General features: G+C 38.9%; 1 protein-coding gene and 1 long non-coding RNA gene across 2 annotated transcripts; one reads left to right on the top strand and one right to left on the bottom strand.

Moving 5' to 3' along the window:
• Positions 1 to 23659: 23659 nt before the first annotated feature.
• Positions 23660 to 117662, bottom strand: LOC131356297 (Fc receptor-like protein 5). The gene is made up of 17 exons (XM_058395198.1): positions 117632 to 117662; positions 112631 to 112666; positions 111967 to 112260; positions 102592 to 102927; positions 101991 to 102266; positions 101393 to 101641; positions 89794 to 89829; positions 84251 to 84526; positions 83685 to 83933; positions 76077 to 76094; positions 30404 to 30517; positions 29526 to 29618; positions 29386 to 29436; positions 29193 to 29267; positions 27507 to 27575; positions 26759 to 26814; positions 23660 to 23707 (listed from the first exon to the last, which is right to left on the bottom strand). The coding sequence occupies exons 1-17, from the start codon at positions 117660 to 117662 to the stop codon at positions 23660 to 23662; spliced, it is 2307 nt and encodes a 768-aa protein (XP_058251181.1).
• Positions 117663 to 117977: 315 nt separating this feature from the next.
• On the top strand, positions 117978 to 119511 carry LOC131356752 (uncharacterized). The gene is made up of 3 exons (XR_009205076.1): positions 117978 to 118091; positions 118974 to 119064; positions 119474 to 119511. It is a non-coding gene; the product is annotated as an uncharacterized LOC131356752 (long non-coding RNA).
• The last annotated feature ends 24668 nt before the right edge of the window (positions 119512 to 144179 follow it).

Here is a 144179-nt window from a genome sequence, read left to right as displayed (position 1 = left end):
GAGGAACGGAGGACCTGGGACCTCCTCTTTCCCTACATCCTTTTTGCCGTCCGAGAGGCACCACAAGCCTCCACTGGATTTCCACATGATCCTCCACATGGTCCTCAAGAGGGAAGAACCAGTAAACTGAATGGGTGAATAATAATTCATATGGTGTATTTTATCCTCAATGCCTATATATACACAAGTTATGACTTTAAAGGATTGTCAGTTATGTCAGTGGTATTAAATTTATCCACATTATCAACAGTTAAAAAGTTAAAAGTTATTGATTGCTTTCACACGTCCATCTTCACACCTCCTCCATTTCTTCACAGCTGAATTTGTACCACTGCATTAAAATAGAAAATAAACCACATCCTCAAACTGCTCTCTGCTCTCAGGCCCCTAAGAGTGTCACTGCTCTGTCTGTGGACAGGACTAATGAGAAGTGTTTGTTTCTGCACAATTATTGCCCTTATTTTTAACATGGAGATAATAACTAGTCATGTTTAGTAAATCAGGATTTGTGATTATTTTTTTGAAAATGTGCTGTGCATTAGTTTGGTATTAAAGAGTTAGTGAGGCTGCATGGCGGGGCAGCAGAAGAGAGACAAACAGGCAGGGGCAAGAGCTCCTCTGCCTCCTGGAGATTCAGTGAGAGTATCATGGAGCAGGTGCAGGGCAGAAAGTTCACTCCACTACCCTTAGGCCAAAAGTGCACTGAATAAAAAAACATTGTTTTTGCACTCCACCCAGCCTCCTGCATGCAGCATATCTCAAACAGCCACTCTTTAAGCAGAATCTCAGAATGTACAAAACATGGAACTTTGAGTCAGATAGACCACAACAGCAGAAGATCACTCCTCAAGATTCAAGATTCAAGAAGCTTTATTGTCATTTCAAGCACATATAGCTGACGCAGTACATAGTGAAATGAAACAACGTTTCTCCAGGACCTGGTGCTACATAAACATACAACAACAAAGAGTTCAACACAAAACAACAAACACCACAGAGCTAGGACAGAAGTTTGTCTTAGCCACGTAAAGTGCACAGTGTGCAGCTAGGTGCAAACAGAGCATAGACAAGACAGTGCAAAAGACAATAAATACAAGAAAGACAACACAAAAGAACACAGGACACTTAGTGCCGAAAAGAAAGAAAAGAACATGTGTAATGGAATGTAAGTGAAATAAAATAAGATAAAATGAAATGATGTAAAAAAAAATATTGTGCAAAAATACAACAGCAAATAGAAATAAACATAAATACAACTATAGCAGCAGATGACAGGTGGAGGTAGTGCAATAAGTAATGAACAATATAAATTATGTGTGTGTGTGTGTGTGTGTGTGAGAGAGAGTGTAGAACAGTTCAGTCCTGAGTGTGTGTGTGTGTGTGTGTGTGTGTGTGTGCATCCACACAGTCAAGAAAGAGAGTGATGTGTGTGAGAGACAGAGAGTTGTATACAGTTCAGTCCTGAGTGTGTGTGTGTGTGTGTGTGTGAGAGAGAGTGTGTAGAACAGTTCAGTCCTGAGTGTGTGTGTGTGTGTGCATCCACACAGTCAAGAAAGAGAGTGATGTGTGTGAGAGACAGAGAGTTGTATACAGTTCAGTCCTGAGTGTGTGTGTGTGTAGAACAGTTGAGTCCTGAGTGTTTGTGTGTGTGTGTGTGTGAGAGAGTGTAGAACAGTTCAGTCCTAAGTGTGTGTGTGTGTGTGTGTGTGTGAGAGTATAGAACAGTTCAGTCCTGAGTGTGTGTGTGTGTGAGAGTGTAGAACAGTTCAGTCCTGAGTGTGTGTGTGTGTGTGTGAGAGAGAGTATAGAACAGTTCAGTCCTGAGTGTGTGTGTGTGAGAGAGTGTAGAACAGTTCAGTCCTGAGTGTGTGTGTGTGTGTGTGAGAGTGTAGAACAGTTCAGTCCTAAGTGTGTGTGTGTGAGAGAGTGTAGAACAGTTCAGCCCTGAGTGTGTGTGTGTGTGAGAGAGTGTAGAACAGTTCAGTCCTAAGTGTGTGTGTGAGAGAGAGTGTAGAACAGTTCAGTCCTGAGTGTGTGTGTGTGAGAGAGTGTAGAACAGTTCAGTCCTGAGTGTGTGTGTGTGAGAGAGTGTAGAACAGTTCAGTCCTAAGTGCGTGTGTGTGAGAGAGTGTAGAACAGTTCAGTCCTGGGTTTGTGTGTGTGAGAGTGTAGAACAGTTCAGTCCTGAGTGTGTGTGTGTGTGTGCATCCACACAGTCAAGAAAGAGAGTGATGTGTGTGAGAGACAGAGAGTTGTATACAGTTCAGTCCTGAGTGTGTGTGTGTGTAGAACAGTTGAGTCCTGAGTGTGTGTGTGTGTGTGTGTGTGTGAGAGAGTGTAGAACAGTTCAGTCCTGAGTGTGTGTGTGTGTGTGAGAGAGTATAGAACAGTTCAGTCCTGAGTGTGTGTGAGAGAGAGTGTAGAACAGTTCAGTCCTAAGTGTGTGTGTGTGTGAGAGTGTAGAACAGTTCAGTCCTGAGTGTGTGTGTGTGTGTGTGAGAGAGTATAGAACAGTTCAGTCCTGAGTGTGTGTGTGTGAGAGAGTGTAGAACAGTTCAGTCCTGAGTGTGTGTGTGTGTGTGAGAGTGTAGAACAGTTCAGTCCTAAGTGTGTGTGTGTGAGAGAGTGTAGAACAGTTCAGTCCTGAGTGTGTGTGTGTGTGAGAGAGTGTAGAACAGTTCAGTCCTAAGTGTGTGTGTGAGAGAGAGTGTAGAACAGTTCAGTCCTGAGTGTGTGTGTGTGAGAGAGTGTAGAACAGTTCAGTCCTGAGTGTGTGTGTGTGAGAGAGTGTAGAACAGTTCAGTCCTGAGTGTGTGTGTGTGTGTGTGTGTGCATCCACACAGTCAAGAAAGAGAGTGATGTGTGTGAGAGACAGAGAGTTGTATACAGTTCAGTCCTGAGTGTGTGTGTGTGTGTGTGTGTGTGTGTGTGTGTGTGTGAGAGAGAGTGTGTAGAACAGTTCAGTCCTGAGTGTGTGTGTGTGTGTGCATCCACACAGTCAAGAAAGAGAGTGATGTGTGTGAGAGACAGAGAGTTGTATACAGTTCAGTCCTGAGTGTGTGTGTGTGTAGAACAGTTGAGTCCTGAGTGTGTGTGTGTGTGTGTGTGTGAGAGAGTGTAGAACAGTTCAGTCCTGAGTGTGTGTGTGTGTGTGTGTGTGTGAGAGTATAGAACAGTTCAGTCCTGAGTGTGTGTGAGAGAGAGTGTAGAACAGTTCAGTCCTAAGTGTGTGTGTGTGTGAGAGTGTAGAACAGTTCAGTCCTGAGTGTGTGTGTGTGTGTGTGTGTGTGAGAGAGAGTATAGAACAGTTCAGTCCTGAGTGTGTGTGTGTGAGAGAGTGTAGAACAGTTCAGTCCTGAGTGTGTGTGTGTGTGTGTGTGTGTGAGAGTGTAGAACAGTTCAGTCCTAAGTGTGTGTGTGTGAGAGAGTGTAGAACAGTTCAGTCCTGAGTGTGTGTGTGTGAGAGAGTGTAGAACAGTTCAGTCCTAAGTGTGTGTGTGAGAGAGAGTGTAGAACAGTTCAGTCCTGAGTGTGTGTGTGAGAGAGAGTGTAGAACAGTTCAGTCCTGAGTGTGTGTGTGTGAGAGAGTGTAGAACAGTTCAGTCCTGGGTTTGTGTGTGTGAGAGAGTGTAGAACAGTTCAGTCCTGGGTTTGTGTGTGTGAGAGTGTAGAACAGTTCAGTCCTGGGTTTGTGTGTGTGAGAGTGTAGAACAGTTCAGTCCTGGGTTTGTGTGTGTGAGAGAGTGTAGAACAGTTCAGTCCTGGGTTTGTGTGTGTGAGAGTGTAGAACAGTTCAGTCCTGGGTTTGTGTGTGTGAGAGTGTAGAACAGTTCAGTCCTGAGTGTGTGTGTGTGTGAGAGTGTAGAACAGTTCAGTCCTGGGTGTTGAGGAGCCTGATGGCTTGAGGAAAGAAACTGTTACACAGTCTGGTTGTGAGGGTCCGAATGCTCCGGTACCTCTTTCCAGATGGCAGGAGGGTGAAGAGTGTGTGTGTGGGGTGTGTAAGAGTGTGTGTGAGGGGTGTGTGGGGTGTGTAAGAGTGTGTGTGAGGGGTGTGTGGGGTGTGTAAGAGTGTGTGTGAGGGGTGTGTGGGGTCAGCCACAATGCTGTTAGCTTTGCAGATGCAGCGTGCAGTGTAAATGTCTGTGATAGAGGGAAGAGAAACTCTTATTATCTTTTCAGCTGTCCTCACTATCTGCTGAAGGGTCTTGCGATCCAAGACGATGCAGTTCCCAAACCAGGCAGTGATGCAGCTGCTCAGGACGCTCTCAAATTGGTGCTCTTGATGATCTCCACCAAGGATCCTGTTAGATAAGGAAAGGAATCCAAGCCCAGAGTGGACACAGCCTCACCCAAACTGACAATTTGAAAACTCGACATCTGGTCTAATGCATCTGGATTTTTACTGCATGATGCAGGTGGTAGGCTCCGAATTTATCATAAAAACCTTGAATGCATGCAACATGCAAATATTTTCATCTTGAAAAGTCAGTTAGTGCTTTAACACATGCAGCTTCACACCTCCTCCCCTTCCTCACTGCTGAACAGAGAAAAAAGAAGCTAGACCACAACTGCCAACTTGTTTCTGTCCTCAGGCCTCTAAAACTGTCACTGCCCTGTGTGTGTCAGAGTATAAGGTTAATGAGAAGTGTTTATTTCTGCATAATTCTTTGATAAATTTGCCTCAAATTAGTAAATAAAACTAGACAATGGTTTGGTATTAGTGTGAATTAGTGTGAATTAGTTAGTGAGGCTGCAGGACAGGGCGTAAGGAGAGAGCCAATCAGGCAGTGGCAAGAGCTCCTCACCCTCCTTGAGCTTCCGGGTGAATATCATGGGGCTCAGCATGTTTGGAACTTCTGCACGTTTAGCATGTTTCACCACTGCATGCTAGCACCTCTGCTCCTCCATTAACCTTCCATCCCTCCACTGTCCTTTACCCTGCACTGAATAAAAGAAGACTTTTTTTCACTCCACCCAGCCTCCTGAATGCAGCATATCTCAAACAGCCAGTCTTTAAGCAGAATCTCAGATTGCTCAAAACTTGGAACTTTGAGGCAGATAGACCACAACAGCAGAAGATCACTCCTGTCAGACAAGAAAAGGAATACAAGCCTAAAGAAGACTTGCCCAAACCGTCCTTTTAAAACCTGGACATCTGGTCTAATGCATCTTGAATTTTACTGCATGATGCAGGTGATAGACTCAGAATTTGTCATCAACAATATTTATGCATGCAACAAGCAAATATTTTCAGCTTGAGAAGTCAGTTATTGTTTTAACACATCCAGCTTCACACCTCCTCCCTTCTTTACTGTTGAACAGATCAAAAAAGAAGCTAAACCACAACCGCCAATCTCTGGCCTCTAAAGCTGTCACTGCCCTGTGTGTGTCAGTATAAAAGGCTAATTAGAAGTGTTTATTCTGCAGAATTCTTTGATAAATTTGACCCAAATAAGTGAATAAAACTAAACAACAGTGTGTATTAGAATGACATTATCACACTGAGGTGCTTCACAGTACAGACCATAATAGTGACAAACATATTACTGTAGGTTATAAAGTATTTAATCTGTTTGAAGTTTCAGTTTCTTCCTGAATGTAGATGTCCTGGATGTGCTTTTGTGGTCTCCAGTATAAGCTCTAGAGTTCCTGCAACCATAACCAGCATTAAAAGTTTCCTGAAGTGGATCACAGAACAGTGCTATCTTCTCATGTGAGGAACATCACTAGTGTTCCAGAGCAAACCTGATCACCCCAATATATTCTTTTTACAATTTCTTTTTAACACAACCTCTAACACTATCACTGTGTGTACTGTGTGTACAGGACTAATGAGAAGTGCTTGTTTCTGCATAAAAATATTGTTCTTATTTTTCACATGGAAATAATAATTACTGATCATTTGTAATTCATGGCTTGTGATTCATTTTTTTAAAAAATGTTCTGTGCATTAGTTTAGTATTAAGGTGTATTATAGTGAACATCTCTGTACAGACCATAATAGTAACAAAAATGGAAATGTAGGTTATAAGACATTTTCTCTGAATTTTTAGTTAATGTTCACATGGTTTTGTTTAAACCTTTCTATATAGTGAAGGCCGTGCCCACACCGCTGCCCACAAGCAGCAGAAAAATGCTCCTCTCTACTGCATGAGTGCTGAAAGAACAGAACAATTTCAACAGCCTCACTGAGGAAAGCAGGAGTTAGCGAGGCTGCAGGACAGGGTGGCAGAAGAGAGCCAAACAGGCAGCCAGTCAGGCAGCAAGAGCTTCTTCTCCTGTTGGAGCTACAGTGAGAATATCATGGGGCTTATCATGCTCGGGCGGTCAAGTTCTATTTTTGCCTGCATGCTAGCACCTCTGCTCCTCAATGTGCCTTCTAGCCCTCCACTGCCCTTTACCCAAAAGTGCACTGAATAAAAGACCACTTTTTTTGCCTTCCACCCAGCCTCCTGAATGCAGCATATGTCATACAGCCTCTTTAAGAAGAATCTCAGAATGCACAAAACATGGAACTTTGAGGCGATTTGACTACAACAGCAGAAGATCACTCCTGTCAGACAGGAAAAGGAATCCAAGCCCAAAGTGGACACAGGCTCACCCAAACTGACCATTTGAATACTGGACATCTGGTCTAATGCATCTTGATTTTTACTGCATGATGCAGGTGGCAGCCTCAGAATTTGTCATAAACAACTGTGTAGAAGAGGCAATCTGAAAGAGATTAGTGACTGTAAAGTGGTAGTGGGAGAGAGTGTAGCCAGACAGCATAGGATGGTGGTGTGTAGGATGACTTTGATGGTCTGTAAGAAGAAGAGGTCAAAGATAGAGATAGAGAAGAAAACCAAGTGGTGGAAGCTGAAAAAGGAGGAATGTTGTGAGGAATTTAGACAGAAGTTGAGGCAGGCTCTGGGTGGTCAGGTAGTGCTGCCAGATGACTGGGAAACTACAGAAGTGATCAGGGAGACAGGAAGAAAGATGCTGGGTGTGTCATCTGGAGGGAGGAAAGAAGATAAGGAGACTTGGTGGTGGAATGAGGAAGTTCAGGATAGTATTCAGAGGAAGAGAATAGACAGGTATACAAGTTACAGCGCAGAGTGAAGAGGGAGGTGTCTAAGGCCAAGCAGAAGGCGTATGATGAGTTGTACACTAGGTTAGACACTAGAGAAGGAGAGAAGGACTTGTACAGGTTAGCTAGGCAGAGGGATCAAGATGGGAAGGATGTGCAGCAAGTTAGAGTTATTAAGGATAGAGATGGAAAGGTGCTCATAAGTGAGGAGAGTGTACAGAGGAGATGGAAGGAGTACATTAAGAGCTGATGAACGAGTAAAATGAGATTGAAAAAAGAGTAGAAGGGGTGAACTCTGTGGAACAGAAAGTAGATAAGATTAGAAAGGATGAAGTCAGGAAGGCTTTGAAGAGGATAAAAAGTGGAAAGGCAGTTGGTCCTGACGACATCCAGGTGGAGGTCTGGAAGTGTCTAGGAGAGGCAGCAGTGGAATTGCTAGTGCCAAGCAGGAGGCAAAGAGGAATTCAAAGAGGAGGTATATGGATGGAATAAACGAGGATATAAAGCTAGTGGGTGCAAGTGTTGAGGATGCAGAAGATAGGGATAGGTGGAGAGAGATGATTCGCTCTGGCGACCCCTGAAGGGAAAAGCCGAAAGAAGAAGAACTGGACAAGATGTCATAAACATATTGAATGCATGCAACATGCAAATATTTTCATCTTGAAAAGTCAGTTATTGCTTTAACACATCCAGCTTCACACCTCCTCCCCTTCTTCACTGCTGAACAGAGAAAAAGAAGCTAAACCACAACTGTCACTGCCCTGTGTGTGTCAGTGTAAAAGGCTAATGAGAAGTGTTAATTTTTGAATAATTCTTTGATAAATTTGACCCAAATAAGTGAATAAGACTAGACAATAGTTTGACGTTAGTGTGTATTAGAATGAACTTATTACACTGAGATGCTTCACAGTACAGACCATAACAAAAATGTTACCTTAACCAGTATAAAATGTTTCCTGAAGTTGATCACAGCACAGCACCTTCTTCTCATGTGAGGAACATCACTAGTGGTCCAGAGCAAACCTGAGCACCACAATATATTCTTTTTACACTATCTTTTTAGAGATAACACAACCTGCTGCACCAGCATTCCCAACTTAAATTCATTCTATAGGCGAGCACTGCAGCTTCTGACCAGGAAAAAGTTTCTGAGGATGATGAATAGCAAAAATGACGAAACCTGAATTTTTAAATAAGAATTATTATTCATATTGTGAATTCTTTTGTAATAGTATCATAGTATCCTTATTGCCCATATATAATATAACCAGTAATGATAATAGTATAGTGTTCCAGTAATAGGATAATAGATAATAATAACCCTAATAAAGTGGCCAGTGAGGGTATGATCAGAAATATCATCACACTGAATAACTGGTTTGTCTCCAGCTGACTCTGCTGTGTCTCTGACTGTAAATGGTGATTTTCAGTGTGTCTTTAAAGATTTCAGTGATGTCAGTGGAGTTAAATTTAAGCACATTATCAGAAGTTAAAAGTTAACAACTGCTTTCACACGTACATCTTCACACTTCACCTCCCTCACCCCCCAGACACCCTTCTTCACAGCTGAATTTGCACCAGTGACCTGCTCTCTGCCCTCTCAGGCCTCCAGTGGTGGGCCGTGCATTTCACACCTAGGCCTTCACTGGTGTCCTTCCTGAATTAATCCACCTCTATACCATCATTATGACGCTACGACAATAGATACTATTCAATCATTAAATAGCAAAGTAAAAAAGAAATTAGGCTACAGTATTTCACACCTCACAAGGAATAGTCCATTTTATTACAGTCTACCTTGAAAATGCATTTGTAAGGATGTCTGTGACCAAATCAATTTCTTCTCCTCTGTCAGCCATTGTGAGTTAAAATATATATACTTTATTTAGTTTGTGCGGTTCACTGCCTCTGACTACTCCAGTTATCCAATCAAAGGACGGGAAATTGCTGACGTAATCGTATGCCTGCTAGATGGCCCCAGTGATGCCAACTCGAAATCTTATTGGTTAATGTAACAATTTCATTGCCACTTATTTTAAGCTCCGGGCGCCTGCACTATTGATTCTGAAGGCCTTAAAGGCAGATTTCTTTCACTCTGGCAACACATGATGTCAGCCACTGGCTGAAATATGATCGGATAAATACTCTTATCATAAATATACACTACTGGGAGCAGCACAACGAGAGAAAAGCTATGAAATGTAGAGAATAGAATATCGGGAATAATTTAATACACATTCATGGAAAAATATATTAAATATATTAAAATGCAAGTCAGTGATTCAGATCACTGCTGTTTAGGCCAGTAGAGAAGGCCTCGCTGACCCTGACGGCCCACCGCAGGCCTCTAACACTATCAATCAATCAGGTGGCAGCAAGCGCTCCTCACCCTCGTGGAGCTCAGGTTGAGTATCATGGGGCATGTTCAGGGCAGTAAGTTAAGTTCTGTCTTTGTCCTTCTGGAACCTTCCGCTTCACTACCACATGCTAGTACCTCTGCTCCTCAAAAGAGCACTGAATAAAAGAATCTCAGAATGCAGAAAATATGGAACTTTGGATAGACCACAACCGCAGAAGATCACTGCTGTCAGACAAGAAAAGGAAGCAAAGCCCAGACTGGACACAGCCTCACACAAATTGACAATTTGAAAACTGGACAATGGGTCTAATGCATCTTAATTTTTACTGCATGATGCAGGTTATAGGCTCAGAAATAAGCATCACATCAACAACTTAAATGCATGCAATGTGCAAATATTTTCATCTTAAAAGGTCACTGAGATGCTTCAAAGTTTCACATGTTAATGTCCCCAGGACAGACTTCAGATTCATTAACCATAAATAAAATGAAATGAACCCTGAAGATTGTTTAATGATTATATGAGTTGATCACAGCACAGCTCGCATGTTTTTAGGTTCTTCTCATTTTGGGGAGCATCACTAGTAGTCCTGAGCAAACCTGAGCACCGCAATATGTTCTTTTTACAATTTTTCTAAAGATAACTTATAAATTCATTATCATTAATTGTATAAACAATATTCCTGGCATAGACGACCACTGTAGCTTCCTATGTGAAAAATTGCTTCACATGATGATGAATAGCAAAAAGTATGAAATCTCCTAACCTTTTAAATAAGAATATTTATTTATATCCCAGTAACAGTGATAGTATAGCGTTCCTAATAAAATGGCCAGTGATGGCATCTTCTTACATCTTATCACTCTGAATAGTTGTTTTGTCTCCAACTGACTGCTTCTGACTTTAAAAGAGTTTGATGATGTCAGTGGAGTTAAATCTATCTGTTATCAACATTTAAAAGTTAGTTGTTGCTTTCACACGTCCATCTTCACACCTCCTCCTCTGTTTCACAGCTGAAATCGCATGACTAAATGAAAATAGAAAATAAACCACATCCGCTCCCTGCTGTCTTTTCTCAGGCCTCTAACATGGTCACTGCTCTGTGTGTACAGGACTAATGAGAAGTGTTTGTTTCTGCACAATTATTGCCCTTATTTTTAACATAAAAATAATAAAGATTTGTGATTATTTTTTAAAAATGGTCTGGTCATTAGTTTGGAATTAGTGTGTATTAGAGTGAACATGTTTTCCTGCACAGACTATAATAGTAATAAAAATGGAAATGTAGGTTATAACGCATTTTCTCTAGTCTAGTTAAAGCTAACATGGTTTTGTTAAAACCTTTCTGTATACAGCAAACACCAGCAGAAGATGACCATCAGGTACAGATTCCAACAATACACAATACACCTGAGCAGTCATGCTGAAGTACACACAATGTCCTAATCACACAATAAGATCATCACTCAGGACATTCAGACTGCAGATGAACAACTTTATACCCCACCACTCACTCTAATGAAGACACAAAGAGAACATTTACTCACAGAGCATCACAGAGAGTGGACTGAGCTCCATCCTGTCCCTCTAATGACTGACTGACTGACAGAGCAGAGGTGTGTGTTAAAGCTTTAGCACTTTACCACTTCCTGTTTTCTAATAGAGAGAGAGAGAGAGAGAGAGAGAGAGAGACCCACCACAATGTCTGACTATGTCCCCTCTTGAGTGTAGATAATTGGTTTGGTATTTGACTGTCTGGATAGGAGTTTTTTTATTTGTTTTTATGTCTAGGGACGTGTACAACAGGTGCATGAATTAGAAATATGAACAATCAATTCATTTCAAATATTGTTATTGTCAGTTGTGGTGTGTGGTTGTCTGTCATAGCATAATGTTCATATTGCTGTTATAGTGTACTGTCCAAGTTTTTTGATTCTTTGACAATTGTTCTTGAATCTTTCAAAAACTAAATTAAAAAATAAAAACCTAGTCAATGCCATCCTCCTATGAAAATGTAATCATAACTATCGAGTTCGTGAAAGTAGAATTGCCGTATATAGCGGTCCCTCGCGCAATGCGCAGTTCAGATCAGACGGCGGTTCCCCTCCATGCTCGAGTCTCCTGCTTGTAGTCCATGTGATGTTCTGCTCTTGTCAGGACCGTGTTACAGCAAGACAAAAGTCACAACTCATCCAGATAGTTGAAGACACTTAAGGTAAGATCAACTAAGTTCCGATTATAAATGTACTTAGTGTTAGCTTTATATTGTAGACTTCTGGAAGAAAGTATGTCCGGGGGCGGGGCTAGGGGGAAACAGATCCCCAAACAGAGTTGGACACAACACCGGCATTACTTTTGAAAACTGCCACAGCAGAAGAAAATCCTCACAACTGTAACGTTAGCAGAAGAGACTGAACAAGCTTTGTCTAAATAACTAAGCGCTAGGCAACTAACACGTCGAGCTAGCATTAGGGCTAATGTTAGCTAGCTACAAATGTTGGTGCCAGGTTAGCTAGCTAGCACGTTAGCCGTCCTACATGACGGTCATGTTAAATCAAGCAGAAACGAGCTAACGGCACCGTTACAGTTGGGAATATTTTCTTCTGCTATGGCAGTTTTCTAAAGTAATGCCCGGTTAGCTCCTAACGCTAACTCTGACTGAAACCAGCGTTTAGCTAACGGTAGCTAGTTACCATGATGGGACAAAGCTAGCTGTTGGATAGATGTTTTAATTTTGTCCTCTTTTGGTCAGAGCAGCGTGTCGCAGCAGGTTAGAGTACAGTTGTGTACAAGGGATTCAAACCTTGATATTTTATACTAATATGTGGACTTGGTGTATGAATACAGGTGTCTTTACACATAGAGACTATTTTAACGGTTATTATTGGGTTTACGGAAGTGACGTGTTTGGTGCTTGGAGGTTTCCGGTTAGTTGGTGCGGACTAGCGGTAATAAAAACGATTCTTTTTAAAGACTCGGGTCTCGTTGAGTCACTCACTGAAATGAATCGAATCAGTGATTCAGTGATTCTTTAATAGCCCTCGTTTCCTGTACAAACTCTAATCATGCTGGGAAATATATATAGTGATTGAATGGTGGGATTAATGCAGGTGATTATACACTATAATAATTTAATGAGCACAGAATCAAGACTTACCATACCAGTGCCACACACACACACACACACACACACACAAACTTTATCACAAATATAAAAATGAAAAATGTGCAAATCAGTTATATTAACCAAAAGTGAAATATGTTAAAAGTAAAAGTATCCAAATGGAATACAAATAAATATCTTAAATACTGAACAAAAATGCAAAATGTGCAAAAAGTATAACTATAACTTAATATTACCTATTAATCAGCATTTAAGAATCATGCACTTTGGAGGTGCTGAGACTAAACATAAGATTCTCAGCTGAATCAGTCTATAACCCGACTCCATGAGTCCACTGAGAATCAGCTGAATCAGTCTATAACCCGACTCCACGAGTCCACTGAGAATCAGCTGAATCAGTCTATAACCCGACTCCACGAGTCCACTGAGAATCAGCTGAATCAGTCTATAACCCGACTCCAGGAGTCCACTGAGAATCAGCTGAATCAGTCTATAACCCGACTCCACGAGTCCACTGAGAATCAGCTGAATCAGTCTATAACCCGACTCCACGAGTCCACTGAGAATCAGCTGAATCAGTCTATAACCCGACTCCACGAGTCCACTGAGAATCAGCTGAATCAGTGTATAACCCGGCTCCATGGGTCCACTGAGAATCAGCTGAATCGGTCTATAACCCGGCTCCACGAGTCCACTGAGAATCAGCTGAATCGGTCTATAACCCGGCTCCACGAGTCCACTGAGAATCAGCTGAATCGGTCTATAACCCGGCTCCACGAGTCCACTGAGAATCAGCTGAATCGGTCTATAACCCGGCTCCACGAGTCCACTGAGAATCAGCTGAATCGGTCTATAACCCGGCTCCACGAGTCCACTGAGAATCAGCTGAACCAGTCGATGAACACGGTAGCAGCCGTCTTCTTAATACGTTAATTTCTTATACTGTTTTTCTCTCTCTCTCTCTCTCTCTCTCTCTCTCTCTCTCTCTCTCTTGTTCCCCTGGCAGCACATTTGTTTTTCTTTCTTTCTAACTTCTTTTTTCTCTGATATGTTTAATAACTGTGTTAATGTTAATGTATAATATATAATGTTCTGTATTGTTTCATTAAAAAAAATAAAATAAAATAAAATAAAAATAAAATAAAAAAAGAATCGTGTTAATTTAGACCTCGGACTCATGAATCATGAGTTAATATGCGGAATCGGATCATTTAACTCGGGTGAGTCAGTCAGGACCAGTACTAATTGATATTGATATCCTTTATTTATCATGTGATTAAAAATATCAACATTCAAATTAAGACTGTGTTCTTCAGTGTTTGGATTCTCTCTTAAACCTGGAACTAACTAAGTAAAGTCTTTAGATTTCCAAAAAAAACAAAACCCACAAGGTGACTCCTCAGCAGTGAAGTGAGAAGTCTGGAGATGAATTAGCAGTACATGAATGTATTTACACTGCAATACTACTATTGTTAAATATTGGAAAAAATGCTGTGATACTTTTGACATTAGTATGAAATTAAACCACGTGCCCCAGACAAGCGTTAATGTCCAGCCCTGATATACACGTGTGGATGTATCTGCACTGATCAGCCAAAACATTATGACCACTGCCGGTTTGCCTGTTTCCCATAGTGCATCCTGGTGCCATGTATTCCCCAGGTAAGAGACGCACACGCACCTGCCCATCCATGTGATGTAAAAGAAAACGTAATTCATCAGACCAGGACACCTTCTTCCATTGCTCCATGGTCCAGTTCTGATGCTCATTGTTGGATGCTTTCGGTGGTGCACAGGGGTCAGCATAGGCACCTTGACTGGTCTGTGGCCATGCATCCCCATACACAACAAACTGTGATGCACTGTGTATTCTGACCCCTTTCTATCAGAACCAGCATTAACTTCTTCAGCAGTTTGAGCAACAGTAGCTCGTCTGTTGGATCGGATCACACGGGTCAGCCTTCTCTCCCCACGTGCATCAATGAGCCTTGACCGCCCATGACCCTGTCGCCGGTTCACCACTGTTCCTTCCTTGGACCACTTTTGATTTGGGCTGCAGATATCGATTATTTTAGTAATCGAGTATTCTACCGATTATTCCATCGATTAATCGAGTAATTGGATAAGGAGTACTTTTTCTTTATTAAAGAGGAATACTAAATATGTAAGAGAAAATAAGACAGGTCTCTTAAAATGAACAACTAAGTTGTTTCCTGTTTACAAAAATGAAAATAAAATCTAAACCTATTTAGTGCATCTAATTGTCATTCAAAATGCAAATACAAATATATAAATTAAAAAAAAACCCTAATTACTACAAAAGAAGGTAAATTAGTACAATCTAAAACAAAATAATAATAATAATAATAATAATACCTAAACATTGCATTTATGTTGTCCAACTTAATTTTGACGTTTCAGTCTAACTACAGCTCAAGCAGGACATAAGCCTTTACTGTCCTCCTGGAAGACTTTTTTTGTAAGAGGCAAAAATTACTGGACAGGAAGGAAACTTGGAACAAGAACAAGAGTCCATACACATCAAATTACTTAACACATTTTTCTGTAACATGAAATTAGTTATTTGGTGAATAAACCCTCTTAAATGTCTCTACATACTGGTGTGTGTTTGTGTGTGAGTTTCAATCCTCGGTGTCGCCTGATGCCGGTGGCCGGGAGAGAGGACGTCGCAAGCGTTGTTCGAGGAAGCGGAAGCGCGGTAACAGAGCGGGTGTCCGTGCTAGGCTAACAACCAAACCCAACCCTTATTCAAACATTCCCGGCGCGTATCGTGCGGAGCCCCGCCCCCACCTCGGCTACTCAGACCACATCTCTGTTATGTTGATTCCAGCATACAGACCACTCGTCAGACGCTCTAAACCGGTTCTGAAACAGGTTAAGACCTGGCCAGCAGGAGCCATCTCTGCTCTTCAGGACTGTTTTGAGTGCACTGACTGGGACATGTTTAGGGAGGCTGCAACCAAAGGCGACTCTATTGACTTGGAGGAATACACGGCATCAGTGACCAGCTACATCGGGAAATGCATCGATGACGTGACTGTCTCCAAGACCATCACAACACGCTCCAACCAGAAGCCGTGGATGACTGCGAAAGTGCGTGCTCTCCTGAAATCGAGAGACTCTGCCTTCAGATCAGGGGATAGGGCGGCCTTAAAAACAGCAAGGGCCAAACTGTCCCGAGCCATCAGAGAGGCGAAGTGTGCACACGCCCAGAGAATCCACGGCCACTTCCAGAACAGCAGAGACTCCCGGCGCATGTGGCAGGGCATTCAGGCGATCACCAACTACAGGACAACTTCACCTTCCTGTGACAGTGATGCCTCCCTTCCAGATGCGCTGAACGACTTCTACGCTCGGTTTGAGGCACAGAACAACACAACAGCGAGGAAGACCATCCCTCCTCTTAATGACCCAGTGCTTTGTCTCACCACGGCTGACGTGAAGAGAACTCTATACAGAGTTAACCCACGGAAGTCCGCTGGACCAGACAACATTCCTGGCAGAGTTCTCAGGGAGTGTGCGGAGCAGCTAGCAGATGTCTTCACTGACATCTTCAACATCTCGCTGAGCAGCTCCATCATCCCTACGTGCCTCAAGACAACGACCATCGTCCCTGTGCCAAAGAAGTCCACGGTTTCCTGCCTCAATGACTACCGTCCCATTGCACTCACACCAATCGCGATGAAATGCTTCGAGAGGCTCGTCATGAGGCACATCAAGTCACAGCTACCACCCTTGCTGGACCCCTTGCAGTTTGCGTATCGTCCTAACCATTCCACGGAAGACGCCATCACCACAACCCTCCATCTGGCCCTCACACACCTGGACTGCAAAGACTCCTACGTTTGAATGCTGTTCATAGATTTCAGTTCAGCATTCAACACAATCATCCCTCAGCAGCTGATTGAGAAGCTGAGTCTCCTGGGCCTGAACACCTCTCTCTGCAACTGGATCCTGGATTTCCTGACTGGGAGACCTCAGTCAGTCCGGATCGGGAGCAGTATCTCCAGCACCACCACACTGAGTACTGGAGCACCTCAGGGCTGTGTGCTCAGTCCATTGCTGTTCACTCTGCTGACTCACGACTGTGCAGCAATGCACAGCTCCAACCACATCGTCAAGTTCGCTGATGACACGACCGTGGTGGGTCTCATCAGCAAGAACGACGAGTCAGCATACAGAGAGGAGGTGCAACATCTAACAGCCTGGTGCAGAGCCAACAACCTCTCCCTGAACGTCGACAAGACCAAAGAGATGGTTGTTGACTTCAGGAGAGCACAGTGTGACCATTCTCCGCTGTCCATCGATGGCTCCTCTGTGGAGATCGTCAAGAGCATCAAATTCCTTGGTGTCCATCTGGCGGAGAACTTCACCTGGTTACTCAACACCAGCTCCATCACCAAGAAAGCCCAGCAGCGCCTCTACTTCCTGAGGAGGCTGAGTAAAGCCCATCTCCCTCCCCCCATCCTGTCTGTGTTCTACAGAGGGACCATCGAGAGCGTCCTGAGCAGCTGCATCACTGCCTGGTTTGGGAACTGCACCGTCTCAGATCGCAAGACCCTTCAGCGGATAGTGAGGACAGCTGAGAAGATCATCGGAGTCTATTTCCCCTCTATCACAGACACTTACACCGCACGCTGCATCCGCAAAGCCATCAGCATTGTGGCTGACCCCACACACCCCTCACACACACTCTTCACCCTCCTGCCATCTGGAAAGAGGTACCGGAGCATTCGGGCCCTCACAACCAGACTGTGTAACAGTTTCTTTCCTCAAGCCATCAGGCTCCTCAACACCCGGGACTGAACTGTTCTACACTCTCACACACACTCTCACTCAGGACTGAACTGTTCTACACTCTCACACACACACACACTCTCACTCAGGACTGAACTGTATACTAACTCTCTGTCTCTCACACACAGATACACACACTCTCTCTTGACTGTGTGGACACAAACACACACACACATAATTTATACTGTTCATTACTTACTGCACTACCTCTACCTGTCATCCGCTGCTATAGTTATATTTGTTTATTCTATTTGCACTACCTCAACTGCTGCTGTGTATTTTTGCACAATATTTTTGCACAATACTTTTTTTTCTACATCATTTCACTTTATCTATTTTATTTCACTTACATTCCAGTACACGTTCTTTTATTTCCTTTCAGCGCTAAGTGTCCTGTGTTCTTTTGTGTTGTCTTTATTGTATTTATTGTCTTTTTTGCACTGTCTTGTCTATGCTCTGTTTGCACCTAGCTGCACACTGTGCACTTTACGTGGCTAAGACAAACTTCTGTCCTAGCTCTGTGGTGTTGTTTGTTGTTTTGTATTGTACTAGTAGTTGTATGTTTATGTAGCACCAGGTCCTGGAGAAACGTTGTTTCATTTCACTATGTACTGCATCAGCTATATGTGGTTGAAATGACAATAAAAGCTTCTTGAATCTTGAATCTTGAATCTTGTGTGTGTGTGTGTGACGGAGAGAGTGAGGCTATCAAAATGAATGACGCTTAGGCTTTCACAAAATGTAGCTAAATTAGGGACATCATAACTAGCCACCATACTGATTTATGATCTTAAATAGTCACTACATGTAGCCACAATCCACATACATTTATACCGGCCTTAATTTCAACTAGCAATCATATTGTTAAGCTAAGTGTGAACATTCATATTGATCTAAGTGAAGTGTGAAGCTTGTGTCTACTCCGTGGACTTAAAGCGGGGACTGTGTGTGAATGAGAGATTAACACGGTGAAGTTAGTTTGATATTTGGACATTAGACAGACATTTGGAAGCAGTATTTTAGGGACCGTCGACAAATTTCTGTACGACTGAAATGTGGTACTTGTTACTTACCTGGCTACGTGCCCCAGTTATTCTAATTTCTTCTTCAATATACATATGCCATGTGTCATTGCATGCTGCTTTTGTTAATTTATTAATAATAATTTAATTAATAGATAGTATTAATTATGCATCATGTGAATTAATTTGTAATTATTTATTTATTTTTTAATTTAAAAAAATCACTATTCCTTCAACTAGTACCAATATGTCTTCACTGATTTTTATTTGTCGACGGTCCCAAAATACGGCTTCCGAATGTCTAATGTCCGAATATCACACTAACTTCCCCGTGTTGAGATGTTGAAGTATGGACCTTGTAGTGCTGTGGTACACCAGTTCAGTCTTACAGTAATCACACTCTACAGAGTTTTCTGTCTGTTTTAGTATGAAATGATCCCAAACTTTGAAAACTTTCTGCCGTTTTCTTTGGCCTGAATCGTCTCTGTGTGTAGTTACAGTAAATGGACTAAACCAAGCTTAGAGGCAACTAATTTACCTCTATGATTTTCAGCCTTACTTTTGATAGATACTGACCACTGCAGACCAGGAACACCCCACAAGAGCTGTAGTTTTGGAGATGCTCTGATCCAGTGGTCTAGCCATCACAATTTGGCCCTTTTGGTCAAACTCGCTCAAATCCTTACTCTTCATTTTTCCTGCTTCTAACATCCACTTTGAGGACAAAATGTTCACTTACTACCTAATATATCCCCCCCACTAACAGGTGCCATGATGAGGAGATCATCAGTCTTATTCACTTCACCTCTCACTGCTCACAATGTTATACCTGATCAGTGTATATACGAGTTTGTGGCTATATCTCTGTGATCTGTACATGGAAAAAGGTTTTGAGAGATCTGTGATTTAAAAATGACGACACTGGAAATGCTTCAGGACCAGACATGTACAGTAGCATTGCAAAATGTTTATTGTTTACATTTATGAAATGGTCTATATATAATTGTTTCTTTTTCCTCTCTTGCAGCTGCAGTAATGAAATGGAGCAAAGACACAGCCGAGGAGACGATCAAACAACATGCTTCAGATCTCCTTAATCATGCAGCAGTGAGAGAGAGAGGGATTGGTGTTTATTTATTAATTGTTATCGACTGTAGTGTGAGTTAATTTTTAATGTTTTCATAATTTTTGGACAATTTTCACTATAACAATAAAACACAATGATCGGTTTTTTCTGTTAACTGTGTATTGTGTTTACATCCACAGCATTTTACTATTGCACTTTATTCATTACAAAACTGTGTAGTGGTCAGTGCTGCACTGTCCCTGGTCAGTTATTGTACTGTACTGTACTGTCTTGCACTGTTTACACACATGCACTTTATGTAGTACTGTGTAGGTCTGTGTAGTGAACTTAGTTCTGTGTTGTCTCCTGTAGTTGTGTGTTTTATGTAGCACCATGGTCCTGGAGGAACGTTGTTTCATGTTACTGTGTACTGTACCAGCTGTATGTGCTTCAAATGACAATAAAAGCTACTTGACTAAACACCAGTGACCTGGAGTCCCAGTTAATGACGTCCGCTCGTAACAACGAGTCTAAAGTCTTTACTTATGGTTTAGTAACTGGATACATGGAAATATTCTCAAAGAAATCCTTATTTTAACTCATTTCAGCACTTTTCAACACTCTACACAGTTCTGGAGCACATTATTCTCACACCAGTCTCTTCCCTACACAAATCTTTTCTGATTGGCTCATAACAGATCCATCATAACAGGAGAAACTTCCTATTGGACAATCAAATAAAAACTGTTACAGCAATTACATTTCACATAACTGAACACATTCATACTCAATATTAAAATGTCTTTGACTCCCTCTAGTGGTAACTGCTGTATGGTTTTAATCCTGACTAGTAAGGGGTGGATTCTTCAATACATCCAACCAATGATTTGCTCCTTCACATCCTGCACGATAATGCAGTCTTTAAAAAGCAGGAACAATCTGCTGAAGCAGTCATGTGTTTTACACAGTCGAGACTTAAGAGAATAAAATAATGAGTCAGTACATGGAAGTGAAGGAGAATGATTGGATCATGGATGAAACATCACTACATGTGAGAGTTTCCTTAAATCCCTGTAATATACTCAATTTCAGAGTGAAACCCCAGAACTGCCGAACTTTTATTTTGAAAGATGTCCGGAAGTACTAGTTACAGGCTTATTCCTGCTTGTACTGCTTGTGGTTTCTCTGTTTGGAAGGTGTATATTATTCTCTTTTTTATTATATATTAAGATATTGTGGTTCACTTTTGGACTATTTGTACATCACAGACACTGTAAATAAACATCCTTACTCTGATATTTTATTACAGCTGAGTCATCATTCTTGTACAGAGAGTCTTCACCAACATAACATATCTGTCACTCCTCTACAAAGGTGTAGCAAAGGGCTGTGTCAAAGTCTGGTCTTAAGTATACTGCTGGACAGGTTCAGGAAATCCAGGTTAATCATCCTGGAGAAGTCTGTAATTTGTTCTCCTGCTATCACTGTGTGCACCACTGCTGCCCTCTGCTGGCTGCTGTCGGTGTAGCATGGTCTCAGAGTAACAAACAGGATTTAATGTTAATTAATACAGTAAAATATACAAGAAACTATTTTCATGTTACAGTTTTTCATTAGAAGAAGTGTGTGATGTTCTTCACTGCAGACATCTAGCAACAATTCACCCCAATTCTGTAGACCGTGTTAGTGCTCATATACAACACTGATTTAGGTCTAAGCTTGATTTACAAACCTCTAACCCTGACTGTCTTACTCCCTCTGCCAGGACTGGGAAGAAATGCACTTATGATGATGTTGTCTAGCAGAGTTTTACACTGAAACCAGCTGGGGAAGAATAGTCTGTTTCGGGGGAGGAAGGAAAAAAGAGAAGAAATGAGAGGAAAGAGAAGAAAAGAAAGAAAGGAAGAAAGCAAAGGAGAAATGCTTGTTTCCAGACAAACAATTGCTCTTATTTTTAACACGGAATAATAAGCAGCCAAACGGTGCACATTTAACGTACAGGCAGTGCACATCAGTGCTGGATTTTACAAGATAAGACATGGACTAATACAAGACACGATAAGTAAAAGAGAACTAGATGACCAAGCAATTAACTTTGGAAATGAACTCATTTCATTAATCTTGGATGATTTTGCTAATATTCTGTTTCATTTAGATGTTCAGTCATAACAAGGTAAACTACTGGATTAGGGGTTTCTATTCCTTTTCCTTGTAAGATGCTGGACTTTACAACCTATAGTTAAATGCAGTGTATCTGAAACAGACACACTTTAAGCAGAAACACATTTCAGAATGCACAAAACATGGAACTTTGAAGCAGACAGACCACAACAGCAGAAGATCACTCCTGTCAAACAGGAATTCAAGCCCAGAGTGGACACAGGTTTACCCAAACTGACCATTTGCATCTTGATTTTTTCTGCATGATGCAGGTGGTAGGCTTAGAAATTGAATGAATCAACAAATTAAATGCATGCAACGTGCAAATATTTTCAGCTTCACACTTCCTCCCCTTCTTCACTGCTGAACACACAGCACTGAATTTAAAAAAAAAAAAAAGCTAAACCACAACTGCCAACTTGTCTCCGTTCTCACGCCTCTAAAACTGTCTCTGTTCTCACGCCTCTAAAACTGTCACTGCCCTGTGTGTGTCAGTGTACAAGGCTAATGAGAAGTGTGTATTTCTGCATAATTCATGAGGAAGATTTGGCCCAAATAAATAAATAATACTAAACAGTAGTTTGGTGTTAGTGAGTATTAGAATGAACTTATTGCGCTGAGTTGCTTCAGAGTAGTCCGAGTTTTTAAAACCTTTCTGTATACAGGAAACACCACCAGAAGATGACAATCAAACGCAGATTCCACTAAAACAGACCTGTGTTTTAAACTCGCTCTACTTGTACTCTTACCTGTTGTACTATCATAGTTAATGAGAGTAGATACACATCAAACTAAACCCTTCTCATAACAGATATGGAGACACTGATCCACCTGAGCAGTCATGCTGAAGTACACACAATGTCCTAATCACACAATAAGATCATCACTCAGGACATTCAGACTGCAGATGAACAACTTTATACCCCACCACTCACTCTAATGAAGACACAAAGAGAACATTTACTCACAGAGCATCACAGAGAGTGGACTGAGCTCCATCCTGTCCCTCTAATGACTGACTGACTGACAGAGCAGAGGTGTGAGTTAAAGTCTTAATACTATTTTAGTACATGCTGACTCTGTATCTGTTCTTCCTTCCTCTTTCCAGGAAATCTAAATATGCAAACATACAAATGAGGAAACTGACAGTAGAGGAGATTCACTGATCTCATCATTAAGATAAAAAAAAATTCTCTTAGACATCTGCATTAGAGACAAAGAGCTGTGTGTTTTCTCCGCATGCTAAGCAGAAAAACATACAAAATTTAAAGGTAAAACCATGTGTTAGGAAACCCAAGTGAATTTGATGTGATCAGGAGAAAATCTGAGCTCAGGAATGAACCAGGGACACTGGAACTGTGAGACAGCACTGTGACACTCTTATAAAGTCAGTCTTAATCAGTCAGAGCTTTAGTGTTAATGTAATCCCATGGTCATGCTTTCCTGCTCTCTTACTGGTCACTACCATTATTGTGGTTATTATTCTGCTAAAAGCATTTAAGCACAAATGTACATTTAATGCAGACTTTTCTCAGGCAGCGATTTATTTGAACAATTTAGTACGATTTATCACAATAAAATATACATCTCCTAAGCCTAGTGACTAATGTTACTAGGTCAAATCTGTGGCTGCTTTATTAACGCTTAAATTATAATTACTCTCTATTGAGTTTTTTTCTTCATTCTGAAAATGTTTGAGCTGTATGATCATTTATGATTCATTAGCAATTCTACAGAAAACCCAAGTGTAACTAATTTCAGTTAAAATATTGTCCTGATGCAGAGAGGACAAGACTGTGATGAATATGGATGAGTACACATGTACATTTGTGATCCTTATCTAATGATAAAAGGTGGAGAGGGTGTAAAGCGGTTCTAAACGAGCTGCTAGATTTATGTTATTGACTTTCAATTGTTCTTTATGCAGTAAATCACTAAACAGTAGATTAAAGCACCAATCAAGTGGTAAAGCATCAAACCAAAAAGTTGAGAGGTTATGTCATTATTAATGTTGCCTTGTCCCACTAAAATCTATGCTTATGAGAGCAATGGCCTTAGAGGAGCTCTGAAGAATTTCCCTGTGAACTGCAACAACAACCACAAGTTAAAAAGAAATGTGGGCGTGTCTTCAAACATATGTTGATAGAATTGTAACACCCTCAGTCACACCTCCCCCTCTTCACCATCAGAGGGAAGCCTCACCCAAATACTGACACTTCCAGGTCACTCAGTTCACTTCCTGGTTATAAGTCATTTAAGCCATGCATATGCTAAGTGTGAAGTTCTCCTGTGTTATCAAGCCTTGTTTCATTGTTCTTGTTTGCTTTCCATGGTTATGACCTAGTTTTTCTGTTTCCTGGTTTTGTGCTTTTTGGATTTCTGTATTGGATTTCTGTCTGCTACGTTAATTGCTGTTTTCTGCTCATTTGAACCCTGCCTGTTTCTGCTTTCTGCCTCTGCCTCCCATATTGGATTATTTGCTAATGTTCTCCATTAAAATCTACACATGGAGTCTTCGATGCCTGTCTCAGTGTATGTGTTACAAGAATAATGTTCTTCCAGCTCATGTACATCGATTTACTTTCAGAGATTTTGTGAATGCATAATATCTCTATTCCACTTCCAATGCTTTATTAAAATAGGTATTGTGCATGCATGAAACTTTAATACAAACATTATTTAAGCTACAAACAAAGTCATATCAGGACATTTATGAACACAGTGAGATGAGTTACAAAGCATCAGGTCATATATATAAAATATAAATAGAGAAAATTTGCAAAAGCAACATGAAAATTTAAAAAGACAAAAAAAAAGGAAATAATTCTTCATCTCAGTTAACTTTACTTTCATCTTAATTCGTTCATCAGTGAAGTTTTGTACATCAACAAGATTAACTTACTTTCTGTTAGAAAACAGTGACGGCCTTACAGACTTCACTCACGTTTCCAAAAACCAACCAAAAGCACTGAAGTGTAAGTATATGAGAAAAATAAAAATAAACATTATTGTTAAAATATGTAAATGAGCCACAAACATAAAGTAATGTACTTTCAGTGGAATTAGTATATGAGTAACAGAAAGATCTGTATTTTAGACTCTCGTTTCTGACCTTATTTTTCTTGTACTTGTATAGCATGTATCCAGGTGAAAGTGCATTAATACAATTATATTTACTATGAATTATATATTTTTAAATGCTTTAAAATATGCCACATGTATATATACAGAATGAGTATAAAAAGAGTAAAAAATTGCATATAGGCTGTACTGCTGTGTACAGGAAGGGGATGAGTAGACTCTACTGCTGTGTACAGGAAGGGGATGAGTAGACTCTACTGCTGTGTACAGGAAGGGGATGAGTAGACTCTACTGCTGTGTACAGGAAGGGGATGAGTAGACTCTACTGCTGTGTACAGGAAGGGGATGAGTAGACTCTACTGCTGTGTACAGGAAGGGGATGAGTAGACTCTACTGCTGTGTACAGGAAGGGGATGAGTATAGTCTACTGCTGTGTACAGGAAGGGGATGAGTATATTCTACTGCTGTGTACAGGAAGGGGATGAGTAGACTCTACTGCTGTGTACAGGAAGGGGATGAGTAGACTCTACTGCTGTGTACAGGAAGGGGATGAGTAGACTCTACTGCTGTGTACAGGAAGGGGATGAGTAGACTCTACTGCTGTGTAGTGGAAGGGGATGCGTAGACTCTACTGCTGTGTACAGGAAGGGGATGAGTAGACTCTACTGCTGTGTACAGGAAGGGGATGAGTAGACTCTACTGCTGTGTACAGGAAGGGGATGAGTAGACTCTACTGCTGTGTACAGGAAGGGGATGAGTCGACTCTACTGCTGTGTACAGGCAGGGGATGAGTAGACTCTACTGCTGTGTACAGGAAGGGGATGAGTAGACTCTACTGCTGTGTATAGGAAGGGGATGAGTAGACTCTACTGCTGTGTACAGGAAGGGGATGAGTGGACTCTACTGCTGTGTACAGGAAGGGGATGAGTAGACTCTACTGCTGTGTACAGGAAGGGGATGAGTAGACTGTACTTTCTGAGGAAGATCAGATGCTTTAATGTTTGCAGTAAGATGTTGGAGATCTTCTACCAGTCTGATGTTGTGAGTGCTGTCTTCTTTGCAGCATTATGCTGGGGAGGCAGCATTAGAGCCGGAGAAGCAAGGAAGCTGAACACACTGATAAAGAAGACTGGCTCTGTACTGGGATGCTCCCTCAACTGTTTTGATGTGATCGTGGAAAAGAAGACACTAAACAAACTAGTGTCCATCCTGGACAATGCATCACATCCCCTCCATGACTTATTGGTCAAACAGCTGCAGCAAGGACCGGTACAGGAGAATAGTTCATCACTGTACCAGGATGTTATTGTGTCTGTTCCTTAAATAAGTGCATTGGGCTTCTGTTGGTGGGATTCTGTTTACTGCACTGCTGCTAATCACTATATAATTACACTGATGCAGATTATTGTGGATGATCATATCTACTTTGCTGTATATCTGTTGTTACTACTTGCGCTGGTGTATACAGTTATATTTATTTTAATTTATAATATTATATAATATTAGAGATTACATTTATTTTATTATTCTTGATTATTTCTTATATTATTAAACATATTCTTTTTCTGCACCTGTAATGTGTACATTTTCCTATCTATCTATCTATCTATCTATCTATCTATCTATCTATCTATCTATCTATCTATCTATCTATCTATCTATCTATCTATCTATCTATCTATTTGATAACTGTAGCTTCATCAGAACAGACACATGGTTCACTGCAGAGAGAAAGAAAGAGACAGTAAATACATTTATAAATATATTGCTGTCACTGATGTTACAAACTAGTTAAATCAGTGACTGAGGCAACAAATCAATTATTCATGTTATTTGCTGTGTCAGTGTTTTTGCATGTTCATAGTTAACTATGTCATAACCGTCTATGTAGACTGAGAGATGGAGAAAGTTATCTAGACAGCTTCCAAATGAACATGGATGAAATCTTACAGATTCTGTGATGCAGGGTTTTGTGTACTGTAACTGCTAGATGGCTTAATTCATGGTGTTTGGTTTGTACTTTAAGAAAGATGCTGTAAATGTCATGAGTCTTACCTCTCTGTTGTGCTTCAGCTCTGAGTAGACAGTATCATCATCTACACTGGCCTTTCCTAGTGGAAACCAGATATAAATTAATCTCCTAAAAATATTACAACTCATCTAAATTATTGAACAGAAAATGATCTAGATATTACATCATATACAATTAAAATACATTAGACCACAGCAGTGTTGAATCCTGAATTCTGATTGGTCAGAAATTGGTGATTAATTTTCTATTAAAGCAGCTCTGACAGAAGTGCAGATGTACATCACAGATTTATATTAAAGAACTAATTTTAATACATTACCATTTCTATAGGGGGATTTGTTGTTATTTATAAAAAAAAAAAAAACATGTAATTGTTAAAATCGATTTTCCTGTAATTTTTTCCTGTAAATATTCTGACATGGGAAAATCTTCAAGACAGAGGACTTGGTGGTTGGTTACAGGACAGATAGTGGATTTGGTCGACTGTTTATATTTTATGTGCTGTATTATACAGTGTTAAGAGGAATTAACTTTTGCAGAAATCCCAGAAAAATAATGAAACTGCTGTGGTTAAACACTTTGTGATGTGCTGTAATGGGAAAATAATGACCTTCAGTGTAGTAACTCTGAAGCTGTAACTCTGCTTCATCACACCACAGTGTCAGTGATTATTTTCCTATAACAGCACAACAGAGTGTTTTATTCATTACATTAAACAAGAACAGTGTGCAGGTGATCTATGACATGAAATAAAAGATCATTTTGCTCTACCTTTTACTCTCTTTGCTTTTTTCGCTGGTTTTAGTTCAATCTCAGCATAAGTCACATCAGCATCAGCACCTGCAGTAGCAGAGAATAAAATCATTCAATGATCATTAGCTATTTTTATACATGAGTCAAAACTCATCAACATAAACATCAGTCATTAACAGTCTCCTGCCAAAACTACTGTTACAAAGTTGCCCAGCAGACGGCCCCATCAACCGAATTCTGACACTTCTGGGTTCAACACTTTCAGGTGTACAGACATTTAAACATGGATGCCACCGCTTTAGGGCGAAGTATCATTTGTATGTTTTCACTGCGTTCCAAACCATGTTTTTCTATTATCTACCTTTTGATCTTGACCTGTTTCTGTCATTTGGATTTACACTGTTTTTTGGATTTCCACAATATATTTTGGTGGCCTTCCCTGGCTACCAATGCGAAGAACTACGTGGAAGCATGCACCACCTGTGCCCAAGTTGGTGCCCCTTGTCAGCTACCTGCAGGCCTCCTCGAACCTCTCCCCCACATGCCCATGGACACATGTGGTGGTAGACTTTGTCACTGATCTCCCCTCCTCACACTGTTTTACTGCCATCCTTGTGGCAGAAGATTGCTTCTCAAAAGGATGCAAACTCATCCCCTTGTTCAAACATGTATTCCGTTACTACAGTATTCCGGAGGATATAGTCTATAGTCAAGGAGCTTAATTAACCTCCAACATATGGAGAGGACATTACCTGCGAACCTACTGTAGCAGAGAAAAACGGTGGAGTGAGTTTCACCCCTGGGCCAAATATGCACAGAACTCACTCATCCACTCCTCATCCGGCTCCATCCCTTTTCGATGTATACTAGGCTACCAACCCCCCATGTTCCCGAGGTCATGAGAGCCCTCTGGTACAGCTGTGGGCGACTGGTTTCACCGGAGCCAAGAGGTATGAGACAGCACACATGTATGCATCCAATGAGCGGTCTGCTGTCAGCGCATTTAGGCTAACTGAAGGAGATGCCCACATCCACTGCATCAACCAGGACAAATGGTTTGGCTATCAACCAAGAACCTACGTCTCAAACTCCCATATCGTAACTTGAGTCCCCGCTAAATTGGTCCCTTTAAGATCCTCCAAAAAATCAACCTGATGACTTACTGCCTCAAACTCCCACCCAGTTATTGAATCTCACCCTCTTTCCACACCTCTTTCCTCAAGCCAGCCATCACGACAATCCCACGCCTCTAAATCCACACTGCCACCCTAGAAATAGACGGAACCACAGTCTTTCTGTTCTGCTCCATCCTTGACTCCAGGTGAAGGAGAGGCCACTTACAGTATTTGGTAGACTAGGAAGGTTATGGGCCAGAGGAACAGTCATAGGTCAAAGCCAATGGCATACTGGACCCTCCCTGATCGCTGACTTCCACCAGGCATGCCCCAATAGGTCTGTGCCCAGACCTTGAGGTCAACTGAGAAGAAGAACACCGGGAAGTGTTCTTAGGAGGGGGGATTCTGTTAAAACATTGCCCACCGTGTCCCCCAAGATCTTTAGCACAAAGTATCGTTTGTATGTTTTCACCACGTACCAAGCTTTGTTTTGTCTATTACCTGCCTTTTGATCTTGACCTGTGCTGTGTGTTATTTGCTTATTTTGTTTTTAGATAAATCCATTAAATTTCTATTTAAAATACTCTACCATTGTTCCTGTTTGTCTTCTTTTTCTTCGTGACCTGTGCGTAAGTGGCTTCACTGATCTCAGCTGCAGCTTCACCTGAACACAATGCAGTGTGTTAGTCTCTACAAGACACTTCTGTAATTTACTGTATAGAGTTAATCTACAGTTAAATCTCCTAATGCAAGAGGAAATGTCTGAAATGAAATAAAGCTACCTGTTCCACTCGTATCTGCCTCATGCACAGTGGCATAAATATTAGCACTTCCTACAGAAAACAGAACAAAGTCTCAGAAAAATACTATGAGATTGATTTGAAGATCAAATGTAGAAATAAATATTGAGACAGTGTCTGACCAGCCTGAAGTGGTGTGTGTCCTGACTGAGAGCCTTCAGCTGCTGACCTGTTCTGATTCCGATCTGATGTCTGTTTGGTTTTCGGCTGCTTTTCTATAAAGAGAGACAGATTCTAAATCTGAACAGTGTGTTTTACTTTATACAGCCCTTATTACAGCATAAACAAAGTGTGTACAAAAGTTCAGCTGTACAGTAGAAATAGAAACGATTATTAATACATACAATACAATGATACAATAACTATATGTATAGTTTCATATATAGTACGGGTATTTAAATAGTATTCAAATATACTGCTGTCCTAATAGGTTATGCATTATAATATTATTTTCTTTTTTGTTTTCTTGTGATCATGCGTTAATTGTCTTGTGATCTCAGTATATATAATATATATACCACAAGAAAATCTTAAGCCTTGCAAATGTTTGTGGTGTACATCATGATGTCAAATATACAGAAAAAATAAGTTGTGATCACAAATAAAATAAAAACCAATAAAGAAACTAATTTAATCATGCATGGCCTTTTAAGATGTCTGTTCTTCTACCATAGAATTGTGCTCTAAATATGACTTATTAAATATGTATTATTTAATACAATTAATATTCCTATATTTAGTATGTGTAAATACCTTGTATTATTTGCCCTCAACATTGTAGTTAAAGTGTTTTTGCACTCTAATCAGGATTTCTCTCACCATAATAATGAGTTTCAGTGTCAAATATTCAAAATAAGATCTTTTCATCAAAACCTTTACTTATGCATTCATCAAGTAACATTCAGTTATTTTCCATTATTATGTGATACATCAAAATTTGCTTTATTCTTTTGCAATTCTGGTTGTATACTACATGGCATAGCTAAAGCAGTTAGCAGACCTTTTTTTCTTTTGTGGGACCACAGCAGGATCATTAAGATGAGAAAAGCGATGAACAAAAATCCCAAACCCACAACCAGTCCTAATGTTCCACCACTGGATCTAGGACCTGAGACTGATGAGAGGGAAAATAGCAGAATGTCAGCAATTAATCATAAAAACTCATATTTTTAAAAGGAAATCAAATAAAAATAAAATTTCAAATGATTGTTTAACTCTTTAAACCTGTGGAGTCTGCAAGTATTTAATTCAAGCCTCCAGAAAACTGCCTACACTCTCGCTCATGAGAAAATTCAACTTATATTCAACTGAATTATGGATTAATCAGTACAGATATATATGAATATTGATTCAATTCCATGCTCATTTACTGGAACTAGTAAAACTAGTATCTACTACTAGCATACATGTATTCATACTCAGAACATTTCTCTTTTCCTTTAACATTAAACACACTACATGAAGACCCACCATGCACTGTGATGTGGACAGGATTACTGTTTTCTCCAGATTCAGACTCACACCAGTAAACTCCAGTGTAGGATGTGGAGAGGGAGCTGATGTTACATGTAGATCCTGTAACTGATCCCCAGTGTGAACAATCTAACACTCTCTCACTGTGTGTGTATCGTCTCACTGTCCATCCAGTAGAGTTACTCTGGTCCTCACAGCTCAGTGAGAGAGAGTCATTAGTAAAGTGTTGAATTCTGCTGGGATTGATGATCAGAGAGACTGGAGGAGATTCACCTTAAACAAAAAAAATGAGGCATATAAATTAAAAAAACTAAAGCAAGAACATTCAATAATAAAAACACAAGGAATTTGCTGTAAATTAAAAGTTTTTTTTTTTTTTTTTGCATTTTACCAAGAAAAATGACTCAATGACAAGGGGTGGAGACATCACGATATACAGAGGAGCACAATGAACATCATGACAATGAGCCTCTAATCTGATCTTACATTCACACTTTTATATTCTACACTTCAACACAACAGTTAATTTTCCTCACCAGTGATCCATAGTGGCTGTGGATTGCTGTACTGTGAGTGAAAGGCTGGTTCTCCTCTCTCTCCTCTGCACATATAAACTCCTGTGTGATTAAGAGCAGCAGGACTGAGAGTGTATTTGCCTCCAGATCCTCTGCTGCTGTCTGAGAGGAGCTCCACATACACGCTATAGCCACCATTATTATTTATTCCAGTTAAGCCGTCTCTGTAGGGAACAACTGTGTACCAGCTGAATGTCCAGTCTGTAGAGGAGTCTGTAACCTCACAGCTTAGAGTCACTGAGTCTCCTTCAGTCAGCCAGCTCTGTGGAGATACACTCAGTACTGCCCATGGTCTCTCTGTTACACAGGAAATACAATTTCTTTTCTAGATTTACTTAATACACAGTAAGAAGCTTTTTATGAATGTCTTCAGGTGTCCCCAGTGAGAAATACTTTTAAAAATTCTGGAATAACAAAGAATTACAATAATTAAGCAATATTTTTTCTTACCCCTTCTAAAACACATGTGATGAAAAAAGGAAAAGAACTATGACATACCTCTCACTGTAATCTTGACAGGATCACTGAACTTTGTGTAGTACTTTTTCCTGCGAGCTCGACATTTGTACTCTGTTTCTCCTGCATTATCTTCTGTCACATTAAGTCTGTTCTCTTGTTTATTGTTCAGATTCTTTAATGACTGATTATTTTTCCGCCACTGAAACTTCCATCCAGTCTCCTGCTGCAGCTCACAGCTCAGAGTGACGGTGTCTCCAGTGTAGACGGAGCTCTGAGGAGTCACTCTCACAGTCGGTTTGGGTTTTGCTGTTGGTATGAAATGATGAAGGAGTCAGAGCTGCTTTTCACTTTACAACATAAGCAGTAGATTCACTGTGTCTAACAGATGCTTTGTGTCTACAACAAACATTTATATTTAACATTTGATACCAGATGTTACAGATGTATGTTTTCTTTCATGGCTGGTATTCAGTATATTTTCTATGTAACAAAATTCATGATTGGATTGAAATGTAGAATTTACTGATTGTAGATTGTTATTTTATGGATCCTGCACAAATCATTCACCACAATCTGAACAGATCTGCATTTCCTTAAAAATGAGCAGAAACATGTATTCATGCTGTAAAGCCTTGATAGAGGACTTTTTTAATTTGCCTTAAGGACACAGAAGAGATACATTTAAGAATTTGTAATTTATCCCCCTTTAGAGGTTTACTACACATGCCAGTTCAAATATTTGAAAATGTATTGTTCAATCTGACTTTTGGCTTTCTTAAAAATGTATTTCTATAAATATGCTAGTTAATGAACATATGTGGGGATGAACAGAAAAATTTATTTTACTGAAAAAGACAACACTTCACAAAAAGGCTTCATATTTTAAAACCATGACAGAGGACTTTTTCATTCAACATAAAGACACTGAAGAGACACTCAGTTGGGGGTTTGTTATGTTTGTTGTTGCATTTGGTTCCTTTAGTTTGTATTAGGTTTTTCTAGGTTGAGTCTTTGTTGTCTGTGAGGCTTTCTGGTATTTGTGTTTTCTTTATTTCATGTTATGTTAGATACATTGTGCAGTTTGTGTTATTTTTAGTTAACAAACACAAGGCCTGTTATTATCCTGCCCTTGGGTATAACTGGCTGCATCTCTCAAACATGACACGCAGTTATAAAATATTTAAATGAGCCAATACAAAGACATTAGTAACTAGAAATAGATTCAACAGAACAGAAGTGAAACAGGGATTATTTCCACAGGGGTGTTACTGTAAGAAGTGGAGAGAAGATAATGAGGCAGTTTAAATGCAGTGAGGGACTTTACCTCAGCTGATGAGACAGAGACTGATGTGGATGATGCTGATCTCTCAAAATTAGAGAATTCTTAGATAAAACCTTATAATTCCAATGCTTATCCAATGATTATCTCCTAATTAATCAGACAATGGCAGAGCCAACACAAGGTGAGAATTACTGCCTTCTTTTTTAATGTTCACTGTGTTCTATTAATCAAACTAGCTCACCACAATTATACTGCACACTTAATATAAAACCCAGATGCTACTGAAAAAGACATGATGATTCTTGTGAAAGAAAGTGGTGTCTACTAGACAGGGAAGTGAAACATTAAAGAAACAGGGACTCAGTTACTGACAGCTCAATCGCTAAACCCTAGAAATGTAAGTTAACATTAAATAAGAAATAAAAACACCCACAGACTCACCTGATACTGTCAGTGTAACATCACTGATCTCTGAGCTCTGAGAGTCTCTCCCATTTATACTGCAGGTGTAGGTACCACTGTCAGAGTCTTTAACATGCCAGACTGTGATCTCCTGCATTGCGTTGCCTAGGTAGTATCTCTCTTCTCCCTCTGAGAGTTCAGTATTATTTCTCCTCCAGCTGTAAGTCCACTGAGTGTCTCCTCCTCCCTGTATGTCACATCTGAGAGTAACATTCTCTCCAATGAACACATGTGTATCAGGGTTTATTGACACCACAGCTTTAGGACTCCCTATAAAACATTCTGTTGTTAATAAACCTTACATAAAGTCATTCCCAAGTCTACACTACTAATATCATGTTTAGAGTGAGTGTGAGTACATGTTTTTGTTACTTGTTGATACTGATATGTGTAACCTGCTTAATATTAAGAAATCAGGGGCATCATGGAGCATTTTATTTAGTACTAGTTATGTCAGTTACTCTCTTGTGCTGCTGTCATTAAACTTGTGCTGTTTTATATTTAATATGTTAAGATATTTAAGCAGTGTAAAACTATTCAAATCTGTTGTTGCATTTATAAACTGCTTTTACTAACTTAACTGCATTTTTAAGCATTTTTAAAAAAAGGAACAAATTAATAAACCTTCTCAGCCCCAAAACAAATCAAATCTCCAGACAATATAAAGAATAACTATATATAAATCACCTTGAGCCTGGGCCACTGGTATAAGTGAAATCAGCACTGAAAAGGAAACAGAAACAGAACATGACATAAATGTTAATAAGTTGGATTTTATTAAAGGTCTGTACTCTCTTGTTGGAGTAAGAGATTCTGGTCCATTTTCTCATTTATATGTGGTTCCACTTTACTGTTTATCTCCTGTCCACCTAAAGTCTGGACCATGAAGGAGAAAATTCCTAATAAATTTACTGTAATATTTTATGTTTGATAATTAATTCTAATGTACACTGTAAAAAAATTGTACTTTTACAGAATTTTTACTGTTAATTTTTACAGATTTTTCCTGTATTTTTAAAATACACAGAATATTACTAATTTGACCAAAATATACTGTGAATTTACATGTCTAAGAAAGTTTGTAACTGTAAATAAACATAAAATTTCCATTTTTTTTAAAGAAATTTTTGTTTCTTTCACACTAAAGGACTGTTAAAATACATTTTTTTTTTACAACAAAACGTTGAATAAATGTGGTTTTATTAGTGTGTAATGTCTAATCTAACATTCCTAGATGCTTAGGAATCTCGAAATCTATGCACTGCTTTCTGTCTACATTAACCAAAATCATTTAAATATGGATGAAATACAGTTTACGTAGGACATGAATGCATCAAAATAAACGCAATATATAAATTGGACCATTATTTAATATACTTCCTGTCAGGTGACATCGTTCCTATAACAGCAAACCCACCTATCAGAGCCACCTGATAGAGGTCAAAAACCGTGGATTATCAGGAGCTCTGCTGCTGTCCTAAACTCAGATTTGAACAATAGTGGCAGCTCTCAGGAGGAGAGGTTTTCGATATATATTCCTTAGTGGGAGTAACAAGGGAAAGCTTTAGTGGTTAGCACGTTTGCCTTACACTACCGGCATCATTGATTCGAGTCTTGGTCCTGCTCTCTGTGTTTCTGTAGATATTTCCTGGATTCCTCCCACAGTCCAAAGACAAGGTTGATTGGAGTCTCTAAATTTCCCAAAATTTTGTTTTTTAAACATTAAAAGCCAAACAAAAATACACAATATCTCATGTAAAATTAAAGCAAAAAACTGTATTTTAATAATGGAAAATTACTGTAATTTTACAAGATGGTTTTTTCCTGTTATTTTACAAAATATTATTGGCACTCCAGCTGCCGGAATATGTCCGTTTTTTTACAATTTTTTTTTTACAGTGTAGTATTTAAACCTATATCCCATTCCTAATCCATAGGGTTCAATATGACGTCGGTCCACCCTTTGCAGCTATAACAGCTTCAACTCTTCTGGGAAGGCTGTCCACAAGGTTTAGGAGTGTGTTTATGGGAATTTTTGACCATTCTTCCAGAAGCGCATTTGTGAGGTCACACACTGATGTTGGACGAGAAGGCCTGGCTCTCAGTCTCCGCTCTAATTCATCCCAAAGGTGTTCTATCGGGTTGAGGTCAGGACTCTGTGCAGGCCAGTCAAGTTCATCCACACCAGACTCTGTCATCCATGTCTTTATGGACCTTGCTTTGTGCACTGGTGCACAGTCATGTTGGAAGAGGAAGGGGCCAGCTCCAAACTGTTCCCACAAAGTTGGGAGCATGGAATTGTCCAAAATGTCTTGGTATGCTGAAGCATTCAGAGTTCCTTTCACTGGAACTAAGGGGCCAAGCCCAGCTCCTGAAAAACAACCCCACACCATAATCCCCCCTCCACCAAACTTTACACTTGGCACAATGCAGTCAGACAAGTACCGTTCTCCTGGCAACCGCCAAACCCAGACTCGTCCATCAGATTGCCAGATGGAGAAGCGCGATTCGTCACTCCAGAGAACGCGTCTCCACTGCTCTAGAGTCCAGTGGCGGCGTGCTTTACACCACTGCATCCCACGCTTTGCATTGCACTTGGTGATGTATGGCTTGGATGCAGCTGCTCGGCCATGGAAACCCATTTCATGAAGCTCTCTGAGCACTGTTCTTGAGCTAATCTGAAGGGCACATGAAGTTTGGAGGTCTGTAGCGATTGACTCTGCAGAAAGTTGGCGACCTCTTCGCACTATGCGCCTCAGCATCTGCTGACCCCGCTCCGTCAGTTTACGTGGCCTACCACTTCGTGGCTGAGTTGCTGTCGTTCCCAAACACTTCCACGTTCTTATAATACAGCTGACAGTTGACTGTGGAATATTTAGGAGTGAGGAAATTTCACGACTGGATTTGTTGCACAGGTGGCATCCTATCACAGTTCCACGCTGGAATTCACTGAGCTCCTGAGAGCGACCCATTCTTTCACAAATGTTTGTAAAAACAGTCTGCATGCCTAGGTGCTTGATTTTATACACCTGTGGCCATGGAAGTGATTGGAACACCTGATTCTGATTATTTGGATGGGTGAGCGAATACTTTTGGAAATATAGTGTATATGAAAAAGTGTGTTAGAGTGTGTGATACTGATTAATGATGAATAATAAAATTGCTGCTACAAAATTATTGACCACTGGGTCATACAGAGGATTGTCTCTGTCCTCAGGCCTCTAAAACTGTCACTGCCATGTGTGTGTCAGTGTACAAGGCTAATGAGAAGTGTTTATTTCTGCATAATTCTTTGATAAATTTGACCCACATAAGTGAATAAAACTAGACAATAGTTTGATGTTACGAACTTATTACACTGAGATGCTTCACAGTACAGCCCATAATAGTAACAAAAATGTTACCTTAACCAGTATAAAATGTTTCTTGAAGTCAATCATAGCACAGCACCTTCTTCTCATGTGAGGAACATCATTAGTGGTCCAGAGCAAACCTGAGCACCCCAATAGATTCTTTTTACAATTTCTTTTTAGAGATAACACAACCTGCTGCACCGGCATTCCCAACTTCTAAATTCATTCTATAGGCGAGCACTGCAGCTTCTGACCAGGAAAAAGTTTCTGAGGATGATGAATAGCAAAAATGATGAAACCTGAATTTTTAAATAAGAATTATTATACATATAGTGTATTTTATTATAATAAGTGTCATAGTATGGTGTGGGATTTAGCTGCCCGTGGGTTGATCTGAATAAAGATGATGGACTTGAAAATATGGACGGCTCGTAACTTTTATTGAGCAAAAGGCCTAGAACTGGGAGAAGAGCAACACTACTCTCCATGCCTGCTACATTCTACCACTCTCCCTTTCTTTGGTCCTGAGCAAGCACCCCAATATGTTCTTGTTACAATTTTTCTAAAGATAACACAACCTGCTGCAGCAGCAATCCCACATATAAATTCATTATCATTATTTATTACTCATATGGACAGGAAGTCTACCTAGTCTACGAGTTGATTCCACTAATTCTTATTTACAGACCTCCAGGGCCATATTATGAATTCATCCCTGAATTTGTAGATTGCATTTGAAACCTAGTTGTTTCTTTAGAAAAACCATTAATTGTTTAATATTTATTTTGATAAGTTAGAAGATGCTCTGAGAACAGCAGTTGTAGGGCCACCCTCTGCCCTCAGTTCTTTAACATGGTCACTGCTCTGTCTGTGTACAAGACTAATGAGATTCCTGTACAATTTTTGCCCTTATTTTTAACATAGAGATAATAAATAGTCATGTTCAGTAAATCAGGATTTGTGATTATTTTTGGAAAATGTGCTGTGCATTTGTTTTGTATTAAGGAGTTAGCGAGGCTGCAGGGCGGGGCAGCAGAAGAGAGCCAAACAGACAGCAAATCAGGTGTTGGTAAGAGCTCCTCACCCTCCTGGAGCTTCAGGGAGAGTATCATGGGGCTTAGCATGTTCGGTGCAGTAACTTAAGTTCTGTCTTTGCCCACCTGGAACCCCCAGCTTCACAGCCTCACACTAGCACCTCTGTCCTTTCATGCACCTTCCATCCCTCCACTGCCCTTTACCCAAAAGAGCACTGAATAAAATAACTTTTATTGCCCTCCACCCAGCCTCCTGAATGCAGCATATCTCAAACACCCACTCTTTAAGCAGAATCTCAGAATCGACAAAACATGGAACTTTGAGCTGAATAGACCACAACAGCAGAAGATCACTCCTGTCAGACAAGAAAAGGAATCAAAGCCCAGAGTGGACACAGGTTCACACATACTGATCATTTAAAAACTTGAGATCTGGTCTAATGCATCTTGATTTTTACTACATGATGCAGATGGTAGACTTTGTCATCAACATCTTGAATGCATGCAATGTGCAAATATTTTCATCTTGAAAAGTCAGTTACTGCTTTAACACATCCAGCTTCACACCTCCTCCCCTTCTTCACTGCTGAACAGAGAAAAAAAAAGAAGCTAAACCACAACTGCCAACTTGTCTCTGTCCTCAGGCCTCTAAAGCTGTCACTGCCCTGTGTGTGTCAGAGTACAAGGCTAATGAGAAGTTTTTGTTTCTGCATAATTCTTAGATAAATTTGACCCAAATAAGTAAATAAAACTAGACAATAGTTTGGTATTAGTGTGAATTGTGAATTAGTGTGAATTAGTTAGTGAGGCTGCAGGACAGGGCGTAAGAAAAAAGCCAATCAGGCAGAGGCAAGAGCCACTCCTTGAGCTTCTGGGTGCATGTCATGGGGCTTAGCATGTTTGGGACCTCTGCATGTTTAGCATGTTTCACCACTGCATGATAGCACCTCTGCTCCTCCATGCACCTTCCATCCCTCCACTGTCCTTTACCCAAAACTGCACTGCATAAAATAAGACTTTTTTGGACTCTACCCAGCCTCCTGAATGCAGCATATCTCAAACAGCCACTCTTTAAGCAGAATCTCAGAATGCACAAAACATGAAACTTTGAGGCGGATAGACCACAACAGCAGAAGAACACTCCTGTCAGACAAGAAAAGGAATCCAAGCCTAAAGAAGACACAGGATCATCCAAACTGACCATTTAAAAACTGGACATCTGGTCTAATGCATCTTGATTTTTACTGCATGATGCAGGTGATAGACTCAGAATTTGTCATCGACAATATTTATGCATGTAACATGCAAATATTTTCAGCTTGAAAAGTCAGTTATTGCTTTAACACATCCAGCTTCACACCTCCTCCCCTTCCTCACTGCTGAACAGAGAAAAAAAGAAGCTAATCCATAACTGCCAACTTGTCTCTGTCTTCAGGTCTCTAAAGCTGTCACTGCCCTGTGTGTCAGAGTACAAGGCTAATAATAAGTGTTTATTTCTGCAAAATTCTTTGACAGATTTGACCAACATGAGTGAATAAAACTAAACAATAGTGTGTATTAGAATGAACCTATCACACTGAGATGCTTCACAGTACAGACCATAATAGCAACAAAAATGTTCCAGTAGGTTATAAAGTATTTTCTCTGTTGGAGGTTTAACATTTTCTTCCTGAATGTGGATGTCCTGGATGTGCTTCTGGGGTCTCCAGTATAAGCTCTAGATTGACTGCAACTATAACCAGCATAAAAGGTTTCCTGAATATCGATCACATCTTCTCATGTGAGGAACATCACTAAAGGTCCTGAGCAAACCTGATAACCCCAAAATATTCTTATACATTTCTTTTTAACACAACCTCTAACACTATCACTGTGTGTACTGTGTGTACAGGACTAATGAGAAGTGCTTGTTTCTGCACAAAAATATTGTTGGAAATAATAATTAGTGATAATTTGTAAAACATGATTGGTGATTTTTTTTTTTAATGTGATGTGCATTAGTTTAGTATTAAGGTGTATTATAGTGAACATCTCTGTACAGACCATAATAGAAACGGAAATGTAGGTTATAAGACATTTTCTCTGTATTTTTAGTTAATGTTCACATGGTTTTGTTTAAACCTTTCTATATAGTGAAGGCCGTGCCCACACCGCTGCCCACAAGCAGCAGAAAAATGCTCCTCTCTACTGCATGAGTGCTGAAAGAACAGAACAATTTCAACAGCCTCACTGAGGAAAGCAGGAGTTAGCGAGGCTGCAGGACAGGGTGGCAGAAGAGAGCCAAACAGGCAGCCAATCAGGTGGCAGCAAGAGCTTCTTACCTCCTGGAGATACAGTGAATGTATCATGGAGCTTATCATGCTCGGGCGGTCAAGTTCTATTTTTGCCTGCATGCTAGCACCTCTGCTCCTCCATGCACCTTCCATCCCTCCACTGTCCTTTACCCAAAAGTGCACTGAATAAAAGAACACTTTTTTTGCCTTCCACCCAGCCTCCTGAATGCAGCATATGTCATACAGCCACTCTTCAAGCAGAATCTCAGAATGCACAAAACATGGAACTTTGAGGCAATTTGACTACAACAGCAGAAGATCACTCATGTCAGACAGGAAAAGGAATCCAAGCCCATGATGCAGGTGGCAGCCTCAGAATTTGTCATCAACAACTGTGTAGAAGAGTCAGTCTGAAAGAGATTAGTGACTGTAAAGCGGTAGTAGGAGAGTGTTCAGGATTCAGACACAGTCTCAGTGTTTAAGTTCAGCCTGAAGACACATTTGTTTAGTCAAGCTTTCAATGTATAGTTTTTCTTAAGTAAAGGAGCAGATCTGGAAGGTTCATGGGCATAGAGTGTTTGGTGTACTGGGATGTTTGGATGCTGTCATCTTACCACCCTCGCAAGTCGCTCAGGTTTGCTGACTGTGAAGTGGTTGGATGCTTTATGTCCCGGGAAGCCTCCATGTCTGTCACCTTCTGGCTTTCAGCTTTAGTTATTTAAACATCTTTAAACATCACATGATCAGAAGCATACTTAATATCTTTCTCTTTCTCTCTCTGTCTTTCTCTGTCAAGCTATACACCCCACTCCTGAGCTCCCAGTGTTCTGAGTTTCAAGTGTGACCACTGCCTCTACCCCTGGTCAGAGTCTTGTGGCTTGGTGGTGCTCACTGATGGTGTGAATGGATCTGTGTGGACCAGGAGACAGCCATGGACACTTGGGGACTTTCACACCATCACAGATCTGCCATTTCATCTGTCCGCTTGTGACAGCAAAGAATTAGTGTCTATAATGAACTCAGAAACTACAGTGACCTATTAGTTCCTCATGGGCCATGGAATTTGTCATCAACAATATTTATGCATGCAACAAGCAAATATTTTCAGCTTGAAAAGTCAGTTATTGCTTTAACACATCCAGCTTCACACCTCCTCCCCTTCTTCACTGCTGAACACACAAAAAAAGAAGCTAAACAACAACTGCTAACTTGTCTCTGTCTTCAGGCCTCTAAAGCTGTCACTGCCCTGTGTGTGTCAGTGCACAAGTCTAATAAGAAGTGAATAAAACTAAACAACAGATTGGTGTTAGTTTGTATTAGAATGAACTTATCACACTGAGGTGCTTCACAATACAGACCATAATAGTGACAAAAATGTTACTGTAGTTTATAAAATATTTTCTCTGTTTGAAGTTTCACATTTTCATCTTGAATGTGGATGTCCTGCATGTGCTTCTGGGGTCTCCAGTATAAGCTCTAGATTTACTGGAACTATAACCAGCATAAAAGGTTTCCTGAATTCGATCACATCTTCTCATGTGAGGAACATCACTAGTGGTCCTAAGCAAACCTGATCACCCCAATATATTCTTTTACTTTTCTTTTTAACACAACCTCTAACACTATCACTGTGTGTACAGTACTAATGAGAAGCGCTTGTTTCTGCACAAAAATTCTGCTCTTATTTTTCACATGGATAGGTGATTTTTTTTTTTTTAAAGTTCTGTGAATTAGTTTAGTATTAAGGTGAATTATAGTGAACATCTCTGTACAGACCATAATAGTAACAAAAATGGAAATGTAGGTCATAAGACATTTTCTCTGATTTTTGAGTTAATGTTCACATGGTTTTGTTTAAACCTTTCTATATTGTGAAGGCCGTGCCCACACCGCTGCCCACAAGCAGCAGAAAAATGTTCACTACAATTCACTACAACAGCAGGAGATCACTCCTGTCAGACAGGAAAAGGAATCCAAGCCCATGATGCAAGTGGCAGCCTCAGAATTTGTCATAAACAACTATGTAGAAGAGGCAATCTGAAAGAGATTAGTGACTGTAAAGTGGTAGTGGGAGAGAGTGTAGCCAGACAGCATAGGATGGTGGTGTGTAGGATGACTTTGATGGTCTGTGAGAAGAAGAGGTCAAAGATAGAGACAGAGAAGAAAACCAAGCGGTGGAAGCTGAAAAAGGAGGAATGTTGTGAGGAATTTAGACAGAAGTTGAGGCAGGCTCTGGGTGGTCAGGTAGTGCTGCCAGATGACTGGGAAACTACAGCAGAAGTGATCAGGGAGACAGGAAGAAAGGTGCTGGGTGTGTCATCGGGAAGGAGGAAAGAAGATAAGGAGACTTGGTGGTGGAATGAGGAAGTTCAGGATAGTATCCAGAGGAAGAGGTTAGCCAAGAAGAAGTGGGACATGGACAGGACTGAAGAGAATATACAGGAATACAAGGAGTTACAGCGCAGAGTGAAGAGGGAGGTGTCTAAGGCCAAGCAGAAGGCGTTTGATGAGTTGTACACTAGGTTAGACACTAGAGAAGGAGAGAAGGATTTGTACAGGTTAGCTAGGCAGAGGGATCGAGATGGGAAGGATGTGCAGCAAGTTAGAGTTATTAAGGATAGAGATGGAAAGGTGCTCACAAGTGAGGAGAGTGTACAGAGGAGATGGAAGGAGTACTTTGAAGAGCTGATGAATGAGGAAAATGAGAGGGAACAAAGAGTAGAAGGGGTGAACTCTGTGGAACAGAAAGTAGATAAGATTAGAAAGGATGAAGTCAGGAAGGCTTTGAAGAGGATGAAAAGTGGAAAGGCAGTTGGTCCTGATGACATCCCGGTGGAGGCCTGGAAGTGTCTAGGAGAGGCAGCAGTGGAATTTTTAACTAGTTTGTTTAACAGGGTTTTAGAGAGTGAGAAGATGCCTGAGGAATGGAGAAGAAGTGTATTAGTACCAAGAATAACGGTGACGTGCAGAGTTGCAGTAACTATAGGGGGATAAAGTTGGTTAGCCATATAATGAAGCTATGGGAAAGAGTAGTAGAAGCTAGGTTAAGGAAGTTAGTGGAAATTTGTGAGCAGCAGTATGGCTTCATGCCCAGGAAGAGCACAACAGATGCAATTTTTGCTCTGAGAATTTTGATGGAGAAGTATAGGTATGGTCAGAGAGAGTTGCACTGTGTGTTTGTAGACTTGGAGAAACTTGGAGAGGCTGCATCGCGAGAGGCTGTTACGGATCTCCCGCTTGCGTATATTGTGCGTTTAATTGGAAGATGATGGCTGAAGCAGAGGAAGACATGTGCAAGTTGTCGGAGGCAGATGACCCATGACCTCAAGTTCAGTCTCTGTTTTCACTCCAAGATGTCAAAAATAATAGTTTCATTATGTGCTATGCTATGTTCACCAAAACCAACTGACATTGCAGCGTACAAGAATTCCAGTTCCAACCTGAAAAAACAGGCCTATTTGAACCCTGTTAATGGTCATTTGGTAACTATGGGCACACTGACCTTATCTTAATAGCACATTTCTCACACTGTCCGAATGTTTTTCCTCATATGCCCTCTCGTGCAAGCAATATCTTGTGAACCCTACAAACAACTCAGGTTCATGAACAAACGTTCATTCTAAATGTCTGCACAATTTCACACCCATTTTCCACAAAACTACATCAGTTGAACAGCATACTGTGACATCATGCATTTATACACAAATACAGACACCTCAACAAAGTGTAGAACGTACATACACAATAAAAACGGGATTGTATTTGATTTTATTCCTACCTAAAGAATGCATGTACTTATAAAATGTTATATATGCATATATTATTATTTCATCAGAGGATTCACCAAACAAGCTTAAGTTTTATGCAGAACTAATCGAGTCAAGAGAACGATTATCAGTCCACAGTAAAATTCTGTAAAACTGATTGTTCAAAAAAGAACATATGACAAAATAAACATTCACATACTGAAGGGCAAACACACAAACAAGTTCATACACAAACATAATAACACACACTCTGCACACACACACACACACACACACACAGACCTTCTCTTTTGTTCTCTGTTAGCCTGTTTAAATGCAGATGCTGGCAAGTTTGTGTTGTGAATGTGAAAATAAAGACAGAGTTAACTGTTAGAAAAACACCTGGGTGTGTTTGAGATTTTATTGCAAATAACAGGTCATGTAATGTTTATGTGCCCATCACTGGACTGAAATGTGACCAGCACTGGACTGAAATGTGACCAGCACTGGACTGAGATAGGCTACTTTACTTCAAATTATGTTTTATATAAGCAGAACAAAGAGACTTTTTAAGGAGAGGTGTGTGAAAGCTCTCCAAGTAGTTTGAAATTCTGTTTTTTCACTCAATCAGATCAATCAGATCAGTGATTAGTAACTAGCTACTTGAGTAGTTTTTTAATCCGATACTTTTTTACTCTTAATCAAGTAACTATTAAGATTGTTACTTTTACTTTTACTTGAGTAAATATTTCTACAAGTACTTGTACTTTTCCTTGAATACAGATTTTGGCAAAGTACAGACCATAGTAACAAAAGTAGTTATCTTAACCAGTATAAAATGTTTTCTGAAGTGGATCACAGCACAGCGCCTTCTTCTCATGTGAGGAACATCACTAGTGGTCCAGAGCAAACCTGAGCACCCCAATATATTCTTTTTACAATTTCTTGTTAGAGATAGCACAACCTGCTGCACCAGCATTCCCAAATTCTAAATTCATTCTATAGGTGACCACTGCAGCTTCTGACCAGGAAAAAGTTCCTGAGGATGATGAACAGCAAAAAATCTGAAACCTCAATTTTTAAATAAGAATTATTATTCATATAGTGTATTCTATTATAATAAGTAGCTATCATAGTACTGTATACTATAGTATAGTATATATATTATAGTATAGTATAGTATAGTATAGTATAGTATAGTATATATCATAGTATGTAAGGCGTGGGATTTAGCTGCCTTTGGATTGATTTGAATAAAGACGAAAATGTGGATGGCTCGTAACTTTTATTGAGCAAAAGGCCTAGAACTGGGAGAGCAACACTACTCTCCATGACCACTACACTCTACCACTCTCCCTTTCTTTGTTCCCACATTTCCCTTCATAATACATCACCCCCATCCCAAAATACCAAAATAAAAGCTTAAGATCTATTATAGTGAACATATCAACATAGACCATAATAGTCTAATTTTCTCTGAATTTTTAATTGATGTTATCATGGTTTTGTTAAAACCTTTCTATATTCTGATGGCAGTCCCCACACCGCTGCCCACAAGCAGCAGAAAAACGCTCCTCTCTCAACTACCCCATGGGTGATGATAGAACAGTGCAACTTCAACACCCCCACTAAAGAAAGCAGGACTGGGACAGCAGAAGAGAGCCAAACAGAGTAAAACACTGGACACTAGCACCTCTTCTCCTCCATGTACATAGATTTGACACAAATAAGTTACTAAAACTAAACAATAGTTTGGTGTTAGTGTGTATTATGAGGGATTTTCTCTGTTCAAAGCTTTGTATGTTAATGTCCTGCATGTGCTTCTGGAAGTCCCCAGAATAGGCTCCAGATTCATTAACACTAACTACCATAAAAAGTTTCTTGAAGACGGATTAATGATTATAGGAGTCGATCACAGCACAGTTCTGATGTTTTTAGGTTCTTCTGTGAGGAACATCACTAGTGGTCCTGAGCAAACCTGAGCACCCCAGTTCTTTATATTTTTCTAAAGATAACAACAGAGCAATTTCAACAACCTCACTGAGGAAAGCAGGAGTTAGCGAGGCTGCAGGACAGGGCAGCAGAAGAGACCCAAACAGGCAGCCAATCAGGTGGCAGCAAGAGTTTCTCACCCTCATGGAGCTTCAGTGAGAATATCATGGGCCTTAGCACATTCGGGTGGTAAGTTAAGTTTCCTTTTTGTCAGCCTTGATCTTCTAGCTTCACCAATGCATGCTACCACCTCTGCTCCTCCATTCACCTTCTATCCCTCCCCTTCCCTTTACCCATAAGAGCACTGAATAAAAGAACACTTTTTTGCACTCCACCCAGCCTCCTGAATGCAGCATATCTCAAACACCCACTCTTTAAGCAGAATCTCAGAATGCACAAAACATGGGACTTTGAGCTGGATAGACCACGACAGCAGAAGATCACTCCTGTCACACAATTCTGAGATAAAAAGGCAGAATTGCGAGTTTATATCACACAATTCTGAGATAAAAAGGCAGAATTGCGAGTTTATATCACACAATTCTGAGATAAAAAGTCAGAATTGCGAGTTTATATCGCACAATTCTGAGATAAAAAGTCAGAATTGCGAGTTTATATCACACAATTCTGAGATAAAAAGTCAGAATTGCGAGTTTATATCACACAATTCGGAGATAAAAAGTCAGAATTGCGAGTTTATATCTCACAATTCTGAGATAAAAAGTCAGAATCGTGAGATAAAAAGTCGCAAAAACCTTTTTTTAAATTTTTTTATTAAGTGGCAGAAACGGGCTTGCATACAGTACAGACCATAATAGTAACAAAAATATTATTGTAGGTTATAAAGTCTGTTTCTCTGTTGAAAGGTTTACATTTTCTTCCTGAATGTAGATGTCCTGGATGTGCTTTTGGGGTCTCCAGGATAACCAGTACAAAATGTTTCCTGAAGTGGATCACAGCACAGCTCCTTCTTCTCATGTGAGGAACATCACTAGTGGTCCTGATCAAACCTGAGCACCCCAATATATTCTTTTTACAATTTCTTTTTAGAGATAACACAACCTGCTGCACCAGGATTCCCAATTTAAATTCATTCTATAGGTGACCACTCCAACTTCTGACCAGGAAAATGTTTCTGAGGATGATGAATAGCAAAAATCATGAAACCTCGATTTTTGAATAAGAATTATTAATCATATAGTGTATTCTTTTGTAATAAGTGTCATAGTATGGTGTGGGATTTAGCTGCCTGTGGATTGATCTGAATAAAGACAATGGACTTGAAAATATGGACGGCTCGTAACTTTTATTGAGCAAAAGGTCTAGAACTGGGAGAAGAGCAACACTACTCTCCATGCCTGCTACACTCTACCACTCTCCCTTTCTTTGGTCCTGAGCAAACCTGAGCACCCCAATATGTTCTTGTTACAATTTTTCTAAAGATAATGGAGCATGAGATGGATGGAGCGTTAGATTGACGGACGGATTGGTGCAGTGGCAACAGCAATGCGGTCCATGTACTGGTCTGTTGGGGTGAAGAAGGAGCTGAGCCGAAAGGCAAAGCTCTCGATTTACCAGTCAATCTATTTTCCTACTATTACTTATGGTCATGAGCTTTGGTTCATGACCGAAAGGACAAGATCCCGGATACAGGCAGCAGAAATGAGTTTTCTTCGCAAGGTGGCAGGGCATTCCCTTAGAGATAGGGTAAGGAGCTCTGTCACGCAGGAGGAGCTCGGAGTAGAGCCGCTGCTCCTCCACATCGAAAGGGGCCAATTGAGGTGGCTTGGGCATCTGTTTCGGATGCCTCCTGGACGCCTTCCAGGGGAGGTGTTCCAGGCATGCCCCACCGGGAAGAGACCCCGGGGAAGACCTAGCACACGCTGGAGGGACTATGTGTCTCGGCTGACCTGGGAACACCTTGGAATTCCCCTGGAAGGGCTGGAGGAAGTGGCTAGGGAGAGGGAAGTCTGGCAAATCCCTGCTTAGACTGCTGCCCCTGCGACCCAGCTACGGATAAGCGGGAGACAATGAATGAATAGTGTTCCAGTAACAGGATAATAAATAATAATAACCCTAATAAAGTGGCCACTGAGGGTAAATGAAAATAGAAAATAAACCACATCTGTGACCTGCTGTCTGTTCTCAGGCCTCTAACATGGTCACTGCTCTGTGTGTACAGGACTAATGAGAAGTGTTTGTTTCTGCACAATTATTGCCCTTATTTTTAACATGAAAATAATAAAGATTTGTGATTATTTTTTAAAAATGGTCTGGTCATTAGTTTGGAATTAGTGTGTATTAGAGTGAACATGTTTTCCTGCACAGACTATAATAGTAATAAAAATGGAAATGTAGGTTATAACGCATTTTCTCTGTAAGTCTAGTTAAAGCTAACATGGTTTTGTTAAAACTTTTCTGTTTACAGCAAACACCAGCAGAAGATGACCATCAGGTACAGATTCCAACAATACACAATACACCTGAGCAGTCATGCTGAAGTACACACAATGTCCTAATCACACAATAAGATCATCACTCAGGACATTCAGACTGCAGATGAACAACTTTATACCCCACCACTCACTCTAATGAAGACACAAAGAGAACATTTACTCACAGAGCATCACAGAGAGTGGACTGAGCTCCATCCTGTCCCTCTAATGACTGACCGACACAGTAGAGGTGTGAGTTAAAGCCTTACCACTTTACCACTTCCTGTGTTCTAATAGAGAGAGAGAGAGAGAGAGACTCCATCATCTGACTATAACCCCTCTTGAGTGTAGATAATTGGTTTGGTATTTGACTGTCTGGATAGGAGTTTTTTAATTTGTTTTTATGTCTAGGGACGAGTACAACAGGTGCATGAAGTAGAAATATGAACAATCAATTCATTTCAAATATTGTTATTGTCAGTTGAGGTGTGTGGTTGTCTGTCATAGCATAATGTTCATATTGCTGTTATAGTGTACTGCCCAAGTTGTTTGATTCTTTGACAATTGTTCTTGAATCTTTCAAAAACTAAATTGAAAAAATAAAAACCTAGTCAATGCCATCCTCCTATGAAAATGTAATCATAACTATCGAGTTCGTGAAAGTAGAATTGCCGTATATAGCGGTCCCTCGCGCATGCGCAGTTCAGATCAGACGGCGGTTCCCCTCCATGCTCGAGTCTCCTGCTTGTAGTCCATGTGATGTTCTGCTCTTGTCAGGACCGTGTTACAGCAAGACAAAAGTCACAACTCATCCAGATAGTTGAAGACACTTAAGGTAAGATCAACTAAGTTCCGATTATAAATGTACTTAGTGTTAGCTTTATATTGTAGACTTCTGGAAGAAAGTATGTCCGGGGGCGGGGCTAGGGGGAAACAGATCCCCAAACAGAGTTGGACACAACACCGGCATTACTTTTGAAAACTGCCACAGCAGAAGAAAATCCTCACAACTGTAACGTTAGCAGAAGAGACTGAACAAGCTTTGTCTAAATAACTAAGCGCTAGGCAACTAACACGTCGAGCTAGCATTAGGGCTAATGTTAGCTAGCTACAAATGTCGGTGCCAGGTTAGCTAGCTAGCACGTTAGCCGTCCTACATGACGGTCATGTTAAATCAAGCAGAAACGAGCTAACGGCACCGTTACAGTTGGGAATATTTTCTTCTGCTATGGCAGTTTTCTAAAGTAATGCCCGGTTAGCTCCTAACGCTAACTCTGACTGAAACCAGCGTTTAGCTAACGGTAGCTAGTTACCATGATGGGACAAAGCTAGCTGTTGGATAGATGTGTTTCTGCTGCCTTTATATTGTTTATACAGTTTATATATTTTGTTTACATTTTTGTAAAATCACTTTTGTAATTGAAGTTAAGTTGTGTTTGTTATTTTGTACCTTTATAGATTGTTTTGTTTGTTGTATGTTGCGGGACTTTTATTTTGAAGCCTCGGTTCCGGGTCTCGTGCAGATGCTGATTTAGCGGGAGGGTTTTTAGTGAAGAAAGTTAGCGGTAAGCACGGACATTATGGATGCTCTGATAAAAGTTTATTCTAGTCATAAAAAGAACTTAAACTATCATAAAGAAGATTTAAAGACTATTTCCCTTTCTCACAGCATGCAGCCAACGAGGTATTTGTTTATTTGTCTGTATTTTCTGTCTGTAAACTGCCATTGCTTCTGTTCCTCACGTTGCATGTGTTTTGTTGTTACTGTGTTTAGTTTTCACGGTGGATTTGAGGAAAAGTCTTTAAATAAACCAGTAACAGGAGAACCACTTGTGTTACACAGGTGAGTGTGAGTGTGTGTGTGTGTGTGTGTGTGTGTGTTCAGTACAGTTCAGTTGTGGGTGTTGAGGAGTCACAGACAGGTGATGTTGTCTTGTAGTTGGTGATCACCTGTATGTCCTGCCACATGTGCTGGGTATCTCCACTGTCCTTATAGTGGTCATGGATTCTCTGGACATGTGCTCTTTGCCTCTTTTGTGACTTGGGACAGTTTGGCCCTTGCTGTTTTTAAGGCCGTCTTGTCCCCTGATCTGAAGGCAGAGTCTCTAGACTTCAGCAGCACCTTTGTGGTCATCCACGGTTTCTGGTTGGAGTGTGTGGTGATGGTCTTGGAGACGGTCATGTCATTAATACACTTGTCGATGTACCCGGTCACTGATTCTGTTCTCCTCCAAGTTGATAGAGTCTCTGTTGGTCGCAGCCTCCCTGAACATATTCCAGTCAGTGAACTCAAAACAGTCCTGAAGAGCAGAGGTGGCTCCTGCTGACCAGGTTTTCTACTGTTTCAGAACCGGTTTAGAGCGTCTGACCAGCGGTCTGTATGCTGGAAGTAACATAACAGAGATGTGGCCTGAGTAGCTGAGGTTGGGGGCGGGGTTCCGCACCAGGAATGTTTGTGTAAACAAGATCCAGCGTGTTAATTCCACATGTCCATAGAATTTAGAGAGTACTGATTTGAGACTTCTCCGGTGATAATAAACAGACCGTCGGGGTCAGCATTCTGCAGATCGCTAATAGCCCCATAGAGTTCACAGCAACATGGCAACAAACTTCACCTCACCTTCAGAGACATTTCTGAACACAGAAAATAATTACGTTTGAAATAGGTGAATGTGCCATTATTATGTGTTTGTTATTGTTTACATTTATGAAATGGTCTATATAGAATTGTTTCTTTTTCCTCTCTTGCAGCTGCAGTAATGAAATGGAGCAAAGACACAGCCGAGGAGACGATCAAACAACATGCTTCAGATCTCCTTAATCATGCAGCAGTGAGAGAGAGAGGGATTGGTGTTTATTTATTAATTGTTATTCACTGCAGCGTGAGGTAACTTTCAGTTTTCACACACACACACACACACACACACACACACACACACTTGCTGAACTGTACATCATTACACTCCCTTCACAATTTTCCCACATTTCTTTTTAGACTGTTGCTACAACAATTAAACACAATGATCTGTTTTTCTGTTAACTGTGTATTGTGTTTACATCCACAGCATTTTACTATTGCACTTTATTCATTACAAAACTGTGTAGTGGTCAGTGCTGCACTGTCCCTGGTCAGTTATTGTACTGTACTGTACTGTCTTGCACTGTTTACACACATGCACTTTATGTAGTACTGTGTATGTCTGTGTAGTGAACTTAGTTCTGTGTTGTCTCCTGTAGTTGTGTGTTTTATGTAGCACCATGGTCCTGGAGGAACGTTGTTTCATGTTACTGTGTACTGTACCAGCTGTATGTGCTTCAAATGACAATAAAAGCTACTTGACTAAACACCAGTGACCTGGAGTCCCAGTTAATGACGTCCGCTCGTAACAACGAGTCTAAAGTCTTTACTTATGGTTTAGTAACTGGATACATGGAAATATTCTCAAAGAAATCCTTATTTTAACTCATTTCAGCACTTTTCAACACTCTACACAGTTCTGGAGCGCATTATTCTCACACCAGTCTCTTCCCTACACAAATCTTTTCTGATTGGCTCATAACAGATCCATCATAACAGGAGAAACTTCCTATTGGACAATCAAATAAAAACTGTTACAGCAATTACATTTCATTTATATTATTAAATATCACACTGAGAGTGTTGTAAACAGGCAAAAATGTTTAAATGTATATTAATTTCTCACTGTCTACTTTATTATATAAACTTATTGGTGCAAATATCAAAGTCTGCTAATCATGTAGCAGCAGCACAATGCATACACTCATGCAGTAACACACACACACACCAGTCTATATAGATTACACAAACAAACAGAAAGCCTTGTTGGTGAGAGAGGTCAGAGGAGAATGGTCAGACTGCTTGGAGCTGACAGGAAGGCTACAGTAACTCAGTATGTGGTGGTCAGTGATTGAAAAGTGAAACTAAAATGTCTTTGACTCCCTCTAGTGGTAACTGCTGTATGGTTTTAATCCTGACTAGTAAGGGGTGGATTCTTCAATACATCCAACCAATGATTTGCTCCTTCACATCCTGCACGATAATGCAGTCTTTAAAAAGCAGGAACAATCTGCTGAAGCAGTCATGTGTTTTACACAGTCGGGTGTTTGTTTTTGCTGTAATGAATCCTCACTACAAATTCAGTTCCTCTGACAGAGGAGGTCGATTATGGACAGGCTTCCTATCAGAGAATCAGCAGCTGGAGAAGAGATTCTTTACAGAGATCCATTTATTAAACAGTCCTGTCTTCCTGTGCGCTACACTGAAACTGGAACGTATGGAAACAACATTAGTTCCTATGACAGGCTTTCTGACAGTTTTAATGTGTATGTTTGTATAAGGCTAGAGTTTTAACTTCACCATATTGATGTGTTGAAATGTGTTATATTCACCTGCTCTCAGTGTGTGTCTCGTCCCTGCAGCAGATTATAACTTCTTTTTATTAACGGTGTGTAAATAAGTAAAATGTTAAATGTACCTGTAAAGTTCCTACATAAATGTGCACAGCGCCCTCTATCTGTTGAATGATGGTATATTGGAGTGAAATCCGGGGTTTCTCACAGCAGGTTTAATGGGACATGCTGTGGGTAAGCTGTGTGCTTTGAGTGGTTCAGAGATTTATCAGGAAAAGTGAATAAAACAAAAATTACTCTTTGCTATCAAGTATTTCTGTAATGAACACTTTATGGCCATGTGATCTACTAATGATGAATGTGTGTGCAGCTACAAACCCTACAAGTGTTTATAATAAACCTCTCAACAATCAGGACAAAAAATAAGGAACACCCTAACAAGTTTCTTTAAACTAGTTATTGTGTACTGTTTATTCTAAGCCATGAGTTTATAGTGTGCTGGAAATAAATGTTTATAGAAATAAATTCAGTGTAGAATTGATTCCTTTGTCTGAGAGCAAACAGGACAAATAGTTTCTAATGCTAATAATACCACAGAGATTAAATCAGTTATCAGTCATAAGTCAGTATCAGGAAGGAGATAAATCCTATATACAGCTGTGCTTTCCTGAAATAATATTTCATGCTTGACCACACAAAATACCAACCATTAAAATTACTCAGTTCTGATCGATATATTTAACTTTAATAATCACATAACTTTCATTTAAATCAGATGATACTTTATGTTCAAATCTGATTTATGTTGATGTTTAGAATAATAAATAAATGTTCTCTCTTCTTTACTTTAAACATCAATAGTAACACACTGTAAACACAGTTCCAGACATCCACCGATCTCTCTATTACAAAGACATGTCTCAGGTTTTCTGTATCTATAGACCAGCAGGTGGAAAAGGAATATTTTATCAAACTTATTTAAATAGCTGAGATCTTAATGTTGTCCCGCACACAGCCGCTAGATGGCGCCGGGAGCTCGTGCAGTGCTGCCGGAAATGACACGTGCGTGATATTAACGTATTTAAAAACGCATTATTTTCACACTTTGTTCAGTAATTGTTTAAGGATATTTCATGTTTTCAGTCTTTATACAGTCCATAAAGCAGCTGGGATTACTATCCAGTATCCACTCATCCACTACTTATACAGTTGGGACTCCACAGAGGCCTCAGTCACTGTGGATTTTTTTCTTTCTTCCACCCAGCAGTCTAAAACACCTTAATTATTCCCAAATTGTTGGATTCCTGGTTTAATCACAGCAAACTCTTCCGACTGAATATGAGGATTAGCTGAGGTCTAGGAACACCAGAAGAAAATTTGTTGGTTGTTGCTCCGCCTTATTGCTGATATTTTTGTCAGCTACATGACAGAAAAATAGAAACATAACAGCAGACACTCCCTAAAATCCAGCAGAACACTCAGGACAACACGATTAGAGGATTGTTTCAGAATTGAACTGCAAGGACAATAAAAAGTTAAGATAAAAGATGTTCTTCATACCATATATGGAAATGTGGGCGTGTCTTCAAATCCATATATTGATAGTTAGAATAATGTTCTTCCAGCTCATGTACACAGATTTATTGTCAGAGATTTCGTGAATGCATAATATCTGTATTCCACTTCCAATGCTTTATTAAAATAGGTATTGTGCATGCATAAAACTTTAATACAAACATTATTTAAGCTATAAACAAAGTCGTATCAGAACATTTATGAACACAGTGAGATGAGTTACAAAGCATCAGGTCATTTGTAAAGACAAAAATATGAACAATAAAAATGTTTATAAAAATATAGAAAGAGAAAAATTTCAGAAGCAACAAGTCATTAAAAAGAATAGTTTCTGACCTTATTTTTCTTGTACTTGTATAGCATATATCCAATTCAAATGAATGATCTCACGTTAAATGGTCTAAAATATGCAAATGTGCCACAGGAATATAGATAGAAGGAGTATAAAAAGAGTAAAAAAAGGATATTAAATAAAAAAATAACAAGAAATGTTCCTGCATACAGGAAGGGGATAAGTAGAGTCTACTGCCGTGTACAGGAAGGGGATGAGTAGACTCTACTGCTCTGTACAGGAAGGGGATGAGTAGACTCTACTGCTCTGTACAGGAAGGGGATGAGCAGACTCTACTGCTGTGTACAGGAAGGGGATGAGCAGACTCTACTGCCGTGTACAGGAAGGGGATGAGTAGACTCTACTGCTGTGTACAGGAAGGGGATGAGTAGACTCTACTGCTGTGTACAGGAAGGGGATGAGCAGACTCTACTGCTCTGTACAGGAAGGTGATGAGTAGACTCTACTGCTGTGTACAGGAAGGGGATAAGTAGACTCTACTCCTATGTATAGGAAGGGGATGAGTAGTAAGATGTTGGAGATCTTCTACCAGTCTGATGTTGTGAGTGCTGTCTTCTTTGCAGCATTATGCTGGGGAGGCAGCATTAGAGTCGGAGAAGCAAGGAAGCTGAACACACTGATAAAGAAGACTGGCTCTGTACTGGGATGCTCCCTCAACTGTTTTGATGTGATCGTGGAAAAGAAGACACTAAACAAACTAGTGTCCATCCTGGACAATGCATCACATCCCCTCCATGACTTATTGGTCAAACAGCTGCAGCAAGGACCGGTATAGGAGAATAGTTCATCACTGTACCAGGATGTTATTGTGTCTGTTCCTTAAATAAGTGCATTGGGCTTCTGTTGGTGGGATTCTGTTTACTGCACTGCTGCTAATCACTATATAATTACACTGATGCAGATTATTGTGGATGATCATATCTACTGTGCTGCATATCTGTTGTTACTACTTGCACTGGTGTACACAGTTATATATATATATTTTTTTCATATTTACAATATTAGATATTGCATTTATTTTATTACTCTTGATTATTTCTTATATTATTAAGCAAATATTACCATTTTGTTGCAGCTGTAATGTGTGAATTTTCCTTTAAGATTATTTATCTGTTTGATAACTGTAGCTTCATCAGAACAGACACATGGCTCACTGCAGAGAGAAAGAAAGAGACAGTAAATACATTTCTCCTGATATTGCTGTCACTGATGTTACAAACTAGTTAATTGTTGAATCAGTGACCGAGGCAAAAAATTAGTTATTCAAGTTATTTTCTGTGTCAGTATTTTACATGTTCTTAGTTAACTATGTCATAACTGTCTAAGTAGACTGAGATGACAGAAAGTTAGACAGCTTCCAAATGAACATGGATGAACTCTTACAGTCAGTGTTCTAGATGACAAAATCTCCCTAATGCACCTTTTTAAGATTTATGCTGTACATGTCATGAGTCTTACCTCCAAGTTGTGTTTCAGCTCTGAATAGACAGTATCATCAGCTACACTGGCCTTTTCTAGTGGAAATCAGAAATCGGGAATTAATTTCGTGAACAATTACAGATCAACTAAATTATTACAAAGAATATGATCTAGATATTAAATCATACACAATTAAAATATATTAGACCACAGCAGTGTTGAATTCTGGATTCTGATTGGTCAGAAGGTGTTGATTAATTTTCCATAACACCATCTCTGACAGAATGCATTTGAAAATCACAGGTTTATATTAATGTGCTTGTTCTAATACTTTGTAGTTTCCATATGGTGATGTGTTGTTATTATTCAAAAAGCATGTAATATGGACTTTTTTGTTAAATTTAAAATATTTTCTGACATGGGAAAATCTTTAAGACAGAGGAATTTATACTCAGTAATAGGATAGATAGCAGATTTTGTCTTATTCACTTCAAGAGGCTGGTAAGGGAATGACTGTTTATACTGTACATGCTGTAAAATTAAATAGGGAAGCTGCTGTGGTTAAACACTTTGGGATGTGCTGTAATGGGGAAATAATCATCTTCAGTGTAGTAACTCTGAAGCTGTAACTCTGCTTCATCACACCACACTGTTACTGATTATTTTCCTATAACAGCACAACAGAGTGTTTTATTCATTACATTAAACAAGAATAGGATGCAGGTGATCTGTGGCATAACATAAAACATGTTCATTTTGCACTACCTTTCATTTTCTTTGCTTTCTTCTTTGGTGTTTGTTCAATCTCAGCATAAGTCACATCAGCATCAGCTCCTGCAGTAGAAAAGAACAAAACCATTCAATGATCTTTAGCTTTCAATCCAGTGATCTATAACCCATCAACAGAAACATTATCAGTCTCTAGATTATGACCTCAGATGCTTGGATGCACATAATATAACAAATAATTTAATGTACTGAAGACTTCAAGTGTTATTTGCTAACTTTGGTTTTTCCATGAAATCCATGAAATGTCCCAGCATTAAAAATACTCTACCATTGTTCCTGTTTGTCTTCTTTTTCTTCGTGACCTGTGCGTAAGTGGCTTCATTGATCTCAGCTGCAGCTTCACCTGAACACAGTGTAGTGTGTTAGTCTCTACAAGACACTTCTGTACTTTACTGTATAGAGATAATCTATAGTTAAATCTCCTAATGCAAGAGGAAATATTAGCACTTTTTCTACAGAAAACAGAACAAAGCCTCACAAAAATACTATAAGAAAATCTAAAAAGATTTTTGAAGAACAAATGTAGATATAAACAGTCACTGAGACAGTGTCTGACCAGCCTGAAGTGGTGTGTGATTCTGATCTGATGTCTGATTGGATTTCTGCTGCATTTCTAGATGAACAGTGTGTACATAGTGACAAAACCATGTGATATTTTTTTTTACACAGCCCTGTTTAAAGCATAATAAACATAGTGTGTACAAAAGGTAAACTATATTGTAGGAATAGAAACAATTATTAAATATGGATACAGTAACTATATGTACAGATTCATATTTAGTATTTGTTTTTAAATAGTATTAAAATATACAGAAGTTCTAAGAGGCATTGCATTATTATATTTTTTCTTCCTTGTTTTCTTGTGATCACAACATAACAAAAATTGTTTTGTCTCACCACATAATTGTACTGTAAGAAAACCTTGAGACTTGTGAATGTTTTGAGTCAATCACTCTTCGAAGTAAAAGTGAATACATAATCATCCATGATGCTGCAAGACTGTCACTGTGTTCCTGCTCTTTTGCTGTGTCTAGAACATGCTCTTATGACAAAAACACAGAAATATTAAGTTGTGATCACAAGAAACCAAGAAAAAAAAAAAACTTTAATTTAATAATGCATGGTCTTTTAGGAATTTCCTACTTCTACTATATTTTCTGAACTTGAATTTTGCTCTAAATATGACTTTACAGCATGTTTTGGGTTTATAAAATTAATGTAAAATATGATTATGTATTATCTAATCTATAATGTGTTCAAAGTGTTGTTGCACTGTACTCAGGATGGTTTCTCACATCATAATAATTAAGTATCAAATATTCCAAATAAGATCTTTTTATCAACACTTTTAGTTTTGAATTCATCAAGCAACCTTTAGTTATTTTCCATGATTATATGATAGAGCTAATTTACTTTCTCTTGCAATTCTGGGTATATTCTACAGAACATATCTAAAGTAGTTAGTAGACCTGTTTTTCTTTTGTAGGACCACGGCAGGATCATTAAGATCAGTAAAGCGATGAGCAAAAATCCCAAACCCACAACCAGTCCTACTGTTAAAATACTGGATCTAGGACCTGAGACGGAGGAGAGAAAAAGAACAGAATGTCAGCAACTAAATATAAAAACTCTGTTATTAAAAAGGCATTCAAATAAAAATTAATTCTCAAATAATTCCTTAACTTAAAACTCTCTAAACCTGTGGAGTCTGCAGGAAATTAATTCAAGCCTGCAGAAAACTGCCTACACTAGCTCATGAGAAAACATTCAACTAAATTATGGATTCATCAGTACAGATGTATACGAGTATAGAGTATTTATTTGATTTCATGCTCATGTACTGGTTCTAGTAAAACTAGTATCTACTACTAGCATACATGTATTCATACTCAGAACATTTTTCTTTCCCTTTAACATTAAACACACTACATGAAGACTCACCATGCACTGTGATGTTGACAGGATTACTGTTTTCTCCAGATTCAGACTCGCACCAGTAAACTCCAGTGTAGGATGTGGAGAGGAAGCTGATGTTACATGTAGATCCTGTAACTGATCCCCAGTGTGAACAATCTAACACTCTCTCACTGTGTGTGTATCGTCTCACTGTCCATCCAGTAGAGTTACTCTGGTCCTCACAGCTCAGTGAGAGAGAGTCATCAGTAAAGTGTTGAGTTCTGCTGGGATTGATGATCAGAGAGACTGGAGGAGATTCACCTTAAACACAGAAAAGAGCCATGTAAATAAAAATTAAATATTAAAACATTCACACTTCTATTCTACACTTCAACACAACAGTTAATTTTCCTCACCAGTGATCCATAGTGGCTGTGGATTGCTGTACTGTGAGTGAAGGGCTGGTTCTCCTCTCTCTCCTCTGCACATATAAACTCCTGTGTGATTAAGAGCAGCAGGACTGAGAGTGTATTTGCCTCCAGATCCTCTGCTGCTGTCTGAGAGGAGCTCCACATACACGCTATAGCCACCATTATTATTTATTCCAGTTAAGCCGTCTCTGTAGGGAACAACTGTGTACCAGCTGAATGTCCAGTCTGTAGAGGAGTCTGTAACCTCACAGCTTAGAGTCACTGAGTCTCCTTCAGTCAGCCAGCTCTGTGGAGATACACTCAGTACTGCCTGTGGTCTCTCTGTTACACAGGAAATACAATTATTTTCTTTACTAGATTTAATTAATACACAGTAAGAAGCTTTTCATGAATGTCTAATTGGACATTTTCACCTCGCACACTCACCTGATACAATCAGTGTAACAGCATCACTGGAGTGTGAGGAGCGTGAACCTCCTCTCTCTGCTCCTCTACAGGTGTATTTACCTGTGTGGGTCACTTCAACACCACTGATTCTGTACACCTGTCCACTACTGACAGGACTGTGTGAAGCATCTTTATACCAGCTGTACTGCCAGCTAGAGACACTTTCATCCTGTATGTCACATCTCAGAGTGACGGTCTCTCCACTCAACACCTGATTATCAGGATCTATGGATGCCACTGGTTTAGGTCTTGCTGTAGAAAAATAATAGAGCATTTAATTTGTCATGAACAATTTGGTATCATGGTGTATATTGATGATATACGAATAGTGGAATAGTGAATGCAACAGTTTGCTTTTATTAACTCTATCAGCTAATTTATAGATACATTTTGTCTTTATAAAGTGTGGGATCTGTTAATATTGTAAACACAACATCTTGATCCAGTTAAACTCTACTAGGATGTAATCATTAAGAGACTGATGATTATTATTGCACTTCCACACTTTTGATTATGCCACTGGTAGAAGAAAGTAGTACTTGGTTGTGCAGTAAAAACACCCACAATAAGAGGTAAGCATGCAGTGACTATATGTCTAAACTGCATAGTCATATTTTTTCTCCAGAAAAATAGTCTTCATTATTAAAACAGTTTCCGTACAACTCCAATACACATGAATTTGTTCAAAGTTTCAACTGTTAACTGAAATGAAAGATCATAATTAAGATTACAGCATGGGGCAGGTTTTGTGTACTATTTCATGTTTTTAATCACAATAAATTTCTGCTTAACCAATAACACTTTATAACATTTTATGGAGATAAAGGATTTATTATTCTATTCAATATAATGTTGTGTTTTGACTTTAATGAAGTAAAGATAATTTCTTACATGTCTCAAATGTTCACTTCTGGTTTTAGATTCTTTTAACAAAGTTTTAGTAATCTAACACTGTAACACTGTTATAGAAAAATACTGAGTTGTGTGCTAGAGTTAAAATGCTGAGTTGTGATTTTCACCCTAAAGTACAGATTATTTTCTTATAACAGCATGTGCCAATGATTAAACTATTAATGAATGACACCCTGTACTTTTCATCCATTTCTAGTTACATTTACTGTTGTGGGATGTCTGCAAAACAAGTTAGTTCCTGTTCTTGTCACATTATGGGGCTGGTGGCAGTAAAAGTGCGGAAAAAGTGTAGACATTCATTTATCTACATAGAAAAAAGAAACTATAAAACTGTGACAGAAAAATGATTAAAAAACAAGCTCAGGGTTGAGGCAGAATAAACATACATGGGTAACAATAGTTGCAAGACAAAGAGATGGTGAAACAAAGGTGTTTAAATACACAGACAAATCAAGGGTTCTTACTCACAAAACTTTTCTTGCCAAGCTATATTTTTAAACACACTTTTAATAAATAATTATAAAAACACAGCTTGTCATGCTACAGAAAAACCGCAAAACATAAACCCCTCTGTCCTGACGACTTCTACATGTCAGAATACACAATGTTACAATATGTGTGTGTGTGTGTGTGAAACAAAATGGTTTTGGATCTCACCAGTCACAAATGACAAATGCTTCAAAACATATGTGTTTGTGAGGGGATGAAATCATGTGTAAGGTTTTTTTCTCTTTATGAATGTATTTTTCTGCGTTTGTATATATGTATTGTTGTGTATGGGTTCTGCTGTGGCTCTAATGGCTGTTTACAGACTGTAATTAACAGCCCGGTGCGATTGGCTGGTGGTGACGAGGGTGGAGACTGCTGCCCTTTAAGAAGAGCACAATTAAGAATGAGCGCTTGTTAGTTTGATGTTCAGCCACGTGGGCGCCAAAGGCAGTGGATCTTCTGGGTGCACTGTAGCGCGCAGGGGCCGGTGTTGGCGTGAGTAATGGAACTCCCTTGGTGAAAGGAACGTGGACGGTGACTGTGGGTTGTCACGTGTACAACGCGGGATTTCAACAGGACTGTGTAGCATGGGATAATGACATATATTGTATGCACGAGAGAATAGTAGTAATAATTTTTACATGTGAAGAGGGCTAGAGACACTGGCAGTGTTTTTGTTTTATCCTTTCCTAGCAGTGAGGTGATTGGAGTACTTGTCGTAGTGGAACTGAACCAGGACGATTGCTGCTGGCCAGCAAAATATCATACACAGACTGCTTAGAGACTGCTTAAGGACTGCATCTTTTCCTCTGGTGAACCATTCCTTTTTTTATGTTTGCTATTTTTAAAGTATATGTTTTTTATAAATAAATATTTATGATATTTACCACTTGAGTGTCCATTGATGCCTTGCCCTTGGTGGAGAATGCGAATGGTACTGAGTTTAAATTGGTAACTAGACACACAAATTGAGCTCTGGCTAAATAGAAATTGCCCTGTAGTACATTTAGTGCGCAGGCGCCTCCCGACCTGCCACAGGGTTATTTCAAGGTTATTTTGAACAGTGCAGAATAATTATATTGAAAATACAATATAATTAAGCAATATTTATTTCTTACCCCTTCTAGCAAACCTGTGATGAAAAGAGGAAAAAATGACATGACATACCTCTCACTGTAATCTGGACAGGATCACTGAACCCTGTGTAGTAGTTTCTCCTGCGTGCTTGACACTTGTACTCTGTTTCTCCTGCATTATCGACTGTCACGTTAAGTGTGTTCTCTTGTTCACTGTTCAGATTCTGTAACTGATTATTTTTGTACCAGTGAAACCCCCATCCAGTCCCCTGCTGCAGCTCACAGCTCAGAGTGACGGTGTCTCCAGTGTAGACGGAGCTCTGAGGATTCACTCTCACAGTCGGTTTGGGTTTTTCTGTTGGTATGAAATGATGAAGGGGTCAGAGCTGCTTTTCACTTTACAACATAAGCAGTAGATTCACTGTGTCTAACAGATGCTTTGTGTCTAAAACAAACATTTATATTTAACAGTTGATACAAGATGTTACAGTTGGATGTTTTCTTACACGGCTGGTATTCAGTATATTTCATAGTTCATGATTAGATTGAAGTGTGGAAACACTATTTACTGATTTTAGATTATTATTTTATGGATCCTGCACAAATCCTGTACCATCATCTGAACATGTCTGCATTTTCTGACTGCTAAGGTCACAATTATTAGCCCCCTTAAGGAATTATGTTTGATTGTCTACAGAACAAACCACTGTCCATTTACTTGTCTAATTAACCTAACTTGCCTAATTAACCTAGTTAAACCTTTAAATTGCACTTTAAGCTGAGGATTAGTATTTTGCAAAACAACTAGCAAAATATGTACCATCATCATGGCAAAGACAAAAGAAATTAGTTTAGACTTGAGAAAAAGAATTGTTCATTCTCACAAAGAAGGAGAAGGATACACACGTTTATCAAAGCGTTTTCAAGTGTCAAGAACTGCCGTGAGAAGTATTATCAAGAAGTTTAAAGAGACCCACACAGTGGAGAACAAGACTGGCAGAGGCAGGAAGCGAAAGATTTCAAAAACTTTGGAAAGAAAACTAGTGAGCTGTTTCTAAAAACCCAAGAACAACTGCCAGGACACTAGTGAATGACTTAGCAAAGTCTGGGATTGATGCATCAATGAAGACAGTCACTAGAGTCTTGCACTGGAATGGACTGTGAGGTTGCTGACCAAGAAAGAAGAGACACCTACAAGCTAGACTGAAGTTTGCTAAGGACAACCTGGGGGAAAATGATGCATACTGGAGACAAAACTAGATCTCTTTGGCCATAGAGATGTTGCCTATGTTTGGAGAAAGAAGGGAGAGGCGTTCAATCCAAAGCAACAAAACTTGGTCCGAGTCGACGTTTTGTCTTCCAGCATGATAACGACCCAAAGCATACCTCACTTCTGGTGAAGAACTACCTACAAAGGAGCAAAGTGAACGTCCTTGACTGGACTGCACAAAGCCCAGACTTAAATCTAATAGAAAATCTGTAGGGCACACTAAAGTCCAGAGTTCATGCCAGAAGACCAACAAATCTGGAGGAGCTTGAGAGATTCACTAAGGAGGAATGGGCTTCCACTACTCGGGAGACATGCTTGAAACTTGTTGAGAACTGCAACAAATGACTAAAGGCTGTTATCAAAAAAAAAAAAGGATACACTTGACTATTAACATCAGAGGGCTAATAATTTTGACCTGTAGACTTTTTTTTATTCTTGGTTTAAGTTTGTAATCAGAGAGTGACAGTCAAAATGTCTGTGGTGATCCTGTGCATCACATCATTAAAACAGAGAAAAGTGCTCACACATTTTATACAGGTGACAGCAGCCAAAGTTATAAAATAATTAAATGACCAAATGCATTAATAACTAGAAATGTAATTAACAGAACTGAATCAGGGATTATTTCCCCAGCAGTGTTAGTGTGAACAGACATCAGGGTTTTCTACCTCAGGAGATGAGACAGTGATGTGGATGATGCTGATAATCAAAAGTACAAAATTCTCAGATAAAACCTTACAATCCCAATGCCTCAAATTATCTTCTAATAAAACAGAGACATATCAGAGACAACAGAAGATGAGATTTACTGCCTTCTTTCTTAATGTTCTGTGTACTGTGACCTTTTTGTACTGTGTTCTATTAATCAGACTGACTCACCAAACACAGTTATACTGCAAACTTAATATAAAACCCAGATGCTACTGAAAAAGACATGATTCTTGTGAAAGAAATTGGTGTCTACTAGACAGGGAAGTGAAATTTAACATTATAGAAACAGGACCTCAGTTACTGACGGCTCAAAATCTGAACCCTAAAAAATAATGTTAACATATTAAACAAGAAATAAAAACACCCACAGACTCACCTGATACAGTCAGTGTAACAGCATCACTGATCTCTGAGCTCTGAGAGTCTCTCCCATTTCCACTGCAGGTGTAGGTACCACTGTCAGAGTCTTCAACATACAAGATTCTGTACTCCTGCCTTGTGTTGTCTGTGTAGACTCTCTTGCTTCCATCTATGGAGAGTCCGTAATGCATTTTCTTCCAGCTGTAAGTCCACTGAGTGTCTCCTCCTCCCTGTATGTCACATCTGATGGTAACAATCTCTCCAGTGAACACATGTGTATGAGGTGTTATGGACACCACAGCTTTAGGACTCCCTATTAAACATTGTTATTAATAAACTTTACATAAAGTAATTCCCAAATCTATACTTCTAATCATTTATAGAGTGAGTATGAGTACATGTTTTTGTTACTTGTTCATACTGATGTGTGTAACCTGCTTAATATTAAGAAATTATGTTATGTCAGTTGCTCCCTTGTGCTGCTATCATTAAACTTGTGCTGTTTTATATATGTTGAAACATTTAAGCAGTGTAAAACTATATATTCAAATCTAAAGTTGCAACCATCCTTTTGAATAGAGCTATAAATAAATGCATTAATAAACAAGGGGAAAAAATAACAAATTGTGCACAAACTTCTCAGAACCAAAACAAATAAAATATGTAATTATTATAAAGGCTAAAGTATAAATCACCTTGAGCCTGGGCCACTGGGAAAAGGGAAATCAGCACTACAAAGGGAACAGAAACGGAACATGATGTAAATATGGAAAATATTCAGTCTATTAATGAAAAAGCACATTTTAGATACACAGAGCCCACAAGATTAAATCATATTCAGGAAATCTAAACTACCATCTGTAAGATTCACCACTCTAAATAATAAATAAACAAAAACTCCAAAGATTTATGTAAAGGTCACAATTCTGCTCATGAAGGTATTTGTTTCTTTTTATTGCATAAAGCCGATTTTATCATTAATGAAATGTGATATTAGATCTGTCTGAGTGGCAAGGAATGAACAGCATTATTATTATTATTATTATTACCACAGCAAAGGTGGAGTCAGATGAACTATTTTCCCTTTTTCTCACTTCCGGGCATTTGTGTGTTTTTTGAGATTTAGTTGGGTTGAAAATTTTCCATAAGCCTGTAAATTCCAATGGAGTTAAGCAAAGGTGTGTAAAGCTGTTCTAAACTAGCTTCTCTACTTTAGGCTGGATGGCTTTGTTGTTGACTCTCAATTGTCCATTATGCAGTAACAGAACCCGCACAGAAGTCACTGGAATCAGTGTTATACACTTCACCTATAAGTGGTCATAATGTTATGCCTGATCGGTGTATATACATAAGTATATCCACTTCAGCATGTTATATTCTAAATATGTTATATTTTAAATTCACCACTGCCCATTGTTTGTAAATACATATTTAGACAACATACAGTGCTGGAAATGAAATGGATTGTTTGAAGGTTTGCATTATTTCATTTACAGAACATGCCTACAACTTTGAGGATGTGATTTTTTTTTTTATTGTGAAGCAAACAACAAATAGGACAAAATAACAGAAAACTTCAGCGTGCATAACTATTCACCCCCCTAGTCAGTAGTTTGTAGAGCCACCTTTTGTGGCAATTACAGCTGCAAGTCTCTTTGGATAAGTCTCTATGAGCTTGCCACATCTTGCCACTGGGATTTTTGCCCATTCCTCAAGGCAAAACTGCTCCAGCTCCTTCATGTTGGATGGTTTCCGCTTCCGTGAACAGCAATCTTCAAGTCTGACCACAGATTCCTGTATTTAGCACAATCCATCTTTCCCTCAACTCGGATCAGTTTCCCAGTCCCTGCTGCTGAAAAACATCCCCACAGCATGATGCTGCCACCACCATGTTTCACTGTGGGGGTGGTGTTCTTGGGGTTACATACATGGTGTTTTCCTTGGTGGACGAAAAGTTCAATTTTAGTCTAATCTGACCAGAGCATCTTCCTCCATACATTTGGGGAGTCGCCCACATGTCTTTTGGCAGACTCAAAACGTGCCTTCTTATTTTTAACACTAAGTAATGGCTTTTTTCTGGCCACTCTTCCATAAAGCCCAGCTCTATGGAGTGTACGGCTTATTGTGATCCCATGCACAGATGTCTCTGCTGTGGAATTCTGCAGCTCCTTTAGGGTTACCTTTGGTCTCTGTGCTGCCTCTCTGATTAATGCCCTCCTTGCCCAGTCTGTGAGTTTTAGTGGGCCGCCCTCTCTTGGCAGGTTTATTGTGGTACCATGTTCGTTCCATTTGAAGATGATGGATTTGATGATGCTCCAGGGGATCATCAAACATTTGGATATTTTTTTATAACCCAACCCTGACTTGTACTTCTCAACAACTTTTGTCCCTGACTTGTTTGGAGAGCTCCTTGGTCTTGCTTAGTGGTGTTGCAGCCTCTGGGGCCTTTCAGAAATGGTGTGTTTATACTGACAGATCATGTGACACTTAGATTGCACACAAGTGGACTTCATTTCACTAATTATGTGACTTCTGAAGGTAACTGGTTGCGCTAGAATTTTTGAGGGGCTTCATAGCAAAGGGGGTGAATACATATGCACATGCCAATTTTCAGATTTTTAATTTTTAAAAATTCTTTTTTATATGTATTTTTCTCATTTCACTTCACCAACTTAGACTATTTTGTGCAGATCCATTACATAAAAATTCAGATTAAAAAAACATTTAAATTACAGGTTATAATGTAACAAAACGTGACAAATGCCAAGGGGGTGAATACTTTTGCAAGGCACTGTATATCACTATTTATAATACCTACTGCACCTCCTCTACATAAGCTATCCATTCCTCTGTACATATTATCTCCCCATAGCTGTAAATATATATTTGTAATTTATTCAGCGGTGGGCCGTCAGGGCCAGCAAGGCCTTCTCTGCTGGCCTAAACAGCAGTGATCTAAATCACTGACTTGCATTTTAATATATTTAATATATTTTTCCATGAATGTGTATTAAATTATTCCCAATAGTCTATTCTTTACGTTTCATAGCTTTTCTCTCAGTTGTGCTGCTTCCAGTAGTGTATATTTATGATTAGAGTATTTATCCGATCATATTTCAGCCAGTGGCTGACATCATGTGTTGCCAGGGTGAAAGAAATCTGCCTTAAGGCCTTCAGAATCAAAAGTGCAGGTGCCCATAGCTTAAAATAAGTGGCAATGAAATTGTTACCTTAACCAATCAGATGTTGAGTTGGCATCACTGGGGCCATCTAGCAGGCATACGATTACAATTTCCCGTCCTTTGATTGGATAATTGGAGTAGTCAGAGGCAGCGACCCGCCCATATACATTGTTTCTATATTCGCTGCGTCTCATTTCGGATGCTGCGTCCTCCGGAGATTGCAGTTTACTGCATACGGCATCAAGAATGTCTTTTTTGAGAAAGTAACCGTAATAAAACAGACTATTCCTTGTGAGGTGTGAAATACTGTAGACTAATTTCTTTTTTACTTTGTTATTTAACGTTTCATTAGTATCTATTGCCGTGGCGTCCAGGGGCGATTCTAGAATTTTAATTTAAGGGGGGCTATATGAGGGTATAATAGTAATAAATAAATAAATAAATAAATAAATAAATAAATAAATAAATAAATAAATAAATAAATAAATAAATAAAAAAAAAATAAATAAAATAAAATAAAATAAAATAAAATAAAATAAAATAAAATTAAAATAAATGTTTGACTAACAAGGTAGGATGGTAAAAGTATTGCACCATTCCACTGTATTGCATAGATGTGTATAACATTTGAGTACTGAATGAGCCAAATACGAGTCTTCCTGATCTCACACACACACACACACACACACGCTGAAAGACAGGAAGAGCCGAAGTCTGCCGCTGTTTTCATATGAAATTTAAAGGGGACTGAGATGATCCCCAATTTGTGTACAGTTTATGGAGAATCACAGAATTTTAGGAGGACTGAGTAGAAAATGGCCTAGCGATGCCCATGGCGGCGTCAAAATGATGTTATAGAGCTGGATTCATTCAGGAAGGACACCAGTGATGGCCTAGGTGTGAAATGCACGGCCCGCTACTGAATTTATTGTATACCACTTAAGCACTTCTGATTAGATGCTAACAGCTGATTCTAATCTAATGCATCTCAATTTTTTTCTGCATGATTCAGGTGTGAGATTTAGAATTTGGAATCAAAACCTTGAATGCAAGCAACCAGCAAATATTTTCAGTCTGTTCAACTGTTGGCTTTAAAACAACACAATAAGTGTCAGTTTGGTGACCTTTATCCACCTAGAGTTTACAATTGAAAGGTTTTAAGTCAGTTGTTGCTTTGACACATCAACCTTCACACCTCCTCCCCTTCTTCACTGCTGAACAACCCTGAATTAAAAAAAGAAGCTAAACCACAACTGGAAGACACTTCTCTGTTCTCACACCTCAGAAACTGTCACTGCACTCTGTGTGTCAGTGTACAAGGCTAACAAGAAGTGTTTCTTATTGCATAATTCTTTGATAGATTTGACACAAGTAAAAAAACAAAAACCAGAAACTAGACTAGTTAGTGTGTATTACATTGAACATCGCACTAAGATGCTTAACAGTACAGACCATAATAGTAACAAAAATGTTACTGTAGGTTATAAAGTATTTAATCTTTTTGAAGGTTCACATTTTATTCCTAAATATAGATGTCCTGGTTTTAACATAGTTCAATAAGTGTCAGTGGAGCTAAATTTATCCACATTAAAACATTAAGAAGTTTACATAAGAGAGCTATTGCTTTCACATGCACATTTTCACCCCTGCACATTTTTTTCACACCTTCATTTCTTCACACCTGAATGTTTACCAGCGAGCTGCTCTCTGTTCTCAGGTCTGTAACACTGTCACTGCTCTGTGTGTACAGGAATAATGTGAAGTGTTTGTTTCTGCACATGCATTGCTATTGTTTTAACACAGAAATAATAATTAGTGATTATTAATAAATAATAATTTGTGATCTATATTAAAGACATTTTGTGCATTAGTTTGGTATTAATCTGTATTAGCGGGAACAAATTTCCATGCACAGACCATAATAGTAACAAAAATGGAAACGTTATTAGGCATTTTCTCAAAATTTCATAAAACTTTTAACACAACCAAAAGAGTCTGGTTCCACCACTGTGATCTAGTGAAGTAAATGCTTTGACAGGTCAGGGCTGTTTTGGCAGCAATAGGGGAAAAAAAAAGAAAAAAAACACATCCGCAGACTGCTCTCTGTTCTCAGGCCGCTAACAACGTTAATGCTTGGTGTGTGTACAGGACTAATGAGAAGTGTTCGAAGAATGATGAGTGTGAGAAGTGTATTTTAAAAATGTGATGTACATTAGTTTGGTATTAGTGTGTATTAGAGTGAACGATTCCCTGTACAGTCCATGTAGACTATACAGGAAACACCACCAGAAGGAGACCATCAGATACAAATTCCAACAATAAAGACACATTTACTCTCATTAGATGATTTAAACCCTGTGTTTTAAACTCGCTCTACTTGTACTCTTACCTGTTGAACTATCATAGTTACTGAGAGTAGTTACACATCAAACTAAACCCTTCTCATAACAGATATGGAGACACTGATCCACCTGAGCAGTCATGCTGAAGTACACACAATGTCCTAATCACACAATAAGATCATCACTCAGGACATTCAGACTGCAGATGAACAACTTTATACCCCACCACTCACTCTAATGAAGACACAAAGAGAACATTTACTCACAGAGTATCACAGAGAGTGGACTGAGCTCCATCCTGTCCCTCTAATGACTGACTGACAGACAGAGCAGAGGTGTGGGTTAAAGCTGAGCCACTTTACCACTTCCTGTCTTCTAACAGAGAGAGTGAGTAGGACAGAGAGAGAGATAGATAGAGAGAGAGATATAGATAGAGAGAGAGAGAGAGAGAGAGAGAGAGAGAGAGAGAGAGAGAGAGAGACCCACCACAATGTCTGACTATGACCCCTCTTGGGTGTAGATATGCAGTTCAATATTCAAACATCTGGACAGGAGTTTTTTTTGGACGACTAGGGCATGTGTAAGACAGGTGCAGGAAATTGACATATGAACGTTCAATTCAGTTTAAAAGTTATCAATGTTAGTTGTTGTGTGTGGTTACCTGTTGTAGCATAATGTTATTATGTTGTAAATTATTGGACAAATGGTGTGATGATTTGGCAATTTTTTTTTAAACTTTTATAAACTGAACTAAAAAACAGACAAACAAATAAATAAATAAAAAAAGCTGTTTCCCTAAGCAAATGTAATCATGACTAGAAAAAAAAATCTGCAGGTCAACGAATCGAAAAAAAAAAGAAAAACTACCAGGCAAAACAATTCTCTTATAAAAATGTAATCATAAGTAGAGAATTTGTCCAAGTGAAATTGCCATACCTAGCTGACTAAAGAAATTGCTCGCGCATGCGCAGTTCAGATCAGACGGCGGTTCCCCTCCATACTCGAGTCTCCTGCTTGTAGTCCATGTGATGTTCTGCTCTTGTCAGGACCGTGTTACAGCAAGACAAAAGTCACAACTCATCCAGATAGTTGAAGACACTTAAGGTAAGATCAACTAAGTTCCGATTATAAATGTACTTAGTGTTAGCTTTATATTGTAGACTTCTGGAAGAAAGTATGTCCGGGGGCGGGGCTAGGGGGAAACAGATCCCCAAACAGAGTTGGACACAACACCGGCATTACTTTTGAAAACTGCCACAGCAGAAGAAAATCCTCACAACTGTAACGTTAGCAGAAGAGACTGAACAAGCTTTGTCTAAATAACTAAGCGCTAGGCAACTAACACGTCGAGCTAGCATTAGGGCTAATGTTAGCTAGCTACAAATGTTGGTGCCAGGTTAGCTAGCTAGCACGTTAGCCGTCCTACATGACGGTCATGTTAAATCAAGCAGAAACGAGCTAACGGCACCGTTACAGTTGGGAATATTTTCTTCTGCTATGGCAGTTTTCTAAAGTAATGCCCGGTTAGCTCCTAACGCTAACTCTGACTGAAACCAGCGTTTAGCTAACGGTAGCTAGTTACCATGATGGGACAAAGCTAGCTGTTGGATAGATGTGTATCTGCTGCCTTTATATTGTTTATACAGTTTATATATTTTGTTTACCGTTTTGTAAAATCACTTTTGTAATTAAAGTTAAGCTGTTTGTTATTTGTATATTTATAGATTGTTTTGTTTGTTGTATGTTACGGGACTTTTATTTTGAAGCCTCGGTTCGGGGTCTCGTGCAGATGCTGATTTAGCGGGAGGGTTTTTAGTGAAGAAAGTTAGCGGTAAGCACGGACATTATGGATGCTCTGATAAAAGTTTATTCTAGTCATAAAAAGAACTTAAATTATCATAAAGAAGATTTAAAGACTATTTCCCTTTCTCACAGCATGCAGCAACGAGGTATTTGTTTATTTATCTGTATTTTCTGTCTGAAAAAAGCCATTGCTTCTGTTCCTCACGCTTTCACTGTGTGTCAAGATAATGTGTTTGTTGTGTTTTGTTGTTACTGTGTTTAGTTTTCACGGTGGATTTGAGGAAAAGTCTCCAAATAAACCAGTAACAGGAGAACCACGTGAGTGTGTGTGTGTGTGTGTGTGAGAGAGAGAGAGTGTGTGTGTGTGTGTGTGTGTGTGTGTGTGAGTGAGTGAGAGAGAGAGAGAGAGAGAGAGAGAGAGTGTGTGTGTGTGTGTGTGTGTGTGTGTGTTCAGTACAGTTCAGTTGTGGGTGTTGAGGAGTCACAGACAGGTGATGTTGTCTTGTAGTTGGTGATCACCTGTATGTCCTGCCTCATGTGCTGGGTATCTCCACTGTCCTTATAGTGGTCATGGATTCTCTGGACATGTGCTCTTTGCCTCTTTTGTGACTTGGGACAGTTTGGCTCTTGCTGTTTTTAAGGCTGCCTTGTCCCCTGATCTGAAGATGGAGTCTCTAGACTTCAGCAGCACCTTTGTGGTCATCCACGGCTTCTGGTTGGAGTGTGTGGTGATGGTCTTGGAGACGGTCATGTCATCAATACACTTGTCGATGTAGCCGGTCACTGATTCTGTTCTCCTCCAAGTTGATAGAGTCTCTGTTGGTCGCAGCCTCCCTGAACATATTCCAGTCAGTGAACTCAAAACAGTCCTGAAGAGCAGAGGTGTCTCCTGCTGACCAGGTTTTCTACTGTTTCAGAACCGGTTTAGAGCGTCTGACCAGCGATCTGTATGCTGGAATTAACATAACAGAGATGTGGTCTGAGTAGCCGAGGTGGGGGCGGGGCTCCACATGGGACGTGCCAGGAATGTTTGTGTAAACAAGATCCAGTGTGTTAAGTCCACATGTCCATAGAATTTAGAGAGTACTGATTTGAGACTTCTCCGGTGATAATAAACATACCGTCGGGGTCAGCATTCTGCAGATCGCTAATAGCCCCATAGAGTTCACAGCAACATGGCAACAAACTTCACCTCACCTTCAGAGACATTTCTGAACACAGAAAATAATTACGTTTGAAATAGGTGAATGTGCCGTTATTATGTGTTTGTTATTGTTTACATTTATGAAATGGTCTATATATAATTGTTTCTTTTTCCTCTCTTGCAGCTGCAGTAATGAAATGGAGCAAAGACACAGCCGAGGAGACGATCAAACAACATGCTTCAGATCTCCTTAATCATGCAGCAGTGAGAGAGAGAGGGATTGGTGTTTATTTATTAATTGTTATTCACTGCAGTGTGAGTAAACTTTCAGTTTTCACACACACACACACTTGCTGAACTGTACATCATTACACTCCCTTCACAATTTTTGCAAATACAGTATCTCACAAAAGTGTGTACACCCCTCACATTTTTGTAAATATTTTATTTTATCTTTTCATGTGACAACACTGAAGAAATGACACTCTGCTCCAATGTAAAGTAGTGAGTGTCCAGCCTGTATAACAGTGTAAATTTACTGTCCCCTCAAAATAACTCAACACACAGCCATTAATGTCTAAACCATTGGCAACAAAAGTGACTACACCCCTAAGTGGAAATGTCCAAATTGGGCCCAATTAGCCATTTACCCTCCCTGGTGTCATGTGACTCGTTAGTGTTACAAGGTCTCAGGTGTGAATGGGGAGCAGGTGTGTTAAATTGGTGTTATCGCTCTCACACCCTCTCATACTGGTCACTGGAAGTTCAACATGGCACCTCATGGCAAAGAACTCTCTGAGGAACTGAAAAAAAGAATTGTTGCTCTACATAAATATGGCCTAGGCTATAAGAAGATTGCCAAGACCCTGAAACTGAGCTGCAGCACGGTGGGCAAGACCATACAGCGGTTTTACAGGACAGGTTCCACTCAGAGCAGGCCTCACCATGGTCCACCAAAGAAATTTAGTGCATGTGCTCAGCGTCATATCTGGAGGTTGTCTTTGGGAAATAGACGTATGAGTGCTGCCAGCATTGCTGCAGAGGTTGAAGGGGTGGGGGGTCAGCCTGTCAGTGCTCAGACCATACGCCGCACACTGCATCAAATTGGTCTGCATGGCTGTCTCCCAGAAGGAAGCCTCTACTAAAGAAAGCCTACGGTTTGCTGAAGACAAGCAGACTAAGAACATGGATTACTGGAACCATGTCCTGTGGTCCGATGAGACCAAGATAAACTTATTTGGTTCAGATGGTGTCAGCGTGTGTGGCAGCAACCAGGTGAGGAGTACAAAGACAAGTGTGTCTTGCCTACAGTCAAACATGGTGGTGGGAGTGTCATGGTCTGGGCCTGCATGAGTGCTGCCGGCACTGGGGAGCTACAGTTCATTGAGGGAACCATGAATGCTAACATGCACTGTAACATACTAAAGCAGAGCATGATCCCCTCCCTTCAGAGACTGGGCCGCAGGGCAGTATTCCAACATGATAATGACCCCAAACACACCTCTAAGACGACCACTGCCTTGCTAAAGAAGCTGAGGGTAAAGGTGATGGACTGGCCAAGCATGTCTCCAGACCGAAACCCTACTGAGCATCTGTGGGGCATCCTCAAACGGAAGGTGGGGGTCATCTTGGAGGTGTGGAAGAGGACTCCAGTGGCAACCTGTGAAGCTCTGGTGAACTCCATGCCCAAGAGGGTTAAGGCAGTGCTGGAAAATAATGGTGGCCACACAAAATATTGACACTTTGGGCCCAATTTGGACATTTCCACTTAGGGGTGTAGTCACTTTTGTTGCCTACAGTTTAGATATTAATGGCTGTGTGTTGAGTTATTTTGAGGGGACAGCAAATTTACACTGTTATACAGGCTGTACACTCACTACTTTACATTGTAGCAGAGGGTCATTTCTTCAGTGTTGTTGCATGAGAAGATATAATAAAATATTTACAAAAATGTGAGGGGTGTACTCACTTTTGTGACGTACTGTAATTCTATTTGTAGACTGCTGCAACAACAATAAAACACAATGATCTGTTTTTCTGTTAACTGTGTATTGTGTTTACATCCACAGCATTTTACTATTGCACTTTATTCATTACAAAACTGTGTAGTGGTCAGTGCTGCACTGTCCCTGGTCAGTTATTGTACTGTACTGTACTGTCTTGCACTGTTTACACACATGCACTTTATGTAGTACTGTGTAGGTCTGTGTAGTGAACTTAGTTCTGTGTTGTCTCCTGTAGTTGTGTGTTTTATGTAGCACCATGGTCCTGGAGGAACGTTGTTTCATGTTACTGTGTACTGTACCAGCTGTATGTGCTTCAAATGACAATAAAAGCTACTTGACTAAACACCAGTGACCTGGAGTCCCAGTTAATGACGTCCGCTCGTAACAACGAGTCTAAAGTCTTTACTTATGGTTTAGTAACTGGATACATGGAAATATTCTCAAAGAAATCCTTATTTTAACTCATTTCAGCACTTTTCAACACTCTACACAGTTCTGGAGCACATTATTCTCACACCAGTCTCTTCACTACACAAATCTTTTCTGATTGGCTCATAACAGATCCATCATAACAGGAGAAACTTCCTATTGGACAATCAAATAACTGTTACAACAATTACATTTCAATTAACTGAACACGTTCATACTCAATATATCCTCCTTACTGTATTATATTTATGTATAATGTCATTCATTTTACATTAAGTCCCTGTTAAACTTACATTAATTTCTCACTGCCCAGTTCATTTATTATTAAATACTTGCTCATTCAAGCAATTGTCACAATTAACCAATCATGTAGCAGCAGCACAATGCATACACTCATGCAGTAACACACACACACAACAGTCTATATAGATTACACAAACAAACAGAAAGCCTTGTTGGTGAGAGAGGTCAGAGGAGAATGGTCAGACTGCTTGGAGCTGACAGGAAGGCTACAGTAACTCAGTATGTGGTGGTCAGTGATTGAAAAGTGAAACTAAAATGTCTTTGACTCCCTCTAGTGGTAACTGCTGTATGGTTTTAATCCTGACTAGTAAGGGGTGGATTCTTCAATACATCCAACCAATGATTTGCTCCTTCACATCCTGCACGATAATGCAGTCTTTAAAAAGCAGGAACAATCTGCTGAAGCAGTCATGTGTTTTACACAGTCAAGACTTAAGAGAATAAAATAATGAGTCAGTACATGGAAGTGAAGGAGAATGATTGGATCATGGATGAAACATCACTACATGTGAGAGTTTCCTTAAATCCCTGTAATATTTTATTAGACCTGATATCTATCATGTGATTTGTTGTAGAATAGTTTTAAATGTAAGCTGATATAGGGAATAAAACATGAGGAGCTTTAGTTGAGCCCACAAATAGTTTTCTCTCTGAATATCACATTTTCCTTCATAACACACTAATGATGTCTAACAGCCAGATGTTTTTTCTTTTCCATGAGAAATGAATTATAAAATCTTGTACACAAATGATACTGTAACTACTACATACTGTTTCATTGTGGACTCAATTACAGAGTGAAACCCCAGAACTGCAGAACTTTTATTTTGAAAGATGTCCGGAAGTACTAGTTACAGGCTTGTTCCTGCTTGTACTGCTTGTAGTTTCTCTGTTTGGAAAGTGTATATTATTCTCTTTTTTATTATATATTAAGATATTGTGGTGCACTTTGAGACTATTTGTACATCACAGACACTGTAAATAAACATCCTTACTCTGATATTTTATTACAGCTGAGTCATCATTCTTGTACAGAGAGTCTTCACCAACATAACATATCTGTCACTCCTCTACAAAGGTGTAGCAAAGGGCTGTGTCAAAGTCTGGTCTTAAGTATACTGCTGGACAGGTTCAGGAAATCCAGGTTAATCATCCTGGAGAAGTCTGTAATTTGTTCTCCTGCTATCACTGTGTGCACCACTGCTGCCCTCTGCTGGCTGCTGTCGGTGTAGCATGGTCTCAGAGTAACAAACAGGATTTAATGTTAATTAATACAGTAAAATATACAAGAAATTATTTTCATGTTACAGTTTTTCATTAGAAGAAGTGTGTGATGTTCTTCACTGCAGACACCTAGCAACAATTCACCTCAATTCTGTAGACCGTGTTAGTGCTCATATACAACACTGATTTAGGTCTAAGCTTGATTTACAAACCTCTAACCCTGACTGTCTTACTCCCTCTGCCAGGACTGGGAAGAAATGCACTTATGATGATGTTGTCTAGCAGAGTTTTACACTGAAACCAACTGGGGAAGAATAGGCTGTTTCAGGTGGGGAAGAAAGGAAAAAAAATGGGGAAGAAGGAAAAAAGAGAAGAAATGAGAGAAAAGAGAAGAAAAGAAAGAAAGGAAGAAAGCAAAGGAGAAGTGCTTGTTTCCAGACAAACAATTGCTCTTATTTTTTTTATTTAAAAATAAGGTTTATTATTCAACACGGAATAATAAGCAGCCAAACAGTGCACATTTAACATACAGGCAGTGCACATCAGTGCTGGATTTTGAGACATGACATGGACTAATACAAGACACGATACGTAAAAGACAACTAGATGAGCCAAGTAAAATAGGAGCACTGCTGGAATTGCCATGTGCAGCAAAATCTTGAATTGTTTAAATGTTAGTGATAATTATTTAGTGAGACTTAAATCATGGACAGTGGAATAATTCATTTTTAGAATGGGGGGGTTATTGGTTTGGAAATGAACTCATTTCATTAATCTTGCCTGATTTTGCTATTATTCTGTTTCATTTAGATGTTCAGTCATAAGATAAACTACTGGATTAGGGGTTTCTATTACTTTTCCTTGTAAGATGCTGGACTTTACAACCTATAGTTAAATGCAGTGTATCTGAAACAGACACACTTTAAGCAGAAACACATTTCAGAATGCACAAAACATGGAACTTTGAAGCAGACAGACCACAACAGCAGAAGATCACTCCTGTCAAACAGGAATTCAAGCCCAGAGTGGACACCGGTTTACCCAAACTGACCATTTGCATCTTGATTTTTTTCTGCATGATGCAGGTGGTAGGCTTAGAATTTGGCATCAACAAATTAAATGCATGCAACGTGCAAATATTTTCAGCTTCACTGTTCTGCCCTCCCTGAATGTGGGTGTCCAGTTTGGCCGATAGCTAAACAGATTCCCAATGAGAGACAAACGTAGCTGGTTCAGGCTGTTTATTTGACTTCCACAGAAAACACTGTAAAACTTAAACACACAGAAGAAAAGGATATATGAATCAAACATATCAAAATTGACAAGTTAACAGCACATTTAAATACCTACAAGAGTATGACATGTTTCTAATCACGGTCAAATGGTATTGAAAACATGCCATGATATGCTGAAACCTAGCCTGTTAGCTCAATGCTAATACACAATGGAATTTCCCATTAACGGTAATTAACATCTCGATCGTGACCAAACTACATTAAAATAATATAACATCTATCGCTATTCAAACTACTAAACAAGTCCTTAAACTGTGTACAACCCAATATTCGTACTTACAGGCATATAATTTCTCTCACAATAATAATTGTGATAATAATAATTCACAATAAAATATACATCTCCTAAGCCTAGTGACTAATGTTACTAGGTCAAATCTGGTGCTGCTTTATTAACGCTTAAATTATAATTACTCTCTATTGAGTTTTTTCTTCATTCTGAAAATGTTTGAGCTGTATGATCATTTATGATTCATTAGCAATTCTACAGAAAACCCAAGTGTAACTAATTTCAGTTAAAATATTGTCCTGATGCAGAGAGGACAAGACTGTGATGAATATGGATGAGTACACATGTACATTTGTGATCCTTATCTAATGATAAAAGGTGGAGAGGGTGTAAAGCGGTTCTAAACGAGCTGCTAGATTTATGTTATTGACTTTCAATTGTTCTTTATGCAGTAAATCACTAAATAGTAGATTAAAGCACCAATCAAGTGGTAAAGCATCAAACCAAAAAGTTGAGAGGTTATGTCATTATTAATGTTGCCTTGTCCCACTAAAATCTATGCTTATGAGAGCAATGGCCTTAGAGGAGCTCTGAAGAATTTCCCTGTGAACTGCAACAACAACCACAAGTTAAAAAGAAATGTGGGCGTGTCTTCAAACATATGTTGATAGAATTGTAAGACCCTCAGTCACACCTCCCCCTCTTCACCATCAGAGGGAAGCCTCACCCAAATACTGACACTTCCAGGTCACTCAGTTCACTTCCTGGTTTTAAGTCATTTAAGCCATGCATATGCTAAGTGTGAAGTTCTCCTGTGTTATCAAGCCTTGTTTCATTGTTCTTGTTTGCTTTCCATGGTTATGACCTAGTTTTTCTGTTTCCTGGTTTTGTGCTTTTTGGATTTCTGTATTGGATTTCTGTCTGCTACGTTAATTGCTGTTTTCTGCTCATTTGAACCCTGCCTGTTTCTGCCTCTGCCTCCCATATTGGATTATTTGCTAATGTTCTCCATTAAAATCTACACATGGAGTCTTCGATGCCTGTCTCAGTGTATGTGTTACAAGAATAATGTTCTTCCAGCTCATGTACACAGATTTACTTTCAGAGATTTTGTGAATGCATAATATCTCTATTCCACTTCCAATGCTTTATTAAAATAGGTATTGTGCATGCATAAAACTTTAATACAAACATTATTTAAGCTACAAACAAAGTCATATCAGGACATTTATGAACACAGTGAGATGAGTTACAAAGCATCAGGTCATATATATAAAATATAAATAGATAAAATTTGCAAAAGCAACATGAAATTTAAAAAGACAAAAAAGGAAATAATTCTTCATCTCAGTTAACTTTACTTTCATCTTAATTCGTTCATCAGTGAAGTTTTGTACATCAACAAGATTAACTTACTTTCTGTTAGAAAACAGTGACGGCCTTACAGACTTCACTCACGTTTCCAAAAACCAACCAAAAGCACTGAAGTGTAAGTATATGAGAAAAATAAAAATAAACATTATTGTTAAAATATGTAAATGAGCCACAAACATAAAGTAATGTACTTTCAGTGGAATTAGTATATGAGTAACAGAAAAATCTGTATTTTAGACTCTCGTTTCTGACCTTATTTTTCTTCTACTTGTATAGCATGTATCCAGGTGAAAGTGCATTAATAAAATTATATTTAATATGAATTATATATTTTTAAATGCTTTAAAATATGGTCACATGTATATATACAGAATGAGTATAAAAAGAGTAAAAACTTGCATATAGGCTGTACTGCTGTGTACAGGAAGGGGATGAGGAGACTCTACTGCTGTGTACAGGAAGGGGATGAGTAGACTCTACTGCTGTGTACAGGAAGGGGATGAGTAGACTCTAGTGCTGTGTACAGGAAGGGGATGAGTAGACTCTAGTGCTGTGTACAGGAAGGGGATGAGTAGACTCTACTGCTGTGTACAGGAAGGGGATGAGTAGACTCTACTGCTGTGTATAGGAAGGGGATGAGTAGACTCTACTGCTGTGTACAGGAAGGGGATGAGTGGACTCTACTGCTGTGTACAGGAAGGGGATGAGTAGACTCTACTGCTGTGTACAGGAAGGGGATGAGTGGACTGTACTTTCTGAGAAAGCTCAGATGCTTTAATGTTTGCAGTAAGATGTTGGAGATCTTCTACCAGTCTGATGTTGTGAGTGCTGTCTTCTTTGCAGCATTATGCTGGGGAGGCAGCATTAGAGCCGGAGAAGCAAGGAAGCTGAACACACTGATAAAGAAGACTGGCTCTGTACTGGGATGCTCCCTCAACTGTTTTGATGTGATTGTGGAAAAGAAGACACTAAACAAACTAATGTCCATCCTGGACAATGCATCACATCCCCTCCATGACTTATTGGTCAAACAGCTGCAGCAAGGACCGGTACAGGAGAATAGTTCATCACTGTACCAGGATGTTATTGTGTCTGTTCCTTAAATAAGTGCATTGGGCTTCTGTTGGTGGGATTCTGTTTACTGCACTGCTGCTAATCACTATATAATTACACTGATGCAGATTATTGTGGATGATCATATCTACTTTGCTGTATATCTGTTGTTGCAACTTGCACTGGTGTATACAGTTATATTTTATTTATTTATTAATATTTATAATATTATAGATTGCATTTATTTTATTATTCATAATGATTTCTTACTGCATATGCTATTCTTTTGCTGCTGCTGTAATTTGTGAATTTTCCTTTTAGATTATTATAATATATTATTATTATTATTATTATTATTATTATTATTATTATTATTATTATTATTATTAATAATAATAATAATAATAATAATAATAATAATAATAATAATAATATTATTATTATTATCTATCTGATATCTGTTTGATAACTGTAGCTTCATCAGAACAGACACATGGCTCACTGCAGAGAGAAAGAAAGAGACAATAAATACATTTATAAATCCATTTCTCCTGATATTGCTGTCACTGATGTTACAAACTAGTTAACTTGTTAACTGTGGCAATTAAAATGTACAAGTCCTCCCTTGAAGTGTTGGACATTTTCATGAGCAATAATTAATAATGGCTGCTATAGTAATTATACACCTTTCATTCATGTTACAATTTTTCCTTTATCTATCAAGTACAATACAAATTTACCATTATCACTTCTTAAAATTATCACCAATTTACAATCTGTGTGTGCAATACTACAGTTCAACACTATTATTTGTACAGTGTTTCTACTTATTTGTTCTATTTTATGGTTTATATAATGATGTATATATTTCTTTCTTTCTCTCATATTTTATTAAAGCAACTGTAACATGCCAAAGAATTTCCCCCTGGGATTAATAAAGTTCTATGAATCTTGAATCATAGACTGAGGCAACAAATCAGTTAAGTTATTTCCTTTGTCAGTATTTTGTATGTTCGTAGTTAACTATGCCTTAACTGTTCATGTAGACTGAGATGATGGAAAATGATCTAGACAGCTTCCAAATGAACATGGATGAACTCTTACAGATTCTGTGAGGTGGATTTTGTCTACATGGATACTGTAACTGCTAGATAACAAAATCTCCCTAATGCACCTTTTAAAACCTTTCTTACTTCATGGTGTTTGGTTTGTCTTCTAGAATTCATGCTGTAAATATCATGAGTCTTACCTCCATGTTGTGCTTCACCGCTGAGTAGACAGTATCATCAGTCACACTGGCCTTTTCTAGTGGAAATCAGATATCATGAATTAATTTACTGATATATTTCAATGGATCTAAATTATTAAACAGAAAATGATAAACAATTAAAATACATTAGACTACAGCAGTGTTTAATTCAGAAGGTGTTGATTAATTTTCTATAACAGCAGCTCTGACAGAAGTGCAGCTATAAATCACAGGTCTACATAAATGTGCTCATTCTAATAGATTACAATTTCTTTAGTGGGATATGTTGTTATTATTCAAAAGCATGTAATATGGACTCTTAAGCATGCAATATGGACTTTTGTGTAATTAGTTTATTTAACATTTAACAAGGACTGTTAGTGTCAGCTCTGTGTTAAATTTAAGACATTTTCTGACATTTCCAAGACAGAGGACTTTATGCTCTACAACAGGACAGATAGCAGATTTGGTCCTATTCACTTTAAGTAGCTGGTAAGGGAATGACTGTTTATACTGTACATGCTGTAAAATTAAATAAGGAAGCTGCTGTGGTTGAACACTTAGGGATGTGCTGTAATGGGAAATCACCTTCAGTGTAAGAACTCTGAAGCTGTAACTCTGCTTCATCACACCACACTGTCACTGATTATTTTCCTACACCAGCATTTGTTACATAAAACAAGAGAAGTGTGCAAGTAATCTTTTACACCTTTTTGCTAATTATGCTTTACCTTTCATTCTCTTTGCTTTTTTCATTGGTTTTATTTGGATCTCAGCATAAGTCACATCAGCATCAGCTCCTGCAGTAGAAGAGAACAAAACCATCCAATGATCTTTAGCTTTTTTATACATCAGTTATAACTTAAGATCAGTCTCCAGATTATGACCTCAGCTTGGATGCAGTTTATTAATGTAACAAATTATATGCTGAAGACTTCAAGTGTAATTTGCTAACTTTAGTTATTAATATATTTAATGTTGAATCATTAAAAATACTCTACCATTGTTCCTGTTTGTCTTCTTTTTCACCTGTGTGTAAGTGGCTTTATTGTTCTCAGCTGCAGCTTCACCTGAACACAGTGCAGTGTGTTAATCTCTATAAGACACTTCTGTACTTTACTGTATAGAGTTAATCTATAGTTAAATGACAATGCAAGAGGAAATGTCTGAAATAAAAAAGTTATCTGACCTTTTTTTCTTTTGTAGGACAACAGCAGGATCATTAAGATCAGTAAAGTGATAAACAAAAATCCCAAACCCACAACCAGTACTAAAAAAACAACATTGGATGCACATCTGGAACTATAACCTGAGAATGAAGAGAGACAAACAGCAGAATTTCAGCAATTAAACATAGAATATATGATATTAAAAACTTATATTCACTTATACTTATAAACTTATATTTATATATATATAAACTAATATTCTATTTTAAATTATTCTATTTTTAAATGATTTCTCACGTCTGACTGAGATCCAGCTTTTGGGTGACTCTCCTCTCTCTGGGTGTTTACAGTGGTAGAAACCTTCATCTGACTTTGAGACAGTTTGGATGATCATCTCTCCTGTAGTCTGGTTCTGGAGAACTGATCCATCTTTATAGAAATCAGCTCGGAGGTTTGAGGGGTTTGGGTTGTGACACAAACAGCGTAGAGTCAGAGGATGTCCCTCAGTCACAGGATGGACAGGACTCTCCAGGATCACATCACCATCTAGAACACAGAAAATCACAAACAAGGAAATCCACACACTATGATGTGTCTGTAGATAATAAATAAAAGTTCTCTAATTTATCTGTATATAACGTAAAACCCTTTAAACCTGTGGAGTCTGCAGATATTTAATTCAAGTCTGCAGAAAACTGCCTACACTAGCTCATGAGAAAACATTCAACTGAATTATGGATTCATCAGAACAGATATACATGATGCTCATTTACTGTACTAGTATGTACTACTAGCCTAGATGTATTCATACTCAGAACATTTTTCTTTTCCTTTAACATTAAACACACTACATGAAGACTCACCATGCACTGTGATGTTGACAGGATTACTGTTTTCTCCAGATTCAGACTCACACCAGTAAACTCCAGTGTAGGATGTGGAGAGGAAGCTGATGTTACATGTAGATCCTGTAACTGATCCCCAGTGTGAACAATCTAACACTCTCTCACTGTGTGTGTATCGTCTCACTGTCCATCCAGTAGAGTTACTCTGGTCCTCACAGCTCAGCGAGAGAGAGTCATTAGTAAAGTGTTGAGTTCTGCTGGGATTGATGATCAGAGAGACTGGAGGAGATTCACCTTAAATGCAGAATAAATTACTAATTTAGAGCAAAATACTGTTTTATTATTCCATAGGATTGTACTATAAATGATTAGGCAATCAGAGCAGTGCATTGGCTTACAGTACCAAAAAATGCAAGGCACAGTGGGATACTGTACACTAACAATGACATCAGAAAAATTACCCAATGTCAAGGGGTGGAGACAAATCATGGCAATAATCTCTACCAGCATTTAGGACTCTACATGCCTTATACTATGAGAAAATAAATGCTGCATTAATCTGCTCTTACATTCACACTTTTATATTCTACACCAGTGATCCATAGTGGCTGTGGATTGCTGTACTGTGAGTGAAGGGCTGGTTCTCCTCTCTCTCCTCTGCACATATAAACTCCTGTGTGATTAAGAGCAGCAGGACTGAGAGTGTATTTGCCTCCAGATCCTCTGCTGCTGTCTGAGAGGAGCTCCACATACACGCTATAGCCACCATTATTATTTATTCCAGTTAAGCCGTCTCTGTAGGGAACAACTGTGTACCAGCTGAATGTCCAGTCTGTAGAGGAGTCTGTAACCTCACAGCTTAGAGTCACTGAGTCTCCTTCAGTCAGCCAGCTCTGTGGAGATACACTCACTACTGCCTGTGGTCTCTCTGTTACACAGGAAATACAAACTATTTCTTTTTCTAGTTTTACTTAATACACAGTAAGAAGCTTTACATGAATGTCTAATTGCACATTTTCATGTCTCCATAAATCCTCACACACTCCAAATCTAGATCCAGTTAAACTATACTGAACAGTGCAGGCTGTAATCTTTATGGAACTAATGAATATCTTTGCACTTCCATACTTGTGATTATGCCACTGGTAGAAGAAAAAAACAGCAAGAGGTGGGAATGAGGTGATGTTTGTGCGATTTTCAGAATAATTTGCCAGCAGTCATGGTTTCTTACAGAAACACATTTACAACACAATCCTGTTTACAAAAGCCCAACTATGGAATGATTAATAGTTACAAATATGAACTATGGATAAAATACCAATAATGTATAGTTATAGGAGTGTGACTATACATCTAAATTGCAGAGTCATTGAAGCATGACTCACAAACACAAATTAATTTGTACCGACAGTTGCCGCTGCCAGAAAGCCTCCTAGTGTTCTGGCAGGGAATTATCCAACCATCTCAACATTACCCCCCTTCAAGGTGCGGCTCCTGATGCCCCAGCCCAGAAACATGCCTGATAGACTGAAAGGGCAATGATCCTGGCAAGGAGCAGAGAGGAGTGAGAAGCGCAGCAAGGGCAAAGGAGGGGAGCCAGGGCCCCGGCGAGGTCAAGGGGAAAACGAAAAACATGGCGAGGCACATGGGGGAAGCAAGGGACATGGTGGCAAAGCTAAAAGGCCCCTGAGGGACATCCAAAGTTGAGGTGTAGGGCCAAGTGATGTCCTTGGCCAAAAAGAAAGCCTGGCGAAGTCCAAGACAGAGTAATATCATGACCCAAAAATCTGCTTCAAAGGCTTCATGTGCCAGCCCAAAGCTATCCCGCTGGGTCTGTATATGGCTGAGTCCTTCTGTCACAGACAGGGTGCCTCCACAGAGCCAGATCAGACCCAAATGCACGGATAGCAGCCAGTGGGGATAATTAACTTTATTTTAGTGCTGAGACCTCATCATTTTTGTGTGCCTCTTCTGTTCTTGGGATTTTGTTTTGTGTTGTTATTGTTCAGTTTTCTCCCCAGTGTTTCCTGTGTATGCGTTTATGTAAAATAAAGTTAAATTGCATTTGTGTCTGATCTGGCTCTGTGGAGGCACCCTGATTTGTGACAATTTTCATATAAAAGCATGTGCTGAATGTAGCCAGGGAGGTGGCTATTAGTAGAGGGTGTGGTCATGTAGGTAGTTTGTTGGTCTTTTTAAGCAGGCACCTGAAAGAAGGCCTGGAGACAGGTCTGATCTTTTGTGTGGAAGCATCCCGTTTGGTAGCACTTTTTTTGTTCGTTTGAGCATGCACGTGATCTGGATGAGCAGGTAGGCTAAATGAAGATCAATTGTTTGGCTTCACATTCACAAAGCCTTGTTTTATTAAATTAGGGTGTTATGTTTTTAATGTAGATGCAGACATTGTGGATTTGCCCGTCTTTGGTCGCTAATCCTCCTTTGATCCTGAATACCTTCAGAAAGTAGTTTGGGATTGATGGCTGTTTTGCAGGTAATTGTAGAGGGTTTTATATAGTGTCTGGAAGTGTTTTGTTTTTATTATCCTAATTTAAAGATTAAATTTAAGATTAATTTAAGAGATTAAAATAAAAGTTAAATATTGTATCCTTTTTTTTTAATATTAATTATTGTTGTTAATTGTGTTTGTTTTTGTATTAGGTTTAGTTGATCACTGTTCCTCCTGTGTTTTGTTGTGTTGCATTTCCTCAGCTAGCCAGTCTCTGCATGTATGCGCTGTAGGCCTCCAGTGCAACTAAGACTTTATGATTGTTTTGAACTAGACTGGCTAGCAGGGTGTTTTTCTTTTGTTTTTTTCCTTTTGTTTGTACATCACTTCCCAGCCTCAAGTTGCTAGCCAACCTATGTACTCTGTGTGCAATACTGATGCTTTAAAGCATATTAACTATTCATTTTCATGAGGATTATGTTTGTAGTAAAATTAACATTTGGTTTGGAATGAGTTGTGTTTTATGTGAAATTGTTTTTTTTTTTTTCCTTTGGATTGTTCTGTGTGGAGAAGCTGGGATTGTATTGTGTTAGAGTTTATAGAGGGTTGGCTGGCTAGTAATATATCTTTTTTTCGAGGAGGGTTTGATTTCATTTATTTTGGTATTAATAAACAATCTATGAAATTGAGTATGGGTTTGTTTTTGTGTACACTTTTGTCCTCGGGTTACACAATGATTACAATTTAATTTATTAATCAATGACACTTTACTTTTCATTCAACTAGATATGTTTACTGTTGTCTGCAAAATTAGTTAGTACCTGTGCTTGTCAGATACGTGTGTAGAAGTTTATTTATTTAGAAAAGAAACTATAAAACCGTGACACAAAATACAAATCAAAAACAGACACTAGATGAGGGCTGTGGCAAAATAAACACACAAGAGTAACAACAGTTGCAAGAGTAAGACATGGTGAAACAAAGGGGTTTAAATAGACAGACAACTCAATGGTGAAACTGAAAACAGGTGAATCCAGACACATTAGAGCAACAACCAAAGACAGGGGCAGACAAGACATGAATCAGAATTATTTAAACATTCTGGAATGAAATTGAATGACAGTAATTAAGCAATATTTTTCTTACCCCTTCTAACAAACCTGTGATGAAAAGAGAAAAGAATGACGACATACCTCTCACTGTAATCTTGACAGGATCACTGAGCTGTGTGGAGTAGTTTTTCCTGAATGCCCAACACTTGTACTCTGTTTCTCCTGCATTATTGACTGTCACTTTAAGTGTGTTTGATTGTTCACTGTTCAGATTCTGTAACCACTGATTATTTTTGTACCAGAGAAACTCCCATCCAGTCCCCTGCTGCAGCTCACAGCTCAGAGTGACGGTGTCTCCAGTGTAGACGGAGCTCTGAGGATTCACTCTCACAGTCGGTTTGGGTCTTGCTGTTGGTATGAAATGATGAAGGAGTCAGAGCTGCTTTTCACTTGACAACATAAGCAGTAGATTCACTGTGTCTAACATGCAGTATGCTTTGTGTCAAACATTTATATTTAACATTTGATACAAGATGTTACAGATGTATGTTTTCTTACATGGCTGGTATTCAATATATTCTTTTATGAAACAAAAAAAATGTATTGGTTTCTACAAATACTGTAGTTGCTGATTTGAGATTGTAAAAAAGCAAAATATTGACATTTCACAGTAAATCCATAACAGAGGACTTTTTCAAAAAATCTACAGCCATGCTGTGTTTCCAATGAGAACTGAACTGTGCTGGACACAGACACACTCACACAACTGAGAACTGCTTTCAACAGAGATTTATACTGTGCTGGACACACACACACACAAATTGTCCTGTTTGCAATGTCACTTTACATTACACTTTATATTGATCCTGTTTACATGTTAATTTTAATATTTGCACTCACTGTCAACACTATATGTGTCTATATGTTGTTTGTCTGCACTGTCTTGTCTCATCATCCTGTGCACCTTTGATTCATGTATAGTTTTTTGCACCTTAAGTATAGTTTAGTTTTATCTCTATGTTTAGTTCTATGTTTGTCTGCGTCACTGTACTTTGTCTTTGTGTAGCACCTTTGGTCTAGGAGGAACTTTGTTTCACTTCACGGTGTACTGCATCAGCTACATATGGTTGAAGTGACAAAGCTTCTTTGACTTTGACCTACCAGCTGGGGCAAACAGTCTTGAATGCATCATCTCACATTTCACAGCCTGTTAAAAGGTAAGTACCCACTAGTACTTTCTAATCCTTCTACACTTGCTGTTCAGAAGGACTAGCCTTTTGTTGCTTTTACTGGTAGAGTCCCCAGTCAGGCAGAGACCAGCTAGGTGGAGTCCAGCTAGGGCTTTGCTTTTGGGGCAGTCCCCACTGAGCTTAACTCAAAACATTGGAAAGTTTAATATTGCACAGCCTGATGACATGGGCACTGCGTTATGATGTTGTGAAGTAAGAGGGGAAACAACGAAAAAAACCTCATCAATTCTTTGTTTTAGAACTTTTTCTGCAATCCACATAAATACCTTTTATTTTGTTTATTGAAGATTTTGGTTGTATTGCACCAACAATCTGCACATTGTTTTGTCTGGTTTAAGGACATTGTCAATTTTTGTGTATTGAAAACGTGGATGTTTCTTTTCCCACAGGGTAACTAATGTGAAGTTGTTTGTTTAATGTTCATTGTATTCTACTGTATTTCTACATGTTTTGATATTGCATCCTCCGGGAAGGAGGGTGATGTAATGAGAGAGGGGTAGATTGTAGCAGGCATGGAGGGTGTTGCTCTCCTCCCAATTATAGGCCTTTTGCTCAATAAATGTTACAAGCTGTCCATATTTTCAAGTCCATCATCTTTATTTAAAGCAATCCCCTGGCAGCTAAACTGCATGCCTTACAAAACTATTTAAGTGTAAAACTATTTATTCAAATCTGATGTTGCAGCCATCCTTTGATAAGTGTTATAAAAACTGCATTAATAAAGAAAGAACAAATTATTAAATTGTGCACCTTCTCAGCACCAAAACAAATCAAATCTGCAGACAATATAAAGGATAAACTATGTATAATCACCTTGAGCCTGGGCCACTGGTATAAGTGAAGTCATGACTAAAAAGGGAACAGAACCAGAACATGATGTAAATAAGACATACAGTCTGTTAATGAAAACAGCACATTTTAGAGACACACAGAACCTACAAGAGTAAATCATATTCAAGAAATCTAAACTACCATCTGTAAGAAAAAAACATTTTAACCTCTATAAATAATAAATAAACAAAAATTACAATAATTTATACAAAGGTCACTATTTTGCTCATGAAGTTGTTTTTCACTTTATTGCACAAAGCAGATATTATCATTAATGAAATGCAGTAATCATAGATCTGGATGAATGGCAAAGAATTAACAGCATTATTATTATTATTATTCCTTCTGGTCATAAATGAAAAGCACAACAAGCACCAATAGAAACACACTTGAAAAGATTCACACTGCTGCAGCAAAGGTGGAGACAGTTTAACTATATCTCCATTTTTCTCAGTTGTTTTAGTGTAAGGTCTTTTGTATGTCTTTTGAGATTGAGTTGGGTTGAATATTTTAAATAAACTTGTAAGTTCTGGTTAATTGTATTACATCCAATAGAGTTTAAAAAAAAGGTGTGTAAAGCTGCTCTACTTTAGGCTGGATGACTTCTTGTTGACTCTCAACTGTCCATTATGCAGTAACTCAAACACTAGATGGTCCATTAAAGCACAAGTCAAGTGTTAGCCTTAAACCAAAAAGTTTATTTAAGTGCTATTTAATTAATGTTGCCCAGCCTGCTGAGATTTTTCTGAACATTTTACTTATGTTTTACTAAACCTTTACTTTAGTTTTACTTAAGCTTAAGCATTATAATAGCAGCATAAATATCATTATAGAGAGTAAACATATGATTTATCATCAAATATTAGGTAATAATAAATTAGTCCTTTGCACAGAAAGAACACCCAGGGCTACCACATCTAATACCATATCTATTTTTGCAAAAAAGCTAGATAGCAGTAACCAGTCTGACTGAGGATGTGCACTAGACATTGTGTTCTTAGGAAGAGTGCTAGCTACAGCAGTAGGTGAGAAGAGCAGCCAGCAGATGCAAGAGTAGGAGAAGAGTTTATGCCAAAAATAACCCCAGCAACAGAGGAAAGTGTAAGTCAAAAGGTCATGCAGTATGCAGGCAAGCAATATACTGACACAGCAAAGTAGAGCATTAGCTAAAAGCAAAGGAGTACATCTAATAAAATAAAACTTATCTATTTAGATTAAACAAGAATAATCTGCCAGATTCTGTTACAAAGCAGGTTTGGAGCTGAATGTGCAAAGATTAAGAAAATAAGGTGCTTATATATGCACATAGTTTTAGCAGAGGCCTAATAAAAGATTTGAATCCAAATAAATAAGATTTTATTTGCTTATAGCAAAAGATAATTAGAAAAGCAGAAATTTCCCTAAGAAGTCATAAAGCTCTGTCTCCTTCCATATGCTTAGCTATGTTTAGCTTTCTGAAGGTATTCAGGATCAAAGGAGGATTAGCGACCAAAGGCAGGCAAATCCACAATGTCTGCATCTACATTAAAAACATAACACCCTAATTTAATAAAACAAGGCTTTGTGAATGTGAAGCCAAACAACTGATCTTCATTTAGCCTACCTGCTCATCCAGATCACGTGCATGCTCAAACGAACAAAAAAAAAGTGCTACCAAATGGGATGCTTCCACACAAAAGATCAGACCTGTCTCCAGGCCTTCTTTCAGGTGCCTGCTTAAAAAGACCAACAAACTACCTACATGACCACACCCTCTACTAATAGCCACCTCCCTGGCTACATTCAGCACATGCTTTTATATGAAAATTGTCACAAATCAGGGTGCCTCCACAGAGCCAGATCAGACACAAATGCAATTAACTTTATTTTACATAAACAAACGCATACACAGGAAACACTGGGGAGAAAACTGAACATAGCTTAGCTGTGTTAAAACACAGGTGTTTCTGGGGTGTACTCATTTTTTCACATGTCTGTAGCATTCACTGAATGACTCACTGAATAAATCATCTGATTTATTCATGTTGAACTGTCATGTGTCTGCGTCAGTAACATACAATACACCACTGCAGCTTTCAATGAATGTGCAGCGTATGTTAAAATGGAAAAGTTTTTAAAACTAAAGGCATCACAAACTGTGAGAAGTCTTCAAGTCAAAACAACAAAATCTAAAAAGGAGCCAGTCCTACCTTGATCTTGGATTTATTCAAGGAATATTATATTTATTTAAGGAAGTCCCTTAATGTATTTTATGCTTAGAAAAGTTGTCAAGTGCTAGCATGAAACCTTCAAAACTTAAACGGCACCTCACAACAAAACATTCTGCATACAACAAAACATTATGCCAATGAAGGGTGATCGTGTGGTCTGCAAAAACTGATCAAAGGCACAGTCAGCATCACATAAAAAGAACTGCGAGCCTCATTTTTAGCCACATATTGAATCGCAAATAATTGCTTATAAATAATCACTAGTAAATTTCCCTTGCTTACTTTTAAGCATGAAGTAGTTTTTTAAACACAATTTTTCAATTCTTGAAATTTGTGTTGCATGTCTTTGTAAATAAGTAGAACTCAGTTCTAAGTTATTCAGTTTTTCTTGAAACTTTCATACTAATAAAACTAATTCTAATAAAACCACTGCCTAGCCTTCCAAGGCAGTGGATGCTTTCATGCATACTATACTCAGATTTATAATTAATTAAATGAGATATTTTATATTTAAATTTTATATAAGATTTAGTAAAGTAATAATTTTATATTCCCAGTAATGATAATAGTATAGTGTTCGTAATAAAGTGGCTAGTGAGGATATGGCCAGAGACCATTCACTCTGAACACACAAAAGTTTTTTATGTTCCCCTGGTTATTTTCGCACCTCCTCCCCTTTATCACAATTGAACTTGCACCACAACATGAAAATAGAAATAAACCACATCCGCGAGCTGCTCTCTGCTCTCAGGCCTCTGACATGGTCACTGCTCTGTGTGTCCAGGACTAATGAGACGTGTTTGTTTCTGCACAAATATTGTTCTTATTATTTGTTACACAGAAACATAAATAATAATTAGTGACTTTTTAAGTGCTGTGTATTATTTTGATATTAGTGTGTATTATACTGAACTTGATGTACTGAGTTTCTCTGCACAGACCATAATAGTAACAAAAATAGAAATGTAGGTTATAAGGCATTTTCTCTGTAAGTCTAGTTAATGCTAACATGGTTTTATTCAACCCTTTCTGTATACGGGAAACACCACCAGAAGACGACCATCAGGTACAGACTTCAGTTTTAAACTCGCTCTACTTGTACTCTTACCTGTTGAACTATCATAGTTACTGAGAGTAGTTACACATCAAACTAAACCCTTCTCATAAAAGATATGGAGACACTGATCCAACTGAGCAGTCATGCTGAAGTACACACAATGTCCTAATCACACAATAAGATCATCACTCAGGACATTCAGACTGCAGATGAACAACTTTATACCCCACCACTCACTCTAATGAAGACACAAAGAGAACATTTACTCACAGAGCATCACAGAGAGTGGACTGAGCTCCATCCTGTCCCTCTGATGACTGACTGACTGACAGACAGAGCAGAGGTGTGTGTTAAAGCGTTACCACTTTACCACTTCCTGTGTTGAGAGAGAGCAAGAGCGAGAGAGCGAGAGCGAGAGAGAGACCTCATCATCTGACTATGATCCCTCTTGAGTGTAGATAATTGGTTTGATATTTGACCCTCTGGATAGGAGTTTTTATTTTTTTATTTTTTACGTCTAGGGACGTGTACAACAGGTGCATGAATTAAACATATGAACAATTAATTTATTTCAAATATTGTTATTGTCAGTTGTGGTGTGTGGTTGTCTGTCATAGCATAATGTTCATATTGCTGTTATAGTGTACTGTCCAAGTTGTTTGATTCTTTGACAATTGTTCTTGAATCTTTCAAAAACTAAATTAAAATAAAAACCTAGTCAATGCCATCCTCCTATGAAAATGTAATCATAACTATCGAGTTCGTGAAAGTAGAATTGCCGTATATAGCGGTCCCTCGCGCATGCGCAGTTCAGATCAGACGGCGGTTCCCCTCCATGCTCGAGTCTCCTGCTTGTAGTCCATGTGATGTTCTGTTCTTGTCAGGACCGTGTTACAGCAAGACAAAAGTCACAACTCATCCAGATAGTTGAAGACACTTAAGGTAAGATCAACTAAGTTCCGATTATAAATGTACTTAGTGTTAGCTTTATATTGTAGACTTCTGGAAGAAAGTATGTCCGGGGGCGGGGCTAGGGGGAAACAGATCCCCAAACAGAGTTGGACACAACACCGGCATTACTTTTGAAAACTGCCACAGCAGAAGAAAATCCTCACAACTGTAACGTTAGCAGAAGAGACTGAACAAGCTTTGTCTAAATAACTAAGCGCTAGGCAACTAACACGTATAATTTAATTGATTTCACATTAAGACACTATAAAACCTATAAAGCTTCACTTTATTAGAATTTAAATAATTTACATTAAAGATTAACACACTGAGTAACTGTGTTGTAAACAAGCAAAATATCTTAATGTACATTAATTTCTCACTGTCTTTATTATTGTTATATACTTATTGGTGCCAATCATGTAGCAGCAGCACAATGCATACTCTCATGAGGTAACACACACACACACACCAGTCTATATAGATTACACAAACAACAGAAAGCCTTGTTGGTGAGAGAGGTCAGAGGAGAATGGTCAGACTGCTTGGAGCTGACAGGAAGGCTACAGTAACTCAGTATGTGGGGGTCAGTGATTGAAAAGTGAAACTAAAATGTCTTTGACTCCCTCTAGTGGTAACTGCTGTATGGTTTTAATCCTGACTAGTAAGGGGTGGATTCTTCAATACATCCAACCAATGATTTGCTCCTTCACATCCTGCACGATAATGCAGTCTTTAAAAAGCAGGAAAAATCTGCATCAACAATATATATCAGATGAATAGACAGGTGTGTACTCACATTAATACACAAACACATTACACAGAACATTAATAATGACCATAGACGATCATTTATAGACGTCTTCCTGTGCACTACACTGAAACTGGAACGTATGGAAACAACATTAGTTTCTATGACAGGCTTTCTGACAGTTTTAATGTGTATGTTTGTATAAGGCTAGAGTTTTAACTTCACCATATTGATGTGCTGAAATGTGTTATATTCACCTGCTCTCAGTGTGTGTCTCGTCCCTGCAGCAGATTATAACTTCTTTTTATTATAATAGGAACAATCAAATAAGTCCATTTATTGACCTCCACCTTACTGCTACACCTGTACAGGTATGTTAACTCTCACAGATGTTTTGTGTATGTTTTTGATGGTTTTGCGATTTAGCTCGTGGATTACTAATAGCTTAATGGAGGATTTATCCTTTTATTTATTTTTTTCTCGGAGTAATACAGTTTACATAATTTCACCATTTTAATACACATAGCACTATTCCTGATGTAAATGGGAAAGGGTAAAAAGTGTTTTTAATCCCCAGACACATGAAAATGTTTATGTAATTTTCATTTTTTTTTACACCCCAATAAGCATCTGTAACGGTGTGTAAATAAGTTAAAATGTTAAATGTACCTGTAAAGTTCCTACATAAATGTGCACAGCGCCCTCTATCTGTTGAATGATGGTATATTGGAGTGAAATCCAGGGTTTCTCACAGCAGGTTTAATGGGACATGCTGTGGGTAAGCTGTGTGATTTGAGTGGTTCAGAGATTTATCAGGAAAAGTGAATAAAACACAAAAATTACTCTTCTGCTATCAAGTATTTCTGTACATATTTCTGTACATATTACATATTCTGAACATATTATGGTCACATGACCTACTAATGATTGTGTGTGCAGACACAAACCCTACAAGTGTTTATAATAAACCTCAGAATGATCAGGACAAAAAAAAAAAAAGAAACACCTACTATCCCTACAAGTTTCTTTAAACTACTTATTGTTTGTTGTTTACTTCTAGGCCATGAGTTTACAGTGTGCTGGAAATAAATGATTATAGAAATACAGGGGTTGGACAATGAAACTGAAATGCCTGGTTTTAGACCACAATAATTCATTAGTATGGTGTAGGGCCTCCTTTTGCGGCCAATACAGCATCAGTTCATCTTGGGAATGACAGATACAAGTCCTGCACACTGGCCAGAGGGATTTTGAGCCATTCTTCTTGCAGAATAGTGGCCAGGTCACTACATGATGCTGGTGGAGGAAAACGTTTCCTGACTCGCTCCTCCAAAACACCCCAAAGTGGCTCAATAATATTTAGATCTGGTGACTGTGCAGGCCATGGGAGATGTTCAACTTCACTTTCATGTTCATCAAACCACTCTGTCACCAGTCTTGCTGTGTGTATTGGTGCATTATCATCCTGATACACGGCACCGCCTTCAGGATACAATGTTTGAACCATTGGGTGCACATGGTCCTCCAGAATGGTTCGGTAGTCCTTGGCAGTGATGCGCCCATCTAGCACAAGTATTGGTCCTAGGGAATGCCATGATATTGCAGCCCAAACCATCACTGATCCACCCCCATGCTTCACTCTGGGCATGCAACAGTCTGGGTGGTATGCTTCTTTGGGGCTTCTCCACACCGTAACTTTCCCGGATGTGGGAAAGACAGTGAAGGTGGACTCTTCAGAGAACAATACATGTTTCACATTGTCCACAGCCCAAGATTTTCGCTGCAGGCACCATTGAAACAGACGTTTGGCAATGGCACGAGTGACCAAAGGTTTGGCTATAGCAGCCCGGCCATGTACATTGACTCTGTGTACATTGACACTATGTTCAAATCTGATTATGTTGATGTTTAGAATAATAAATAAATGTTCTGGAAAAGGAATATTTTATCAAACTTATTTAAATAGCTGAGATGTTAAGGTTGTCGCACACAGCCGCTAGATGGCGCCGGGAGCTCATGCAGTGCTGCCGGAAGTGACACGTGCATGAAATCAACGTATTTATAAATGCAGCATTTTGTTCAGTAATTGTTTAAGGACATTTCATGTTTTCAGTCTTTATACAGTCCATAAAGCAGCTGGGATTACTATCCAGTATCCACTCATCCACTACTTATACAGTTGGGACTCCACAGAGGCCTCAGTCACTGTTTTTTCCCTTCTTCCACCCAGCAGTCTAAAACTAAAATATTCCCAAATTGTTGGATTCCTGGTTTAATCACAGCAAACTCTTCTGTGTTGATATCAGGATAAACTGAGGTCTAAGAACACCAGAGGAAATTCATCAAATAAATGTGTTCCCGATTGCTGTTTTTTGTTTGTCATTACTTAAAAACATAGAAACACTATTACGATATACAGTGATGTACAATAAAGAAGTACAAGAAGGAGCAGAATCTCCCCCAAATCCACCAAAACACTCAGCTTCAGAGCAACAGCATTAGAGGATCATTCAAGAATTTCCCAGAGAACTACAAGGACAATAACAAGTTAAGATAAAAACCTGTGCTTCATACCATATAAGGAAATGTGGGCGTGTCTTTAAGACCATATATAGATAGTTACAATAATGTTCTTCCAGCTCATGTACACAGATTTACTTTCAGAGATTTTGTGAATGCATAATATCTGTATTCCACTTCCAATGCTTTATTAAAATAGGTATTGTGCATGCATAAAACTTTAATACAAACATTATTTAAGCTACAAACAAAGTCATATCAGGACATTTATGAACACAGTTACAAAGCATCAGGTCATTTGTAAAGATGTAAATATGAACATTAAAAATGTTTATAAAAATATGGAAAAAGAAACATTTCAAAAGCAACATATATTTAAAAAGCACAATTTACTTTCATCATAATTCGATTGATAATGATTAATAATAATCAGTGAAGTTTTGTACATCAACAAGATTAACTTACTTTCTGTTAGAAAACAGTGACGGCCTTACAGACTTCACTCACGTTTCCAAAAACCAACCAAAAGCACTGAAGTGTAAGTATATGAGAAAAATAAAAATAAACATTATTGTTAAAATATGTAAATGAGCCACAAACATAAATTAATGTACTTTCAGTGGAATTAGTATATGAGTAACAGAAAGATCTGTATTTTAGACTCTCGTTTCTGACCTTATTTTTCTTGTACTTGTATAGCATGTATCCAGGTGAAAGTGCATTAATAAAAGTATATTTATTATGAATTATAAATTTTTAAATTCTTTAAAATATCCAAATGTGCCACATGTATATATACAGAATGAGTATAAAAAGAATAAAAAAATTATTAAGTAAAAAATTAATAAGAAATGTTCCTGTATATAGATTGTACTACTGTGTACAGGAAGGGGAAAAGAAGACACTAAACAAACTAGTGTCCATCCTGGACAATGCATCACATCCCCTCCATGACTTATTGGTCAAACAGCTGCAGCAAGGACCGGTACAGGAGAATAGTTCATCACTGTACCAGGATGTTATTGTGTCTGTTCCTTAAATAAGTGCATTGGGCTTCTGTTGGTGGGATTCTGTTTACTGCACTGCTGCTAATCACTATATAATTACACTGATGCAGATTATTGTGGATGATCAGTTCTACTGTGCTGCATATCTGTTGTTAATACTTGCTGTATGTATACAGTTATTTATTTTATTTTTTATTAATATTTATAAGATTATTTATTTTATTACTCAATAATAATAATAATAATAATAATAATAATAATAATAATAATAATTATTATTCAATAGGTTTTCTTTCTATCTGTTTGATAACTGTAGCTTTATCAGAACAGACACATGGCTCACTGCAAAGAGAAAGAAAGAGACAATAAATACATTTATAAATCCATTTCTCCTGATGTTACTGTCACTGATGTTACAAATTAGTTAACTTGTTGAATCAGTGACCGAGGAAACAAATCAGATATTCAAATTATTTGTTGTGTCAGTATTTTGTATTTTCATAGTTAACTCTGCCATAACTGTCCATGTAGACTGAGATGATGGAAAGTTATCTAGACAGCTTCCAAACAAACATGGATGAACTCTTACAGATTCTGTGAGCTGGGTTTTGTGTACATGGATACTGTAACTGCTAGAGAACAAAATCTACTTAATGCAGCTTTTTAAAATCTTCCTAACTTCATGGTGTTTGGTTTGTATTTTAAGATTTATGCTGTAAAGGTCATCCTCCTGCAAGGTTACCTCCATGTTGTGCTTCAGCTCTGAGTAGACAGTATCATCAGTCACACTGGCCTTTCCAAGTAGAAATCAGATATCATGAATTAATTTTCTGAAATATTTTAACGGTCCAATTTAAATTATCACACAGAAAATGATCTAGATATGAAATCATACATAACTAAAATACATTCATTTAACTTTTAGGTAAGGAGGCTCCACTGTTAGCACTGTGACGTTTTCTGACATCTTACTCAAATCTTCATGACAGAGGACTTGGTAACAGGACAGATAGCAGATTTATAGCAGAGAAAAAAGTCTGGTGAGGGAATGACTGTTTATATTGTATGTACTGTAACACAAGTGATAACAGGATCTAAATTTGCAGATAGGAAAGCTGCTGTGGTAAAACACTATGTGCAGTAATAGGAAAATAATCACCTTCAGTGTATGAACTCTGAAGCTGTTTCATCACCCCACACTGTTACTGATTATTTTCCTATAACAGCACAACAACGTGTTTTATGCATTACATTAAACAAGAGTAGGGTGCAGGTGATCTATGAAACATGAAATAAAACTTCATTTTGCTCTACCTTTTATTCTCTTTGCTGTGTTTGTTGGAATTATTTCAATCTCAGAATAAATTGCATCAGCATCAGCACCTGCAGTAGCTGAAAACAAATCCATCCCATTTATCTTTATCTTTTCTATACATCGGTCATTATCAGTCACCTGCCAAAACTACACTGACCCCTAGCTGCTTTTTTTTTTTTTTTTAGAGTAGATCTTTAAATTCTGGCATTTATTTGCTTCATTTATCATTCAGCATGTGGCATTTTAACAGTGTGATAAGTTTTTAATGATTAGTGCTAGAATACATCACTGACTTTTTAATAGGGTCTGTGATGGTACTGACCTGTCTGATCTAAAGTGTAGCTTATCAGACACTGCAGATTGTTAATATAACAAATGATTAAATGTGCTGAAGACTTCAAGTGTTATTTGCTTATTTTGTTTTTAAACAAATCTATGAAATGTCCCAGCATTAAAAACACTATACCATTGTTCCTGTTTGGCTCCTTTTTCTTCGTTCCTACAAGACACTTCTGTACTTTACTGTATAGAGTTAATCTAAAGTTAAATCTCCTAATGCAAGAGGAAATGTCTGAAATTAAATAAAGCTACCTGTTCCAGTCATGTGTAACTCATCCACAGTGGCATTGATAGGCACATCATCCACATTGGCATAGATAGCACTTTCTACAGAAAAAAAAAGAACAAGACCTAAGAAAAATAAAAAATAAAAATTCTAAAAAGATCTTCGAAGAACAAATGTAGATATAAACAGTCATTGAGACAGTGTCTGACCAGCCTGAAGTGGTGTGTGTCCTGACTGAGAGTCTTCAGCTCCTGACCGGATCTGATTCCGATCTGATGTGTGATTGGTTTTCTGCTGCTTTTCTACAGAGAGAGATTCTACATCTGAACATTGTGTAAATAGTGACCAAAACATTTTATATTTCTATTTTACACAGCCCTGATTACAGTATAATAAACATAGTGTGTACAAAAGGTCACCTATACAATAGAAATAAAAAAAATACTAATTATGAATGTAATAACAATATGTATAACATTATATATAGTCTTTGGATTTAAATAGTATTCAAAAGTATTCTTTATTTTATTAGAAATTTAGATTTTCATTACACTGAATTTGCTCTTAACTTGCATTAGCACTTCTGTCATATTATTCTGCTTTTTCTTAAAATAGAATTTTGCTCTAAATATGACTGTATAGCATGTTATGGGTTTATAATAATATTGATGTGTAATATGACTAGATAGTATTTGTTACATTACAGTTAATATTTCTATATTTAATGTGTGAAAATACTTTTAATTTACTTCAGAGTCTACACTGTATTTAAACTGTTTCTTGCACTGTAATCAGGATGATATCTCACAGAATAATATTGACTTTATTCCTTTATAATAATGAAATATTCCAAATAAGATCTTTTCATCAACTCTTTTAGTTATGTTTTTATTCAAATAAACTTTAGTTATTGTCCATGATTATGTGATAAATCAAAATTAGCTTTAATCCTTTAGAAATTCTGGTTATACTCTATATAACATAGCTAAAGCAGTTATCAGACCTTTTTTTCTTTTGCAGAACCACAGCAGGATCATTAAGATCAGAATAGCGATGAACAAAAATCCCAAACCCACAACCAGTCCTACTGTTAAACCACTGGAACCTGAAACTGAAACAGAGGAGAGAAAAGAGCAGCAATTAAACACAGAAACTCTGATATTAAAAAGTGAATTCAAATAAAAATAAAATCGGAAAATGTTTCTCACGTCTGACTGAGATCCAGCTTTTGGGTGACTCTCCTCTCTCTGGGTGTTTACAGTGGTAGAAACCTTCATCTGACTTTGAGACAGTTTGGATGATCATCTCTCCTGTAGTCTGGTTCTGGAGAACTGATCCATCTTTATAGAAATCAGCTCGGAGGTTTGAGGGATTTGGGTTGCGATATAAACAGCGTAGAGTCAGAGGATGTCCCTCAGTCACAGGATGGACAGGACTCTCCAGGATCACATCACCATCTAGAACACAGAAAATCACAAACAAGGAAATCCACACACTGATGTGTCTGTAGATAATAAATAAAAGTTCTCGAATTTATCGGTATATGATATAAAACCCTTTAAACCTGTGGAGTCTGCAGATATTTAATTCAAGTCTGCAGAAAACTGCCTACACTAGCTCATGAGAAAACATTCAACTGAATTATGGATTCATCAGTACAGATGTATACTAATATAGAATATTGATTTGATTTCATGCTCATCTACTGATCCTAGTAAAACTAGTATCTACTACTAGCATACATGTATTCATACTCAGAACATTTTCCTTTTCCTTTAACATTAAACACACTACATGAAGACTCACCATGCACTGTGATGTGGACAGGATTACTGTTTTCTCCAGATTCAGACTCACACCAGTAAACTCCAGTGTAGGATGTGGAGAGGAAGCTGATGTTACATGTAGATCCTGTAACTGATCCCCAGTGTGAACAATCTAACACTCTCTCACTGTGTGTGTATCGTCTCACTGTCCATCCAGTAGAGTTACTCTGGTCCTCACAGCTCAGTGAGAGAGAGTCATCAGTAAAGTGTTGAGTTCTGCTGGGATTGATGATCAGAGAGACTGGAGGAGATTCACCTTAAACACAGAAAAGAGCCATGTAATAAAAAACAAAAGAGGAAACATGCAATATAATGAAGCAGAACACAAAGAACTTAATTTATTTTATTTTCCTATATGTTTCCAAAAATAATTAAGTATGGAGTAAATATGAATAAAAATATTTAAGAATGGAGAAATCACAAAATACAGAACACAAGGAAAATCATGACAATAATCCTCTACCAGCACTTAGGACTCTTTAGCTGCCTTATACATATGAATAAACAAATGCTGCATTAATCTGATCTTACATTCACACTTTTATATTCTACACTTCAACACAACAGTTAATTTTCCTCACCAGTGATCCATAGTGGCTGTGGATTGCTGTACTGTGAGTGAAGGGCTGGTTCTCCTCTCTCTCCTCTGCACATATAAACTCCTGTGTGATTAAGAGCAGCAGGACTGAGAGTGTATTTGCCTCCAGATCCTCTGCTGCTGTCTGAGAGGAGCTCCACATACACGCTATAGCCACCATTATTATTTATTCCAGTTAAGCCGTCTCTGTAGGGAACAACTGTGTACCAGCTGAATGTCCAGTCTGTAGAGGAGTCTGTAACCTCACAGCTTAGGGTCACTGAGTCTCCTTCAGTCAGCCAGCTCTGTGGAGATACACTCACTACTGCCTGTGGTCTCTCTGTTACACAGGAAATACAAAATATATCTTTTCTAGATTTATTAAATACACAGTAAGAAGCTTTTCATTAGTGTCTAACTGCACATTTTCATGTGTCTCCAGAAATCCTCACACACTCACCTGATACAGTCAGTGTAACTAGAATCTGTCAGCAGTCATATCTTACAGAACCACTACAATTTTACACAGCCCTGTTTAACTAAAAAGACCAACTAAGAACTGAGTAATAATTACAAGTAATAATTATGCTGAGTTACTGTACTTTCTATCCATTTATAGTTACATTTATTGTTGAGGAATGTCTGCAAAAGCAGTTCTTGTTCTCACTTACATTATAGCAGCTATAAACAGTCATAATCAACAACCTATTTTTTTCACTCCTTCAATGCATCAATATATTCGTTGTTTGTTTGTTTGTTTTTGTTTATTAAATAAAATGTTTTTAAAATGTTGCAGTGGATGTCACCAGCCACTTCTGGTTTTTGATGTACTGTATATTGTGTATTTTTTTTTCTTCTTTTAACATAGTTTAAGTAATAAAACACTCTGTCTAACACTGTTATAGACTGTTTCCAGATTATTTTTAACAGCATGTGCCAATGATTACAGTTTAATTATTTATTGAATGACACAGTGTAATTTTCAACCATTTATATTTACAGTTACTGTTGTGAAATGCCTGCAAAACAAGTTAGTTCCTGTTTTTGTCACATTATGGGGCTGGAGGCTGATACAAGTGTAGAAGGTCATTTATTTACATAGAAAAATAAACTATAAAAATGTGACAGAAACAAAGCAAAAACAAACACTAGATCAGGGATGTGGAAGAATAAACACACATGGATAATATCAATAATTTCTGTCCCCATAACACCCAATTATGGAATTGTAGATATGCATTAAATAAGAACAAATATTTATTTTACCAAAGTAAATGCACTTTTTAGATAAAACTGGAAATATCTTATGAATCTTTTTGTTATCAAAACAATCCCACAATCTAGTTCAAATACCATACAATTTACGTCATAGTAATTTTCCTCCTCATCTTCCAGAGCTTTTGGTGAATGAACCTGATCTCACTAGGCCAAATTTTCACAATACCATAATTATGAAGGCCGATGTCAAAGAGCTATATACTTTTTGAAACAACAGATGATTTATTATGATGTAGATTTGCCTGTACACATTGAGAAGATTAGCATTACTGGTTATTTCATAAATTTAGAAATCTCTGTGCTTTTGCAAAAAAATAAAAAAATTGATTGTTGGCATTGTTGTAAAAGATGACATAGCAATCAGTGTAATTATTATTCTTTGAAGGTTTTTTGGGTTGATTTTTTTTTACACAGGAACATTATTTTCTTAATAATGTAAGTGTAATAACACTAATAACAATAGTAATAATATGTGTGGTTGTGAGTAGGAACTAGTTATAGCGTATATGAATTCAGTAGTTAATAATGTTAAAATAGGTTAATAATAATAATAATAATAATAATAATAATAATAATAATAATAATAATAATCTTCTTCTTTCAGCTTTTCCTTTCAGGGGTCGCCACAGCGAATCATCTCTCTCCACCTATTCCTATATTCTCCATCCTCAACACTTGCACCCACTAGCTTCATATCCTCATTTATTACATCCATATACCTCCTCTTTGGCCTTCCTCTTTGCCTCCTGCCTGGCAGCTCCATGTCCAACATTCTCCTACCAATATACTCCCTCTCGCTCCTCTTTTGTCCCTCAAACGTCCAACATGAGCTGTCCCTCTGATGTACTCGTTCCTAATCCTGTCCAACCGTGTCACTCCCAAAGAGAACCTCAACCTCTTCAGCTCTGCTATCTCCAGGTCTGACTCCTGTCTCTTCCTCAGTGACACTGTCTCTAAACCATACAAAAGACCAGTCTCACCACTGTCTTGTACATCTTCCCCTTGATTCTTGCTGAATTTTTTCTATCACACAGAACTCCCAACACCTTTCTCCACCCATTCCAAAATGGACAAATTTTCAAATGTTAACTGAAATGAACAATTTTAATTTTTGGTTTGTGTAATATTTTATATTTTCAATTACAGTAAATTCATGTTTAACACTTAAAACTGTTCTCACTTACATTACAGCAGATCCCAAATGAGAAATACTTTAAAAACATATGTTTTTCAAGATTATTGTAAACAAACTGGAATCGCAAGGAATTACAATAATTAAGTAATATTTTTTCTAAACAAAACTATGATGAAAAGACAAAAAGTCATGACATACCTCTCACTGTAATCTTGACAGGATCACTGAGCTCTGTGTCATAGCTGTTGTGGTAATTTCTCCTGTTTGCCCAACACTTGTACTCTGTTTCTCCTACATTATCAACGGTCACTTTAAGTGTTTTCCTGTATTCACTGTTTAGATTCTCCAACTGTGTGTTATTTTTGTACCATTGAAACTTCCATCCAGTCTCCTGCTGCAGCTCACAGCTCAGAGTGACGGTGTCTCCAGTGTAGACGGAGCTCTGAGGATTCACTCTCACAGTCAGTTTGGGTTTTGCTGTTGGTATAAAATGATGAAGGTGTCAGAGCTGCTTTTCACTTTACAACAGATGTGTAAGGAACTACTGGGACAATTCACTGCCAGACCACCAGAGGGGATGCTAGCAGGTGGTTTGCTATTCCTTGTTGTATGCCTTGGATCTTTTTTTTGTTTAAAATCCCTGGCGCTCTTTGTGCAGAGCCCCGCCTCACCTCAGCTACTTAGACCACATCTCTGTAATGTTAATTCCAGCATACACATCGCTCATCAGATGCTCTAAACCAGTTCTGAAACAGGTGAAAACCTGGCCAGCAGGAGACACCTCTGCTCTTCCGGACTGTTTTGAGTGCTCTGACTAGCATATGTTTGGGGAGGCTGCAAACAATGGTGAGTCTATCAACTTGAAGGAGTACATGGCATCAGTGACCAGCTACATTGGCAAGTGCAGTAATGATATGACCAGCTCCAAGACCATCACCACACGCTCTAACCAGAAGCTGTAAATGACCACAAAGGTGTGTGCACTACTGAACTCTAGAGACTCCGCCTTCAGAGCAGGGGAAAAGATGGCATTAAAAACAGCCTGGGCCAAACTGCCCCAAGCCATCAGAAAGTCAAAGTGTGCACACACCCAGAGAATCCATGGCCACTTCCCGGCACTTGTGGCAGGGCACCCAGGCGATCACGAACTACATGACAGTGACGCCTCCCTCCCAGGAGCGCTGAATGACTTCTATGCTGGGTTTGAGGTACATAATGTAGCCGTGAGGAAGCCCATCCCTCCTCCCAATGACCAGGTGCTCTGCCTATCCATGCATGATGGGAGAACTCTGTGCAGAATTAAACCATGGAAGTCTGCAAGACCAGACAACATTTCTGGTAGAGTGCTGAGGGAATATGCTGAACAGCTAGTGGATGTCTTCACTGACATCTTTAACATTTTCTTGAGCAGTGCCTATGTGCCTCAGGACAACAATCATCATCCCCGTGCTGAAGAAGAAGAATGAAATGCTTTGAGATGCTCATCATGAGGCACATTAAGACCTAGCTACTACCCTCACTGGACTCCATGCAGTTTGCGTATAGCCCAAACTGCTCCACAGACAATGCTATCACCACCCACGACAATGCCATGGGGCACCCTTCATCTGCCCCTCACCTACCTGGACAATAAGAACACATACGTACAAATGATGTTCATAGATTTTAGTTCAGCATTCAGTACAATCATCCCTCAGCACTTAATTGGGAAGCTGAGCCTGCTGGGCCTGAAAACTTCCCTCTGTAACTGGATCCTGGACTTCCTGACTGGGAGACCTCAGTCAGTCGAGATTGGGAACAGCATCTCCAACACCACCACACTGAGCAGTGGGGCCCCTTAGTGTACATCCACTGCTGTTCACTCTGCTTACTCAAGACTGTGCAGCAATGCACAGCTCCAACCACATCAAGTATACTGATGACATAGCCGTAGTGGGTCTCATCAGCAAATTAGCAAGTCAGCATATAGAGAGGAGGTGCAACAACTAACAGCCTGGTGTAAAACTAACAACCTGTCTCTGAAGATTGACAAAACAAAAGAGATGGTTGTTGCCTTTTGGAGAGCACAAAGTGGCCATTCTCTTCTGTACATCAACAGAGCCTCTGTGGAGATCACCAAGAGTGCCAAATTCCATGGTGTTCATCTGGTGGAGAATTTCACCTGGTCACTCAACACCAGCTCCATCAGCAAGAAAGCCCAGCAGTGTCTCTACTTCCTGTGGAGGCTGAGGAAAGCCCATCTTCCTCCCCTCATCCTGAGCATGTTCTACAGAGGGACTATCAAGAGCATCCTGAGCAGCTGCATCACTGCCTGGTTTGGGTATTGCACCTCTCGTATCTTGGATCACAAGACCCTGCAGTGGATAGTGAGGACAGCTGAAAAGATCATTGGAGTCTCTCTTTCCTCTGTCACAGACATTAACACCACACACTGCCTGCAAAGCCAACAGCATTGTGGATGAACCCACACACCCCTCACACACACTCTTCACCCTCCTACTGTATGGAAAGAGGTACCGGAGCATTCGGACCCTCACAACCAGATTGTGTAACAGTTTCTTTCCTCAAGCCATCAGGCTCCTCAACACCCAGGACTGAACTGTACCAAACTCTCTCTCTCACACACACACACACACACACATTCAACTGTGTGAACTGACCTGTTCCGAACTCAGGAATTAACACATACATCTATAACTCCACCCACATTATAACGGTTCACATGCTTGTATTTGAACACTATTTAGTTGCTGCTGTTGCTATTTTTGCACATTTCAAAATGTCACCAACCGCTTCTATACGTATATGTTTACAAGAAACCACTTGTTTACAGTTCTTCTATTTTACACATTTTTATCCTGTTTTGTGTTGTTTGTCTTGCACTGTTTGCACCAGGTTTCACACATTGCACTTTATGTACTATAGCTAGGACAACTACATCTACTCTGTCTTTAGTGTAGTGTTATTGTTTTGTTTTGTAAATATATGTTATGTTGTTTTATGTTCAAATTCAAAATTCAAATTTTATTTGTCACATACATAACTGTACACAGTATGATATGCAGTGAAATGCTTACATGACTATTTGCTTTGACCCTTGAAAAGGAAAAGGAATAAGGACAGAAAAGACAGGGATAAAAATGTAAAATATAAAATACGTAATATAAAATATAAAAAAACTACAGTTATAAAATATAGAAAACTACAATTCACAGTAGGTAAATAATAGAATATAATATAAATAAAATAAAAATATAAATATAAATAAAGTAAGGTAGGGTATCTGTGTATACAGAATATGTATATAAAATATAGAATATATATAAGAAATGTAAGATATGTAAAATGTAAACTGTATTACACTATTATACAGAACTATATAAAAATGTAAAATGTAAACAACTGTATTATACAGAACTATATAAAGTGATTGTGTGCAATAATGTGCAAGGTGCAGACAGCAGCAGTACTGGATGGTCAATTAGTGAAATAAGGTGATGAGATGATGAGAGCAGTGGTATTGTCCATCTTAAAGCGCAGATGTGCACAAGTCTTCTTTGTGTATAAATGGGACCAGAATGTCCCATATATCTGCCATATTTGTTTATGTTTTATGTATTGTGTGTCACAGTCGTGTAATGTGCAAATGTACGGTACAGTTTGGTGTGTTCCAACACGTGTGTAGGAAGCGTTACAAGTCCAATCAGTTGAGTCCTATGTGGAGTTCTGGTTGAGAGACCTTATAGCCTGCGGGAAGAAGCTTCTCCTCAGTCTCTCTATGGTGCAGGAGTAAAAGTTCCTAAGCACCCTAGCAGGCAGTCTAAAGTCTCTCAAGCATCTAAGGTGCAGTCATATGTGTACAAAGAGTACAGCGGGGGGCTCAGAACACAACCCTGGGGGCTCCAGTGCTGAGGGTGAGTGAGGCTGAGACATGTCTGCCCATCCTTACTGACTGTGGTCTGCCAGTTATGAAATTGGAGATCCACTGACAAAGAGATAGGCTGAGTTCCAGGTGCTCCAGCTTGGTGGTGAGTGTGGAGGGGATTATAGTGTTAAATGATGATCTGTAGTCGACAAACAGCATTCTAACATAATTCCCCTTTCTAGTGTCCAGGTGAGTGAGTTATGTGTGAAGGAGGTGGGAGATGGCATCATAGGTTGAGCGGTTCGGACGGTAGGTGAACTGTAGTGGATCCAGGGTATCTGGTAGTGAAGTGATGATGAAGTCTCTGACCAGCCGCTCAAAGCACTTCATCACTACTGAGGTCATGGCTACAGGGTGGTAGTCGTTGAGGTAAACAGGATGGGGCTTCTTCGGGACAGGAACAATGATGGACTCTTTGAAGCGCATGGGGATTGCCGACTGAGTTAAGGAGAGGTTGAATATGTCTGTGAACACTGGTGCTAGCTGGTCAGCACAGGCTCTGAGGACTTGACCTGAGATTCCGTCTGGTCCAGCTGCTTTCCTGGTGTTCACTCTCCTGAAGTCATGCTCGGAGATGATGAACACACTTCCGGTGCATTCTCTTTCTGTCTGCAGCTATTAGCATTAGCTGTAGCATTAGCATCGTTAGCTGCAGCCTCGAAGCGAGCATAGAAGGTGCCTTCAGCTCATCTGCCAGAGACACTTCCGCATTCATCATACCGGATGTTGGTGCTTTATAGTCCATTATTGTCCTTAATCCCTGCCACAGGCTCCTAGAGTCACTCTGTTGGAGCTGTGACTTTAGTTTCCGCCCATAGCGTTGCTTCGCCTCATTCACCTCTTTCCGCATGTCACCCGACGCAAGTTCCACGTTGTAGGCAGCGGTGCAAGATCTCAGAGCGTCGTGGATGGTCTTATCCACCCACGGCTTCTGATTGGGAAACGTTCTGATGGTGGTTTTCTGCACAGTATCATCTGCTAGTTTCCCGATGAATCCCACAACCGCTTACGTAAACACATTCATGTACGTGTCCCAGTCTGCATCATGTAGAGCGGCCACCGATTGGTCCGCCCAGCAGGCGACCTCCCTGTGAGCTGGAACTTCCTGTTTGAGCCTTTGTTTATATTTTGGCATGAGGAAGATGGCGGCATGGTCGGATTTCCCAAACGATTGGTGAGATTGTGCCTTGTAGCCGTCTCTGACTGTTGTGTAACAGTGGTCCAGTGTCCTTTCACCCCTGGTGGGGCAGCGGATGTGCTGATAAAAGTTTGGCGCTGCACGTTTGAGGTTGGCACTGTTAAAGTCCCCTGCCACAATAAGCACAGCGTCCCGGTGTTGTGTCAGGAGTGAGAGCTTCATGCAGCTCGCATAAAGCAGTGTCCGTGTTCGCCAGAGGTGGAATATAAACGGCGCTGACTATGACTGATGAAAACTCCAGAGGAAGATAAAAAGGACGACATTTGATGGACAATAGTTCCAGGTTGGGTGTGCAGGATCGTGTGAGAGGAACAATGCTCGCGCTGTTGCACCAGCTACTGTTCACCATTAAACACACGCCACCTCCCCTTGACTTCCCCGATTCCAGTGTTCTGTCCATGTGGTGAACTGAGAAGAACTCGGACGGCTGGATGGCATGGTCCGGTACCGCTGGGTTCAGCCATGTCTCGGTGAAGCAGAGGAGATTGCAGTCCCAAATGTCTCTCTGGAACTTTACCCTGGCCCTGAGGTCATCGAGCTTGTTCTCCAGTGACTGGATGTTGGTGAGCAGGATGCTAGGCAGAGGTGTGCGCAGTGTGCACGGGCTCTCAGCCTCTTCCTGATGCCAGCTCGTTTCCCCCGGGGCCGCCGCTTCAGATCTCTTCCTTTGTTCTCCCTCAGGATCTCATTCAGCCAGCTTGGATCCAGGGTTAAAAACGTGGAATTGTGAGTACATTGTATACCAATAGAAATAAGGGTATATGTTCATCATACCTAATGCACTCCATTGTGTGGAATTTGCCGGTCCTACTGTATTGAACGTTAACTTAAATAACAAAAACACAGAAAAAGGGGACGGAGCAGTCGTGACGACAGCTGACCTCACCGGCTCCATCTTGGAAATAGCACCAGGGTCCTGGAGAAACGTTGTCTCATTTTACTATGTACTGTGTCAATTATATAGTTCAAACTACAATAAAAGCTTCTTGACTTGATTTGAAAATGTTTATTTTTAACATTTGATACAAGATGTTACAGTTGTATGTTTTCTTACATGGTTGGAATTCAATTTAATAAAATTCATGATTCAAGTGTTAAAAAACTGTATTTGCTGTATTTGTTAATTTATGGATCCTGCATAAATCCTCATTACTATCTATATATTTATCTGCATTTTCCTAAAAATGAGCAAAAACATGACTTCTTACAGTAAATGACAGAGGACTTTTTTCAAAAATCTACAGGCATTCTGCAGCTGAACATAATCATCTAGCTGAGAAACATTAATCATCATTTGTCAGTCTAACCATCAAAGTAGTAAAAGTCTGGGGTTTTAGTGAAGACAAAATGTGATTTATATAGATGTCAATTCAATTCTAGAACCAAATATTCATTTTAACTAATATATAATATAATAACCAAATATAAATCATCCTTTATTTACAGAGCACACTTATTAACAACAAAATTGATTTTTTTTTTCAGTTGAATAAAAACTACTACTACTACTACTAATAATAATTGGCTATTAAAGGGAGTAATCAGAAGCTAAAGATTTAAAGGTGTCTAGGCCTTTAAGAGTGACACCACATGATAACAGCATTTTCAAGAATGAAAGTACAAGATTTATTTAAGAAAAAAAAGAAGAAGAAAAAAAACTTATATAATACCCAGATGCTACTGAAAAAGACATGATGATTCTTTTGAAAGAAATTGGTGTCTACTAGACAGGGAAGTGAAAGTCAACATTAAAGAAACGGACTCAGTTACTGACAGCTCAAAATCTGAACCCTAAAAAATAATGTTAACATTAAATAAGAAATAAAAACACCCACAGACTCACCTGATACAGTCAGTGTAACAGCATCACTGATCTCTGAACTCTGAGAGTCTCTCCCATGTCCTCTGCAGGTGTAGGTACCACTGTCAGAGTCTTTAACAGACCAGATTATGAACTCTTGCATTGTGTTGTCTTTGTATAATTTCTGTCTTTCTCCTGTAAAACCGTTATTTTTTTTTTCCCATCTGTAAGTCCACTGAGTGTCTCCTCCTCCCTGTATGTCACATCTGAGAGTAACAGTCTCTCCAATGAACACATGTGTATTAGGGTTTATTGACACCACAGCTTTAGGACTCCCTATAAAACATTCTGTTATTAATAAACCTTACATAAAGTCATTCCCAAGTCTACACTACTAATATCATTTGTAGAGTGAGTATGAGTACATCAGGGGCATCGTGGAGCATTTTATTTAGCTCTAGTTCTGTCAGTTGCTCTCTTGTGCTGCTGTCAGTAAACTTGTGCTGTTTTATATTTAATATGTTAAGACATTTAAGCAGCATAAAACTATTTGAGTGTTAAGTCATTCATATATAGCATAAAGCATAAACTATTTGTTTGAGTGTAAAACTATTTATTCAAATTACCAAATTGTGCACAACCTTCTCAGCCCCAAAATAAATCAAATCTGCAGACAATATAAAGGATAAACTATATATTTAATCACCTTCAGCCTGAGCCACTGGTATAAGTGAAATCAGCACTAAAAAGGAAACAGAAACAGACATAAATATGGAAAACTTTCAGTCTATTAATGAAAACAGCAGAATTTAGACACACAGAACACATATAAGATTAAATATTATTCACTACCATCTGTAAAAAATACATTTTAAATAATATTTAAAATATTTAAATTGAAATATTATCTAAATAATAAATAAATAAAAATACTGTCACTGTTCTGTGTACAGGACTAAATAGAAGAGCTTGTTTCCAGACAAACAATTTCTCTTATGTTTAACATTTTTTCATTTTTTTTTCATCTATTTTTATATCTCATTTTGGGATACTTTTTGTACATCTTATACGCAAAAGACAATTACATGCCCAAGCAAAATAGGAGCATTCTGCTGTAATTGCCATGTGTGGCAATCTTCAAAATTTGTGTGACAGTTACTTGGTGATAGTAAATAAAGATTAGTGCTCTGCATTAGTTTGGTATTAATGCATATCAGAATGTATTTTCTTTATTAATGACTAACTGACTAACAGAGCAGTGGTTAGGGTAAAAGCCTTACCGCTTCCTGTTTGCTCATGGAGAGAGAGAGAGAGAGAGAGAGAGAGAGAGAGAGAGAGAGGATAGATACATGTACTCTAATCAGCCATAACATTAAATAACCTGTCTAATACTGTGTATGTCCCCCTTGTGCCACCAAAATAGCTGTCGAGGCATGAACTCCACAAGGCCTCTGGAGGTATGCTGTGGTGTCTGGCATCTAGACATTTGCAGGAGATCCGGCCTCCATCCCAGAAAACATGAGACAACTTGTATATCATGGTTCAGTATCTGGACGTTTGACTATGCTCATAGATATGCAGTTCAATATTAAAATGTCTGGAAAGGAACTTTGTGGATATGGAGAGGAGATATGCAGAAAATTGACATATGGCATAAGTAAGCACGGCCTGTGCAATGAACATGGGGCTAAATATTTCACGAATGTAGTTATGAATTAATCTCCTGGGCTCCACTTCTCTTCTCCTTATTTATCTCTTCTTCTGTTATCATATAATTTATGATTTTGTTTAGATATTTTTGCCAGACTTGTCCTGGAAAATGTCAATTCACCTAGGTTCATCACACAAATCATGGACTGTGGACTAATCCATTTTGGAAGAGGGGTTATTGGTTTGGAAATTACAACTTATTTCATCAGTGTTGCATGATTTTAGCTAAAATTCTGTTTCATTGAGTGTGCTTTATTGTACTACACATACAGGAATTCAGTCATAATAAGAGGTCTGTGAACTACTGGATTGGGGGTTTCTGTGGACTGTGGACATACAGCGTAAAAGCATAAAAATCCTGTATGTTACAACCCATAGTAAAATGCAGCATATCTCAAACAGCCTGCTTTAGGCTGAAACATCTCAGAATGCACAAAACGTGGAACTTTTATAAGGGATTTTCTCTGTTTGAAATTTCACACTCTATTCCTGAATGTTGATGTCCTGTATGATCTTCAGGGTGTCTCTAGGATAAGCTTCAGATTCACTGCAACCATAACCAGCATGAAATATTTCCTGAAGATGGATTAATGATTCTGTGAGTCGATCGCAGCACAGCTCCAATGTTTTTAGGTTCTTTTCATGTGAGGAATATCACTAGTGGTCCTAAGAAAATGTGAGCACCCCGATATATTCTTGTTACATTTTTTCTAAATGTAACACAACCTGCTGCTCCAGCATTCCCCAAATATAAATTCATTCTAATAAATTATACCTTATCTGGACATTAAGTCTACTCAGTCTATGAGTTGATTCCACTAATTGTTATTTACAGACCTCCAGGGCCATATTCTGAATTCCTGGATTTTCAGATTTCATTTCAAACCTAATTGTTTCTTTAGACAAAGAATTAATTGTGGGAAAGTATAATATTTATTTTGATAAATTAGAAGACCCTCTGAGAACAGCAGTTGTGTCCATATTAGATTCAGTAGATGTTAATCAGAATGTAATTGGACCCACTCATAATGAAGGTCACACTCTTGATCTCATTCTAACTTTCAGAAAAAATATAGAAAATATTGGAAGCTACCTCAGACTATTAACTTGTTTCATTTAAAATGCATTTTAGACATGAAATGCAGTCTTACATCAGAAAGCCAACTCCCGCAACATTGCCAAGGAACTCTTCATGCTCTTTAGTCGAGTGTGCATCCCCAAGGACATCCTCACAGACCAAGGTATGGCTTTTGTCTCTAGACTAATGGTGGATCTGTGTCGGTTGTTGCAGGTTAAAAATCTGACCACATCTGTCTACAACCCCCACTTCAACCAGATGCTAAAACAGTTGCCCAAGTGGGTGGTAGACAAGAAGGGAGGAACTGGGAGGAGGAACCTCCTTCCCTACATCCTTTTTGCTGTCCGAGAGACACCTCAAGCTTCCACTGGATTTCCACAAGATCCTTCAAAAGGTCCTTGAGAGGGTAGAACCAGTAAACTGAATGGGTGAATAATAATTCATATAGTGTATTTTATCCTCAATTTCTCTGTCAGTGGTATTAAATTTACCTATATTATCAACAGCTAAAAAGTTAAAAGTTATTGATTGCTTTCACACGTCCATCTTCACACCTCCTCTGTTTCTTCACAGCTGAATTTGCACCACAACATACCATAACAGACCATAATAGTAACAAAAATGGAAATGTAGGTTATAAGACATTTTCTCTGAATTTTTTGTTAATGTTCACATGGTTTTATTAAAACCTTACTATATTGTGATGGTGGTGCCCACACTGCTGCCCACAAGCAGCAGAAAAATGCTCTCTCTCAACTACCCCATGGGTGCTGAGTGAACAGAGCAATTTCAATACCTCCACTGAGGAAAGCAGGAGTTAGCGAGGCTTCAGGGCTGGGCGGCAGAAGAGAGCCAAACAGGCAGCCAGTCAAGTGGCAGCAAGAGCTCCTCATCCTCATGGAGGATGGTAGAGTATGGCTTTAGGTAGAGTATCATGGGGCATATTCAGGGCAGTAAGTTAAGTTTTGTTTTGTCCTTCTGAAACCTCCAGCTTCACTAACGCATGCTAGTACCATGCTCCTCCATACACCAAAGAGCACTGAATAAAAGAATACTTTTTGCACTCCTGAATGCAGCATATCTCAAACAGCCACTCTTTAAGCAGAATGTCAATACACAAAACATGGAACTTTGGATAGACCACAACAGCAGAAGATCACTCCTGTCAGACAAGAAAAGGAATCCAAGCCCAGACTGGACACAGCCTCACCCAAATTGACAATTTGAAAACTGGACATCGGGTCTAATGAATCTTAATTTTTACGGCATGATGCAGGTGGTAGGCTCAGATATCAGCATCACATCAACAACTTAAATGCATGCAACATGCAAATATTTTCATCTTGTAAAATCAGTTATTGCTTTAACACAACCATCTTCACACCTCGTCCCCTATATCACCACTAAACACACAACACTGAGTTTTAAAAAAAGAAGCTATACAGCAACTGCTAATGTGAGTCTGTCCTCTGGCCTATTAAACTGTCACTGCCCTGTGTGTCAAGGCTAATGAGAAGTCTTTATTTCTGTATGGTCTATTGATATAAGGTGTTTCCTGAAGATGGTGTAATGACTCTGACTCTGCTGTGTCTCTGACTATAAATGGTGATTTTCAGTGTGGCTTTAAAAGATTTCAGTGATGTCAGTGGAGTTATATTTAACTTAAATTTAAAGTCAAATTTAATCGCTTATCCGATCTATCCTCGGGTCATGGGGAGCCTGTGGTATCTCAGGCGTCACCGGGCATCAAGGCAGGATACTCCCTGGACAGAGTGCCAACCCATCGCAGCGCACACACACACTCATTCACTCATGTAATCACACACTATGGACAATTTAGAGACTTATTTTTTACATGAAATAATAATTAGTGATAAATAGTAAGTCATAATTTGTGATTAATTTTTTTAAAAAATGTGCTGTGCATTAGTTTAGTATTAAGGTGTATTATAGTGAACATCTCTGCACAGACCATAATAGTAATGTAGGTTATAAGACATTTTCTCTGAATTTCTAGTTGATGTTCACGTTTTTGTATAAAACCTTACTATACTGTGATGGTGGTGCCCACATCACGACCTTACTGAGGAAAGCAGGAGTTAGTGAGAATGCAGAGTGGGGCGGCAGGAGAGAGCCAAACAGGCAGCCAATAAGGCAGCCTCAAGAGCTCCTCACCCTCCTGGAGCTTCAGGGAGAATATCATTGGGTTTACCATGTTCAGGCAGTTAAGTTCCATCTTTGCTCACATGCTAGCACCTCTGCTTCTTCATGCACCTTCCATTCCTCCACTGCCCTTTACTCAAAAGAGCACTGAGTTAAAGAACACTATTTTTGCACACTACTATCAGCATATCTCAAACAGCCACTCTTTAAGCAGAATCTCAGAATGCACAAAACATAGAACTTTGAGGCAGATAGACCACAACAGCAGAAGATCACTCCTGTCAGACAAGAAAAGGAATCCAAGCCCAGAGTGGACACAGGTTCACCCAAACTGACAATCTGAATACTGGACATCTTATAAGGCATTTTCTCTGTAAGTCTAGTTAATGCTAACATGGTCTTATTCAACCCTTTCTGTATACAGGAAACACCACCAGAAGACGACCATCAGGTACAGATTCCACCAATACAGACTCGTTTACTCCCAATAGATGATTTAAACCATGTGTTTTAAACTTGCTCCATTTGTACTCTTACCTGTTGAACTATCATAGTTACTGAGAGTAGTTACACATCAAACTAAACCCTTCTCTTAACAGATATGGAGACACTGATCCACCTGAGCAGTCATGCTAAAGTACACACAATGTCCTAATCACACAATAAGATCATCACTCAGGACATTCAGACTGCAGATGAACAACTTTATACCGCACCACTCACTCTAATGAAGACACAAAGAGAACATTTACTCACAGAGCATCACAGAGAGTGGACTGAGCTCCATCCTGTCCCTCTAATGACTGACTGACTGACAGACAGAGCAGAGGTGTGTGTTAAAGCTGTGCCGCTTTACCACTTCCTGTGTTCCAATAGAGAGACTCACCAAAGTGTCTGACAATAACCCCTCTTGTATGTAGATATGCAGTTCAATATTCAAACATCTGGATAGGAGTTTTTGGATGTCTGGGGATGTGTAAGACAGGGGCAGGAATTATTATTGACATATAAAGTTTCAATTTAGTTCAGACGTTGTGGTGTTGCTGTACCTAGCTGAACAAAAAATTCCTCACGTATGCGCAGTTCAGATCAGACGGCGGTTCCCCTCCATGCTCGAGTCTCCTGCTTGTAGTCCATGTGATGTTCTGCTCTTGTCAGGACCGTGTTACAGCAAGACAAAAGTCACAACTCATCCAGATAGTTGAAGACACTTAAGGTAAGATCAACTAAGTTCCGATTATAAATGTACTTAGTGTTAGCTTTATATTGTAGACTTCTGGAAGAAAGTATGTCCGGGGGCGGGGCTAGGGGGAAACAGATCCCCAAACAGAGTTGGACACAACACCGGCATTACTTTTGAAAACTGCCACAGCAGAAGAAAATCCTCACAACTGTAACGTTAGCAGAAGAGACTGAACAAGCTTTGTCTAAATAACTAAGCGCTACTGAGCTAACACGTCAAGCTAACAGGTTAGCTAGCTCGCACGTTAGAAGCAGGTGAGCTGATGGCATGCTATAAATTTAGTTTGGTTTCACTTTATAATTATCAAATGTAAACGTAAAGGCTACCACAAATACAAATTAGCTCACAAGTAAGCTCACAACGGTATTAATTTAATGTTCAGAGTGAAATTATGTGCATTTTTGCTCAAAATGAACAGTAAGGGGACATTATGTATAATAAGAACAACGATGAGGCAGTGCTTAATGATCCAAATGTCAAGAACGAAGCATCAGAAAAGGAAGAGAAACAGCAAGAGAAAGTGGACGGAAAGCCAGAGGATTTGTTAGTGGAAGGTTATTAAAGTAAGGGCACAGAACAGGAAGTAAAGTCAGAAGCACCAGACAGTGAGGCTGAAGAGGACACAGGTGAGGAGGAGGACATCCACAAGCAGTAGACCATCAGGTGTGTGATGTTGGAAACATGTTTGTCTGTGTGTAAAGCAGTGTAATTACTGTTCATATGGTGGGAGTGTGTAGTCTTATGATTTACATTACTCATAAACTCATGTCATGTCATTGCTCTATCAAGATAAATATTCCTTTAGTGTTTCTTCATCACTACATGTGCTCCATATTGGTTTGTCTTTATCCACAGAGATCAGCTAGTGTAGAGACTCATCAATTCAGAATCTGAAGTTTTCAAGGACCTTGATGAAGGACAGGAGAAGAATCTTTACAGCAGTCTGGTACGACATTCACCCTTTGGCTTGAATATTTAAGATTACTGGACTATTCAGTTATGAAATCACACACACACACACACACACACACACATGCATCATTCTCTCAACTTTGTAGTTAAATAAAAATGTAACATTTTTTATCCCTTTTGTTCTGAGTTGAATGTGCCCCTCTGATAAAACACAGATTTTGTGTAAATATTTATACACTACTAGTCAAACGTTTTAACACACCTTCTTGTTCAATGTTTATTTTCCTCTTCATTGTATTCAGCATTGTATATTAATCCTGAAGATACTGAAATTGACATTACAATTATGAAATTATGTAGTCAACAAAAATGTGTTATATAACCCAGAATATGTTTTAATATTTTTGATTCTTTAAAGTAGCCACCTTTTGCTTTGATTGCAGCTTTGTACACTCTTGGCATTCTCTCAGCCAGACTCAGGTAGTCTCCTGGATTGGTTTTCCAACATCCAGTCCAATCCAGTCCAACAGTCCAATCTTGAAGGAATTCTCAGAGGTGTTGAGGACTTGTTGCTGCTCTTCCTTCACTCTCTGGTCCAACTCATCATAAACCACCTCAGTTGGGTTTAGATCAGGTGATTGTGGAGTTCAGGTCATCTGATGCAGCACTGCATCACTCTCATTCTTGGACAAATAGCTCTTACATAATCTAGTGGTATGTATATGGTCATTCTTTGTTGGAAAACAAATGAGTAAAATTTTTGTGCAAACCAGATGGGATGTTGCTGCAAAATGCTATAACACCAACAGTGTCACCAGCAAATCACCACCACACCATCACACCTCCTCCTTAATGCTTCACATATTCTTCACATATTCAGGATCGTCTGTTCACGCTCTCTATGTCTAACAAAAATCTCAAATCTAGACTCATCAGACTAACAGAGTTCTCCACTGATCAAATGACCATACCTTGTGTTTCTTGGCCCAAGCAAGTCTCTTCTGCTTGTCTTTGTTCTGAAATAATGATTACTTCACCGCAATTTGACCATGAAGGCCTGACTCACACAGTCTCAGCTGAACAGTGGATGTTTAAATATGTCTGCCACTTGAACATTGAACAGCATTTATGTGGGCTGTAATCTAATCTCTTATTCTCTGCAGCAGAGGTATCTCTTGGTCTTCCTTTCCTTGGACTGTCCTCATGAGAGCCAGTTTCATCATAGTGTTTGATGGTTTAGGTGACTGCACTTGGAGACACATTCAAAGTTTTTGAGATTTTTCAGATTCACTGAGCTTCATTTCTTAAAGTAATGATGGACCGTCTTTTCTCTTTACCTAACTGAATGTTTCTTGCCATAATATGGATTTGTACAGTAGTTGTAGTAGCACTAATAGGGCTATACACTCTGTATCCACCCTTCCTCTGCACAAGATAACTGATGCTCTAAACACAATAAGAAGGCAAGAAATGTCACAAATGTATTCAAGAAGACACACCTGTGAATTAAAAACCCTGCCAGATGACTACCTTGTGAATCTGATGAGAGAATGCCATGAGTGTGCCAAGCTGTTATCCAAGCTAAATGTAGCTACTTTGGACAATCTGAAATATAAAATATATATTCTGGGTTGTTTATCACTTTTTTTGTTTGCTACGCAATTCCCTATGTGTTCTTTCATAGTTTGAATGTCTTCAGTATTAATGTACAATGTTGAAAATAATAAAAAAAGAAAAGATAAGAAAGAAAAACCTCTGAAGGAGAATGTCTGTCCAAATTCCAGTCTTCTGTGAGAATGTTTATTTGCTCTAGACGCAGTATAACTGATGTCTAAAATGAGTCTGAAGTTGATGTTATAAGCCGTTGGAAAGACGTCCACAATGAGCATGGATGAATGAGGTCCTGTGGACGTCAACACTGGACACTCTTATTTTTCACATCAAGACTGTTAAGACTTGCTCTGTAAAAGCTGTTTCTCTGTGTAACTCAGTATGTGGTGGTTAGTGATTGAAAAGTGAAACTAAAATGCCTTTCACTCCCCCTAGTGGTAACTGCTGTATGGTTTTAACCCTGATTTCATCCACACTTTAATAGATTTAAACATAAATTATTAAATTATACATTATCACTGTTCATGGTCAGGCTTGTGTTCAGCCAAGGACAAAAAAGAAGGAACAACCTTCAGTTTAATAATCACTTAAACAACATTCATTTAAATTAGATGACTTTATACAGCAGGTCCTCGGTTTACGATGTCCTCGACCTACGGCGTTTCGTGGTTACGTCGCCATCTCCCAGAAATTTATTAAGAAAGTATTGTTCTATATTCCACCATTCCAACGTACGGCATTTGCGACGTTAAAACAAATTTCGCACGGGAACTAGTTGGCGAGCGGAGCGGATGAATACGTCGTCACGCGGCGCTATACGCTTTACATTCGCCGGTTGTACGCCATACTGGATTGTGCTAAATTCGCTTTCTTTCGTTTGTGTTGTTTTTTTTTGGAAACTTTTTGCCCTTCATTATGGCTCCCAAGCGTAAGTCAGACTCTTCTGATGACAGTGCTTTGAAGAAAAGGAAAGCCATCTCCATGGAAGTGAAATTAGATGTAATAAAATGCTCGGAAAAGGGAGAAACACCGATGAACATTACAGTATGTGAGTTCTGACTTACGGCAAAAATCGCGTTACGTCGCGTCGTAGTAATGGAATGCCGACATAAGTCAAGGACCCCCTGTAATGTTCTCTTATTTACTTTAAACATCAGTAGTAATGCACTGTAAACACGACAGTTGCAGACATCCAGCGATCTCTGTTTTACAAAGACGTGTCTCTGGTTCTCTGTATCTCTAGGTATCAGGTGGAAAGGGATTTTTTTTGCCAAACTTCTTTAAATAGAGATGCTAAACTTGTCTTGCACACACACACAGCCACTAGATGGCGCTGTGAGCTTGTGCAATGCTGCCAGAAGCGACACGTGCGTGAGTATTTTGCACGTGCATTTCACACGTAGGCCTTCACTGGTGTCCTTCCTGAATTAATCCACCTCTATACCATCATTATGATGCCACCATGGATGTCGCTAGGCCATTTTTTACTCAGCCCTCCTAAAAATTCTGTGATTCTCCATAAATTGTACACAATTTGGTGATCGCCTCAGTCCCCTTTAAATTTCATATGAAAATGGCGGCAGACTTTGGCTCTTCCTGTCTTTCAGCGCGTTCTTCAATCCGCAGACCGCGGCGCAGAGCAAGGATCAGAGGACAAGTGTGTGTGTGTGTGTGTGTGTGATCAGGAAGACTCGTATATGACTTGTTCAGTACTCAAATGTTTTACACATCTATGCAATACAGTGGAATGCTGCAAGAAGTTTACCATCCTAACCTGTTAGTCAAACCTTTTTTTATTTATTTATTTATTTATTAATTACTATTATACCCTCATTGGGGGCTTAAATGAAAATTCTAGAATCGCCCCTCGATGCCACGTCAACTATACTAATCAGCCGTTAAATAGCAAAGTAAAAAAGAAATTAGTCTACAGTATTTCACACCTCACAAGGAATAGTCCATTTTATTACGGTTACTTTTCTCAAAAAAGTCATTCTTGATGACGTATGCAGCAAACTGCAATCTCCGGAGGACGCAGCATCCGAAATGAGATCCAGCGAATATAGAAACAATGTATATGTGCGGTTTGCTGCCTCTGACAACTCCAATAATTCAATCAAAGGACAGGAAATTGCTGACGTAATCGTATGCCTGCTAGATGGCCCCAGTGACACCAACTTGAAATCTGATTGGTTAAGGTAACAATTTCATTGCCACTTATTTTAAGCTACGGGCGCCTGCACTATTGATTCTGAAGGCAGATTTCTTTCACCCTGGCCACACATGATGTCAGCCACTGGCTGAAATATGATTAGATAAATAGTCTTATCATAAATACACACTATTGGAAGCAGCGCAACCAAGAGAAAAGCTGTGAAATGTAGAGAATAGACTATTAGGAATAACTGAATACACATACATGGACAAATATATTAAATATATTAAAATGCAAGTCAGTGATTCAGATCACTGCTGTTTAGGCCAGCAGAGAAGGCCTTGCTGGCCCTGACGGCCCAACACTGCTATAGAATAACAATTTAGTAGAGTAATAGTATGATATTCCCAGTTATTGTAATAGTGTAGTGTTCCTAATAAAGTGGCCAGTGAGGGTATGGTCAGAGACCTTTCACTCTGAAGACACTGAAAAGTTATTTATTGCTTTCCAAGGTCCATGTTCACACCTCCTCCCCTCTTTTCGCATCTGAGTTTGCACCACAATATGAAAATAGAAAATAAACCACATCCGCTACCTGCTCTGTTATCAGACCTCTAACATGATCACTGCTTTGTGTGTGTACAGGATTAATGAGAAGAGCTTGTTTCTACACAATTTCTTAGTTCTTTTTAAACTATCATAGTTACTGAGAGTAGATACACATCAAACTAAACCCTTCTCATAACAGATATGGAGACACTGATCCACCTGAGCAGTCATGCTGAAGTACACACAATGTCCTAATCACACAATAAGATCATCACTCAGGACATTCAGACTGCAGATGAACAACTTTATACCCCACCACTCACTCTAATGAAGACACAAAGAGAACATTTACTCACAGAGCATCACAGAGAGTGGACTGAGCTCCATCCTGTCCCTCTAATGACTGACTGACCGACAGAGCAGAAGTGTGTGTTAAAGTCTTACCACTTCCTGTGTTCTAACACACACACACACACACACACACACAGAGAAAGAGATAGAGAGAGAGACCCACCATAATGTCTGACTATGTCTACATTTTTGGACAAATTGTTTGATGGTTTGGCAATAGTTTTTTAAAATTTCATAAACTGAACTAAACAAACAAACAAATAAAGCTGTTCCCCTAAGCAAATATGATTAATATGAAAAAAAAAACTTTTTCTGAGTTTGTCCAAGTGGATTTGCCGTACCTAGCTGACCAGAAACTTTCGCGCATGCGCAGTTCAGATCAGACGGCGGCTCCCCTCCATGCTCGAGTCTCCTGCTTGTAGTCCATGTGATGTTCTGCTCTTGTCAGGACCGTGTTACAGCAAGACAAAAGTCACAACTCATCCAGATAGTTGAAGACACTTAAGGTAAGATCAACTAAGTTCCGATTATAAATGTACTTAGTGTTAGCTTTATATTGTAGACTTCTGGAAGAAAGTATGTCCGGGGGCGGGGCTAGGGGGAAACAGATCCCCAAACAGAGTTGGACACAACACCGGCATTACTTTTGAAAACTGCCACAGCAGAAGAAAATCCTCACAACTGTAACGTTAGCAGAAGAGACTGAACAAGCTTTGTCTAAATAACTAAGCGCTAGGCAACTAACACGTCGAGCTAGCATTAGGGCTAATGTTAGCTAGCTACAAATGTCGGTGCCAGGTTAGCTAGCTAGCATGTTAGCCGTCCTACATGACGGTCATGTTAAATCAAGCAGAAACGAGCTAACGGCACCGTTACAGTTGGGAATATTTTCTTCTGCTATGGCAGTTTTCTAAAGTAATGCCCGGTTAGCTCCTAACGCTAACTCTGACTGAAACCAGCGTTTAGCTAACGGTAGCTAGTTACCATGATGGGACAAAGCTAGCTGTTGGATAGATGTTTTAATTTTGTCCTCTTTTGGTCAGAGCAGCGTGTCGCAGCAGGTTAGAGTACAGTTGTGTACAAGGGATTCAAACCTTGATATTTTATACTAATATGTGGACTTGGTGTATGAATACAGGTGTCTTTACACATAGAGACTATTTAAACGGTTATTATTGGGTTTACGGAAGTGACGTCTTTGGTCCTTGAAGGTTTCCGGTTAGTTGTTGCGCACTAGCGGTGTTAAACAATTCTTTTTAAAGACTTGGGTTTCGTTGAGTCACTCACTGAAATGAATCGAGTCAGTGATTCAGTGATTCTTTAATAGCCCTCGTTTCCCGTACAAACTCTAATCATACTGGGAAATATATATAGTGATTGAATGGTGGGATTAATGCAGGTGATTATACACTATAATAATTTAATGAGTATAGTTATGTACTGTTATGTTATGGCGTGTATGTAAGAGTAACTGCAAGTTTTTAGAAAATCTTTGACTATTGCATGATGGGTAACCAACTGAACGTTCATGTTTGCCCCAGGACACAATGTGCGCTTGTTCCGCCCCTGACAGGGACGATAAACATGTCCCTGTGTCAGTTACAAAGAATCAAGACATACGATACCAGACAACGATACTACACAAACACACACTCACACACACAAACTCAAATATAAAACACAAATATAAAAATGAAAAATGTGCAAATCAGTTATATTAAGTCAGTTATTTTAACCAGAAATTAAATATGTTAAAAGTATCCAAATGGAATAAAAATAAATATCTTAAATAAAGAAAAAAACATAATGGAAACAAAAATGCAAAATGTGCAAAAAGTATAACTGTAACTTAATATTACCTATTAATTGGCATTTAATAATGTCAGCTCATGCACTTTGGAGGTGCTGAGACTAAACGTAAGATTCTCAGCTAAATCAGTCTATAACCCGGCTCCACGAGTCCACTGAGAATCAGCTGAATCAGTCTATAACCCGGCTCCACGAGTCCACTGAGAATCAGCTGAATCAGTCTATAACCCGGCTCCACGAGTCCACTGAGAATCAGCTGAATCAGTCTATAACCCGGCTCCACGGGTCCACTGAGAATCAGCTGAATCGGTCTATAACCCGGCTCCACGAGTCCACTGAGAATCAGCTGAATCGGTCTATAACCCGGCTCCACGAGTCCACTGAGAATCAGCTGAATCGGTCTATAACCCGACTCCACGAGTCCACTGAGAATCAGCTGAATCAGTCGATGAACACGGTAGCAGCCGTCTTCTTAATACATTAATTTCTTATACTGTTTTTCTCTCTCTCTCACTCTCTTATTCCCCTGGCAGTACATTTGTTCATTTGTTTCTTTTTAACTTCTTTTTTTCTCTAATAATATATAATGTTCTATATTGTTTCATTAAAAAAAAAAAAGAATCAGGTTAATTTAGACCTCGGACTCATGAATCATGAGTTAATATGTGGAATCGGATCATTTAACTCGGGTGAGTCAGTCAGGACCAGTATTAATTGATATTGATATCGTTTATTTATCATGTGATTAAAAGTATCAAATTAAGACTGTGTTGTTCAGCGTTTGGATTCTCTCTTAAACCTGGAACTAACTAAGAAAAGTCTTTAGATTTCAGCAGTGAAGTGAGAAGTCTGGAGATGAATTAGCAGTACATGAATGTTTTTACACTGCAAAACTTATTGTTAAATATAGGAAGAAATTCTATGATACTTTTGACATTAGAATGAAATTAAACCACGTGCCCCAGACAAGCGTTAATGTCCAGCCCTGATATACACGTGTGGATGTATCTGCACTGATCGGCCAAAACATTATGACCACCGCCGGCTTGCCTTTTCCCCATAGTGCATCCTGGTGTCATGTGTTCCCCAGGTAAGAGACGCACACGTACCCGGCCATCCACGTGATGTAAAAGAAAACGTGATTCATCAGCCCAGGACACCTTCTTCCATTGCTCCGTGGTCCAGTTCTGATGCTCATTGTTGGATGCTTTCGGTGGTGCACAGGGGTCAGCATAGGCACCCTGACTGGTCTGTGGCCATGCATCCCCATACACAACAAACTGTGATGCACTGTGTATTCTGACCCCTTTCTATCAGAACCAGCATTAACTTCTTCAGCAGTTTGAGGAACAGTAGCTCGTCTGTTGGATCAGATCACACGGGGCAGCCTTCTCTCCCCACGTGCATCAATGAGCCTTGACCGCTCATGACCCTGTCACCGGTTCACCACTGTTCCTTCCTTGGACCACTTTTGATTAGGGCTGCAGATATCGATTATTTTAGTAATCGAGTAATCGGATAAGAAGTACTTTTTCTTTACTAAAGAGGAATACTAAATATGTAAGAGAAAATAAGACGGGTCTTTAAAATGAACAACTAAGTTTCCTATTTCCAAAAATGAAAATAAAATCTAAACCTATTTAGTGCATTTAATTGTCATTCAAAATGCAAATACAAATATATAAATTAAAAAAACGTAATTACTTCAAAAGAAGGTAAATTAGTACAACCTAAAACAAAATAATAATAATAATAATACCTAAACATTGCATTTATGTTGTCCAACTTAATTTCGACGTTTCAGTCTAACTACAGCTCAAGCAGGACATAAGCCTTTACTGTCCTCCTGAAAGACTTTGTGGGTTTTGTAAGCGGCAAAAATTTGTGGACAGGAAGGAAACTTGGAAGAAGAACAAGAGTCCATACACATCAAATTACTTAACACATTTTTCTGTAACATGAAATTAGTTATTTGGTGAATAAACCCTCTTAAATGTCTCTACATACTGGTGTGTGTGTGTGTGTGTGTGTGTGTGTGTGTGTGTGTGTGACGGAGAGAGTGAGGCTATCAAAATGAATGACGCTTAGGCTTTCACAAAATGTAGCTAAATTAGGGACATCATAACTAGCCACCATACTGATTTACGATCTTAAATAGTCACTACATGTACCTACAATCCACATACATTTATACCGGCCTTAATTTCATATATTTCATATATCTCTGTGATCTGTACATGGAAAAAGGTTTTGAGAGATCTGTGATTTAAAAATGACGACACTGGAAATGTTTCAGGACCAGACATGTACAGTAGCATTGCAAAATGTTTATTATTGTTTTTATGAAATGGTCTATATATAATTATTTCTTTTTCCACTCTTGCACCTGCAGTCATGAAATGGAGCAAAGACACAGCCGAGGAGACGATCAAACAACATGCTTCAGATCTCCTTAATCATGCAGCAGTGAGAGAGAGAGGGATTGGTGTTTGTTACTGACTGCAGCGTGAGTTAATTTTCACTATAACAGTAAAACACAATGATCTGTTTTTCTGTTAACTGTGTATTGTGTTTACATCCACAGCATTTTACTATTGCACTTTATTCATTACAAAACTGTGTAGTGGTCAGTGCTGCACTGTCCCTGGTCAGTTATTGTACTGTACTGTACTGTCTTGCACTGTTTACACACATGCACTTTATGTAGTACTGTGTAGGTCTGTGTAGTGAACTTAGTTCTGTGTTGTCTCCTGTAGTTGTGTGTTTTATGTAGCACCATGGTCCTGGAGGAACGTTGTTTCATGTTACTGTGTACTGTACCAGCTGTATGTGCTTCAAATGACAATAAAAGCTACTTGACTAAACACCAGTGACCTGGAGTCCCAGTTAATGACGTCCGCTCGTAACAACGAGTCTAAAGTCTTTACTTATGGTTTAGTAACTGGATACATGGAAATATTCTCAAAGAAATCCTTATTTTAACTCATTTCAGCACTTTTCAACACTCTACACAGTTCTGGAGCACATTATTCTCACACCAGTCTCTTCCCTACACAAATCTTTTCTGATTGGCTCATAACAGATCCATCATAACAGGAGAAACTTCCTATTGGACAATTGAATAAAAAACGTTACAACAATTACTTTTTTACATAACTGAACACATTCATACTCAATATATCCTTCTTACTGTATTATAATTATTTATGTATAATTTCATATTAAGACTCAAACATGTAATGCTTTACTTTATTAGGATTAAAATCATTTATATTAAAGAATCACACACTGTTGTAAACAGGCAAAATATCTAAATGTACATTAATTTCTCACTGTCTATTATTATTATATACTTACTGGTGCAATCATCAAAATCAACCAATCATGTAGCAGCAGCACAATTCATACACTCATGCAGTAACACACACACACACCAGTCTATATAGATTACACAAACAAAAAGTAAGCCTTGTTAGTGAGAGAGGTCAGAGGAGAATGGTCAGACTGCTTGGAGCTGACAGGAAGGCTACAGTAACTCAGTATGTGGGGGTCAGTGATTGAAAAGTGAAACTAAAATGTCTTTGACTCCCTCTAGTGGTAACTGCTGTATGGTTTTAATCCTGACTAGTAAGGGGTGGATTCTTCAATACATCCAACCAATGATTTGCTCCTTCACATCCTGCACGATAATGCAGTCTTTAAAAAGCAGGAACAATCTGCTGAAGCAGTCCTGTGTTTTACACAGTCGGGTGTTTGTTTTTGCTGTAATGAATCCTCACTACAAATTCAGTTCCTCTGACAGAGGAGGTCGATTATGGACAGGCTTCCTATCAGAGAATCAGCAGCTGGAGAAGAGATTCTTTACAAAGATGTGTTATTAAACAGTCTCTGTGGTCATATGCTTCAAAGTTACATGTGCATAATACATACAGAATAGACTATTGGCTCTATATTCTCAACATAAATTTCAATACTCAGTGCAAAGTATAATGCATAATAATAATAATAATGAAATAAACTCACTTGAAAAGCACTAGCATAGCCAGGAATCACAATGTGGGTGGGCCAGAAAAAAATTGAGTGGGCCTAGCCTAAAATGGATCTTCAATCAATCAATGATATCAATAATCTCATCAATAATAAGCCAACACAACTACTGCTTGAATTCGAACCACCATTTAATCAGAGCATAAGCCTGTATGTCATTGTAAGCAGTGTTAAGAACATAATGATAAGAACAGCATGAGCACGGCGGCCACACCACACACACAAGCATGACAGACGTGCTGCAACACCATTATCAAATCAACAGGACAGTATCGGACAGTGTGTAAATTGTCCGATATATGGCTCAACGGCCATTTAAACCACATGAAATGAACAAGAATGATTATACAACTACATAGCAGGAAAATGTGGACTGGCTTACTTTTACACTGGTGTGTAGGGGAGGTACACGCTGGAGACTAAAGTGCTGCTGGTGATGGAGTATAAGGTGAATGAACACTAGCAGAGCTCCTTACTACTCAAGCTTGATGGCTCCTGAACATTTAAAACTTTAGTAAGTTGGTCTGTTTCATTTTAGTTTAATGTGCAACTAAACTTCGGTGACCCTCTGTGAAGTGTGCTCGGTGTGGAGGGAGATGGGCGGCGTGAGTGTAGAGACGTTTCATTCTTCGCTCTCGTGCAGAAAGTACCAAAATTGACTCATAGATATAACGTATGACGTGCCAAAAAAAAACTAATAGGGTCCACCCAGGCCCACCCAGGCCCACCCATAGCTACGCGACTGTTGAGAAGTAATGTGATAATACTCGTGTGGCTAATCCTAATTAGCGCATCTCTAGCGGCAAATTATAGCCACGATAAAATGCTCAGAACTCACAAATATAAATATTAAACATCGGTAAAGCATCAACAATATATATCAGATGAATAGACAGGTGTGTACTCACATTAATACACAAACACATTACACAGAACATTAATAATGACCATAGACGATCATTTACAGTCCTGTCTTCCTGTGCGCTACACTGAAACTGGAACGTATGGAAACATTAGTTCCTATGACAGGCTTTCTGACAGTTTTAATGTGTATGTTTGTATAAGGCTAGAGTTTTAACTTCACCATATTGATGTGTTGAAATGTGTTATATTCACCTGCTCTCAGTGTGTGTCTCGTCCCTGCAGCAGATTATAACTTCTCTTTATTATAATAGGAACAATCAAATGACCTCCATTTATTGACCTCCACCTTTCTGGTACACCTGTACAGGTGTGTTAACTCTCAGATGTTTTGTGTATGTTTTTGATGGTTTTGTGATTTAGCCCGTGGATTACTAATAGCTTAATGGAGGATTTGTCTTTTTTTTTCTAATACAGTTTACATAATTTCACCATTTTAGGACACATAGCACTATTCCTGATGTTAGTTGGAAAAGGGTAAAAAGTGTTTTTTAATCCCCACACACATGAAAATGTTTATGTAATTTTCTTTTTTTTTTATTACACCCCAATAAGGTATATGTAATGGTGTGTAAACAAGTTAAATGGACCTGTTAAGTTCCTACATAAATGTGCACAGCGCCCTCTATCTGTTGAATGATGGTATATTGGAGTGAAATCCGGGGTTTCTCACAGCAGGTTTAATGGGACATGCTGTGGGTAAGCTGTGTGTTTTGAGTGGTTCAGAGATTTATCAGGAAAAGTGAATAAAACACAAAAAGTTACTCTTCTGCTGTCAAGTAATTTATTAATGAATATTCTGGTCATGTGACCTACTAATGATTAATGTGTGTGCAGCTACAAACCCTACAAGTGTTTATAATAAACCTCTCAACAATCAGGACAAAAAATAAGTAACACCCTAACGAGTTTCTTTAAACTACTTAATGTTTATTGTTTACTTCTTAGCCATGAGTTTATAATATGCTGAAAGTAAATTATTATAAAAATACATTCAATGTAGAATTGATTCCTTTGTCTGAGAGCAAACAGGACAAATAGTTTCTAATGCTAATAATACCACAGAGATTAAATCAGTTATCAGTCATAAGTCAATATCAGGAAGGAGATAAATCCTATATACAGCTGTGCTTTCCTGAAATAATATTTCATGCTTGATCACACAAAATACAACAATTCCACTTCCAGACATCCACCGAATTCTCTATTACAAAGACATGTCTCAGGTTTTCTGTATCTATAGACCAGCAGATAGAAAAGGAATATTTTGCCAAACTTATTTAAATAGTTGAGATAGAATAGTACAGGAAGTGGATGAGTAGACTCTACTGCTGTGTACAGGAAGTGGATGAGTAAACTCTACTGCTGTGTACAGGAAGGGGATGAGTAGACTCTACTGTTGTATACAGGAAGTGGATGAGTAAACTCTACTGCTGTGTACAGGAAGGGGATGAGTAGACTCTACTGTTGTATACAGGAAGTGGATGAGTAAACTCTACTGCTGTGTACAGGAAGGGGATGAGTAGACTCTACTGCTGTAGACAGGAAGTGGATGAGTAAACTCTACTGCTCCTATCTGCTCCACTCCATTCTTGACTTCAGGTGAAGGAGAGGCCACTTACAGTATTTGGTAGACTGGCAGGGTTATAGGCCAGAGGAACAGTCATGGGTCAATGCCAATGACATACTGGACCCCTCCCTGATCACTGACTTCCACCAGGCATGCCATGATAAGCCTGCACCCAGACCTTGAGGTCGACCAAGAAGAACAACACCAAGAGGTGTTCTCAGAAAGGGGAATTCAGTTACAACATTGCCCGCTGTTTCCCCTAACATTCAGGAGATGGACCCCTAACCCAAATTAAGACACTTCTGGATTCAACACTTCCAGTTGGATGTGGAAGTTTAAACAGGCCTCAGCGCGTTAACAGTGCTTTAGTGCAAAGTATTTTTTTTGTGTTACATTTTCTTTTTCGTTTTCTTGTAATCATGAGTTAATTGTCTGGTGATCTCAACATAAGCTGTTATCTCATGATGTTTCCTTTACACAAAAAAATGGTTTTCCTTTGATCTTGACATAACAAAATTGTTGTTTGCTCATTATCAAAACTTAAAAAAATAAAAAAGCTTTGATCTGTCAAAAATTTAAGTTGTGATCACAAAAAAACAAGAAAGAAACAAATTTAATAACACATGGCCTTTTAAGACTTCTGTACTTCTACCATAGAATTTTGCTCTAAATATTATTTTACAGCATGTTGTGTTTATAATAATATTTATGTAAAATATGACTCTGTATTATTTAATACATAACAATTAATATTCCTATATTTAGTATATGTAAATACCTTGTATTATTTGCCCACAACATTGTAGTTAAAGTGTTTTTGCACTCTAATCAGAATTTCTCTCACCATAATATGAGTTTCAGTGTCAAATATTAAAATAAGATCTTTTCATCAAAACCTTTACTTATGCATTCATCAAGTATCATTCAGTTATGTTTCCATAATTATTTGATACATCAAAAATTGCTTTATTGTCTTGCAATTCTGGTTGTATACTACATATAACTAAAACAGTTAGCAGACCTTTTTTTCTTTTGAAGGACCACAGCAGGATCATTAAGATCAGTAAAGCGATGAAAAAAATCCCAAACCCACAACCAGTCCTATAGTTATACCATTGGATCTAGAACCTGAGACTGAGGAAAGGGAAAATAGCAGAATGTCAGAAATTAATCATAAAATCTGCAGGTATTTAATTCAAGTCTGCAAAAAACTGCCTACACTAGCTCATGAGAAAACATTTAGCTGAATTATGGATGCATTAGTACAGATATATGATTATTGATATGATTCCATGATCATTTACTGTTACTAGTAAAACTAGTATCTACTATTAGCATACTTGTATTCATAGTCAGAACACTTTTCTTTTCCTTTAACATTAAACACATGAAGACTCACCATGCACTTCTCCAGATTCAGACTCACACCAGTAAACTCCAGTGTTGGATGTGGAGAGGAAGCTGATGTTACATGTAGATCCTGTAACTGATCCCCAGTGTGAACAATCTAACACTCTCTCACTGTGTGTGTATCGTCTCACTGTCCATCCAGTAGAGTTACTCTGGTCCTCACAGCTCAGTGAGAGAGAGTCATTAGTAAAGTGTTGAGTTCTGCTGGGATTGATGATCAGAGAGACTGGAGGAGATTCACCTTAAACACAGAAAAGACAGGAATTACAAAGGAATCACTGAAAATAATGAGGCAGACAAGGAAATTATTGTATGAAATAAGAAAGATACATGCTGTTGTTCTGCAAAATTTAATTACTTGTCAATTTTTTTTTACTCCACAGGCTTGTACTGTAAATGATTAGACATTCAGAGCAATGCCATGAGTTGAGGGATACAAATGATCCTCTACCAGCACTTAGGACTCTTTAACTGCCTTATACACATGAATAAATAAATGGTGCTTTAATCTGATCTTACATTCACACTTTTATATTCTACACTTCAACACAACAGTTAATTTTCCTCACCAGTGATCCATAGTGGCTGTGGATTGCTGTACTGTGAGTGAAGGGCTGGTTCTCCTCTCTCTCCTCTGCACATATAAACTCCTGTGTGATTAAGAGCAGCAGGACTGAGAGTGTATTTGCCTCCAGATCCTCTGCTGCTGTCTGAGAGGAGCTCCACATACACGCTATAGCCACCATTATTATTTATTCCAGTTAAGCCGTCTCTGTAGGGAACAACTGTGTACCAGCTGAATGTCCAGTCTGTAGAGGAGTCTGTAACCTCACAGCTTAGAGTCACTGAGTCTCCTTCAGTCAGCCAGCTCTGTGGAGATACACTCAGTACTCCCGGTGGTCTCTCTGTTACACAGGAAATACAAACAATTTGTAGTTAATACACAGTAAGAAGCAGAAATTCAGAAATGTCTCCAGAAATCCTGAGACACTTACCTGATACAGTCAGTGTAACTATAATGTCAGCAGTCATATCTTACAGAAAGACTTTTCTCAATATTTACAATTTCTATTTGATTAATAAATGACACACTGTACTTTTTAGCAGTTACAGTTGTTACATTTATTGTTGAGGAATGTCTGCAAAACAGTCTATTTTTTCTCACTACTTTAATGAACAAATATATTCATTGGTTTTTATTTTTGTTTTTAAATAAAATATTTTTAAAATATTGCAGTGGATCTTACCAGATACAAATGACTAATACTTTCAAACATATGTATTTCAAGATTGTTTTAAATATAACAATAACAAGGACTAACAAGGAATTACAAAATAACTAAGCAATATTTTTTCTTACCCCTTCTAACATACCTGCAATAAAAGTAGAAGAAAAAATCATGACATACCTCTCACTGTAATCTTGATAGGATCACTGAACTCTGTGTAGTAGTAGTAGTAGTTGTTGTTTATCCTGTTTGCCCAACACCGGTACTCTGTTTCTCCTGCATTATCGACTGTCACTTTAAGTGTGTTCTCTTGTTCACTGTTCAGATTCTGTAACAGCTGATTATTTTTGTACCAGTGAAACTCCCATCCAGTCCCCTGCTGCAGCTCACAGCTCAGAGTGACGGTGTCTCCAGTGTAGACGGAGCTCTGAGGATTCACTCTCACAGTCGGTTTGGGTTTAACTGCTGTTGATCCCAAAGGAAAAAGGATATCCAAAAAAAAAAACTATCAAAAAATCTGTACTAATCAGTTTCCAGATAAAATAAAAAAAATTATAATGAAGATTACAGAATGGGGCAGATTTTATGTACCATTTCATGTTTTTAAATTACAGTAAAGATGTAGTTAACCCTTAAAAATTTATAACAATTTGTGAAGATAAAGGAGTTATTATTCTATTCAATAAAGTATGTTGTGTTTAGACTGTAATGAACACACACAGGGGCAACAACAGCTGCAAGACAAAGACATGGCGAAACAAAGAGGCTTAAATACACAGACAAATCAAGAGCGAAGCTGTAATCCAGACACATTAGAACACCAATGACAGGACAGGGGTGGAGACAAGACATGAATCTGAACAAAAACCCACATGGCAATGCAAACAAAAACATAACAGAAACAGGTCTGGTGGGGATGTGTCCCAAATATCTGTGACAGTTCTCATTTACATACACTTTCTCATAAAGCTCTTTTTTTTAATCACCCTTTAAATTAATAAAATAAAAATTATACAAATTCTAGCAAACCTGTTATGAAAAGAGAAAAAAAAATCATGACATACCTCTCACTGTAATCTTGACAGGATCACTGAACTCTGTGGAGTAAAAGTAGAAGCTGTACTTTTTGTAGTAGTTGAACCTGTTTGCCCAACACTTGTACTCTGTTTCTCCTGCATTATCGACTGTCACTTTAAGTGTGTTCTCTTGTTCACTGTTCAGATTCTGGGACTGATTATTTTTATACCAGTGAAACCCCCATCCAGTCTCCTGCTGCAGCTCACAGCTCAGAGTGACGGTGTCTCCAGTGTAGACGGGGCTCTGAGGATTCACTCTCACAGTCGGTTTGGGTTTTGCTGTTGGTATGAAATGATGAAGGAGTCAGAGCTGCTTTTCACTTTACAACATAAGCAGTAGATTCACTGTGTCTAACAGATGCTTTGTGTCTAAAACAAACATTTATATATAACATTTGATACAAGATGTTACAGTTTTTTTTTTTCTTCAGTGGTGGGCTGTCAGGGCCAGCAAGGCCTTCTCTACTGGCCTAAACTGCAGTGATCTGAATCACTGACTTGCATTTTAATATATTTAATATATTTTTCCATGAATGTGTATTAAATTATTCCCAATAGTCTATTCTCTACATTTCATCGCTTTTCTCTTGATTGCGCTGCTTCCAGTAGTGTATATTTATGATAAGAATATTTATCCAATCATATTTCAGCCAGTGGCTGACATCATGTGATGCCAGGGTGAAAGAAATCTGCCTTCAGAATCAATAGTGCAGGCGTCCGTAGCTTAAAATAAGTGGCAATGAAATTTCATGAGTTTTACATTAACCAATCAGATTTCGAGTTGGCGTCACTGGGACCATCTAGCAGGCATACGATTACTTCAGCAATTTCCCGTCCTTTGATTGGAGTCAGAGGAAGCATACTACACAAACTAAATAAAATATATATTTTTTAACTCACAATGGCTGACAGAGGAGAAGAAATCAATTTGGTGAAGACCAGTGAAGGCCTAGATGTGAAATGTATGGCCCGCCACTGGTTTTCTTACACGGCTGGTATTCAGTATATTTTCTGTGTAACAAAAGTCATGATTGGATTGAAGTGTAGAAAAAATGTATTTGCTGATTTTAGACTGATATTTTATGGATCCTGCACAAATCCTTCACCACTATCTGAACATATCTGCATTTTCTTGAAGACAGAGGACCATTTCATTCACATTAAATGCACAGAACAGACTCACAGATGAGTTATTTATCCCCCTTTAGACAGTCAACTACACATCAGAAGTTTATTGTTCAATTTAACAATGTAAGTAATTCTACAAATATTTTAGTTAATGAAATATGTGTATATATGAACTTAAGTGACATCCCATTCCTAATCCACAGGGTTCAATATGACGTCGGTCCACCCTTTGCAGCTATAACAGCTTCAACTCTTCTGGGAAGGCTGTCCACGAGGTTTAGGAGTGTGTTTATGGGAATTTTTGACCATTCTTCCAGAAGCGCATTTGTGAGGTCACACACTGATGTTGGACGAGAAGGCCTGGCTCTCAGTCTCCGCTCTAATTCATCCCAAAGGTGTTCTATCGGGTTGAGGTCAGGACTCTGTGCAGGCCAGTCAAGTTCATCCACACCAGACTCTGTCATCCATGTCTTTATGGACCTTGCTTTGTGCACTGGTGCACAGTCATGTTGGAAGAGGAAGGGGCCAGCTCCAAACTGTTCCCACAAAGTTGGGAGCATGGAATTGTCCAAAATGTCTTGGTATGCTGAAGCATTCAGAGTTCCTTTCACTGGAACTAAGGAGCCAAGCCCAGCTCCTGAAAAACAACCCCACACCATAATCCCCCCTCCACCAAACTTTACACTTGGCACAATGCAGTCAGACAAGTACCGTTCTCCTGGCAACCGCCAAACCCAGACTCGTCCATCAGATTGCCAGATGGAGAAGCGCGATTCGTCACTCCAGAGAACGCGTCTCCACTGCTCTAGAGTCCAGTGGCGGCATGCTTTACACCACTGCATCCAACGCTTTGCATTGCACTTGGTGAATGGCTTGGATGCAGCTTCTCGGCCATGGAAACCCATTCCATGAAGCTCTCTGCGCACTGTTCTTGAGCTAATCTGAAGGCCACATGAAGTTTGGAGGTCTGTAGCGATTGACTCTGCAGAAAGTTGGTGACTTCTTCGCACTATGCGCCTCAGTATCCGCTGACCCCGCTCCATCAGTTTACGTGGCCTACCACTTCGTGGCTGAGTTGCTGTCGTTCCCAAACACTTCCACGTTCTTATAATACAGCTGACAGTTGACTGTGGAATATTTAGGAGCGAGGAAATTTCACGACTGGATTTGTTGCACAGGTGGCATCCTATCACAGTTCCACGCTGGAATTCACTGAGCTCCTGAGAGCGACCCATTCTTTCACAAATGTTTGTAAAAACAGTCTGCATGCCTAGGTGCTTGATTTTATACACCTGTGGCCATGGAAGTGATTGGAACACCTGATTCTGATTATTTGGATGGGTGAGCGAATACTTTTGGCAATATAGTGTGTGTATATATATATATATATATATATATATATATATATATATATATATATACATACATACATACACACACACACACACACATACATACACACACTACTAACAAAAAGTTAAGGATATTCAGCTTTCGAGTGAAATTTCAGGATGCACCTAAAATGCACAGGTGAACTTAATTTGACCTTCTCTACACTTTTGAATGCACATGTCCAACTGTTCAGCGTTTCAAGTACTTCTTGCACCCAAGTGTCACGTCCATTTGAAACCGTTTACATCAGCGTGGTCTGCGTGCTAGACGACCTGCAAAGGTACCTGACCACACCACCAGGAACAGGCGTCAGGCCAGGGAGCATTTACGCTGAACGAGGGACCAGTGGGCCTCAATGCTGTTCTCTGATGAAAGTCAATTCACGTTTAGCAGAAATGATGGCCACCAATGATGTTGGAGACGTCAAGGAGAGCGCTATGCATCAGCCACTGTTGTGGTGGTGTTATAGTCTGGGCAGGTGTGTCTACTCAATACAGAACTGCCCTACATCTTGTGAATGCTACAGTGACAAGCCAATATTACCTGAATAACATCATTAATCCAGTCATCGTGCCCTTTGCATGAACAACACAGGCCTAATTTCATCTTCATGGACGACAATGCTCCAGCTCATCGAGATCACATCATTAGAGAATGGCTGCTGGAGGCTGGGGTACCTCAAATGGAGTGGCCTGCACTTTCTTCAGACCTGAATCCCATAGAAAACCTATGGGATCAGCTGAGTCGTCGTATAGAGGCTTGTAACCCTGCACCCCAGAACCTCAATGACCTGAGGGCCGCCCTTCAAGAAGAGTGGAATGCCATGCCTCAGCAGACAATAAGTCGACTCGTGAACAGCATGAGACGTCATTGTCAAGCTGTAATTGATGCTCAAGGGCACATGACAAATAATTGAGACACTGACATTTTTTGTTGTGGTATACCCACCACTGTTGTTGGCTTTTGTTTCAATAAATTGTTTGAGATGAGGAAATCACCATTGCATGCTTCTACTTAAATGCCCTACTTTCATGATATATCATCACTGTAGCGTGAACTTAACTTTTTGTGAGTAGTGTACATACACTACCAGTCAAAAGTTTGGACACACCTTTTAATTCTATGTTTTTTTGTTTAGGGATTTATTTTCTACATTCTAGAACAATACTGGAGATTTCAAAACTATGAAATAACACACATGGACTTAAGTAATACATATGTAATGACAACAAAAAACAGTCAGTTGTTATTTTAAGACACGAAGGTCAGGTGTTCTGGAATAGTTATTGCAAGAACAGTATTGTCCAGTGCATTTGCAAAACCCATCAAGCACCATGATGAAACTGGCTCACATGAAGACCATCCCAGTAAAGCAAGACCAAAACTTACCTCTGCTGCAGAGGAGAAGTTCATTTAGAGTTACCAGCCTCAGAAATCACCAATTAACAGCACTTCAGATTAGAGCCGTTATGAAGGCTTTACAGAGCATCAGTAGCAGACATATCTCAATATCAACTGTTCAAAGGACATTATTGTCTATTTTGGCAGCCTTCAGCATTGTTTTACAATGTAGAAAGAAATAAACACCAGGAAAGACCATGGAATTAGAAGGTGTGTCCAAACTTGACTAGTAGTGTAGCTTGATTCCAGAAAACAGAAAAATATGATCAACTATCAAGTTTTGATAAAGAAATTTGTTTTGTTTTTTTTTTATCTGGAAATAGTGTACTTTGATGAGCCACTACATCAAATACAGAAATGCTTTTCTAAGGATTTGATACTCATTTTGGAAAATTACACAGAAACAGACATAAGCCTAATCAATTCAGTTTGCAATCAGATTTGGTGGTGGTGGTAGCTCAAGAAGTTAAGGCTCTGAGTCATTGGCCAGAAGAGCAGGGTTTAAGCCCCAGCACAGCCAAGCTGCCACCACTGGGCCCTTGAGCAAGGCTCCCAACCCATCCTGCTCCAGGGGTGCTGCATCATGGCTGACCCTGCGCTCTAACCCCAACCCCCTAGGATGGGATATGTGAAGAAAGAATTTCACTGTCCAGTAATGTATATGTGACAAATAAAGACAATTTAACTTAGATAGTGGCAGTCAAAATGTCTGCAATGCTCCTGTCCATCACATCATTAAAACAGGGAGTAGTGTTCACACATTTTATACAGACAGCAGACATAGTTAAACCTATTTAAATGGCCGACTGCAAAGACATACAACTAGAAATATATCCAACATAACAGAAGTGAATCAGGGATTATTTCCCCAGCAGTGTTAGTGTGAACAGACATCAGTCAAGTGAAAAGAAGATAATGAGACTATTTAAATGTCATGAGAGACTTCAACCTCAAGTGTTGAGACAGAGACTGATGTGGATGATGCTGATTATCAAAATCTCTCAAAATTACATTGGCAGATAAAACCTTATAATGCAGAATGCTTCAAATTATCTTCTAACAAATCAGAGAATGACAGAACCAACACATGGTGAGATTTACTGCCTTCCTTTCTCATATATATTAAATATATTATATCTTTCTTATTACATATTAAATAAGAAATAAAAACACCCACAGACTCACCTGATACAGTCAGTGTAGCAGCATCACTGATCTCTGAGCTCTGAGAGTCTCTCCCATGTCCTCTGCAGGTGTAGGTACCACTGTCAGAGTCTTTAACATAAAAGATTCTGAACTGCTGCATTGGGTTGTCTGTGTAGACTCTCTTACTTCCATCTGTGTAGACTGTGTTATTATTTTTATTCCAGCTGTAAGTCCACTGAGTGTCTCCTCCTCCCTGTATGTCACATCTGAGAGTAACAATCTCTTCAATGAACACATGTCTATCAGGCATTATGGACACCACAGCTTTATGACTTCCTGTAAAAGATTCTGTTGTTAATAAACCTTACATAAAGTCATTCCCAAGTCTACACTACTAATATCATGTTTAGAGTGAGTGTGAGTACATGTTTTTGTTACTTGTTGATACTGATATGTGTAACCTGCTTAATATTAAGAAATCAGGGGCATCATGGAGCATTTTATTTAGTACTAGTTATGTCAGTTACTCTCTTGTGCTTCTGTTATTAAACTTGTGCTGTTTCATATCTAATATGTTAAGGCATCTAAGCAGTGTAACACTATTTCAGTGTAAAACTATTTATTTAAATCTGACAGTGCTATAAAAACTTAATTAATAAACAAGAAATAAATTAATAAATTGTGCACAGCCTTCAATTTTTAAGTATGGAAACAAGATAAAGGATAAACTACATAAATCACCTTGAGCCTGGGCCACTGGTATAAGTGAAATCAGCACTAAAAAGGGAACAGAAACAGAACATGACGTAAATATGGAAAATATTCAGACTATTAATGAAAACAGTAAATTTTCCACAAGGTTAAATCTTATTCAAGTAATCCTAACTACCATCTGTAAGAAATGCATTTTAACCTCTCTAAATAATAAATAAACAAAAGAAAGAGAAATGATGGAAATATCTCACATTACATTATCTGCAGTGTGGAAAGTGAGGACAGAGAAGTGTGGCCAGACTGGTGGAGGCCTGTGGTTGAAAAGTGAATCTAAAGTGACTTTAACACTCTACTGGTAACTGCAGAACATTTTAATCCTGACTTTATCCACTTTGTAATAGATTTAAAGTGAACTATTTAAAGATGGGAGAAAGTCTGTTCCATGATGTAGATGATCAGAATTTAGTTTCTACAGCATGAATTCATGACAATACCTTCCTTATGTGAACAGTTCAGGCTGCTCGTGATGGTCTTTGTTTTCTTGGCACATTTGTCATCCCTTAATACCAACTGAGCATTATTTGTCATTAGATCTGTTCATGAACCAAATTTACCAACTTAAAATTGTATTTATATTGTATTGTAATACAAAATACAACAAAGCACATATCACAAGTGAATGTGGTCGGGGTTAGGGGACAGTGCAGAAATAGTATAGTAACAGAATTTTATACCCAATTAAATTAGCATTAGTCAAAGTCAAGTCAAAGAAGCTTTATTGTCACTTCAACCATATACAATGTTCCTCCTAGACCAAATGTGCTACACAAAGACAAAGTACAGTGATGCAGACAAACAGAGCTAAACAGAGATAAAACTAAACTATACTTAAGGTGCATGAAAAACTAGACATAGACAGGATGACGAGACAAGACAGTGCAGACAAACAACATATAGACTGACTCTGTGCAAAAGAATAGTGTTGACAGTGAGTGCAAATATTAAAGTGACACATGTAAACAGGATCAATATAAAGTGTAAAGTGTAATGTAAAGTGACATATGCGTACCAACAGGACAATTTTTTGTGCACGTGTGTGTCCATCCGTGTATGTGTGTGTGTCCAGCTCAGTTCAGTTCTCGTTGGGAACACAGTTCTCAGTTTTTGTGCATGTGTGTGTGTCCAGCACAGTTCAGTTTCTATGTTGAGATCAGATCTTGGTTGTATGTGTGTGTGTCTGTGTCTAGCTCAGTTCAGTTCTCTGTTGAGATACCTGATTGCCTGAGGGAAGAAGCTGTTCAACAGTCTGGTTATGCGGTTCCGAATGCTTCGGTACCGCTTTCCGGATGGCAGAAGAGTGAAGTGTGTGTGAGATCATCCACAATGCTGTTAGCTTTGCGGATGCAGCGTGTGGAGTAAATGTCTGTAATAGAGGGAAGAGAGACTCTGATGATCTCCTCAGCTGTCCTCACTATCCGCTGAAGGGTCTTGCGATCCAAGACGGTGCAATTCCCAAACCAGGCAGTGATGCAGCTGCTCAGGATGCTCTCAGTGGTCCCTCTGTAGAAGCTAGCCAGGATGGGAGGTGGATGATGAGCCTTCCGCAGCCTTTGCAGGAAGTAGAGACGCTGTTGGGCTTTTCTGGTGATGGAGCTGATGTTGAGTGACCAGGTGAGGTCCTCCGCCAGGTGAACACCAAGGAATCTGGTGCTCTTGACGATCTCCACGATGGACCCATCGATGTTCAGTGGAGAATGGTCACTCTTTGCTCTCCTGAAGTCAACAACTATCTCTTTAGTCTTGTCGACGTTCAGGGACAGGTTGTTGGCTTTACACCAGGCTGTTAGCTGTTGCACCCTGAGGTGCTCCAGTGCTCAGTGTGGTGGTGCTGGAGGTTCTGTTCCCGATCTGGACTGACTGAGGTCTTCCAGTCAGAAAATCCAGGATCCAATTGCAGACGGAGGTGTTGATGCCTAGCAGACTCAGCTTCTCAATCAGGTGCTGAAGAATGATCGTACTGAATGCTAAACTGAAGTCAATGAACAGCATTCGTAGGTAAGTGTCTTTATTGTCCAGGTGTGTGAGGGCCAGATGGAGGGTTGTGGTGATGGCATCGTCTGTGGAGCGATTTGGACGATACGCAAACTGCATGGGCTCAAGTGAAGGTGGCAGCAGGTTCTTAATGTGCCTCATGACGAGCCTCTTGAAGCACTTCATGATGATGAGTGTGAGTGCAACGGGACGGTAGTCATTGAGACAGGACACTGGAGACTTCTTCGGCACGGGGATGATGGTGGTTGACTTTAGGCACTTTGGGAGGACGGCACTGCTCAGGGAGATGTTGAAGATGTGTGTGAAGACATCCACTAGCTGTTCTGCACATTCCCTGAGCACTCTGCCAGGAATGTTGTCTGGTCCAGCAGCTTTCTGTGGGTCAACTCTGCGTAGAGTTTTCCTCACGTCAGCCGTGGTGAGACAGAGCACCTTGTCCTCTGGAGAAGGGATGGTCTTCCTCGCTGTCACGTCATTTCGTGCCTCAAACCGAGCGTAGAAGCTGTTCAGCTCATCTGGAAGGGAGGCATAAATGTCACAGGCAGGTGGAGCTGGCCTGTAGTTGGTGATGGACTGGATGCCTTGCCA

This window comes from Hemibagrus wyckioides, linkage group LG07, assembly GCF_019097595.1.
Source record: "Hemibagrus wyckioides isolate EC202008001 linkage group LG07, SWU_Hwy_1.0, whole genome shotgun sequence".
Classification (NCBI taxonomy): Eukaryota; Metazoa; Chordata; class Actinopteri; order Siluriformes; family Bagridae; genus Hemibagrus; species Hemibagrus wyckioides.
This window is presented reverse-complemented; position numbering and strand designations above follow the sequence as displayed.

Excerpts from the sequence above, each read along its gene's own strand:
- LOC131356297 (XM_058395198.1), bottom strand. The coding sequence starts at position 117,662 with ATGGAGCTCAGTCCACTCTCTGTGATGCTCT. Across the intron at positions 112,667-117,631 it reads TCCACTCTCTGTGATGCTCT|TGCTGATTTCACTTATACCA; the intron begins GTGAGTAAATGT and ends TTTCCTTTTTAG. Across the intron at positions 29,619-30,403 it reads GTCCCACAAAAGAAAAAAAG|AAAAGCAGCCGAAAACCAAA; the intron begins GTCTGCTAACTG and ends CTCTCTTTATAG.